Raw genomic sequence first — 144,179 nt, 5'->3', positions numbered from 1 at the left:
GGTATTGATCCCTGGGATCTCCAGTTAGAAAAGCATTTTTAAAAAAAATAAAAAAAGAGATTTCTTGTAGCAGGGCCTCCATTTGAGTCCCTGGAGAGCTACTGCCACTTGGGGTAGACCTTATAAGGTTTTCGCCCTGGAAGATCTTGTTGTTGTTGTTGTTGTTTAGTCGTTTAGTCGTGTCCGACTCTTTGTGACCCCATGGACCAGAGCACGCCAGGCACTCCTGTCTTCCACCGCTTCCCGCAGTTTGTTCAGGCTCATGTTTGTAGCTTCGAGAACACTATCCAACCATCTCATCCTCTGTCGTCCCCTTTTCCTTGTGCCCTCCATCTTTCCCAACATCAGGGTCTTTTCCAGGGAGTCTTCTCTTCTCATGAGATGGCCAAAGTATTGGACCTGGAAGATCTACCACAGACCAAATATTAACCTTGAATCACCTGGCGGAAAAGTATGCTGGCAAAGCCCCAAAGGTTCTTTATGTGGCTTTTATTGACCTTAAGCAGGCATTTGATCGAATCTCTAGAAAGCAGCTATGGACAAAACTGGCTGCTACAAAGATTGCTCGTCGTCTCCTTCATCTGATTATCAGCCTCCATACAAACACCTTTCTGAGAATCAGGCTAGACAATAAAGGCCTAGTCTCCAACCCTGTTACCACCACTATAGGGGTAAGACAGGGTTGTCTATTGGCCCCAGCATTGTTTAGCTTTTACATTAACTCACTGGTGACTCACATGGCCAATGATGCTTTCCACACCCCCAAATTAGCAGGCCGATCTCTGAATGTTCTTCTGTATGCGGATGACGCCGCACTTCTTGCCAGATCCCCTATTGGACTGAGGAGAATGTTGCAAGCTCTACATGAATACTGTGATCAGCATGAGCTCCAACCCAACTATGCTAAGACCAAGATCATGGTCTTCTCTGCCCGACCGAGACTCCATCGATGGTCGATGAACGGGATCCCCCTAGAGCAGGTTAACTGTTTTAAATATCTGGGACAAGTAATACGGTCAAATAGGTCTTTTCTGGCCCATAGAGACTATATAACAACTAATGCATCTAAAGCAGCCATCCAGATTAGATCTCTATATGCTAAGAATCAGGCTCAGTCAGTGAAGATAGCTTTGAGACTCTTTCAAATGAAAGTCCTCCCCCTTCTTTTGGTGGGCATCTCTTTAGGGTCCCGCAGGGATTTTTTGAAACTGGATTCTATCCAAACGTGATTCCTTAGAGCCATCCTTAGGATTCCCCCCTCGGTAGCGGGTGCGGTTATGAGATTAGAGGTCAGCTGGCAAGCTCTACGGTATGTGGCCTTGAAGACGAAGCTCTGGCTATGGCTCAAGCTATAATAATAATAATAATAATAATAATAATAATAATAATAATAATAATAATAATATATTTATTGTCATTGCCCCCTCTCGGGGACAATGAAATTACTTGGCTGCTCCATCCACCCAGGTAGGGCACTCTACACCTGGGTGGATGGAGCAGCCAAGTAATTTCATTGTCCCCGAGAAGCTTTGTTTTAAACCAGTGGGTATTGCCCCCTTGATATTGAGGGACGATTTCCAATCATCGTGGGAAAGGGAGGTCATTAACGAGGTTCAATCCTGCGGATTGTCTCACCTTTACTTTGAGTCTCTGACGTACAATCAAGCTAGAGCTGTGATCTCCCGGAGACTGAGTGACATTGCCAGACAAGAGGACATAGCCCAGGTAAAACCAGGGATGTTCCTAGGGGACCAGATTTATCAGACCATACCAGCCCCCTACCTTGCAGAAATCCACTATGTGGAATACTGCAGACTTCTTACAGCGGCTAGATTAAATGTCCTTGACTCTGCGATATTGTGGGGAAGGTACAGGGGAGTACCATACGCCCAGAGAACCTGTCATTGTGCCATGGGTGCGGTTGAGTCCACCGAACACATTCTCTTGACTTGCCCTTCTTATGCAGAGCTTAGACAAAATTTTATAGACCCACTCCTATGTCAATTTAGCTTCCTACCCGGAGAAAACCAGGTTTTACACTTGCTGAATAATGTCACTAGAGCTATACCTTCCTTGGTGGCCAAATTTCTTTTTTTAGCTTTTAAGCGTCGCAAGACTATAATTGACTGTATTGATATAGGGCTATCTGTTTAGCCCATTTTAGTGTTGGCTAAGTTCTAAAATCTTCCTGGATGTTTTAACTGTGTATTGACAAATGTACTTTCCCCCCCTGACTGACGGTCGAATAAAAGGTTGATGATGATGATGACCTTATAAGGCTACATCAGGGGTGAACAAACTAATGCCCGCGGACCAGATCAGGCCCAGTGGCCTTCAGGATCCGGCTCATGGACTGTCTGTGGGGAGAGGGGGCATGGCCTAGCTAGGTCTATCTAGTAATACAACTATGGTCCTTTACCCCTTCATGCGCTAACTAGAAGTCATGCATAGTTATGTTCGACTACCATTTCCTTCAAAGATCTAGCATGGCAAAAAGAAGGGAAAGGGGCTATCAGAGCAGGATAATGAGAAATTCAAGGATTCCTCTTCCCAAATATGGGATAATTGGCTCTCAGCCTTTTGATTTATGGCTGGTATAGCTGGGGATGTAGCACCCCCCCCCCCGAAGGAAGGGCTGGAATAGACTATGGGCTATTTTTCAGCCTGGGATGACTAGCAACTGAATGTGCCGCTCTGTTAAAAAGCAACACCCTTGGTGTTAAGATCTGCAGTGCTTTATATTCATATGCAGTCTTCAAGTAATAAAAATACTTATGTGAACTAGCCCTGAGTCACTGAGATAAGTAGAGATTTGTGGAACACACATTAGGCATGGATATTACCGTGCACTGGTATAGACTGAAGAATGCTAATCACACAGTTTGCCACATGTTGTATTGTGGAATCTTTACATTATGAAGTATAGTCCATTTTTAATTTGTGGGTTTCCCCATAGAACACACATTTCCCATTCAGGGCAAACAAAAGTGAGCAAAGGTTTCTGTCACATAGTAAGTAACTTGAGTTTCAAAGCTCCCCCAAGACTCCTGCTCAGAGGCCATATAATAAAAACCGCAATTTTTGTAGTTATGTTGAAGGAAGCAGAAAGAGTTACAGTCATGATACGAACTTTTATTCTGACATGTGCATGATTAAAAGCTCAATTATTGTAGCATGACCTTCTTATGCATGAGGATATGTCATAATAGGAGTCTAGAGACTCTCATATAATACTGGAAATGAAGGTGGAGAAAGGCTTGTTACACAACGATCAATGTGAATGGCACACTGGGGAAGGGAAACTGGGATGCAGAGATACCTTTAGCCATCAATTGTGTTAATGTAGTGGTTAGGAAGGCTAATGGCAAAGTTACCATTCTTGGCCAGCTGTGGAGCGAGTGCAGGTGGAACATGACATTTCTTGACTTTCAGTACCGGGGGGAAATATGAACCTGTTTTTATCAACTTCCAAGCAGCAGAAAAGAACTAAAGATGCAGAAGTTATGTTGTAGGACCCGTTCACTAGAAAATTCCCACCCCCCTGCCGTGAGCTTACAGTTTTTTTTAAAAAAATATATTTATACTTTTCAAATATATACATTTCACTGATTTTACAATCATTTTGACATTTTAAAACTTGACTTCCTTCCCCCTCTTTCTACAGTTCCTTAAATTTATTTTTAATATCTTCTGCATATCCAAATTAACTTAACATACTCATTTATTTATCTTCTTTAAATATATACTCTTATGTAGCTGCAGGTTATTACAGCAATGCTGCCAGTGTGGTTATCTGTTTACAATTTACCTGCAAATATGCAATAAACCATTTCCATTCTTTTATAAAAAAAAAGTTTGATTTCTTATCCTTCCGGTAAGTTCCGCCATTTCTGCATATTCACAAGTTTTTGTATCCATTCTTCCTTTGCTGGGACTTCTTCTTCTTTCCATTTTTGGGCAAGTAACATTCTCATAAGGGACACGGGTGGCGCTGTGGGTTAAACCACAGCGCCTAGGACTTGCCGATCAGAAGGTTGGTGGTTTGAATCCCCGTAATGGGGTGAGCTCCCGTTGCTCGGTCCCTGATCCTGCCAACCTAGAAGTTCGAAAGCACGTCAAAGTGCAAGTAGATAAATAGGTACCGCTCTGGCGGGAAGGTAAACAGCGTTTCCGTGCGCTGCTCTGGTTCGCCAGAAGCGGCTTAGTCACGCTGGCCACATGACCCGGAAGCTGTACGCCAGCTCCCTCCGCCTGTAAATAGAGATGAGCGCCACAACCCCAGGGTCGGCCACGACTGGACCTAATGGTCAGGGGTCCCTTTACCTTTACCTTTAACATTCTCATGTACTCAGTGCCGGATTTACGTATAAGCTAAACAAGCTATAGCTTAGGGCCCCACTCTCTTGGGGCCCCCAAAAAAATTAAAAGAAAAAAATGCTGGATACTTCTTAATTGTATTTCACTTCAGCAATTACTTTGATAAAATACATATTTTGCTATGTGCAAATGGCTTTAGACACCTAGTAATATCATGAATTACCATATAGCATATATTCAACACAAAAAGCTGTGACAATTTGTTGTTGACAAAAACAGCTGGACATATAAAGGGCCCCATTACCTTCAGTAGCTTAGGGCCTCATCAAACCTAAATCCGGCCCTGCACACACTAGAGAAAATTGTGATAAGTAAAAATAACCCAATATACACCTGTAGTTGCTGCTGGCGTAGAAGTGCATTAGCACATTCTTTTGTGGGTCAGAGTAAATTGTCATATTATCATTATTATTTTTGGTGGTCTCTATTGCCACACCCCTATTTCCATTTGCTCCTTTCACCTGAGTTTAGCGTCACCATTTTTGTTCTGGTGACCCCACCCCACACCCAGCCAACACCAAACAAATGACAGGCCTTTCTTCCGATTGCTGCATGCTGAGGTAATGCCTGGTTCAGGGGAGCTACTCTCTCTGGATCACCACACAAGCGAGTCCAGGAGTTGGGGGGTTTACCCCAGAGATGCCAAATGCACACACAGAAAAAGATTGCCTTTATTGCTCCACTGGCAATATGAGCTCCCTGCCTGGAAGCATTCTTCCGCATAATCATAATATTTACCCGTATTTTTCACTCTATAAGACGCACCAGACCACCAGTTTTTGGAGGAGGAAAACAAGAAAAAAATATTCTGAATCTCAGAAGCCAGAACAGCAAGAGGGATCGCTGCGCAGTGAAAGCAGCAATCCCTCTTGCTGTTCTGGCTTCTGGGATAGCTGCGCAGCCTGCATTCGCTCCATAAGACGCACACACATTTCCCCTTACTTTTTAGGAGGGAAAAAGTGAGTCTTATAGAGCAAAAAATATGGTATATTATATCCGGTCACTTGTGTGTACGTGTCACCAAAAGCAGAATATTGGCAAGAAAACTTTACAAGACCACATTATCTGATTGCCCTTCACTTAATACATGAGATGAAGGGCAATCCTATGCATGCTCATTCAGAAGTAAGTTGTGTTGTGTCTTATGTGGCTTGCACTCTAGTAAGCGTATTTAGGATTCCAGCCTTAGGGTACAATCCTATAACTACTTACCCAGGAATAAGCCCACTGAACTCAATGAATTGCACTTCTGAGTAGCTTTGTACAGGACTGTGCCGTACATTTTCTTTCCAGAGTGTGCCCATTGTGACATATGAGAATACTAAAACAATTGTAAGACTTGCTTTGATCCCGCTCCAAATAAAATATTTAAATCACAAAAGAATGAACTCAGTACAGTGGCATCTTGGTTCTCAAACTTAATCCGTTCCAGAAGTCCATTCCAAAACCAAAGCGTTCCAAAACCAAGGTGCGCTTTCCCATAGAAAGCAATGCAAAATGGATTAATCCGTTCCAGACTTGTAAAAACAAACCCCCAAACAGCAATTTAACATGAATTTTACTATCCAACGAGACCATTGATCCATAAAATGAAAGCAATAAACAATGTACTGCAGTCACACAATCAATCAATCAATCAATCAATCAGTAGATGAACAGGGTTTCACACAGTCACAAAAAAGAGCCACAGAAACGCAAAATAAATAGCAAAACCAGACAGACCTCAGCGTAACACTCAAAACGGAAGTGTGGCACTCAAATCGGAAGTGTAACACTCAAAACGGAGTACGTTCAGCTTCTGAAAAAAGTTCGCAAACCAGAACACTTACTTCCGGGTTTGCAGGGTTTGGGTTCCAAGTTGTTTGAGTACCAAGGCGTTTCAGAACCAAGGTACCACTGTACATACAAAAAACATTTTCCTCATCTATTTCACAAAAATGCGCATCATTGTTCTGTCTGTATCCTACCATGAAATCTGTAGTTTTGGCTACTTGTGCAAGTGATATTTCTTCTTCTTCTGGGTTTTTGTCAACCTGTTTTGTCATTGATTGTCCTTTATAATTAAATCTCATTTCAGCACCATCTGGCATGTGTCTCTGCTCCATTTAAGGTGTTCCCCCTTTGGCCGGGAGCAGAACATTAGGGAATCTTCAATTACACTGGTTATTTTTTCCTTCTAGATATCACATTAACAGCTGTGATTACCACCTACTGCAGGTTCCTTGATCACCCGGGACATCACTGCCTTAGGTTCTGAAACAATTCAAGAAAAGTGTGTGTGTGTGTGTGTGAGAGAGAGAGAGAGAGAGAGAGAGAGAGAGTTGATCAATTCAGATTGATTTCAAAAATTAGTTATTTATATAGTGGCTGATTTTATTTCTCCCCTGCCACGGGCCAATAGCTTGTTGAAAAAACAAAGTCCAGTTATCATTCTCAAGGCCTGGAAATAGCTTACACTGCTTGCGCGAGACTTTGTCAACACTGCAGTGGTGTTTCTGATTGCATACCCCTCAAATGTCCTGAAAAAACCCAAGACATCCATTTTTTGCTGCAAGAGCACTGCAGCCATTTTGGGTGTGGTGATTTTGCTCGATTCCGTGCTGAGTTCTCCCCCCAGAAAAACATTTGTTTGGGCTGTGATCTTCCATTGTGCCTTTTGGGGTGCCGTGAGAGCACGGCCCTGGAAAAGCCACATCTTTTGGGCTCCATGATCTCACATGGGAAGATGCGCATCCTGGTTTTGAGACTCAACGTGTAAGCCCTGTGCTAGACTTTTCCACATACAGTAAACCTGCAACTTATTGCACATTCAGCTTGATGCGCTTGGCAATTTAAAAATAAAAATAAAAGAGGGTGGGCATCTGGGGGGAAAGACTTTGGCAGTCCCACCTGCCATTGAACCCAATGCGTTTTGACTATATGCAATTTTACCTTAAAGGTAAAGGTAAAGGTACCCCTGCCCGTACGGGCCAGTCTTGACAGACTCTGGGGTTGTGCGCTCAACTCACTCAAGAGGCCAGGGGCCAGCGCTGTCCGGAGACACTTCCGGGTCACGTGGCCAGCGTGACAAAGCTGCATCTGGCGAGCCAGCGCAGCACACGGAACGCCGTTTACCTTCCCGCTGGTAAGCGGTCCCTATTTATCTACTTGCACCCGGAGGTGCTTTCGAACTGCTAGGTTGGCAGGCGCTAGGACCGAGCAGCGGGAGCGCACCCCACCGCGGGGATTCGAACCGCCGACCTTTCGATCGGCAAGCCCTAGGCGCTGAGGCTTTTACCCACAGCGCCACCCACGTCCCTTAATTTTACCTTAGGCACTGTTAAGTTGTGGGTGAACATATCAGACGACACAGCGATTCTTCAAACAGCTCTTGTTTATTCACAGGCCAGAACAGAACTGAACTGAAGGGTTCAGCCAGCCTGCTTATACACAGCTCCACTACAACGCAACTGTAACACTTTCTGTAACTATCCAATCACTGAATGTCACTTTTGATCCCTTATTTGCATATGTGGACCTGAGTGAAAACTATCTACAGTATCCCCCTGCTGGCCCAGGGTGAGAACTTCAGTACATAACAGGCATGATCATCAGAATGTAACCCCCTCATAAGTTGTGGCCTAACTGTATTAGACAGTGCCACACATACGTACATACATACATACATACATACAGGAGGAAGTTAATGGGTGAATTCAGGGATATCCCTGATCTGGAGGCTAAATCTTTACCTTCACTCTGGTGACAGGAGGTTCCCCCGCACAGGGCGCTGAGCTGAGGGGGCGCAAAATTGAGAAGATCCATAACTGAGAAGATCCATTTTGGGGTGCCAAGTTTTTGGGCTAGCTTAAGGCACCATATTACCAAAGATTACCAAAGTCCATTCCTGCTGGTGACTCCAGTTTCTGACTTAAGGGTAGGTTTATCTGTTTTTCTACTTTAATCCAAGTTATTGAACAGAATCCCATAGAATAATGGGAACTATTGGGGGGAAACTACCTAGTCTTGACTTCTCTGCCACTTCTATCTACAAGGTTATTTTCCAGAGTATAATGGCAGAGATACAAGGTTGGTTTCCTGCTATGCTTGAGAGATAAATAGATAAGTAGTAAGGTGGAAAATAAATATTCTCTTCAGAGATTTCCTTTGGAAGGTGTTTGACAGTGTTTCTGCCTGTTGTTTTGAAATGTTTTGCCCCCACCAAAGGTAGGTTTTGTTCAATTATTATCAAGAGAAGTCAACCTCCCAAAATATCTTTGTCGTCACTCTTGACATCACCGAGGCGGCTGCCTCAGATATCATCCATTAGCTGACTCGCCTTACTAATGGCCTTGCAGCTTTTGACACTGCAAAAGCCATTTTGTTCTCAGCTGTTTTTGCCTGATTCTAGGAAAACATTTTGCCATCTAATGGGTAGAGTGCAGTATTCTTAAAGCCAATGGCTCTCTGTGCAAACAGTTGTTACATAAGCAGAGCCAGATAATGTAGTGGAAAAATTGCTCCCAGACAAATCTTTCAAAGCATTAAGGGGGGGGGGGAGAGTGAGTATTCTGTTTTGTATGTGTATGTTTAATGTTTGAAGGGAAGAAAGCACTTATTTGAACAATGTTTCACGCTCACTACTTCCTCAAGCAGCAGAAAGTTTCCATGGCAGCCTTTTAAAGGTTTGCTTTTCTTGAATCTTTGTGTAATATCTGTTTATTTACAAATATACATGCTGAGCATGGGAAGGCAGACTGACAGAGAGCTAGACAGCAGAAATCATCCTCTACTCAAAAGTAAACAGCATGCCCATGGCTCCTTCTTATCAGGGTACATAATTCTTTCTCATGCCTATACACAGGGCCGTCCCACCCATGGGGCAAGGTGAGGCAACTGCCTCGGGCAGCCAGATCCTCGATAGTTGATCAGCTTGCTAGGCTTGATTACATTTATCTGTATACTTAAACGAGACCATTTGACTGTTTCTGTAGGTGTAGAACTTTATGAACTTCCCGAAAGAAGCTACATAACCCGCCCTCCCACCCCATTGCCATGACTTCAAACTTTTACATTCAATATGCTAGATGGGAATTGAAGTGCTGGTAGTAAACTGGAGGGGTCTCTTCCTTGTCACATAAGATGAACACACACAATTATAAACTCATTCTAAGGTAAATAAGAGGGAAAGATTAATCAGCTTCTTATTATCTTGTCAGGAAAATACTAGGAATGTCAATTATCCTGCTGTGAATTGCTTTCATTTGATGCAAAACAAAAAGTCCTCCACATGCCTTCAATCACATAACCATTAGATGACAAGAGGGAGTAGACAGCAAAGAGGGAAAATAACTTCATAACCTTTTCTGTCTTTCTTGAGGCTAATTCAGGCATTTGAGAGCAGGAACATGCTTACTTGGGTGGCACATGCTCAACAGTCAGAACGATGCAGGGCATATTAGCATGGCGAGAGCACATTTTCTCCCCGCTTTCATTCATTCATTGAAGAATCACTTGTAAGATGCTTAATAATCTCTATGCTGTGTACTGTCGAAAAAGCAAGTTGTCATTAAAACACAAAACAGCAGCAGCAACAACAAAAACACATGGGAGCAAATAAGAGCAAATAAAACAGATTTGGGAGATTCAGACATGTAAAACGGGGTCCAGTCTTACTAGTGAAGTATTCCATATTTGGAGGCGGAGCTTGTTGAGTGCATGCGCTTCACGCATAACAGGTACAATTGGGTAGCATGACTGGGAAAAACCTCACTGTTAAGTTGTGGGTGAACATATCAGACAACACAGCAATTCTTCAAACAGCTCTTGTTTATTCACAGGCCAGAACAGAACTGAAGGGTTCAGCCAGCCTGCTTATATAGAGCTCCACTACAACGCAACAGTAACCATTTTCTGTAACTATCCAATCACAGAACATCACTTTCGATCCCTTATTTGCATATGTGGACCTGAACTATCTACAGTATCCCCCTGCTGGCCCAGGGTGAGAACTTCAGTACATAACACTCCCCATGAGATCGTGGAGATAGCCGGCAAACCTATGCAGCTTACTAATCTACAAATCCTATACTCTTTAGCATTAGCATAGCGTAGCGTAGTATAGCATACCCACTGCATTAGAGATTGATTGGGGATTGGCCCCACTGAATATGGAGGGCAAATGCTTGTAAGTAATATAAAGTAAAATAGATGAAGCTAGGAACTCTCTCTTTCCTTCTCTCTCTCTATATATATAATGGTGAATTTATTCTGCCATCATTTCATATCCTGTTCAGTCCAGGAGTTGCACAATGATAGCTGCTTCACCGTAATGAACTGTTAAGCATGCCAGACAGACAGGGAAGGATATTAAAGCAGATGAAATGAGATAGGTGGGAATTGTAACACGTATTCCTATAGCAAAACACCCAGTCTGCTCTTCCCCACTCAGATGGAATCCCTACGAGAGCATTATGAAACAGTTTCTGTTTCATAAGGCTTTTGATGGTATCAATAACAGACACATGGCAGAGGCAGAACCAAGTCACAAAGCCACAGTAGACCTGGACTTAGAATCAGGTTCTGCATTACACAAAATATTCACGTCATGTTTTCTCCTTGGTGGTGACCCTGTGTTTAAGCTGCGCCTCTTCAAGCTGCAGATCGGGGTCTACATTATTGCATGCTCCTGTTTAAAAAAACCCCCAAATAAATCCCTGCACATAGAAAATGACCATGTCAGGGAGAAGATCAGGTTTATCTAGTTTTCTGTATGGAAGTTTTCTTCTTTGTATATGGAGAGTTATTTCATCATACAAGTCCGCATCTGCAGTCCTCTGCGGTACAGCTCAGACACACGCTGGCTACCTTGGTGACATCTAGGCAAGTGACTTATGACAAAATAAACGAGAGCCCCTTTCTCTTGTTGAGGTCAGTGTTGCAAGCAGTAAAGGCAAGAAAAGACATTGTGTTGTCTTTTGCTGTTTACACAGAAAGTCATCACAAGCTGAGATAATGGTAGAACAAAACTTTATCCTTGATGAGGTCTTGAAGCCTGCAGAGAGTAGTGTCAGGGAACTGCCATCAGCTCAGAGGCGAGAGGTGGAAGGGCAGCTAGATTACAGAGAGCCTCCAAAGATCGTGGGAAGCAGCACTTCCTCAGTGGAGGAGGGAGGCCCCCCCTCTAGTGGGGAAGAGCTGCAGGGCTTGGAGGATACAAGAAAGAGCCAAGACATCGTGCCTGAGCAAAGCGGGGAGGAGGGAGGTCCACCTTTACCCAAGCCTTCCCTGCGCAGTAGATTTTCATGCAGAGAGGGGAGGCGTTGGCTGGGGGTCAAGAAACTACTCTGCTGGGGAAAGTTTAAGGATCGCTCACTCTCAGATTCTGCTAGTGACTGAGCCAGACATGGAATAGAAGCGTTCTGCATTGTAAATGTTTTTGCACCAGTAATAAAGCCTTTGAAAAGACCAGTGAGGGATCTTGCCTGTTCGCTCTCGAGCAACCACACCAATAGGCATAACAAGTAGTGATAAATTTATCTAGCCAGGCCTCTTGGGCCATAGATAATTTTTAGCTCATTGCAGAGAATTTGTTGATAATAGTGGAAAGAGAATATAAGAAGGGATGGCCACGGTTTAGAAGAATTAAGATATCATGTGGGATGTTGCGGTCCTTAGACACTTATTCCATCACTTAAGTGAAGATGCTGAAGAAGATTAGAGATGGAGACTTGGGTGCAAAATAATTGAAAATGAGATGAGTCAATGCGAAAGAAAATTTAGCTAAAATCAATAGATAACAAAATATTCATTCTGTTTCCATCCCAGCATCTCTAGGGTAGACTATTTTGATATTAACACCAAGGTATTTCATATTATTGTATTTTCCATAGCTCTGTCTCCCTGTTTCAAAAATCTATAGTGTGAATGCCACCAAATAACAGGCATTTGCTTGTGCTAATGCAAGTTATTTCTCCAGTTTCCGTGCTAGAAAGGACTTGTTGCAATCAGCAGCATTTTCTTGTAAAAATATAGCCCCCAATTTCCTTTGTTCATGGAACAGCAAGAAATAGGTTATATTTGTCGGTAGTTACATAAACTGAAAGAAAGGGCTCGGGAAAGCTTGACAGACGCACAAGTAATTACATGTTTTGTATTTTGACTCATATTATACAGGCTGATGACTTGTTCTGGCTGAAGGCCCATCATAAGTACAAAAATAAGCGCTTCAGACACATTCATTCTGCACAACAGACGGAAATTAGCGAACCTTTCTTGAGAAGGCATCGCCTTCCTCCCACACATCCTCTGCCACCTTCCATCTCCCCTTGAACCGAAGTAGACCAGAACTGAATATGCTCAGACTCCTCACACTCAGGATGTGTGATTATGGATGATGGACAGATCCCTTCTACGTCGACTCCATAAATAATCAGGAGCAGCTACCTGGTAGCCCAGAAGACAAATCTAACCCGCAAAGAGCCTTTATCTGGCTCCTAGGAGACCTAATTTTTTTTTAACCAAGAATAACCACTTTGCTGTAGGAGACTCTTGAGAGTCCCATGGACTGCAAGAAGATCAAGCCTATCCATTCTGAAGGAAATCAGCCCTGAGTGCTCACTGGAAGGACAGATCCTGAAGCTGAGGCTCCAATACTTTGGCCACCTCATGAGAAGAGAAGACTCCCTGGAAAAGACCCTGATGCTGGGAAAGATTGAGGGCACAAGGAGAAGGGGATGACAGAGGACGAGATGGTTGGACAGTGTTCTCGAAGCTACAAACATGAGTCTGACCAAACTGCGGGAGGCAGTGGAAGACAGGAGGGCCTGGCGTGCTCTGGTCCATGGGGTCACGAAGAGTTGGACACGACTAAACGACTAAACAACAACAACAACAACCACAGCTCACAGTTCAGCTCCTGAAGAAAAGAAGCAAGGATTGGGCCATGTCATGTTTATTCTATTGCTATGCATTCTGGAAAGGCACAGCGCCATGCTTGATCTGTTTCTTTGGGGCAGCAGAAAGACAGGTCGAGATGGAGGATGGAGAGTTGCAGCAATGATGAGCAACATGTAATTGCCCATAAGACATAGACAAGATGGAGGTGATGTTGACAGGAAATGGCCATGGTTTGGAGGGAAGCAGACCGCCTGTGGTTGTTGTCTCTGATTAGCCTGGGGGTTTTCCTTGATGGAGAAGCAAGCTGGAGTTGTTGACAGAAGTATCTTCAACTATAGTTTACTCATTAGGAGGTTTTTGACTCATCAGGAAGCATTTCCGTTTTTCCGGGCAAGCGAGAACTTGTTATGCTGATCCATACTTCTGTAACTTCCAGACTTGATTACTGAAATGGGCTTCACTTGGAGCTGCCCTTGAAGACTACATACTCTGAAGCCTGAGCTGATGCAGAATGCTGCTGACCTTCTGACAGGTGCTACAAGGACCATCACTCCAATCTCTTCTGGACTGATTGGAGTTCTTGTCCAAAATGTTTGAAAGGCACCAGCTAAGGTGAAGGCTGCCTCACAGCTTCCCACGGCCACATATTTGCCACCTAGCTCTAACAACTTCATCTTCATCTGGCTATGTTCAGTATTGCAGGGGTTTTTTTTTAAGGACTTTTGCATATTAATAACCTGCTTGCTTACTGCCAATGTTTCAGTGTGAAATTCCTTTTGGGGCAACAGCCTGCTAATATAAGGCAGCAGAGATTCTTGAAAAGCATATCTCAGACAGAAATATGTTTCAGAAATTATAAATAACTCCCCCCCCCACCCTCTCGTCTCTTTTAATTTAATGCTCCATTAGTTACTTCCCAGCTGGTTATATTACTTTCTATTCCTCCACATCCTCCTGCAGTTTAATATTTCATCCTGCTGAAGCCTGAAGTTCTGCAAAACCTTTACTCCAGTGCGGTTCCATTGATACCAAGGAGATAACTGCAGAGCAGACAGTTGGAGAGTCCCTGGCATAAAGCTGTCCTTCCCCCAATTACCAGCATCTTCAGACAGAGTCCCTAATTACTGCACGTCATCCTAATACTTAAAAACCATTGGGATATATTTGCCAGTGCCGTTTTAATAAGCTGCATCGTGTAACCTCCCAAGAGGAGCACACGAACAGCTTGTTATAAAGATAATTCATGGAAATTATCTTTTTTAAAAAAGTTTCTTAATTATATGCTTGCAAAATCGCAGCCCTTTAGTAAAGTGTGCTTCATCCTTGGCAGCCTGATTCTTTTAAGGTGTGTGTATAGCTCCCACAGTCTTCTGAAAATTTGCTTTCCCTTTTGTCTTCATTTATTATATGTATCAAAGGTGGACTGGAGTATCGATCCCTCCATGTTGGTGTTGGTGTCAGTTGCCTGTTATACTAGGAACAGACAGCCATCCCTAGGGTAAGACTTTAGCCTGGGCTGAGGCTTCCAAGCCAGAATGTAACGGAATCTGCTTGGCCTTGAATATCATTGGAAATCCATTTGTAGTGGTGGAGATGGTGTCAGCAAAGATGAATGAAGACTGACACATGTTCTAAAATGTAGAGCAAAGGTGGGGGAACCTCCAGCTCATGGGCAGACCCACTGTTGTTGGCATCCGTCTATCTGGAGAGGCAATGGAGTGTGCCTCCGGGGGTGAAGTCAGACCACTGTGTTAGTGTGCATGGAGGTCCTGGGCTGCCCAGGTGAAGACTCTCCCTCTCAGCCTCACTGATGTGGTCCAGAGGAAAGCAGAGCGATATGTGTGGCACCAGCTTGGCTGCAGGAGTTGCTGGAAAGAGGCGTACAAACAAACAACCAACCGTCTTAGGGACTCCGCTCTGGTTTCTGTAGCATTTACTCCTTAGCTTTCGTTTCTACCAAAGACATCCTTCAAGGCAGCAGAGGTTTTGGATCAGAGGTTTTCTTCTTCTAGGTGGGCTACCTTCCCAGGTTGATGAGCCCCATCTGCCCCTCACTTCCCTCTACAGCATGTGCAGAAACAGCCTCCTTGACCATTGGACCCACTATTGGTGTCATCCGCTCAGTCCACCAGAGCCTGTCTTCACTGAGAGTTTGAGACCCATCAGCTACCCTCACCTGGCCATTCCCAGGGTGTGGCTGCTCTCGCATGCGGACAGGTGAGAGCTGAGTGCAGGGTGGGGACCAATGGTGGACAATGTATCTGGTGAAGTACAACATGTCTCTCTCCCCTCCCCCCCTGCCAGAGGTACTACCCCTTCTCTAACACAGAGAGAGATCTTCACATAACATCAAACATGGGAAAGTTTGACCGCAAATGAAGGCTTAGGGCATTCTCCCGGTTCTTACTTTGTATTCAAAAAGTGCTGCAAAGAGCACATTGTTGTGTCATAATGGAATAGCTCACAACACCCACCCACTACATTATGAAGCCTCGCTTTTCATGTCACCTATTTGTGGATACTGTGGGAATGTTCAGGGTGGCAGGAGAGGATATATTGTTTATTAATATCCTTCTTAACTTGCGCTCACAAGTTCCTTTACTTAGCAGAGTTTACATTTCCCTTTCTACATGCACAGCAGATAGCTGGTTGCAAGCTCGTGTGAGCTTCTCACTATTATACAATTCAATCTGTCTCAGATTGAATTGTACGTTCCTGGTAAATTCCCATGAATCCCTCCTAAAAGAATAAAGACACCATAATCTTATTCAAAGTCAATAAAAGAAGTTTACTTACATCAGTTCACAGTTGTATCCCTGAAGGCAGACTTAGTTACAAATATGTACATGTGGATCTAGCCCATATGGGGGGATAATCCCACTGCCTTTGCTAGCTAAAAGCTAGAAGAGCAGTCCTAGCTGAAAGCTGGTCAAACGACGAAGGAAGTGAAAAAGAGGGAGAGTGCTTTGTGACTCGTCCTTTTGTTACCTGGACAGGTTAGGTCATGCCCACCTTCTATCACATGCAAAAGGAAGGACGCTCCAGCCTGGAGGAACAGGAAGTTTCGACTGGCTGGACCAAACATTCCCCCGCATGTCTTGTCTAGCATTACAAGGAATGTTGTACTTGACTGCCTCTCATGGATCACATCCCACAGATATGAAAGTGAATGATTACCTTCATTCGCAGGTGGCTAATTGGAGTGTCGATTTCAGTTCTTTTCAGAGGACTGTATGTGAGAAGTCAAACTAGTTCATCCAATTCAGGTATAGGGGTGTTTTTAAAACCTTCCCCGCTTTATGTGTGCCTGTCAGGGTAGCAACAGAGGCCCTTTTCCCTCCCCCCTCAAAAACAATAGCTACAGCATGTTTCAGCTGCCACCATGCTTGCCAGCAACCACTATATCTTTGAAATCATTCCAGAGGCATGCTGAAAGTGGGTTGGAGGTCTTATTTTAATTTTACACGTGGGAAGTTGAGTGGGAGAGAGGAGGTGGTTTGTTGACATCTCTCTGAAGGAAAACAAAGAAAGGAACAAACGACCATCACAATTCAAAAAAGTGCCTCTCTCCTATACAACTTGTCTGAATGAACCTGTTGACTTCCCCATCCCCTGATATAACCCCCCCAAAAAAACCTCAGCATAATAAACCCAATATTTAAAAATAATTCGTATTTTACAATATCTAATGGCTGCCATGCAATAGTGGGTTTTTTTTTATCTGACAGTGTTGGATGCTTGGCATCTGACGATATTTAGTAATTGGCAGTATTTGATTGTTGGCATGGAGCGCTGTTTCATACGCGTCAGCATTTGACAGATGAAATGCAGTGATGTTCAGTGTTTGACGCTTTGTGAAGTTTCATATTTGATGCCTGCCAAAACAATCGTAGAATCACAACTTTGGGAGATACCTCAGGGGCCATCTAGTCGAATCTCTGCCGATACAGGGAATCTGCTGTTGCGTGTTGAGGTCCCCAAGCCACCCCCTAATAACTCATACATCACACATCAATTTTGGTTTGTGTTTTTGGCACGATTTTGGCCACAACTTTATTTAAATACACCCAAGTGAGTGGTTGCTTAGGCACTGCTTCCGACTATCTGTCCTTGCCCAGGGACAGAACTGACTTCTGGATTCCAGCGGAAGCCAGTCAGTCAGGGAAACAATTTTTGGGGAGAAAATGAAGCTGAGCCTCAGTCCCTCACTTCTCACCCTCATGCTCCTGGTGGCTTGCACGGCCCAAGTCCGATGCCAGGGACAAGGACAAAAAGAATGGCAAGCCCCTGGATTCCTTTAACGGAATTCCCTTTCTGCACCACCATTGGAGGGGTAGGCACTTACCCCTCCACCAACCAATTTGAACCAATGCCTAACCGCCAACCTTACAAGTTGTGACGATTTGCTACACAGTAGGCAAAACCAAATGGCACCAGCCAATCAGCCAAATGGACAAATTCCTACCAGGCCCCTGCCTCAAAGCAGACGACCCCATGACAGGCATAGCAAGGTCAAGCGAACAACCCACCCAATACAGGGAGGGTGGGCAGGTGATCCGGTGCAAGCAGCCAAGAGGACGCTCAAAGTTGGGCGTCCAGTATTTAAAACCTCTGACCCCTCCTTCAAAATTGGCAACAAGCAATTCTCCCCAGTGACCCGATTAACCAATTCACTGCCTGGGTCCCTCCGCAAATCCGCCCAGCAACAATGGGGTGGCTTGTATCCCCCACCACAACACGTGCTCTATGCTAGGGAGAACACATTTTACACTATGGCCTCTGCTTTAAAATCTCTAATGAAGGAGAGTCTGCCACACTCGGAGGCAGTCTGTTCTTCTGCTGAACAGCGCATAACATCAGGAAGTCCTCCCTAAAGCCTAGAATGAAATCTGTTTTCTTGTAATTTAAACTCTCCTGCCCTCTGGAACAACAGAAAACAAATCTGCTCCCAACGCCAGTGTGACACTGCTTCAGATGTCTGGAGATATGGCTCTCAAATCACCACTTAATCATTTCGTCTCCAAGTTAAACATAGCCAGCTCCTTCAACCTTTCCTCCTAGGACTTGGTCTCCAGGTCTCTCGCCTTCTTTGCTGCCTCCCCTGTTCCAGTTTGTCAACTCAAGTACCTAACTACTCAAACATAAGGCTAAGGCTGCGTTCAGATGGCACTTTGTTTCCCTGACGTTTTCTTACCTGATAACTCCTGCATTTTATGCGATAGTTCCCATGACATAAAAGTCACTTGTGGAAATCTAGTGGAAGTTTAGTGTTCATTTCCATATTAATTGTTTCCAGAAAGAAAGAAAAAATAAACTTGCAACCCTGTAACCTCAAAACATCGCAGGAGTTTTGCGCTGTAATTTCACGTGATGAAATTTTAGGTGGTATTCTGACATACAGTTCATTTCCGCCATTTAAAATTTAGGGTGAGAAGGCAGTAGCAGAACGGGAACTGTAGTGTGAAAGGAACACTGGAAACTGGGACAGAAGCATTATACACAGTAAAACTAACACAATAAACCCAACACCTGAATGTAGCCTAAAGCACTCCCATTCAAACTCTGAGGCAAAATTTAATGTCTAAAATCTGAATTGAAATGTCATATTCAGAGAGAGTCTAGTAGTTTAATTCTGTGTTTTTCAGCTGCATTAATGTACATTTTTTAATTAATGTCATCAAGTGTAACTGTCAACTGTTATAAAATGTTTTAACCATCTGTTGACTGTTAATAAAGTAAGAAAGAGTGCAGGGCAAAAGAGACAGGGCCTTTTCAGTGATGGTCCCATGACTTTGGAATGCCCTCTCTAGATTGGTATAGACATTGATGATTTTTCAATGGACCTTGAGGACTTTTATTATTCCAAACTGATTTTCATTGGTGTTATTTTACTACACTTCTGCTGTGGTCTTATATTGTACCATTTTTGCTGTCTGCTTTTACACTTGTTTTATTATGGTCTGCTGATACTCTTTTAATCTGCTACTGTGGCGATATTTTTAGATGCGCTGTTGAGTTTTATATTATTTTTGCTATTGTTTTCTTATTCGTAATGTTACAGATATGTTTGAGAGCTTCCTTGAGGGAGTCAAAACCTTGAAAGGCAGCCTATAAATATCGATGGTAGTAGCAATTATAGTAAACAATATTGTAAATAATAACGATGACAATACATGCTGTTGACTAGCGATGACTTGCATGGGGAAATATGATACAGTCCTTCAAGCTAAGATTTTTGCAGGGCAATGGAGTAAGTTCATATTTATATCTTGGGCTAAAATGGCTGTGTTCCTTAGACTGTAGTGATGACCTGCCTATGTCAATAAACCAACACAGAGCAAACGGCAAATAGAATTGTCATGTGCTCCCCACTTCCCTGAACTGTGAGTCATTCCAGGGGCAGCACTGAAGCTTTTGTGGGAGGTTAGCAGCCGCATCCAACAATGTAGATTCTTGGTAGTGAAGGGGTTAAGACCACAGAGCTGTGTTGCTGATAGGCAGACCCACACCACAGAAATGTATTTGATAGAGGGGCCTCTGTGTAATGTCATTTCCCTTCCTGTCCAGTGGGGGAAGGAACATATAGTATTTCCTGTTCCTTTCTCTTCCTCCTTTTCTCTTTGGCCAGCAGTGGGAGTAGACGTATATCCAATTGCTACAGCACAGGCATATGCATAGCTGTCAACGTTTCGCCTTTTTAAAGGGAAATTCCCTTTTTTCGAATAGGATTCCTTGCAAGAAAAGGGAAAAGTTGACAGCTATGGGCATATGCATGAGCTTTCTTATACAGTTGTACCTCAGAAGTCGAACGGAATCCGTTCTGGAAGTCCATTTGACTTCCAAAACATTTGGAAACCAAAGCACGACTTCTGATTGGCTGCAGGAAGCTCCTGCAGCCAATCAGAAACTGTGGAAGCCCCATTGGAGGTTCAGCTTCCAAAAGTAGTTCGCAAACCAGAACAATCACTTCTGGGTTTGTGGAGTTTGGGAGCCAAAATGTTCGAGAACTAAGCTGTTCAAAAACTAAGGTACGACTGTACTGTAAATATAACTATTTTGCCTGTGTTTATTTGACTGCCGTTGTTGGGGAGAACAAGTGCTAGACCAGGGGTCAGCAACCCGCGGCTCCGGAGCCGCATGTGGCTCTTTTACACCTTTGCCGCTGTTCTGGGGCAGATACTAGCGAGGGGAGGAGGCGCATTGTGCGCCCCGACACTTCCCACTGTGGCGGGCGCTGTACTGGCTGTGACATCGCATGGGGCGGTGCGTGCGTTAGTCATGCACCGTCCCGACATCACCTTCCTTCCCGCCCGCCCGCTACATTGTAAGGGGCATGTACGCTGGTCACTGCATTGAAAGGGGGCATGTACGCTGGTCACTGTTTTGAAGGGGAGTGAAGAACACACACACACAAAAAGGTAACTTGTTAATTTAACGTTTATTTCTATGAGGAGGAGTAATTCTGAGGGGTCAAACAAAGAAATAATAAAAAAGTGACAAAAAAGTTATTTTTATAATGACGAGTTTTGCGGCTCCCAGTTTTTTACTCTTCGGAAACGGGTCCAAGTGGCTAATTTTGTCTTAAAGGTTGCAGACCCCTGGTCTAGGGTATGAATGAGTAAGTAAATCATATTTTAAACTTACTTCTTGGTCTGTTGTCTGTTTCTTTGTTAAGCAGTCAGAAAAGGGGGGAACCAGCTTGCTTTGCAGCTGGACATAAAAGATGCTTCACAGCCTCATCCCCGTGCTTCCAGTTTTTCTGCTAAAGGCAGAAAAAAATTAACAAATTTAATAAATAAAATTAAAATAATTAGGCCCATGGGCTGCAGAGGTCTTCCAACTGTAGCAGCAGCCCACCCAGCCCATTGTATCCCCACCAAGTGTCTATGGTTTCAAAGCAACCTCAGCTGCCTTGTCGCATGCTTTCTGATGAAAATCTCAGCATGGTAATGAATGATCTCCTCCACTTGTTCCTCATGTTGCAGGGCCAAATCCAGAATAGAAATCTGAGCACTCGCGTCATTCAGTCATACTAGTAACACAAAAACACTTCTACTGTGGTGAGCCAGCAGAAGGATTGTGAAGGGTGTTAGAAAAGGGTCCCCACCCACTCTTAAATGCATCCTGCCAGCTATTGATATAAGCAGCAAACAGGCATGTGTCAAGACACAGGAGGAGTCTTCTAGCAATCCCGTAGGATGCTTCATAAGACAATAAGGGCTTGAACAACTTGGGGCATCTTTGCTGGTCTCTGACACTCCCCTTCTGGATTTAGGCAGAACAACCAAGGGAACATGCGCGTGGGGATAGTTTGTAAGCAAGCACCATATGCAACACTGAAGAAGAGAAGAAGAAGAGTTTAGATTTGATATCCCGCTTTATCACTACCCGAAGGAGTCTCAAAGCGGCTAACATTCTCCTTTCCCTTCCTCCCCCACAACAAACACTCTGTGAGGTGAGTGGGGCTGAGAGACTTCAGAGAAGTGTGACTGGCCCAAGGTCACCCAGCAGCTGCATGTGGAGGAGAAGAGAATCGAACCCGGTTCACCAGATTACGAGTCTACCGCTCTTAACCATTACACCATACTGGCTCTCTGAGCATCGTTGCTGATCCCTGGACATCAACCTTCACTTCCAATTTCCCAGCTTTGTGGAGCTCGAGCCAACATGAGATAATCTCAACTCTGATCTCAAAATGGAAAGGTGAAAAAAACACCCAACAACTCAATAAGTACACACGGGCAGACAGACACTCCTGCAAAACAGAAAATAACTGAGACAGACGTCCAGGCAGTACCCATTCCAACCAACTACAGCTGAAAACTCTCATCTCAGTTTGCATTTCTTAGTACAGAAAATATTGATCTTTCCTATTCTGATTAGTTCAGGACTCTTCTGGAATATGTCTTTCTTTGTGAAAGAAGCAAGCAGAGAGACGTGATGTTTTGGTTATTTCTGCTGGGAAGCTGAGCACAGCTGGTTCTGTTATCTTTCTGTCAAGGTCGTGCTGACCAGGAGGAGTCTGGGTCTCACACACTTATTTACTTACCGTATTTTTCGCTCTATAAGACGCACCAGACCACAAGACTTTTTGGAGAAGGAAAACAAGAAAAAAAATATTCTGAATCTCAGACACCAGAACAGCAAGAGGGATCGCTGCGCAGTGAAACCATCAATCCCTCTTGCTGTTCTGGCTTCTGGGATAGCTTTTTAGGAGGGAAAAAGTGAGTCTTATAGAGCAAAAAATACGGTACTTACTTTCTCTTTCTATCTCCTTTGTTCTGGTATTCTCTTCTGTATGCTTAGTTTAGTCTTATTATAAGTTCTTGTAAGTTTTATTGTAAGTGCTGCAACTGGATTTTTATGGTCTGTGCCAATCCTGACTATTCTGGATTCATGACCATTATGCTTACCGTTTTTTTCGCTCTATAAGACGCACCAGAACACAAGACGCACCTAGTTTTTGGAGGAGGAAAACAAGAAAAAAATATATTCTGAATCTCAGAAGCCAGAACAGCAAGAGGGGTCGCTGCGCAGTGAAACCATCAATCCCTCTTGCTCTTCTGGCTTCTGGGATAGCTGCGCAGCCTGCATTCACTCCATAAGACGCACACACATTTCCCCTTACTTTTTAGGAGGGAAAAAGTGAGTCATAGAGCAAAAAATACGGCATTTTGCCTTCAGTATTAGTAAAGCTCTGCTGGATGAAGTACAATTGCCTCTGGTCTATTTATTTTTTTAAAAATTCTGCTACGTGTTTAAGTTTTTTCCTGCTCCCCCTTCCATGCACGGCACTCCCTGTCTTGTAGCAGACAGTGAGTTTGGTGTGACTGAGTTTGCCTGACCTCCTTACTGCTGAGTCGCCAGGAGGGAGAGGGGCGAGGTGGGAGGGGGGCTCCGCCAACACAGCTGCATTGTCGTGATCTCACTCCCCACCTCACCCCTCTCCTCCTGGTAAACAGAAGCTCCTCAGCCACCTGGAGGTCAGGTAAGCACAGTCATTCTCCCATGCCTTTGGCTACTGTCCTTGCCTCCTTGAATTGCAGCCAACTTTCCCCTCTTCCTCTTTGCCCCCTTTCTTCAGCTGGAGGGGTGCCACCTCCTCCAAACTCCGATAGTTATCTTTCAGAGAGGTTCCTAAATGGGGAGGTTCCTGTTTCCTGCCAAGGAATTATCAGCCAGCCATACTGGACGATCAGCTCACAACCCATCTGAGAAAGGAATAGTCTGCCAATGGTTGTAACTGATACACGGCACTTTTCAAGTCAGTCTAAGCACTCAGTTGATAACTGCACACTTAATGACTTGCCGCTGAATAGGGCTGCCAATTCTGCACCTTCACAAGTGTGAGCTCAATGGAATGCGAAGGGAGAAAGGTTTGCTCAACGATTTCCCCCTCTGGCTGTTTTTCAGCTAAAAATTGCTTCCCTAGGTACTTTTCTCTCACTTGGAAAAACATGCACCCCTAGTAGTGGGGAGGGAAAGATTCATTCAACCGCATGTTTCATGTGAGTCCTGAAGTAATGAATGTGCCAATAATAATAATAATAATAATAATAATAATAATAATAATAATAATTTATTTATACCCCGCCCATCTGGCTGGGTTTCCCCAGCCACTCTGGTCGGCTTCCAACTGAATATTTTAAACAATACGGCATCAGACATTAAAAACTGCCCTAAACAGTTGTATTTTAAAAGTAAAATAGTTGTTTATTGCCTTGACATCTGATCGGAGGGCGTTCCACAGGGCAGGTGCCACTACCGAGAAGGCCCTCTGCCTGGTTCCCTGTAACCTCACTTCTCGCAGCGAGGGAACCGCCAGAAGGCCCTTGGCGCTGGACCTCAGTGTCTGGGCAGAACGATGGGGGTGGAGATGCTCCTTCAGGTATACAGGACCGAGATTGTTTAGGGCTTTAAAGGTCAGCACCAACACTTTGAATTGTGCTTGGAAACATACTGGGAGCCAATGTAGGTCTTTCAAGACCGGTGTTATGTGGTCTCGGCGGCCACTCCCAGTCACCAGTCTAGCTGCCGCATTCTGGATTAATTGGAGTTTCTGAGTCACCTTCACTATGTGAACTAGTGCCAAGTATTTCTCACTCAGATATCCAGAGAACAATTACTCAAAGCTTGTTCATTATAGGCAGCCCAAGACATGGTCAGCCTATCTCAGTCAACCATATTCTCCCCCTGCCTCTTTGAAGGATGGAAACACAGGGTTAATTAAACCCTTTGCTTTCAAAACGCTTGTGATCAAAATTATGAGCGCTATGCTTTTCCTAGTAGAGTCAATACTATGGAACACTCCCAGGAAGCAAACTCTGCTGGAGCTTATTTGAATAGATGAAGAACATGAGAGTAACTAGTTGCCGAGAGTAGATTAGAAAGCTGCTGTTGCCATGGATATGCCAGGATTCTCTTTACAAATTCCTTGCAGCTAAAGAGCACTACGTTATGCAGATACACCCAGGATCATGGGCTCTGTGCCTCCAGAGACCAGTTGCTGGGGAAGACGAGTGGGAAAAGGTTGCTGTGCTCAGGGCCAGAGGGCACTAAAAATACTATGGTGTCCCCTCCATAAAAACAACACTAAACCGTAAAACTTTTTTCAAAATGACACAAAATTTGATTTCCTTGTGTTAGTTTGATCTACATTAGTAGTGTTATAGGTTTGTGGGAGGCCCAGATTCCCCAAAATTCCTGGGTGCCGGACCCTCCCCATAATTCCTGGTTTTAGTAAAAGTTAGAACTAATCAAGGTTTGATTAAACTTTGCCAAACATGGAAACCCCCTGGATTTAGTTGTGCTAAAGAGCCAAGCTGGCTTGGCAGAGCTGGATGGATGGGCATTGTTGTTGTTGTTGTTTAGTCGTTTAGTCGTGTCCGACTCTTCGTGACCCCACGGACCAGAGCATGCCAGGCACTCCTGTCTTCCACTGCCTCCCGCAGTTTGGTCAAACTCATGCTGGTAACTTCCAGAACACTGTCCAACCATCTCATCCTCTGTCGTCCCCTTCTCCTTGTGCCCTCCATCTTTCCCAACATCAGGGTCTTTTCTTCTCATGAGGTGGCCAAAGTCTTGGAGCCTCAGCTTCAGGTCCTGTCCTTCCAGTGAGCACTCAGGGCTGATTTCCTTCAGAATGGATAGGTTTGATCTTCTTGCAGTCCATGGGACTCTCAACAGTAGACAAAGGCCCATCCAAGAAGCCATCAGGGATCAAAGGGGAGATGTGCCCCTTCTTTGATGGGTGCAAGTGGACAGAGGCGAATGCAAGGTCTAGGGCTTCAGCTTTGAACACCATAGGCTTGGGGAGGTCCTTGGAGTTGGTTGGCAGCGAGAAGGAGAAGAAGGGGCAGAAGTCCAAGTGATCTGGGGAGGACAAGCTGGAACAAAGAGACACAGAGCATGGCTTTTTGCTTTTGAATCCAGTGCTGCCCTTAAGGGGGAAGCCAGACCCTCATAGGATGTGAATGCTCTGCAATTCCTCCATCTAGGTTCAGGTTGTGTATATATGTGTAATATAATAAACCATTTGTAATAAACCAGATATCATAAAGACACCACAGTCTCTGCCATGCCTCATTTCCAACAGGAAACATGGACCCTGGGTAATCACCTACAGCCCCTGGAATCCCACACCTCTCAGAGACAGGGGTAGCCTAGGACTTGCCGATCAGAAGGTCGGCGGTTCGAATCCCCGCGAAGGGGTGAGCTCCTGTTGCTTGGTCCTTGCTCCTGCCAACCTAGCAGTTCGAAAGCACATCAAAGTGCAAGTAGGTAAATAGGTACCGCTCTGGCGGGAAGGTAAACGGCGTTTCTGTGCGCTGCTCTGGTTCGCCAGAAGTGGCTTAGTTATGCTGGCCACATGACCCGGAAGCTGTACGCCGGCTCCCTCAGCCAATAAAGCGAGATGAGCACCGCAACCCCAGAGTCGTCCGCAACAGGACCTAATGGTCAGGGGTCCCTTTACCTTTACCTTTTAAGGAACTTTCAATTGTGTAACGGGGTCCCTAAATGAAGGTGTTGGCGCAGGTTCCACAAATCTAGGTGGCTCAAGAGTTTGACAATGATGATGAAAATGACATATCATAAAGTCTGAGGAATGAAACATTTCTAAGAGACTGTAGTAAGAATGACCCGTGTGCCTGAAAGGTAATGAAGCAAGAAGAGATTTGCTAATCTGTGGTTTAAATGGGGCAAGAGCACAACTTCCATCATCATGCATGGAATACCCTGGGAAATAGGGAACTAAGTGCAACTTGGATAGTTTGACTAATGCACAAAATATTTGTGCTTGGTGTAGCATACATTGTTATCATTAATTTCATTTCTACGCTACTTTATATTTTAAAGGGGGAAAAAATCTCAAAACTGTTTACAACACATTAAGACATCAAAACAATCCAGAATAAAGTCAAGTAAAAATAGGCATTCAAAGCAACGTAATTAACATGAAACATTATCTTAAAGATTTTAAAATAAAACATTACGAAGGAATCAACGCAGCAAAGTTAACAGAAAAAAAACTTTAAACATTTCAAAACAAAACATTACTTAAGGAAGTCAAATATAAAATTCACATTTAAACTATCACAATTAAGAAGAGAATAAAATGCTGTTTTGAGCATGAAACGTATCTGCTGCTGTTGCTGCTAATCTAGCCAATGGTGGTTCATGGCGGATGGCAGCTGTGGAAGCTCAGGCTCAGTGACCTGGGTCTGCACTAATAGACAGCCAAGATGGTCTCTGGCTTCTTCAGCAACCTCCGTTTTTGTAGCTGGAATCAGTCAGGACCTTGCCTTCCCAGGCCAAGTGGGAAAAGACCTGCAAGGCAGGGAGCAGGTCTGCCAGGACCATAGCTGTCAACCGTCCCTTATTTGGCGGGAAAGTCCCTTATCCCAGCACCGTGTCCCGCTGCTGTCCCGGATTGATGATGTCCCTTAAATTTCCTGGGTTTCAAAGGAAGCAGCTCCTCTCCCTCCCTGCTGGCCAGGGAGGGGGGAGGCTCCAACTGTGTTTCTTGGCTGCCTGCCCCGCCCCCCTCTGGCCTCCTCTCACCAGCCTCGGCCCCCGGGAACCCCTCCCCGCCGGGACTGAGGAGCCTTGAGAGGAGAGCGAGGGCAACCATAGAGAAAGCAGTTCAGAGAGAGGAGGTGGAGGCGGAGGCGGAGGCACAGGCAGGTGTTCCAAGGGCTAACCATAGCGGGGGAAAGCGGAGCAAGGACCACAAGCACTTCTCCCGTAGATTTGTAGTGGAAGACTAGCATAGATGGTCTGATCTGCGGGTTTACTTTAGGCGCTATTCCCCCCCCCCCCAATCTTCCTCCCGCCCCGCCTGATGGAACTGAGAGCTGCAGATGGAGCACGAGAGAAAAGATACAGAACTGCAGCAGCATCTTCGTAGCTTGGACTTCGTTTTGCGTGAAAAGTGGCTGCTGCTTGTAGTTATTTAATTGCAGTGTTTCATCAGCTGGTGCCTTGAACAGCAACCTCTGGAAACGAAGGGCTAAAAACCAGCACCACTCTCCAAAATTATCTGGTCCCTTTTAACTTCGTATTCCAGCTGGTTGACTAAAATCCCTTATTTTGGCTGCTGATCCCTTATTTTCGAGGCTGCCGGTCCCTTATTTTCAAATCTGTAAGTTGACAGCTATGCCCAGGACTCATGGTCAAACTGGGAGAACAAATAGGTTGCCTTCCAAATCTATAGACTCCAACTCCCATAATTCCTTTTTTTGTATAATTTTTATTTTATTTTAAAAAGTACAAACATACAACAAAAAACAGTTCCAAATCCAAATATCAAGATTACCCTGAATCTCCTGACTTTCCCCCATCCCTTCCACGGGTTCTAGAGATATTATTTACAACTGCATATCAGTACTTTTCCAAATTTTTAATCCTTCTATATTATCCATATTTTTCATTACTTTACAAGTGTGATTAAAATCCTGCTAATGTTTTAACCTGCTTACAGCAAGTAAATTACAAACTTTTCCCATTCCTTATTAAAGTTCTTGTCTTCTTGATTTCTGAGCTTCCCAGTTAATTTTGTCATTTCAGTACAGTCCATCAACTTGGTTTGCCAGTCTTCTCTATTTGGGGCTATTTCTTCCATTTCTGGGCTAGTAGCATCCGTGCAGCTGTTGTCACATACATAAACAATCTTTTCTGGTCCTTTGGTATCTTGGTACCTATAATTCTTAGTGGGGGGGAAAATCCAACTTTTGGTTTTTTAACAAAAGTTTTTTAAAACATTTTTTCTATTCCATTATATATCATCTCCTAGAATTTTTTACTTTACACGTCCACCACATGTGATAAAAGGTACCATCTTTTTCTTTACATTTCCAGCAGATATTTGAACTTGTTCTGTACATTTTTGCTAATTTGCCTGTCTGCTGCTCTTTAGGGCTGGGGGGGGGGGGAATAAATTTTTCTTCTTCTTGATTTCTCCCTCTAAAAACTAGGTGCGCCTTATGGTCAGGTGCACCTTATGGAGCGAAAAATACGGTGATTTTCTTTCAGTGAACAACATGCCGTGAATTTCAGTTCTGTTTTTCACAGCTCCCATCATTCATGACCATTGGCCACGCTGGGAGTTATCTTCTGCAGCATCTGGAAAGCAACATTTTGGTTATGCCTGGACAGAGAATGCCAAGAAGGGCCATGTCAGAAGCAAGCGCAGTAGCTGATCAGGCACTTTGGTCGTGTCACATGCGAAGGCTGCTGAGTGGGGCAGAAGGGGGGGGGAACCTGATGATGACACACTTCAAATTCCCGAAGGACAGTCAAAACAGCTTGCTCTCTTCTGCCCAGGTGACTCTTGGACTGGGTCTCAGGGGGTTGGAGTACAAGGGTACATGAGATGGACATGAGAAGCTCTTTAAGAGAATCTTTTGAACCGCTGCGGTTGCATACAAGAATACTTGTGGCCAAGGGATGGAAAGATCACGAGGCTCCGAAAATAACAGATTGGCAAATCAAATTACAGGAATTGGTGGGAACGGCTCAATTGACTAGCAAACTCAGAGGAAACTCAAAGCAAAAATTTGCGGGGAAATGGGATGGTTATAGAAGATATGTTCAAAAATACAATAATAGCTTTGACTCCGTGCTAGCATTTGAGTGATAAAGGAACTAAAAGGAGGTGGACAACAATTAAGGATTTATTATGTTTTCAGAATGTATTGGAAAATTTGTATAGAAAGGTTTTGTGTACATTCGATTGCAAGATAAAATATATGCAAAGGGACTTGACAGGAAGTCAAAGTTGAAGAAAAGATTTTGTAAGATAAAAGGGAAAAAATATTTACTTTCATTGTTACCATTTTGTGCGTGTGTGTGTGTACATGTGTGTTTTTGTATGGAATGTTTGGGAGGAAATAAGACGGTAAATAACAAATTATATTGATGTATGTAATTTTTATCTCTCAATTATATTTAGTGGTAAAGATAAAGGGACCCCTGACCATTAGGTCCAGTCGTGGCCGACTCTGGGGTTGCGGCGCTCATCTCGCTTTACTGGCTGAGTGAGCCGGCGTACAGCTTCTGGGTCATGTGGCCAGCATGACTAAGCCGCTTCTGGCAAACCAGCACACAGAAACACCGTTTACCTTCCCGCCGGAGCGGTACCTATTTATCTACTTTAACGTGCTTTCGAAGTGCTAGGTTGGCAGGAGCACAACAGGAGCTCACCCCGTCGAGGGGATTCGAACCACTGACCTTCTGATCGGCAAGTCCTAGGCTCTGTGGTTTAACCCACATCGCCACCCGCGTCCCTTATTTAGTGGTAGTATGGTTGTAATGTTTTTTGTAACATAAAATCATTCAATAAAAATTATTTAATTTTTTAAAATTATTTAATTTTTTTTTAATTATTATTTTTTTTTAAAAAAGAGCATTTTTGGACAATCAACCCAGTTCCTCAGGATGGGCAAGCACTTCCTCACTGGAGGTATTTAAGCACAGGCTGGGATGCCATCTGTTGGGGCTGCTCTGCCCCAGGAGGTCTTGCATTGAGCCCCAGGGGTTTAAGCTAAGCCTCTGGAGCTGTGCAGGGAACTTCCAGAGTCCAGTAAGCCCAAGTTCTGTTTCGGTGGTGTTTTTTCATTTTTGAAAATCTCGTTGTTTGATGTGACATAAAAACATCTTGCAAACCTGCCATGCGTTTTACCCTGAGACTTGATTGATCTGATTCCCTTCCAATGAGCTCCGAAGGTGCAACGGCGACTTGGCGCTGTGCATTATTGTAATGAGCACTTTAAACTAAGCCTTTGCCATCTGCTGTGCTTCTCTGCAAAGAGGGTCTAATTTGCAGTTAAAAGAGGAAAAAGGGGAGAAACAAAGACGTCAACGTGCTCCTCCACACCGGCATATTTTTCCTAGCGTTTGTTGTATTATATCTAAAGTGTGAACAAAGAAAGAGTTGGGCGATTGCAAAAATAAATTAAAATAGTGTTTCATGCTCCTCACTTCACCAAAGTGGTAGAAAGTTTCAGGTGGTTAAATTCCTTTGTAAGGAGGAAATGCTGGAGAATTGTATATTTTCACATACAGTGGTACCTCGGGTTAAGTACTTAATTCGTTCCGGAGGTCCGTTCTTAACCTGAAACTGTTCTTAAGCTAAAGCACCACTTTAGCTAATGGGGCCTCCCACTGCCGCCGCACCGCTGGAGCATGATTTCTGTTCTTAACCTGAAGCAAAGTTCTTAACCTGAAGCACTATTTCTGGGTTAGCGGAGTGTGTAACCTGAAGCGTATGTAACCTGAAGCGTATGTAACCCAAGGTACCACTGTATACAAATGGAGCACTGCAGAACCACCTGTCTGGGAAGCAGCATCCAGTCTGAAAAGCTTGCAGGTGTTGTGAGATTTCTCTTCTGACTGCTACCGGCTATATTGTATTTAATTAAGGTGGTTTCCATGCAAGCTTCCCACCTCTAGAACTGACAAAAGGTGTTCCTTAGGCATTCAGACCTCCTACAGCGAGGACCTGTTGACCTCCCCCCAAATCACATTCCTCTTCCCACCTTCATCACTTTCCATGTGCTGCAAAGGGAGCTTGGAGATGCAGACACAGAACATGTGTCTCTGGTTGGAGGCAGGAGGATACTGATTAGAACTCAGGTCAATGGAAAATTGAGGTGATGTCACAGCCGTATCATTCAATTCTGGTGCTTTCTAGCTAGAGATGGCGAAGAAGGTTTATTCCATTTGCATTTATAATTGAAACTACATAATTCACACCAATGCGGGACGCGGGTGGCGCTGTGGGTTAAACCACTGAGCCTAGGACTTGCCGATCAGAAGGTCGGCGGTTTGAATCCCTGTGATGGGGTGAGGTCCCGTTGTTTGGTCCCTGCTCCTGCCAACCTAACAGTTCAAAAGCACGTCAAAGTGCAAGTAGATAAATAGGTACCACTCCAGCGGGAAGGTAAACGGCGTTTCCGTGCGCTACTCTGGTTCGCCAGAAGCGGCTTAGTCATGCTGGCCACATGACCTGGAAGCTGTACGCCGGCTCCCTTGGCCAATAAAGCGAAATGAGCGCCGTAACCCCAGAGTCAGTCACGACTAGACCTAATGGTCAGGGGTCCCTTTAACCTTTACCTTAATTCACACCAAACCAGTACAGTGGTACCTCGGGTTACATACGCTTCAAGTTACATACGCTTCAGGTTACAGACTCTGCTAATCCAGAAATAGTGCTTCAGGTTAAGAACAGTTTCAGGTTAAGTACGGACCTCCGGAACAAATTAAGTACTTAACCTGAGGTACAACTGTATATGAATCAAAACACAGCCATTCTTTGAAAATTGCACTTCTCTGAATTTTGCAATGCCAAATCTCCCTCCCTCCTGGGCGGAGGACGGGTGTATGTGTGCGGTGGGTGCAGTCCACCCCAGGTGTCACCACTGAGGGGGGTGATGAAATGCCAGGTGGCACTCACCGCGGGGCCAGCAGCACACCTGAGCCACGCATCTCTTCTGGGAGAGACAACATGGCTTGGGCACGTCCAGGCTCCGTGCTGCTCAAACAGTCCACCCACCGCCTCCCCCCCCCCAGCTGTAGGGTGGCTGAGTGGGAAGAGGCAGGCAGACTCCGGAGGCTCTGAAGTGTGCTCCACCCCTATGGGTGGCTAGCCCTGCCCTTTCCCCCCCGCTATGGGCGGCTTGCCCTGCCCCTGGTGCCCCAGCGCCTCCCTCCGCTGCTGCCTCCCTCCTTCCCTTCCATCTCCTATATTCATTCTCCCTTAATGCCCATGTCCATGTTGACATGGTGCCATCTCTCCCCCCATTGTAGATTAAGACCCTCAACCTTAATCCAGACCAAAAGGGGTTGCTGAGGCTCAGGAAACTCAATGGTTTGGGTAGAGGTTAGCGGCCAGTTCTGGATGGGTTGTACTTCCGGCAGAGAATCAAGCTTGCAGTTTGGGGGGTTCTTCTGTTTCCCAGCCACCTGTGTGGAAGCCCTGGTGCCTTTTACCAGCTTCAGATGGTATGCCATCTGCAAACCTACCCAGAGAAAGTGGACCTAGCCTTTGTCCTTCGTGCACTGGCTACTCAAGCCTAGATTATTGTGATGTGCTATATATGCCTGAAGCTGTAAGATGGGTAAGCTGTATGCCTGAGACCTTTCTAATTCCTGGAATAGCTGCCCAGAGGGGCTGGGACAACCCAGTCAGATGGGCAGGGTACAATAATAAATTTTTTGTTGTCAAAAGGAAGTGGTTCTGTGCCAGACAGCACTTCCCTCTCTAAACTCGGTAGTTAGCAAGACAAAGGCCAGAGTTGAGTGCTGCGTTATATGAGCTAGAAGCTAGAAGCTGCAGGCTGGACAGCGGGGAGACAGAACCATGCCTGGTTTCTGTGGGAATCCAAGGCAAGCAAGTACCTCTTGTCTGTTAATGCTGTGAACTCTTCCACTGCAGGCTCCGGTTGTACATATGTGTAAATAAACCATACAGGCGAAACTCGAAAAATTAGAACATCGTGGAAAAGTTCATTTATTTCAGTAATTCAACTAAAAAGGTGAAACTAATATATGAGATAGACTCATGACACGCAAAGCGAGATATGCCAAGCCTTCATTTGTTATAATTGTGATGACCATGGCGTACCACTGATGAAAACCCCCAATTGTATATACTAAAGAGATCACAGTCTCCGCTGTCCTGCAGGGAACACAATGTAAGAGCCCTGAACCCTCTAGAACCTCGCACTGCTTGGAGGTTAGGGTGATGTGCAACAGGATGAAGGGTGGTATAGAAATGTAATAAATAATTATAATAAAAAAACCTCAATAATATGAGGCTGCCTTTAAAGGAAACCCAGAAACTTGAGCTGCTGCAGAATACAGCTGGTTGTGTGTTCATTGAAGCCAGATGGCTGGTACATATCACATATCTGTACCAGTTGGGGTGGTTCATTTCCCAGTCCCCATTCAAAGTGCTAATTTTGGTCTTTAAAGCCCTAACCGGTTTGGGGTCAGGTTATGAACAACTAAGTCTCTTGGGCTTGCTGATCAGAAGGTTGGCAGTTTGAATCCCTACGACAGGGTGAGCTCCCATTGCTCTGTCCCAGCTCCTGCCAACCTAGCAGTTTGAAAGCACACCAGTGCAAGTAGATAAATAGGTACCACTGTGGCGGGAAGGTAAACAGCATTTCTGTGCGCTCTGGTTTCCGTCACAGTGTCCCGTTGCACCAGAAGCGGTTTAGTCCTGCTGGCCACATGACCCAGAAAGCTGTCTGCGGAAAAACCCTGGTTCCCTTGGCCTGAAAGCGAGATGAGAGCCACAATCCCATAGTTACCTTTGACTGGACTTAACCGTCTAGGGATCCTTTACCTTTTTTTACCTTTACTCATGCTTTAAATTCAGGGAAACTGGCAGACATCAGGGGGAGGACTTTCTCAGTGGTGGGTGGCCAAGAGATGGTCACTTGTCCCCTTCCATTGTAGTATTCAAGGGGGCTTTCTAAAAATCACTTGTTTCAAAAGGCTTTTAATTGATGGGCACACACATTGCTATTTTATTTTATTGCTGTTGCTTTGGAAATGGTACTATAGGGACCGAATTATATTTTAAGGCTTATGGCATCTGTTATGATATTGACTGAAACAAAATCCCCACCTTCCACCAACCCTTAACACAGAATAAGTCCATGCAATTGCATTCATCCCTTGAGGTCTTGAGCCGTGTATTTTTTGATTAACGTGTGTGTTTATGAAATTCTAAATGCACTTTGATGTTGCTGTAAAAACAATGTAGTATGTTAATCCTAAATTAGGCTTTCTGCATAAGCACTCAATAGCCAGTCAAGTGAATTTCACCACTCATGGAAACGATTGTTTTACCAAAGTGCCCTCTATTGGCAAGAGGTAGATACTGTAATGCAGAACCTGATGTTAGTTTTGGCTCTATAAAGCAAACGGGTCTTTCCATGTTTTGCTGTTGTTTTAGTCGTTTAGTCGTTTCCGACTCTTCGTGACCCCATGGACCAGAGCACGCCAGGCGCTCATGTCTTCCACTGCCTCCCGCAGTTTGGTCAAACTCATGTTGGTAGCTTCGAGAACACTGTCCAACCATCTCGTCCTCTGTCGTCCCCTTCTCCTTGTGCCCTCCATCTTTCCCAACATCAGGGTCTTTTCCAGGGAGTCTTCTCTTCTCATGAGGTGGCCAAAGTATTGGAGCCTCAGCTTCAGGATCTGTCCTTCCAGTGAGCACTCAGAGCTGATTTCCTTAAGAATGGATAGGGTTGATCTTCTTGCAGTCCATGGGACTCTCAAGAGTCTCCTCCAGCACCATAATTCAAAAGCAACAATTCTTCGGCGATCAGCCTTCTTTATGGTCCAGCTCTCACTTCCATACATCACTACTGGGATGTATGTTAGAAACTACTGTGATTTCTATGTTAGAAACGCGCTTTAAGGTACCGGTATTAGGCAGTCTCTTTGAACTATTCATGAAGGCACTAAGAGATGCCATCGGGGGATTGGGGGTGAGGCGCCATCGACAAATGACACCCAGCTCTCTCTGTTCCATATGAACCAGGAGAGGCAGGTCTGGTGTTGCCTGGAGGTTGCAATGCGCTGAATCTGGAAAAGACAGAGGTGCTGTGCCCTGTGGGATCTCAGATTAGGAAACTGGAAAAATGACCTCTGTTGGATGAGACTGCACCCCGCTTGAAAGAACAGGTATGTAACTTGGAGGCGTTCAAGAGATCCAGCTTCATCTCTGGAGGCGCAAGTGGCTTCAGTGGACCTGAGCTTCTCTTTCTAGCTACAGCTGGTTTGTCAGCTATGACCATTGCTGGACAAAGAAATCCTGGCCCCAGCAACTCACGCTCTGGCTAACTTCCAGGCAGGACTGTTGCAATGTACTGGGTATGTGTGGTGCCCCCAAAACCTGCCTTGGTTACTAATTTGCTCCCAACCCTAATTCAAGGGACTTATATTGACAACGGAAACTGCTTGGGTCCCAAATATATGAAGAAGTGTCTCCTTTTGTATCAACCTACCCAGCAGGATGCGGGTGGCGCCTAGGACTTGCCAATCATAAGGTCGGCAGTTCGAATCCCTGCGATGGGGTGAGCTCCCGTTGCTCGGTCCTAAATTTAAAAAAGAAGCAGTGGACAGAGCTCCATGCCCCAGGTGCCCAGAAATTAGGAATTTTAGGTATATCCTAAGTGCTAGAATAAGGGACACGGGCGGCGCTGTGGGTTAAACCACTGTGCCGCTTGGGCTTGTTGATTGAAAGGTCGGCGATTCAAATCCCCACGAAGGGGTGATCTCCCATTGTTGGTCCCTGCTCCTGCCAACCTAGCAGTTTGAAAGCATACAGTGCAAGTAGAAAAATAGGTACCGCTCCAGCGGGAAGGTAAACAGCGTTTCCGTGTGCTGCTCTGGTTTCGCTAGAAGCGGCTTAATCATGCTGGCCACATGACCCGGAAGCTGTACGCCAGCTCCCTCGGCCAATAAAGTGAGATGAGTGCTGCAACCCCAGAGTTGGCCATGACTGGACCGAACAGTCGGGGTCCCTTTACTTTTTACCCAAGTTTTTGGATTGGCAGGAGTCTCTCTTTAAGGCAGCACCACTGGCAGAAGTTCACGTGGCAGCAAACATGAGAGGGCCATCTCTGGGGCAGCCCCCCAGGGTCATGGAATGCCCTCCCCTCCAAGGTGTATCTTGCACCAATACGATATGCTTTCTGTTGTCAAGCCAAGTAATACCACTTTGCTCAGCCTTTAGGGTGTGGAGTGGAAGTGCTCAAGTTTCTGCTGCAGAATGCTGTTAAATTCCATATTCATTGCACGTGTTAACTACAGTGGTACCTCGGTTTTCGAACGCCTCCATAGTCAAACGTTTCGGAACTCGAACACCGAAAACCCTGAAGTAAATGCCTTGGTTTTCGAATGCGCCTCGGAAGTTGAACAGGAAAGGCAGTTTCCGTTTTGACTTTTCCGAATTGAGGCTTCCATTTTGAGGCTTCCGCTATCAGTTTTGGAACTTGAACAGGCTTCCAGAACGGATTATGTTTGAAAACCGAGGTACCACTGTATTGCTTTTATGTTTTCTAATATTGTGTATTTTAATTTTATACTTATGTACATCCCTTGCCCTGGGACCATTTGGAGAAATGCAGTCTATAAATGTAATTAAGTAGTTAAGTGCTTTGCAGAGCATGCTTCCTTCTTACGCACCACCTAATTTCCAAGTCTGTACTGTCCAAGGCAAGAACTTACCTGGTAATACGTGACGCTGTTTCAAGAACTTTAAGCAAGAATGGGAAATCCTTTATCATCTCTGACCCTTGTCAGTGTTGGTGGGGGCTAATAGGAACACCTATATAAAGCCCCCAACAGTTACTCTTTACATGGGGGGAGGGGGAAAGTTCCCATTCACACCCATTTCTTCAAACGCAAACAGCAGGTACAGGGTTTGCAATCCAGATCAGAAGTCCCCTGTAACCACCACGACCCGAGCCAGGGTCATGGACTGCATCAGGACCTTCACAGCTGCAATTCATTTTTTACACACCTAGAACATTAAAAGTGCTTTATTTGGGTATACAGTGTTTATTATCTGCACTCCCCCACCACCTGATATGTGGCAAGTGGGCACATCTCAGGAAATGCCCTTTGTGTAGTTGTGAAGTGCTTTTCTGCCTCCCCTTCACGGGCAGCTTTCTGGCACGCTTTTAAGAACTAGACTTTTCACAAAGCATTGGGCAGGACGTTGAATTGTACCTCCCGATTTGATTTTAATCTGGATCCTCACATTATATTTTGTTGCAATGTTTTTCCATTTTCTCCCCCCACCAATTGGGACGCGGGTGGCGCTGTGGTCTAAACCACTGAGCCTCTTGAGCTTGCCGATCAGAATATGGGTGTTGCTCTGTCCCAGCTCCTGCCAACCTAGCAGTTTGAAAGCACACGAGCGCAAGTAGATAAGTAGGTACTGCTGTGGCGGGAAGGTAAACGGTGTTTCCGTGTGCTCTGGTTTCCGTCATGGTGTCCTGTTGTGCCAGAAGCAGTTTAGTCCTGCTGGCCACATGACCCAGAAAGCTGTCTGCGGACAAACACCGGCTCCCTTGGCCTGAAAGCGAGATGAGCGCCACAACCCCATAGTCACCTTTGACTGGACCTAACTGTTCAGGGGTTCTTTACCAGTACAGTCATACCTCATGCTACGTTTGCTTCATGTTATGTTCTTTCAGGTTACGTCCTGCGGCGACCTGGAAGTACCAGAAAGGGTTACTCCCGAGTTTCGCTGCTTGCGCATGCACGCAAAATGACGTCACGCGCATGCGCAGAAGCACCGGATCGCAACCTGCACCACTGCTGGTTTCATGTTGTGAACAGATCCCGTTCGCAACCAGAGGTACCACTGTACTTTTTACCAATTTTCTTACTATTTCACACAGTGTTCTTATTTGAAACTCTTCAGGTAGCAGCCCTCATGGAGAGGAGCCTCAGATATAATCCAAAGTTGTTGGGTAAATGTGTAAGGGTTCGTGATAAAACACAAACAAGCTTTTCAGAAGGATGCTGAGGATGGGGGGGGGTGCCTTATGTCCATAGGACAGTATTTGAACATCTCAATAGCAACACCCACACTCTGGAGCAGGGGTAGGCAACATAAGGCCCGTGGGCTGGATGTGGCCCAATCACCTTCTCAATCCGGCCTGTGGATGGTCTGGGAATCAGCGTGTTTTTACAGGAGTAGAATGTGTCCTTTTATTTAAGATGCACCTCTGGGTTATTTGTGGGGCCTGCCTGGTGTTTTTACAAGAGTAGAATGTGTGCTTTTATTTAAAATGCATCTCTGGGTGCATTTTAAATGTGGGGCATAGGAATTCATTCATTCCCCCCCCCCCCAATACAGTCCTGCCCACTACATGGTCTGAGGGAGGGTGGACCGGCCCACGGCTGAAAAAGGTTGCTGAACCCTGCTCTGGAGTGTGCTGCTACAAATGGAGCCAGTCCTTTTAACTTCCCTCCATCTGTTTCAGCATCCAGCCAAGCTGCTTCTATTTGCGAAAGTGTTTGCTAATTGCTGATATTTTAACGCTGCTGTTAAAATCTGCATTGCAGTGCAGTTAGATTTGATGGCTTTAACTTCTAATGATTGATGGCTTGCTTTAAACATTTTAGCTGCTTTACAACTGGGCGAGATTCAGATGCTCTGAGTAGTCAGAAAAGCAAAGAATGAGTCTTTTTAAAAATAAATTATTGATATCCTTATCGCAATCAACCAACATTGAGGCAAAACTTAAAAACAATACATATTTTCAGCGTGCATGGGAGTGGCAAATGAAGTTTGATCCCTGCAAAACAAACAATCTACATAGTCACTTCAATTACATTTTGACACTTATGCAAATATTCATCTGTTAAATGCACAAATAATATTTATTAGAAAAAAATTATACAGACATGTAAAAAATAATCTGAAAACAAGTGAAACTACATTAGATGTTTATACAATTTCAAGCTTTTTACTTATTATTTTAAACTCCAGTTTCTATATATATGTAGTAAAATTCCCAAAGCGGAACAACATGAAATGTGAAACACATTATATGAATATACCATATATACACATTCTCACAGAGAAAGCATCTCATTCTTCTATATACTGTAGATATTGTGTACAGAACTCAAACCATGCTTCAGTTAAATTCATTAAAATTGAAAGGCCTACTAGCATGAATAAAGGACATGATTTGATCGAAAATCTTCTCTTTTCCTTTTGAGGCAAATTGACAATTTTAGGGAGTAGACAAATCAGTTTTGAAAGTGGCCAGAGAGTTATCACTTCTCATTATGTGAATTTATTTGTTTTGCTCCACTGTCATCTCTGGTCAAAAAGAGGCACTTGATTTAGAAACAATACCTCAAATCTATAAAACCTGCTTACAGATGCAGGCTTTACATCATGAGAAGGAATCCTTCTTTAAAAGTGCCTTAAGCTTTGCAGAGACTAGTGAACAAAGAAGCAAAACAAATGCTTTTTTAAAAATTCGTTTCATCCAAGTTTCCAGTGAAAGTTGTTTGGAGAACATTTGGCGTAACTAAAAAGAGACTTTGTAGTCTCGGGAATTCACTTCCTGCAAGACCGTTTGCAAGAGAACACTTCTATTTGCATAGATGAACATTTCCCCCCTCCATACCCCGATTTAAAGAGCTAGCAAGACAATCTATTGTCTTCTCTTCTTGTGGCATTTAAGGCAATGCTCAATAGCTTATTGTTTCTACTGCCACGCAAAGTACTTCAGGCTACATTGAACAAAGATGTCCTCACGACATCTCAACAAGAGTTTATGTTTTCTGCCAGCCTCCAAGGAGGGAGGTTCATGACTCTTCCCATTTGAAGGAGGTTATTTCAGATGGCACTGCCACAGTTTCCTGTATGGTTAAAAAAAGCCGTCCTCCAGGAACTTTATGAGCAGCCTTCGGTGCTCCCAGCACACTTCAGTAGACTGCGGACTTCTGCTACGCCGCTCGTGACAGCAGGAGGAAGGCTCTTCGCATTGACTGCTTCCCAAGCTTGGATGGCCTCCAAGATTTTAGGTGGATTGCTAGGACCCAACTCGCAAAGCGCATATGCTGCTGCCAACTGGACGCCCCAGGCCACATCTGCAAAGATGGGAAAGGGAACCGTCAAGAATGCCCTTGACCAAAAGCCATTCAGGGTTGCAAAAGGAACACAGTCAACTCAGCGGAATACGGCACTTTCTTCTGGCATCCCGGTCTCTAAGCATTTGCGTTTCCCAGGTCAAACTCGCTTTTCAATTTCCCCTCACACAGAAGCTGGGCTTCACTGCCTCTAGAGAGGTTATTTTTTTATATAGGAAGCAGTATAAAGGTAAAGGGACCCCTGACCATTAGGTCCAGTAATGACTGACTCTGGGGCTGCGGCGCACATCTTGCTTTATTGGCCAAGGGAGCCGGCGTACAGCTTCTGGGTCATGTGGCCAGCATGACTAAGCCGCTTCTGGTGAACCAGAGCAGCACACGGAAATGCCGTTTACCTTCCCGCCGGAGCGGTACCTATTGATCTACTTGCACTTTGACATGCTTTCGAACTGCTAGGTTGGCAGGAGCAGGGACCGAGCAACGGGAGCTCACCCCATCGCGGGGATTCGAACCGCTGACCTTCTGATCGGCAAGTCCTAGGCTCTGTGGTTTAACCCACAGCGCCACCCGCGTCCCTAGGAAGCAGTATAGAAATGGTTTAAATAAGCAAACAGAACGCCCACGAATGTTCCTGGGCGTCTCCTTAGCACAGGGCAATAGCTGTCAGATGCTTCACCGCATTACAGTACAGGGCAGAATGGTTGTTACCTTTCTCTTTGGCATGCTGGAGAAAGACCCCAATAACGGAACTGATGTTTTCGACAGCAGAAAAAAATCCTTCTCTCAGTCCTATTTGGCCTAGGCGACCTGTGAAGAATCAACAGAAAGGGGTGATTGTTATGTAAACTACTTCAGAGTGTGGGGGGCTGGGGAGCACTGATATAACTCCATACGAAAAAGAATGAGGATGAAGCTAGGCTAGAAAATCTCTTCTGCCCCACCATTGGACATCTAGCTGCTGCATGGAGGAGCTTAAAGTGATCGTCTTTGTCCTGCTGACGGAAGCAAAGAGAGAGTTGTGGAGGGCACAGCTAAGAAGGCAGCAGAAGGGAGACGAAGAAGGAAGAGCAAAGACAGCCAAATCCACGTCTATTAATCAGTCCTTCTGCCCTCTGACTCCAAGAAGCATGTTGCCATTCAGCCAGTCACTGTGGGCAGCTCCCAACAGAATATTAAAAACACGATAAAACATCAAACATTAAAAACTTCCCTAAACAGGGCTGCCTTCAGATGTCTTCTAGAAGTCAGGTAGTTGTTTATTTCCTTGACATCTGATGGGAGGGCGTTCCACAGGGTGGGTGCCACTACCGAGAAGGCCCTCTGCCTGGTTCCCTGTAACCTCACTTCTCACAGGGAGGGAACCGCCAGAAGGGCCTTGGCGCTGGACCTCAGTGTCCGGACTGAGCAATGGGGGTGGAGATGCTACTTTGGGTATACTGGGCTGAGGCCGTTTAGCTTTAAAGATCAGCACCAACACTTTGAATTGTGCTCAGAAACGTACTGGGAGCCAATGTAGGTCTTTCAGGACTGGTGTTATGTGGTCTCAGCGGCCAGTCACCAGTTTAGCTGCCGCATTCTGGATTAATTGTAGTTTACGGGTTAAAGGTACTGTATTTTTTCATGTATAAGATGAGGTTTTTTCTGCTAAAACAATGTCCAGAATTGGGGCTCGTCTTATACATAGTTAGCGCATTGCTGGGATGGGGGATTGGTTGCTCCCATGAGCATGATCTTGAGAGCAGCAATTGGTGCCTGCGGTAAGGACTGCTGCCGATAGGCTGTGTGTGTGATTGGGGCGGCTGCTGTTGGTGAGAAGGATAGGTTGTCTCGGCGACACGTGAGCTAGCCACCATTGGTCTGGCGGGTGAGTGAATTTTGGCCCCCCAAAAAGCTCATCAACTCTGTGCAATCTCCCCCCATTTTCTTAATTTTGAGTCCCCCCAAATAGGAGGCGTGTTACACACGGGAAAATACGGTACATGCCACTACGTGGCCTGCAGTCTTCTTTTTTGGGTGGGATGTGAGGAGAGATCCCAACAACCCTCTCCTATTAGTTCTCAAGAGACTGCAGCCAGAACGTAAAAGCCATCACCACCGCAAATTACTGGCTCCTTTTACTCATGCACACAGATGGGGACTAAGTGGGGATATCAATGTCCCCAGCAGACCAATGGAAAGAGTATTCCAACAAGCCTGGTAGCCACAGAGAAAGCGCTGCAGGAGTGCATACTCACCAATCAGTCTGAGCACCGTTGCGACAATTATATCAGAAGGGGAAGAGACGTTGCCATTGCCCTTTCTGTTCTTTATCCACTTATCCATGATAGGCCAGAGTTCTTTGCTGTGGAACGAAGCGGACAGTGAGTACATATGGGCTGACTGCCTCCCTTTTTGCCTTTTGAAACCAGCTTGACCTGCCAGACCTACACCACACTCCTTCGGAATGAAAAACCTCCAAATGTTCAGCAGCAAGAATACTTATCGCAAAGCATTGGAAGGCACAAGATCTACCCACCTGGGAAGAATGGCAGATGAAGCTGATGGACTACATGGAATTGACGGAAATGACTGGCAGAATCCAAGACCAGGGAGAAGAGTCGGTGGAAGAAGATTGGAAAAAATTCAAAGTATATTTACAGAAATATTTCAAAATTAATGAATGTTAGAAGGATGCTGGAATGAAGTTATATGGCTTTAGCAGAAATGTTATAAAGAATTAAGTAAAAATAGATTGTTAATGGGCCAAAGTGGAAAATTTAAGGTTAGATTGTGTTAAGATAAATTATAGAACAAAAATTGAGAAAGATGGAAAGGATTTGCTGAAATAGCTAATTGAACTAGAATACAAAAAAGGGAGGTGTGAGGAGGTCGATGAAACAAGTAAATGAAAGGTAAAGATACGGAAAAATTGGATGTGTTTTTAAATGTTTTTGTTTTTCTTGTTGTTTTGCTGTATTGTTCTTTGTTTCTCTTTTTATTTCTGATGTATTGTAAGGCATTGTTTTGTTTTGTTTTACTTTTTATTGTTTCTTTTTTCTGTAACTATTAAATCTCTAATAAATATCATTAAAAAAAAAAGAAAAACCTCCAAATGTTTTCGATTTGAGAAAACATATTAAGTTGCAGTAACAGCAGAACAACAAGGTTGGCTTAGCAACAGCCGCTCCCCGCAAGCGTATTAGAGGAAGCAGCCAATGGTGAATGGATAAGCCAGGCTGCACACCTTTATTTTAATGATTAAGTACAATAAACAACAAAGACTCGTAATACCTTATGATATGATCGTGGGTCCAGCGCCACTTTTGATGTGAGCACAACAGATCAACAGCAAACACATATTCCCAGGTGCTCTCTTTCAGGTCTTCTCCAAATTGCTCACTGAGCTGAAATTCCATCTGTGGACACAACTGTATCGCCAAAAGCAGGCTAGAGACCATCATGCCAACATCTGCTGCTGCATTCTGGAAAAATGAATGAATGCTGATTTTGTTCTCAAACATTCTACCCACAAGACCTTACAGAGATGGCTAAAGATTAGTGAGACCACTGGTCCCAAAATGGTAGTGCAGATGAATAACCAGTCCCAAAATGGAGCAGAATTGGGTATAATCAGCTGGCTATCACTGACATCACATTCAACTGCTATCAAATCCATCTTTGCCTTTAGAAATGGCTAAATTCTTTGCCTCTGCATTTTCCTTGTGCCAAGGAGTTCCACGGTTCTGATTTCCTCTCATCTGCAGGCTCTAAGTGGAGAACATGTTGTCTTTTATATTTCCCCCTTTCTACTACCCAACATGCTTATACAAGTATTTTTTTACCCACCTCACAGTGAAAATGGCAATATTATAAGTAGTGTTTTTTTCAGTGGTTTTATTTGGCTCATATTTGGCTCAGCGGCATGTGAAACTGCCCCCCCCCCAAATCAAACCCACTTTCTTCAAAGTGATGCCCAGTGCTTCAGAAAGCAGCATTTGATTAATAGATAACACAATAAATATGCACACTGGCCCTTTCTTATGCCTCTGTGAAAAGTGAGATTCTGCTCTTGTATAATCAACAACCAAGTCTCTTCTGGACAAACGCAAAAAAGGGATCCTGTCAAATGCTCATACCTCTTCCCAATTCAGGTAAGTTCTCAGACATTTCAGCACCTCCCCTCTTGCACGCTGCCTGGCAACCAACTGGATAGCTTTGCTGATCACACCTTCCGAGGAAAAGATCTCATCCCACATGTTTGCAATAAACAAAGTTAGTATGGCCGACTTGGGAAAATCTGGCAGGGAGAAATTAAAATAAGAAAGGAAAACCCTTTAGGCTAGACAATAATCAATATGTATATATATATATATATATATATATATATATATATATATATATATATATTACAAGTTGGACTTGAAGCAAAATGTTGCATTCCCTCCTCTTGGAATACTATATAAGCAGTGAGGGGCTAAATCTTTCCCCCTTTCCATGTCCCTTTTCCAGTTTACGCTCAATACTCTCTCTCTCTCTCAATACACTCTCTCTCTCTCGGAGACCACTGAGCATGCTCAGTATATTAATCACGCCTCCATACAAGCTAAATGTGTCTCCTGCACATACTCACAAAATTATCTATTTAGATCTAAGGAGCTTAGGCTCTCCTCAAGCAGCCATACCCTAAAGCTAGCACCAAGGATTTAGACTGCAATCCTAGCCCCTGGGTGGCAGTGGTGGGACTTGTTTCTTATTCTATTCTATTTACAAAAACAGATGTTAGATACAGTGGTACCTCAGGATGCGAATGGGATACGTTCGGGAGCCCCGTTCGCACCCTGAACAGAACGTAAGACGCATCCGCGCGCCCGCAGCCGTGAGCAACGAAACCCGGAAGTAACACGCTTTTTATTCCGAGATATGACTGTACTGCTGTATGATAAATATATATACATATATCACTGCAGTTTACGATATGAAAACATAAAACCAAGCTACAACATCATAGGATGTTAAAAACAAGTTTAAAGCAAAAAGAAATTAAAAGCAAACATCCAAAAACTTTATTGCCTGCATAGGCGGCTGGTGGTGCTAGGGTAGAATAGGCAGCCAGGAAGGGGGAGAGGGAACAGTCCCAGGTTGGCATAGTGAAGAGACCCTGATAGAGCCCATTGAGATCACCATGGCCGTGCTGACTTAGGATCCAGTGGGTCCAGTGGTTGGACCTCTACCTCCAGGGCAGTTTACAAAGTTTGTTTGTTTGTTTTTTAAACACAAATACGTAAAAATCACAAATCATTTTGTTTTCCCTGCATTTGGGTATGCTGATGCCTGGATGCTTACAGTATATTCCGATTCAGGTTTTTAATATGCTTGTGTATTTTTGTTCTGGCTTGCGAATCACTTCGGGACTTTTTGTAGCGGGAAGCAATGTATATATATATATTTAACAAATCCAACCTAACCTCAATGCAGTACAGGAGGAGATCAAGCCCTTCCGCTAGGGAGGAAGCCCCAGGTGTGAATAAGGTCCTCTGCATTAGTTCTTTATCCTGCAGACGCCCAGTCCACGCAATTATTCCCCACTTTGTTTCTTAATGGAGGGCAGGAAATCACACAGACCAGGCCCGCTGCCCAGTCCGCCAGTTGCATGGAGGGTGCGGTTTGCAGTGGAGGCTGCGTCACAGAGGGGAGGGGATTTCACCACTTCTTCTCCATAATACTGCAGCGTTACTCTGACGGAAATGTATGAACCAGGCCTGTGGATTGTTTAATCAGCCAACAGCCCTGGTAAACAGACCTTTGCCAAAACAGCGAGTATGCATTGATTTATTTCGTTAACGAATCGCTTCCCATGAAACATCTAAAAGCGATTAACATAACTGAGAAGGATTCAGCTGGAACATAATGCGTAAGATGCTTTCCACCGTAAAAAAAAAGACAAAGACAGATCATACCTTCCTTAAGAAGACTGTAGCAAAACAGGCGTGCTTTTTCAAGGTCTCCCAGCTGCCGGCATATTCCAACATACACCCTGCAGAGGGCCTGAACGTGATTGTGGCCCAAGGTCGTCTTCTGTTTCTTCAGTTTCTTCAGAATAGTCTGTAATGCTGTCTCGGCCAAGTGCTGTAACATGCAAAATGGTATTTTCCATTGAGGATATTTCAACATGCATAATGTACCTTGTTATCAGAAAATAATAAACTTCTGTCCTTGAACAGAAATGCTGATGATCTTCAGAGCTAATTCTTTATCAGATACATGCGATAAATTAGAGGAGAACAGATCTGTCCAAGCGAGCACAAAGACAAACATGTTTTAAAACCACTGGAAAAGTGCACTCGTGGCAGTTTGCAACTGGTTTGCAACCTTTGCAACTGGTAAGCTGCAAAGGTTAAAAACACAGAAAACCAGCAACTAAACGCCACAATAGTAGGAGCGAAGGACTAAATGCATGGCAGGTACAAGAAGTAACAGCAGAGTGAATAGTTACAGATAGGTAGCCGTGTTGGTCTGCCATAGTCAAAACAAAAATTTTTTTTCCTTCCAGTAGCACCTTAAAGACCAACTAAGTTAGTTCTTGGTATGAGCTTTCGTGTGCATGCACACTTCTTCAGATACACTAAAAAGCAAGGGGTGAGAAGGTGAAAAATGGCTTTGTCATGTATAATGAGATAAGAATCCAATGTCTTTGTTCAGACCAGGTCTCTCCATGGTTTTAAGTTTGGTAATGAGTTGCAATTCACCATTTTTCACCTTCTCACCCCTTGCTTTTTCCTGCAAGACCTATTGCAGTCGTTAAGAGTCGTCAACAGGCTCATCTCAGCTATCTGCCAATCACCCATTCCCACCACCCTTCTGAGTAATACCCCTCCCCACCCTCTCACTATATAGAAGGATCTGGCAACTTCTGTTTCAGTGTATCTGAAGAAGTGTGCATGCACACGAAAGCTCATACCAAGAACTAACTTAGTTGGTCTTTAAGGTGCTACTGGAAGGATTTTTTTTTTTGTTTTAGCAGAGTGAATGTTCTTTTAATGAGCCATCTGAAACGTTATATGAAAGAAGACCAACTGGCCTCTCGGAGAAGGAAGGCCATTCCACATGCAGGCCAATGTAGGTCAAATTCTGATACAACCTCTGCCAGTGATGTGTGTAAAGGGATCTATGGGGAGCTGTCATAAGCAGAGCACAAGCAATGCGTGCAGAAGGTCCAATCCCTATCACCTCCAGTGAAAAAGGATCTCTTCCGGATTCTGAGATAACTTCACATTTGTGCACAACTGTCGCACTGTCACCTTAAAAAGTTTGAAAGACCTGGAATCCATGCAGGGCATTTTTGAAGGCCTTAGTTAATACCAATATAAGTTGGAAGATATGCTAGGGCCTAAGTTGGGAGCCAGCACAGCTGAATGGTGGCTGGGCGGGTATGTTCCTGGCTTCTTATCCCATCCAGACACCCGGACACAAATGAGAAACACTCTCAGAAATAAAAGATCCTGAAAACAGGTTGACAGCACAATTTTGCAGTGGACCTTGTGCTGAATCTTTCCCCTCAAATCTTCCCATGGTCTTTTTTTTTGGGGGGGGGGGGTAAAAGCACTCTTGGATGGAAAGACCTCAAGTTCCCTCATCCTGAAAGATGTAATAACAGGGAATCTTACCGCCTGGGGGAGCTTCCAGTGAGATTAATTTCAGGTCTGACCCTAAGCGACTGGGGAAAGCATGTTTAGAGAAACACCAAATGAGTACTGATAGAAAATGCGTTGCCAAACTTTCTTGTCAGTTAACTCTTCTTTGGCTTTGCATTTATGTACTGAAGCCTGAATTGGGTTTTTTTCTTTTCTTGACCTTTTTTGGGGGTTAATATCAAATTTATTCTATGTTTATTAAATTGTTGACTTTTGAATTTACTGACATGCTCTGTATTCTGCATATTTGTATTTTGATGTTTTGAATGTTTGCTGCAAGCCACTTTGGCCGCAGCTGATTGTGGAAAAGCAGCATATATGTAAACTCAAACAAACAAACAAACAAACAAACAAACAAACAAACAAACAAACAGAAACTTGGGAAGGTGATCACTCCAGAGGCATGCTGCCACTTAAAAACTGCCAATCACGAACTGGCTCTTAGTCAGCGAAGTGGAACCCAAAGCGCTCAACAACACCAAATGAATAAACTATCAGACAAGTTCAAGTGTTTCAGAAATGTCTCCATACAATTTTAGAGCCCAAGCGTTCATCTAAGGCAGGGATAGATTCACCTGAACCAGGTTTACACATGTGACCCACAGCCCTCCTCTTTGTGCTTTCCAAGGCACTCATATTCCTGGGAGTTTGGAGCAGGGAGGGTCACAAGATTTACAGATCTGATGACCGAGTTAAGATGGTTTCCCTACTCCCTCCACATGTTCCACCTTATTACAGACATCCAGATAGAACTTGGATGTGCGAACTGTTCAGTGCATTTAGATCACAGTGCAATCTGCTTTCAGAAGCCTTTGTAAACCAAGACATAGGCTTAAACCTGTGAAACACAAAACTAAAGGACAGGACTCTCACTTGGGGTGGTCTGTGGGCCACGTGGAGTGGGTCGAAAAGACAGGGGTCTTAAAACACACAGCACATTCTTTATTACCAGCCAAAGCCCATATTGACTGAATGCCCCTCGCAAGGACCCTCTCTGGTGCACACTGGATTTCGGGGGATGACTACATCCCCATCACCCCAGCAGAAGATGTTGCTTTATTTTTATGGTGTTTAAGAGAGGGTAACAGTTCCTCTGCTCTGAATGCTGATGCCGAGATTAGCACTTCAGCCTGCAGATTCTCATATACAACAGGCTCAATAGAGACAACTGTGAGCAAAGTCCTTCTGCACTTGCTCACCTGTGGAAGAGACGAGCCGGGATGGGTGGCAGTGGCAGCAGCTAAGTTTGCAAGAAATGAGAGAGTGCAAAAAGTTTGAGAAACACTGGGGTAAACACAACATCAAAATCCCCATGGATATTAGCCGTAAGGGACTGAAAAACCACCTTTTGGTCAAAAGTGTGTATCTGTGGGTGTGGGTGTGCATTAAGCCATGCAAATCCAGCTTTAACAAAACCAAGATACGAGTCAACATCCCCAATCAGCCACAGCAAACTTAATTATATGTCCACGTATGAACTGCAAGAGGCGACATGATAGCTTGGCAGAGAGGTGGGTTCAAATGATCTCCTCTACGGCTTCTACCATCTTAACTACTATTCCAGAAGGTTTCACGCTCATTGTTTGGTTGTATGAGCTAAACCAGTTTACTGGTATTTTTTAAAAAACAACAACAACAACAACAACAACAACAACAAGAAGTGTAACTGACCTTCTTAGCAACGCCAAGTTCATAAACAGCTTCTTTCTCCTCATCTCTCATGGCTGGGAGCTTCGAGGTATTGCCCACCAAAACGTGGCTACGGATAACAGGTAACAGGTCAAAACAGGCTTTGGAAACTTTCTCCAATGCTACCATCACAATGTTGCTATCGGAGTCATCGCTTTTCTGCGCAGCCACAAGCAATTGTGAATCGGCTTCACCGGTTAAGTGAGTACCACCCTCGCTACTCAGATTGATGGTTTCCTCAGCAGGGCACCGTACGCCAGCATCTGGGACTCTAGCTGAAGGTTCCTCCTTGCAGAAGTTTGATTTTGGCGACTTGCTATCTAGCCTTAGCCTTTTGGCATTCTTTGGCACAGTCACAGGTACTAATGCCCTTTTCCCAGCGTAACACACATTGGAAGGCAGTTGCTCTGGGTCAGGCTTGAAACTGCTCCCCGTTTTAACAAAAGCAGTGGACACAGAAGCAATTGCTTTAAAGCCACTGATCTGATGGACCGGCTGTGGGGCGTTCTTGCCATCTAGAGAAGACGACCTACTCAGCTGAATGTTACCTTTCAGGATGTTGAGAGTTCTGGCTCGGGCGGATAGCTCTGGATACATGCTGTCCAAGATCTTCACTGAGTTTTCCTGGGGTACGGGTGGAGCAGTGCCGCCAACTGCCGATGGAGGAAGCCTGCCAGGCACGGGGAGGGCGTGCTTGGGAGTGGTGGCGCAAAACTGAAGAGGCGAAGACAGAGCCCTCTGGCGCATCGGCGTGCCAGAGGGAGAAGGGGTGGTAAATGTAGCGGGAGACGTGCGTTTGGGGATATCCAACAGCGGCGACCTTAGAGGAGGAACTGGAGTTTCACGTAAAGGAGAAATCGTTCCATCAAGTGGGGAAGGCAAAGAAGACTGGCTAGACGATGACATCAGTGGGGAGAGGGGCCTAACAGTTCTTGGGGGAGTAGGCATCAGAGGTGGGAGCAAGGGCGGTAATGGAGGGCCCATCTCTTCCCTAATTTTTGTCAGGGTTTTTGGAGGAGAATACACTGTAGGCGTGGAAGTATCTGCGTTGGCAAAAATGGTCTCAGTGAGCAGTGCTTGCCGACTTTTCCTCTTCCCCTTGCAGCTAGGTATTCTCTGGAGAGGCCTAAGACCTGCTTCTGATGAAACATTTATAGAGTCTGATGGTTCAAGCACTTGTCCTGCTCCGTTATTTCCGTGAGATGCAAGAGCAGCGGGAGATTCCACTTTCTCAGACACTATTTTTTGTGGTTTAGAGCTAGAGCTGGAAGGTTCGGAGGCAGGTGGTACGGAATACCGGCTGGTTTGAGCAGCAAGAGTTTCCCCATCGTTCTTTATATGGGTTTCCTTGTTGTGGGAGGAACTGGCATCCCCATCAACACAGACGGGTGTTAACTGGTTCTGTGTCAGGCTGGAGCTGCATCCCGAAGGGCTAAAGCTTCTTTCTTCCTCAGCACTTGCTTTCCCTTTAAAGAAATCTAACTGGGTTTCTGAGGTTTCCACACTAGTGCCACTGTATTCTGAGTGTGGTGCAACTATATCACTATTAAATTCTGGACCACTTGCAGGAGACTTCCTGGAGAGAGATTTTCTGTCATGGGTTAGCCCTTGTCTCATCAATGAAACAACTGCTGAAATGTCTTGTCCTGCTTGCCTCTCTTCAGACTTCTCTATTGCTGTAAGAGATTCTGATTTTAAGGAGGTATTTTCATCGCTACACGTCCGTCTTGTTGCGTATGAATGTTCCCATATCCCTTCCGTCACTTCAGCAACATGGGAGCCAGTGTCATGTGCTGCAGCCGGCGTATATTTCGGGGATGCCTGTTCTGTTACATGGGACAGCTCCTGCTCATCACCCACATCTGCTCTGGACACTGCAAGCGTTGGTTGTGGTTGTGTGCAATTCATCTTCCTTAATGCGAAAACCTCTTCCTCTGATGAATCAAAGGTAGATGATTTCATAAGCATGATAGTACTTTCAGACACGGTCAGTTCATCCACCCCTTCAGATCTTGCGCCTCTGCTTGATATTGCATCAGTTTCTTTAGCTGTTGCTTCACTCAGATTAGGTTCAACCTCACAGTTTCTTGAAGGAATCCCTAACGTTTTATCAAGAGGAACAAGAAGCTTCTCATCACTTGGAACAGGTTCGCTCACTACAAAAATGTCTACAGTATTAACACTGTTCAGGCTCGATGCCTCGGGAGTTTGTGCTTTAGTGAGCTCCCCACAACACATGATCTGGGATTTCCTGAGAGTTGGCTGCTCTCTGGCTTGTTCAATTTCCATTTCATGGAAACTGCAACAATCCAGGGACTTATTTTTGTCTACGTCAGAATCGAGAACATTTGCCTCTTTACTTGTCAAGTCTTCCCCAGAATTGTGATCCCTATGATCAGCATCTTCTTCTCTGCTTGGAGAGGAAGGGGTAATGTGCCCTGGGACAGAGCTTTGGCCATTTCTGCTGAAGAGCTCATAACTGATTTCAACGTTGGACACAGTGACATTGGAGGGCTCTGCAGTGGACTTAGAACCAACTGTTGTAGTGACAGAGGAAGTTTCAATAACTGCACTCTCTGATTCTAATTCATCTTGAACAGACTGAGCAAGACCTTCATTTGTGTTCTGTTCTAATTCCACCCCGTTTGTTACAGAGCACTTGTAATTCGTTTCTGTACCTTCCGCAGCATGCTTCATTTTATCAGATGAATTGCTTTCAGCATTCCAGATTGCCTTTTCTTGAGGTGGTGCATCATTTATTCCATACTGCAAATCTTTAAAAATCAAACTGGGCTCCATATTTCTGTCACACAGAGTTCCAAGAGCAAATGTTTTTTCACTTCCTTCTTCTATAATAAACTGTGCAGTCCCAGTTTCTGTTATTTTCAGCGCTTCACTATCTTCCTTCTCAAGCCGTTCTGATGTCAGGCATATATCTTCCTCAACAGCCTCAGTGTGCTGAAAGTTAATTGAAACGCTATGCGTTTTAGACTTACACTCAGGTTTAATGCCTGCATTTTCAACATACCCTAGTTCTGAAGCACTTTCAGTGACATTCTCTGATTCAAAGAGTGTGTGTTTACTTTCAAGAGACCCCTCAGGACACCCTTCAATAATAAATGCTTGTGCTGCTAACATAGGACTGCTTTGATAATCTGGCTCCTCTTGTAGTGATTTAACAGAATCTTTTTGGTCAATGTATTGTTCTAGTTCTACACATTCTTTTTTTACATCCATTGATTTGGGTTTCATTTTGCCTACAACGTTTTCATTTTCAACTTTCCGCTGGTCATCTTCTCCATGTTTAGTAGGCACAGAAGGGAGAGTGCTGCTTTCACCTATATGATACAATGAATTACTGCATCCATCACTTGCCACTGTAATCTGAGAGTGGGGCCTCAAGGTATCAGCATTCCCTAGTTTATTCTCCCCATTTAATTCATATTGCTTGTCACATTCCTCTTCGCTACTGTGATTTTCTTCTACGCATTGTGATTTGATGGCTGCATCGGAGACATGAGAATCTTTTTCAAAGTCCTGTGTAAATGTTACCTCAGCATCTCGTTGCTGCAGCAGCAGCGCCCTAGAACATTCCATTTCAGAGAGGAAATTATGGTTAACAAAATTCATTTTCTCTTCTGTTAATGCTTCATCGCTGCTGCCTGAGCAGAGCCCTTCAGTTGCATTTTGTTTGTCTGTTGTTGCAGGTTCAGTGTGTTCTTCACCAATGCATTTTGCCTTCTCAAAATTAAATTTAGATTGGATGTCACTGGGCCCAGGCCCCGTTCCTCCTTGCACATCACCAGAAACATCCTTTAAAATTTCAGGAGTTACAAGCACATTTTCAGTAGCTAAAATGGACCCTTTGGTTTGCTGCTGATTGCCACCTTTCGGTGTTTGAAGCCAATCACCTTCCAATGTCCCAGTGAGCTCTTCCTTCTCTTCTTTCAAGAAGTTACTAGGCTCTTTGTGCACATGGTCAATGCTGCTTCCAACGTCTTCTTTCATGGGCATTGACTCAGCTGTTTCTTCTTGACCTTGTAAGTTAGCCGATGGAGACGATAAAGCAGGCATCATGAGTTTGCCTTTCGCTTTCATCATATTATCTAAGTTTTCGTTGACGTTTTCTGTACCAGGTGCTGCTGGTTCAGTGGCTGTGTGTGCCTCCAAAAAGTCAGAATTCTCCTGCAGATGCTTCTCACTCTTTGATATGGCACCTCCCTCATTAGGATATACTGATGTTTCTGTCACAGGGTCGTGACACAGCGCTGACTCTTCTTCCGTCAATTTGCTAAGTCTTTCAGGCGACTCCTGAGAATTGCCATTTGTACTGTTTGTGCTAAAAGAGAGGCATTTGCTCCGAGATTCTGCTGAATGATTCTCGTAAGAAATTTCAGCTTTTGGTTCATTTTTTTCCAAAATATTTTCAAGCATTTGCACATCCTGGTTCATTTCATCTTCATCACTGGAATCTGTTAAGTTTCCAAACAACGTATCCTTAAAGAGATAAATGAGAAGAATTAATATAGTACTCATAACAGTCCAAATGTTTTATGAACAGCCATTCAATTTACAATGTTCATTACTTTTTTCCCTTTCAAAAAACTGATACTGCTAAAGACACATCGAAACAGATATACACTAAAAACATGACTGAGGTATAGTTCTCAGTAAACCGGTAAACCTACTTCTGCGCTGTTCCACTTCAGATCAGAGCTGCAGGTTTACATGATGGCATTCTCTTCAAAACCATCAAAACCAAACCATAAAGGTAAAGGTAAAGGGACCCCTGACCATTAGGTTCAGTCGTGACTGACTCTGGGGTTGCGGCGCTCATCTCGCTTTATTGGCTGAGGGAGCCGGCGTACAGCTTCCGGGTCATGTGGCCAGCATGACTAAGCCGGAGCACTTTGACATGCTTTTGAACTGCTAGGTTGACAGGAGCAGGGACCAAGCAACGGGAGCTCACCCCGACGCGGGGATTCGAACCACGACCTTCTGATCGGCAAGTCCTAGGCTCTGTGGTTTAACCCACAGCGCCACCCGCGTTCCTTATAAACCAAACCATAGAGAGCTAGAAAACAGGAAGTAGTTCTTTCTGAGAAACACTTTTCTATTAAGGTTTCTTGCACAGAGGTTTTACCACTTCAATAAGAACTAAGACCAAGATAAACTAAAGAGTATCTATCAGAAACAAAGAGAGAGAGAGAGTTCCTTTTTACAGGGCTTAGCTCACTTGTAAAGGTTCATCTTAATCCATAAAAACACAAGTCATTTCACTATTTAAAAAGCAAAGCTCAAAGTGACGTACAGTCAATAAAACCACAAAAATAGCAGCAGCCAGAAGCTGAAAATCCAGGTGTTCAGTATACAGTGGTACTTTGGTTTACGAACTTAATCTGTTCCGGACGTCCGTTCTTACACCAAAGCATTCTTAAACCAAGGTGTGCTTTCCCATAGCAGCGGGGGACTAAAATTACAAATGGAACACACTCAACAGGATGTGGAACCTGTTCTGCTTCCAAAGTTCACAAACCAAAACACCTACCGTATTTTTCGCTCTATAAGACGCACCAGACCACAAGACGCACGTAGTTTTTGGAGGAGGAAAACAAGAAAAAAAATATTCTGAATCTCAGAAGCCAGAACAGCAAGAGGGATCACTGCGCAGTGAAAGCAGCAATTACTCTTGGTGTTCTGGCTTCTGGGATAGCTGCACAGCCTGCATTCGCTCCATAAGACGCACACACATTTCCCCTTTTTAGGAGGGAAAAAGTGAGTCTTATAGAGCAAAAAATACGGTACTTCTGTGTTTGCAGCATTCTATTTCCAAGTTGTTCATAAACTAAGCTGATCTTAAACCAAGGTACCACTGTATTCTAAAACCAAACAGTTTTTAGCTAGCAATGGAACTAGCAGAGGGAAGAAGCTCCACAAGGATAACATCCTAACCGAGAAAGCTATCATTTTACACTTTAACAGTTCTTACTTAAGGAAGTCGGGGAAGGAGAAAAAACAACAGCTCCCTATGACAGAGCCGCTGCTCTCATGAATCACAATAGGAGCTGCCACCACATTTATTGTCTTAATTTATATCCCACTGTTTGACAATATGTTTAGGAAAGTTTTTCATATTTAATGCTGTATTGTTTTAAACACTCGATTGGGAGCCGCCCAGAGTGGCTGGGGAAACTCAGCCAGATGGGCGGGGTATAAATAATAATAATAATAATAATAATAATAATAATAATAATAATAATAATAATAATAATGTTCCATTAAACTGGATACAATGGTAACGATTCTTTTAGGTCCGGGCCTAATATACCCTGAAGGCAGGTAATTGTGGGGTTTTTTTGGATAGTTGAAAGTGGTATAACAGAGAAATCACTGCCCAGGTATATTACACATTTACTGATTTTATCCTGCTATCGGGAAGGTGGGGGTGGTATTTTTTTTGCTTTTTGAAGCACTATGAACACCTGCAAAGCCTGTTCAACTGAGAATGAGAGTGAGCCAAGTGTACTACCCATGGATAGCACTGCCTCTTTCTGGCCACCTGGCTTCATCCACAAGTAGACTTGCTGTACTGTATTAAGTCAACATTAAATCAAGATTATGACATTACTAGGGCACACGATTTTAACCCATCTTTTGACTTACGGGAGTAGTAGCAGGTGAAAACTGTATGGGAGACAGCAGAGGAGGAAGAGGCCTAACCCACTTCAAAATATCTCGCAGATTTTCACCAACTTCGTCCTGTTCCTTGCTGAAAACATCCACGTTGCCCTCTCCCAAATCTGTCTCTGAAATTACTTCTAGAGATCTGTCTTCATAAAAAGTGCCGCCACCATTGTAAGCGCCCGTGGTTTCCATGGCCTTGCTTTCTACCGGGCTTTCATGCCCAGCAAGTCTGTCGTCCAGCTTTGTCTGCAACGGTGCCAAAGAAACGTGCGTTGTACAGGTTTCAGGTGAAGGACAACCAGAAGGCCTCTCTTCTCGAGGCTTCCTGAACTGCTGAATATTCCGCGGCGTTTCTATGGGGCAGAAGATCATCTACAATGTAAACAAGGTTTCCACATTTCCTCCACTTTCTGAAGGTTTTAAAAAAAGTTTTCAAACCAATTTTAAAACAAATGGTTTATTATCCATCTCACTGAGTGCCCTACAGGTACACCCCTGTGCTGTTGAAAGTTTTTTTTTGCAACTCCACAGGCCCTCCAGAAAGTATCCCCTTAATTATTATTTTAAGAAATCCAGGTGTTAATTTTACTGACCACTCTCGGGGGGACCCCTGCTGTGTTTCTGGGGTGCTGTACAGTTTTTATAACCTTCCCATGACCCTCACAAAAATTTTCCTTAAAAAGTGTGACATTCCTAATGCAGTCTTGGAAGAAGGCATAGGAGGAATGAGGACATGCCAAGGAAGATTTCCAGCAGCCTAGAGACAACTGCAAATGCCCTGCAAGTATATATGCATATATTTTGTTCTTGCATTTAAATTATGCAAATATTAAAAGCATAGCGCAAAGTCATTCTAAAGGTTAATTATTGGCATCCGTTTGTCGTGAGATTCAACGGCAGAGTGCTGTTCTAAAAGTACTCACTTGTTTTTCCACGTGCTCTTGAATGACTATGAAAATCTGTTGCTGCAGGTGAGAAAAGAGGCAATTTTTCTTTACTCTTCTTGAAAATTGCAACATACTTTTTCTTTCTCTAAGGAAAGCGACTACTTCCAATTATCTCTAGAGCTACAGTACTTGGGTCTCACCTAAGATGTAGTCATTTTTGTTGATTTGACTTTTTCCTGTCGAGCTGTCAATACACATCCAGAGCTCCTGCAACAGCAGCTTAATTTTTTCTGTAAAATAAACAAACTGTTATGGTACTTGCCGAGAAACATGGATTAATAGAATATATATCTATATCTGTACCTGCACACACATTTCTTCACTAATACAGGGAACATGAAGCATATCCCAAACTGCTGAGGTTATGTCTGTTCCAGTGATGGTAAACCTCTAGCCCACTAGGCCTCCTCTATTGACTTGCCAAGGCATCTCAGTAAAGTTGAAGGAAGCTTGCTATGTCAGGATCTGTTACCTAAAGACACCTGGAGGTGACAACTCCCAACAGAGCAGCTCTCTCTTTGCTGCTGGTTAGCTATTTCCTTGGAGAGTTGAGCAGGGGATGGAGGCCCACCACTCTGGTCCAATGTTCAGGAAACATATGAGCAGTGATAAAGGGTTAGGTGCTCTGGTGGTTTCTCAGTTATTCCTTTCTGGGTTCCCCTTTCTCTGTGCAGAGAGTGGGAACACTTTTGCCCTGGCTCTTCTGCAGCATACATGCATCCTCCAGAAGGGAGGCAACGAGGGAACGTGGCCCTTGAGCTTAGGGAGGTTCTGCTTGCGTTCTACAGCAAATAGGTTCAACCACACTGGGTGAGATAGTGAACCTCACTATCTCTCAGCCTCACCTACCTACATGGCTGTGGTGGGGGATAAAATGGATAGGTAAAAGGTAAAGGACCCCTGGACGGTTAAGTCCAGTCAAAGGCGACTATGGCGTTGCGGCGCTCATCTCACTTTCAGGCTGAGGGAGCTGGCGTTTGTCCACAAACAGCTTTCCAGGTCATATGGCCAGCATGACTAAACTGCTACTGGCGCATGGGGACCGTGACAAGTGCCAGAGCGCATGGAAACGCCGTTTACCTTCCTGCCACAGTGGTACCTATTTATCTACTTGCACTGGCATGCTTTCTAACTGCTAGGTTGGCAGAATTTGGGACAGAGCAACGGGAGCTCACCCCATCGTGTAGATTCGAACCACCAACCTTCTGATCAGCAAGCCCAAGAGACTCAGTGGTTTACCTTTACCTAAAATGGGTACAGGAAGCCATGTATGCTGCTTTAAGCTCCCCGGAGGAAAAATGGGGGAAATGCATGGTTCAAGACACCTCAGTTTGTGCATTTGAGAGTTAGACGCCAGAGTTAAAAGCCAGAACCTGAAGGGCAGCCCTGTAGCAAAGAGGATGCAAAAGCATATATGGAATGGAATGCAGCACTTTCTTGCAAACTGCCCTTGGAAAATGACTGAAGGGCTATACAAAAATACAGTAGTACCTCGGGTTACATACGCTTCAGGTTACATATGCTTCAGGTTACAGACTCCGCTAACCCAGAAATAGTACCTCGGGGTAAGAACTTTGCTTCAGGATGAGAACAGAAATCGTGCTCCGGCAGAAGCAGGAGGCCCCATTAGCTAAAGTGGTGCTTCAGGTTAAGAACGGACCTCCGGAACGAATTAAGTACTTAACCCGAGGTAGCACAAATGAGTCAGCCCAATTTCTCGACAAATTGATGGATATTCAGCAGAAGTTCTGACTTTACACAATTTGTTACAATCACAAGCTAACCAACGTGTTCTTTTCCACTTCTTGGCAACTCCCTTGAGCCTGTGCCTCCTCAGAGGACTCAGTCTGTTGACATGATAAGCAATAGCAAGAAATCCACCTGCATCTATTTAAATTGCATCATTTCCTTCTTGCCTCTGCTTGCCTCTTTGCTAAGTAAAAAGGTAAAGGTACCCCTGCCCGTACGGGCCAGTCTTGACAGACTCTGGGGTTGTGCGCCCATCTCACTCAAGAGGCCGGGGGCCAGCGCTGTCCAGAGACACTTCCGGGTCACGTGGCCAGCGTGACATCGCTGCTCTGGCGAGCCAGAGCCGCACACGGAAACGCCGTTTACCTTCCCGCTAGTAAGCGGTCCCTATTTATCTACTTGCACCCGGGGGTGCTTTCGAACTGCTAGGTTGGCAGGCGCTGGGACCGAACAACGAGAGCGCACCCCGCCGCGGGGATTCAAACCGCTGACCTTTCGATCGGCAAGCCCTAGGCGCTGAGGCTTTTACCCACAGCGCCACCCGCGTCCCCTTTGCTAAGTAAGCTGCGAATTTTTTTTAAAATTGAATGAAATAAAGGCGCTTCGATTGTATCCCTTTGTTGGTATTCTCAGCACTTTGTGGCATGATACCATTTTATTTGCATGTCACCTTTCTATGAAAAGATTCATGCTCAAAGCGGCTTGCAAAAAAAAAGCAATGCATCTCAAAATCAGCCACTGCAAGAACAATTCCATAACAGTTTCATAGCAACATAATAGCAAATATAACATCAAACAAACAAAAGAACACACCAATATTTCAGCATTATAAATATAAGAAGATTACACCTCCTGGAAACTGCAAAAGTAACAAGGGAGACTGATAGCTTTGCCCATGGCTTCCTGGTTGGTACTTGCACGTAAAAGGAGAGGGATAGATTCAGGTCTGGTCACCTGGAGCAGGAAAGAAAGCACTTCCAGGCGACCAGGTAGAGAAGCTTCTTTGAAAGCAAATGTGTCCTTCTCCACACCCCTTAAGGTAAAGGTAAAGGTACCCCTACCCGTACGGGCCAGTCTTGACAGACTCTGGGGTTGTGCGCCCATCTCACTTAAGAGGCCGGGGGCCAGCGCTGTCCGGAGACACTTCCGGGTCACGTGGCCAGCGTGACAAAGCTGCATCTGGCGAGCCAGCGCAGCACACGGAAACGCCGTTTACCTTCCCGCCAGTAAGTGGTCCCTATTTATCTACTTGCACCCGGGAGTGCTTTCGAACTGCTAGGTTGGCAGGCGCTGGGACCGAGCAGCGGGAGCGCACCCCGCCGCGGGGATTCGAACCGCCGACCTTTCGATCGGCAAGCCCTAGGCGCTGAGGCTTTTACCCACAGCGCCACCTGCATCCCACACCCCTTAACAAGTCATGAATGCACTCAACTGAACCTGGGTGGGCAGACTAGTCAGATTTTTGCCTGTTGATCTGAAAATGGCAACTGCACTTCAGACATAGCCTTCTAAACAAAAAAAAGTTCTAGTGTCCTATAATAGCTTGAAGTGGGAAGGGAAGGGTTGAAGGGATAGCCCAAACTCCCACTCAGCAGATGCCCAGCATATACAAAAGCACAAAAGTTTTAAGCCCCTTTGTCAGGAAGACCAGGGTTAAATTCTAAAACACCTCTCTACAATCCACCCCAAATGCATCGCAACATTTCTTCTAAAATTCCCCCATGAGCGCAACAGAACCCAACAGCTTGCTCCCCACCCACGCAGATCAATTCCTTACAGCTCTGTTGTCTGCCATCTAATCCTCTAGGCTTCCACTCACTCTACAAAACTGGGGAAATTGCAAATGTTGCCTTCTGCTTGGCCGTCCAATGCTCTCCACGCTCATTGAGATGTGCTGCTAATTTCAAGGGAGCAGTGGTGACAGGCCACGGCTGAGACATTCAACATTAGCCAGCAATGAATCAGTCTCTCAGTGGTTCAATAATTTGCAGGGGGTTAGATGCTGGAAAGCAAGGCTTTGGGCCTCATGTCTGATGACCTTGTCTTAGGCAATGATAAATAATTTGTCTCCATCCAACTGCAGTTCTAAGAAGCAAAGAATACTTACAGCAGAGTAACAAGTTCAAGCCGACATAAAAGCTATCGCAGGGGTAGGCAACCTAAGACCCGGGAGCCGGATCCGGCCCAATCGCCTTCTCAATCCAGCCCATGGATGGTCCAGGAATCAGCGTGTTTTTACATGAGTAGAATGTGTCCTTTTATTTAAAATGCATCTCTGGGTTATTTGTGGGGCATAGGAATTTGTTCATTTCCCCCCCACAAAATATAGTCTGGCCCACCACATGGTCTGAGGGATGGTGGACCGGCTCACGGCTGAAAAAGGTCGCTGACCCCTGACCTATTGTCATGCAGCTTGTTACATGTGGATGAAAGCAAAGCAAAACCTTAGGGCTTTCTAGCTGAGGAGGCCGTGCTCTCAAGCCCTTTTCTCAGCCAGATTTTGGGGCCTTGCACATGTCCCATGCAGTGGGCATTCACTCTCCTATTCAGCTCCTTTAGGGTACCTGCAAGAATCCAAGTAGGGCTGAAAGGTGAGGCCTTGTGGTATGAGGATGCGATGATTGTACAGATGACAACTCAAAGAACAGCAGCTATGAGCAATTGCTTCTTATATTAGAGAGAAAATATTTATACATACCAACCTTTGTCTAGGTCTGCTACAGGACTTGCTCTCTCACTTTGGGTCTCAGCATTCTTCAGCACTGAGGGGAAATAGGACAGACACGGATATCAGATCAACAATTGAAACTGTAACCCTGCCACTGAAAATCCATTCAGGTAAAATAAAGTGAAGCATCACCTTTCTTTTGCTTTGCATTCGGGAAGCCATCAGTCTTCTCCTGTCAACATCAAGGGAAGAAAACCATACCACATTAACATCCTTAACTTGTAGTACTCACAGTGGAAAGAGATTCGACTCTGGTTACTGTTTAAATTACCTCATGACCTCTCAAATGTATTATACAGTGGCACCTCGGGTTACAAACACCTCGGGTTACAAACGCTTCGGGTTACAAACTCCGCTAACCCGGAAGTAGTACCTCGGGTTAAGAACTTTGCCCCAAGATGAGAATGGAAATTGCGTGCCGGCGGTGCGATGGGAGGCCCCATCAGCGAAAGCGCGCCTCAGGTTAAGAACGGTTTCGGGTTAAGAACGGACCTCCGGAATGAATTAAGTTCGTAACCCGAGGTACCACTGTACAGGGATTGGGAGTCTCCAGATTTAGCTAGACTACAACTCCCATTGTCCCTTACAGCTGGTCATGCTGGCTGGGGCTGATAGGGGTTGGAGTCCATCATCATCTGGAGGGTCACAGGCTCCCTGGTTTCATAGGCTTGGTGGAAAATCGGAACTGTCCCTTGTTCCTCTTGCCATCTCCTATCCCTCCCCTTCTATGTGTATTGTTACCTCTTCACTCCCTCTGTCCAAATTTAGACTGTAAGGTCCAAGGTGGAGGGAGGAGGAGGAGAGAGCTGTCTTTTATTTTACCCCCCCCCCCAATTATCATGGCACATGGGTACCGTGTAACAATAACTTTTTTACTTTGGACCGTAAAGCCAACAACAATTCTAAACAATTTCTGCAATCAGTCCCCCCCCCCAGCCCAGTCTTACACCAGTTTACCCATTACAATGATGGGAAACAGGTCACCAACAGATAAACACAGGGGGAAAAGAAGGCATACCAAGTCCATCTGACTCAACATTTATGACACACACTCTGCATCTTGGGGGGGGAAATCATTAGGAGGAGATATGCTGGGCGATCCAAGACTTACTCTGTGACTTATAACAAACCATGCAAAGAAACACTAATTTGCGCTTACTGCAAAAATGCAAAAAAACCCCCCCAAAAACCCAAAAACCCTGCTTAAGAAAGTTACCTGTGCTTTCTTCAATTCCTTCTCAAGAACTTTCTTCTCTGCTTTCAGCTGCTTGAATTCCTGGGTGTGCTTTGCTGCAGCCTCTTCATTTAAAGGAAAAAAGCAATCAAAATGCATGAAAACCATTAAGCTAGACTTAATGGCGCAAAAGTCAGCAAACAAGGGTGAAATCCACTTGCATGGTGTTGCCTCCCTTTCAGATTTGTCAAACTCTAACAGTTTATTCAGGGGTTGCAGCATTCAGCTCTGCACTATCATGTATTTCATTAGGATTTCATCACACTGGATGAATGCCGCTTGGCTCAGTCAGAGACATGTATTATCCTACCAACTGCACACAACATTTCCACAGCTTTTTCTTCAAATGCATAAATACCCACATGCCTTAGAATTCTGCTTAATGAGCCCTAGGGAACTAGAATTTTATTCATACTAAACACCATTGACAACAAAACCTTTCCATGTAATAAAATATATTTGCACCCTTCCATTTCAACAGGTCAAATTCTTAAACTGTGCTTTGTCAAGGTTTGCTGTGAGACCATAAAATGCATACAGGTATCCTTAAATGGCAATAATCAAGTCTGAGTTCTTTACATAATGTTATACTCAGATAAAAATTTATGCAGCGATCCAACTAGGTTTGCTGTAAGTGGATCAACCTCCGCAGGTTATTCAGCTACCAGGGGTTTGGCAGAGGTGGTACACTGACATTTTAATTTATAAACACTCAAGAGACAAATTTCTTAACAGTTATTTTAGTTTCCTTTGGACATTAAACAAGTAGAGTAATACGTGACATGAAAATCAGGACAAAAACAAACAAGAAATAATTTTAAGGAGCTTTCATTCTTAATTTCAGGATCTTGTCACAGCTACTAACAACTGCCCAGAGCCAGGACAGGAGAGCATAATTGGCTTCCTGCTGTCATTTCTCATATATTTTCACGAGAAAATATAGTATAAACCTTTTATGATTTAAATAATGAAATTATTTCACAGCTTTCTAACAACAGACCACTCTAAATTCTAACAATTCATGACTTAAGGCAATCTTGGCATTTTTATACTTTGATTGACAGTTTCGTTAAAACAGGGACTCAGCTACACAGCTGCAACTAAAATGTTTTAAGTGTTCTAAGTGCAATATACAATGTGACACTAGATGGTGAGCCTTATGGAAAATTCAATGTATTTTAAAAAACACTTTTATAAAAGCATTTTCAGAATGGTTTTTATATGTGTGTACATTCCACCCAGATGTATAATTAACCCTTTACAAGCCAATTCATTCTCGCACTAGCTAGCTCAATTTTATCTCAGGAATTGTTCTTTCTTTTATTCCCATGAAACAGAAGCAAAGCATTTGACACTGCAATCCTGATATTAGTTGAAATGGGGCAAAAGGTAAAGGCAACAGTGAAGAAAGCAAAAGGTGAATGAAACTCAGGTTTTTAAGGTAAACTGACTGGGGCAAAATTGTTGGTGTACCTCTCAACCCTACTTAAAATACACATCAACTATGCAACACTCTCTTTTCTTACAACAATGTATTACTTTAAACCTAAAGGTTTTCTGTATCTGAAATGTGAATTTATTTGCAGTGAATTACCTTCGAGTTTCTTCACTTTAGTTTCCAGTTTCTTCTTCCTGACCATGTTTTAAAAAAAACAACACAAAAAATGAGGATAGTATTCTATTGATACAGATTTTTGGCTTTTTGTTCAATCTAATAAACAGAACATAAAAGCTTCCTTGATAACACAGGTTTATTATGATTTGTGTAGCTCGGGTTTACACTTCCGGTTGAGTTTTGAATTAGAAACTGGACCCGCGCCCAGTTCTTTGTGATGCTAGGACCCCACAATCGTCACCTCTGCTACACTGTCTGTCCATAAAATATATCATACATCAAGGGAGAGGAGCAGGTAGAAAAGTCATGCCAAAGGAGAGACAGCATGCTGCCCAGCTGGGCAATGAGTTTTGGTTACAGTCCACTCTGAACATATCTACAGTGGTGCCTCGCAAGACGAAAATAATCCGTTCCGCGAGTCTCTTCGTCTAGCGGTTTTTTTGTCTTGCGAAGCAACCCTATTAGCGGCTTAGCGGTTTAGCGCTATTAGCGGTTTAGCGGCTATTAAAGGCTTAGTGGCTTAGCGGCTAAAAGGCTATTAGCGGTTTAGCAGCTATTAAAGGCTTAGCGGCTTAGCGGCTAAAAGGCTATTAGCGGCTTAGAAAAAGGGGGGGGGGAGCGAAAAAAATCGCAAGACTTGCAAGACGTTTCCGTCTTGCAAAGCAAGCCCATAGGGAAATTTGTCTTGCGAAGCAACTCAAAAAACGGAAAACCCTTTCGTCTAGCGGGTTTTTTTTGTCTTGCGAGGCATTCGTCTTGCGGGGCACCACTGTACTCCATTCACTGCAGCAAAGAACGCACCACCTCCCAGAATGGGAAGTGGTCGGAAGTCCACTAATTCAGAGTGTGCCCCAGAGTTCTTTGCACCACTGAATAGGGAAGTCAGCTAGGTCAGATGTAGCACATGCCTCCCCTTCCACACAATTTTTGGCCAGGCTAATTGAATTGAAATACTTTATTGACACTTGTACAACTTGTATACAGTGAGATTACACGAGGACCCCCCACTCAGCTCTCTTAGTCTTAATTCCCCTCATTTACTGATGCACAGCCACCAAACCCACAAGTCAGTTGCCTGGTTGTTATCTTTTCATTCAGCAGCCTAACAGCCAAAGGATAAAAGCTGTTCTTTACCCTGTTGGTGCGACTAATCATGCTTCTATATCTTCTGCCCGAGGGCAGGAGATCAAGAAAGTGCCGGCCAGGGTGTGAATCATCCCTGAGAATTTTCCTCACTCTCCTGAGGCAACCTTTTTTCGCTATTTCATCCAGTCGATTCACGGGACAGCCCATAATATCTTGTGCTGTATTCACCACCCTCTGTAGGCACTTCCTATCAGTTGATGTCAAACCAGCGTACCATACCGTGATGCAGTATGAAAGGATACTTTCTATTGTTGACCAGTAGAAGGAGATCATCAAATGTTGATTGACATCGTTCTTCCGCAATAATCTGAGGAGATGGAGTTTCTGTTGGGCTTTCTTAACCACCTGGGTTGTATTTATTTTCCAAGTAAGGTCTTCACTGAGATAAGCCCCTAGGAATTTAAAGGAAGAGACTCTCTCCACACAGCGGGGCTAGTTCTCCTCTCTTCCTCCGAAAGTCCAACACCATCTCCTTTGTCTTGCTGATATTAAGGTGCAAGTTGCTCCCTAGGCACCATGTAGATATTTGTACACCTGCCGTCCAAATCTTGGAATGCACCCTACCTCAAGCCACTGTGGGGCATATTCATGTTGTGCATTTCACGCAAGGATCAAAATAAACCTAGCCCTTTTTTGTCCGGAAGACTAGTAGAAGTTAAGTGAATGTCCCCTCAGCCAGCAACCATTTCCAAGTAATCAACAGGCCTTAATTTGCCGCACCCTGTGAAGTCCACTTTATGGAATGTGGGTTCTGATAATCCCAGTCCCAAACAGTGAGAAGGGTAGGTAGGGAATGAATTCAGAACGGGTTGCTCGCCTCTCCTTTTGGACTGCTAGGCTCCCCCTCCCTGAAACACCACCTAATATCGTTTTGTGTTTCAGTACTGGTACTATGTGGCCTTAACAACTGATGAGATGTACAAGAAGTACCGTATTTTTCGCTCCGTAAGACACACTTTTCCCCTCCTAAAAAGCAAGGGGAAATGTGTGCGCGTCTTATGGAGTGAATGCAGGCAGGAGGCTCTGCTCAGCGCTCCCTTTAAAGAGCCGCGTGGAGTGTGTGTGTGGCTCTTGGGGGCTTTTCCCCAAGGAGGGAGAAGGGCAGCCCGTCAGTCCCTCCTCCCTCCTCGGGGAAAAGCCCCCAAGAGCCGCACACACGCTCCACACGCTCTTTAAAGAGAGCACGGCTTTTGAGGGAGGTGGGGGAAGGGACAGAGGGCAGCCCGTTAAAGTTTTTTTTTTCTAGCATTCCCCCTCTAAAAACTAGGTGCATCTTATGGTCAGGTGTGTCTTATGGAGCGAAAAGTACGGTAGCATATGATTAATTCCTACACTGAGAGAGTTCTTAATTCCCTCTCTTTCCCCGCAAACAATACTATAATCTGAACATAGAAGAATTTTTCATCTAACTGCAAAGGTGAAAAATAGTAGAAATTCACCATTTGGTTCATTTATATGACTCACATCGTGTCACTTTTGTTCATTTCATCTTTCACCCGAACATATTCCAGATGAGTTTCCTGGTATATCTTGAGTGAACTCTAGTTAAAGAAACAGATAGTGATTAAAATACAGACATGCAAATAAACAAATATTTTCGTATAGCTAATGCACTGATTCCTAATATCATAAAACAGCATCGTGAAAGTCAGAAGACATACACTAAATAAGGTTGCAGGAGAAGGGGTGTCCACAGCTGTGGAACCACCACTAAAAAGACTCTGGCCCTGATGCCTACTAGGGCTGGGCGATATTAGCTTGAAATAGTTGAAAAGCGGAGGTGCCGAGGGAAGAATGAGCTCCATTGGCCAGATACAGCTCCTTCCTCCGCACACCGGGTGCTGGTGACAGAGGGAGCCCCTCTGCTGCCAGCGCTGGCACGCCAAGGGAAGAACGAGCTCCATTGGCTCCATTGCCTCGTTCCTCCCTCGGTTTGAGGGCCAGAATATCTCAGAATAAAAAGATGTTCTCATGGGACAAATGGGGAGGCCTAGAGGGGTTAATCAGTTAGTCCTGTGGGTCTGAAGCTCCCCTTCCTTGCACGAAGGGATTACAGAACAACCCTCCAGCTACCTGAGTGAGGTGCAAGCCCTCACTCAGGGACAGGCAATCCAGATGTCTCAAAGCAGGCCTCGCCACTTTCTTTCTAAATATTTTCTAATTACCTTCTTCTCCTCCAGCTCTGCTTTCACAGATCCCAGCTCCTCCTGGCACTTTTCTAGAGGCAATATTTTCTGCAGCATTTGCTCCACTTGGTGACGAAGTGTGTCATTTTCTCTGAAACGGGGCAATTCATGTAACAGGAGTGGAAACGAAACAAGAGACTTGCATGCAATATCTTACTGTCTCCGTGGACACGAAGCCACAGTAGTCCCATGCCCTCCCACCATGCCCCAAGCCACATAGCAAACACAAACCAAAATGTCCTTATAATATCCCATTGCACTCTCAAACATACTTGCTTAAAAACTATTCTCGACACCTCACTCTTTTGTCTCAGGGAGCAGACAAAGTACAGAACCAATTATTAACACCCAGAGATTCTGTAATGGTTCAAGGGGTTGCTTGTGCGTAAGCCGGTGCAAACACCTGGCTGGGTTGCCTGAGTGAACCTTTTCTGTCCGGACGGCCACTCTCTCGTGGCTGTCTCAATCGCTGGCAGAATCCGTCAGTGGGCGTTTCTTAAACTTCTTCCAGCAAAGAAGCTCTTTGACGCCTAGTCTCCTCCTACTCTCTCTGCGCGAAAGCCTTCTGCGCAAGGAGGGCGTAGGCAGCAGAGGACCTCTACTCTCCCCGCTGGTCCCCGGCAAGGAGTCATGGGACCGCCTCGCTGCTTCCCCCATCTGCCCCCCTTCTCCACTGGTGCTACGCTGATTCTCTTCCCCAGAAGATGGGCTGCCTCTCCCACTCCCGGGACGCTCTCTGGAATCCCTCTGGATTTTGCTCTCTCCCTCCGGCACTGATGGCAGTTCCCTGACAGATTCATCCAGCAGTGATAACTCCCAAGCCCAAAGCCTTGGGCACCGCGTCAGAATTCAAGCAGAATGAGTTCTTACCTTACAGCAAATTGAAGCTGTGATATCTGGTTAAAGAAAACCTGAAATGCAGAGATTAGCTTGACGGCCACAGTTACAGATCAACAAAACCCACTGTGCCTCAGAGGCATTTCTTATGAGTCTGTTGATAGTCTGATAGCAATATTCATGTACGAAAAGGATGCATTTCATGTCTTGCCTCGAAGGAAGCACGAAGAAGATATTTTATTATTACTCTCAAGTGCCCAAGAACTTGAGAACTGTACACAGCAGAACCTGACATGTCAATGGTTGAGTTTGCTTTTACCATGTATGTGAATGGCAGCTTGTCTTTGCATGCTTCATTTTCCCTACCATTGTCTGGCAATCTCACATGCAAGATTTGAGCCTCTATAGGCTTGGGGTCTACCTACAAACTACACCTACAACAGGAGAAACATTTTCTCTGATGATCTTCTGCTGACACGCAAAAAGCATTTTTATTCATATAGACTTTTGGTCCAATAAGTTGACTTGTTATGATTTGCAGTTTGCTCAATTGGATGTTGTTTTTATCAGTTTTACCTTCTTTTATGCTGTTCCCATTTTATCCTTTGTATTTTACTCTGTTAACAGCCTTCAGCAGTATTTGGGATACACATATTATACATACCTAACAAACAAAATGTAGTGTTGGTTATGATGAATATATTGAGCTTGCACACTCTGGATTTTCCCTTTCAATCTGTGCAATTAGGAGCCTGGTTTTTTCCAGCATGTATGCATTTTCCAATGAAAGCCCAACAAGGCTTGTTTCTAAAGCAGCTGCACCCAAATATTAAAAAAATTAACCTCAAAGCAGCAACCTTCAGGCTTTAGCATGACAGTGAAAGACGGGGTCAGGATACACTAGAGGCTTCAGTTACAGAAGCCTCTTTCACACAATGTTCACAAAAGCTGTTCCCGTTGCCAAGGAAACGGGATGCCTCCTTTCTGTCAAGGACACTGTGGCTGCTGTTCCCTACCTGTGTGCTGCTGCCTGATGCAACTCAGAGTAATCTGAGCCTTGGCAAATTACACCACCAAGATTTCAAGTCACAAAGTTGCTACCTTTTCAACAACATCTGTAGGGTGTGCAGTTCAGCCACCCAGTACAGACCTGCTCACTATGTATCATAAAGTTCTAACACTTAAACACACCCTACCACCACTTTAGATTTCCCACAACAGTGCTTTGCTCCAAGCAATACACATTCAATTTATTTTCTAGGAAAAGAAACGCAAAAAGGATATCGTTGCACTTTTGCTGGTATTCTGTCAGCAGGTGGCTGTAAGAGAGAGAAGGGGAGAGAGAATTAAATGCAGGTCCATGCTGAACAAACAAATACATGAAATATTATTGTGCCTGGTGCATATTGAAACTGATCTCTGTGATTTATAGATTAGTTAGCAAGGGCAGATAGGCTTTCTCACATTACTACAAAAAAAAATCAGATTTATTTATTTTAAAAATGTAACACGTCCTTCCACTTCTCACACCAGTATAGATAATATGTTGCACATATGTTCGCACGTAATGTAAAGCCAAACCATGCCTTAGTGTAAGTGTGTGGGTTATCAGTGAGGGCTACCTGGGAGTAAGATATGGTTTGGCTCTCAGTGTGTTATCCAAACCCAGGCTCATGGACTGGCTCACTCCAGGCAAACCACGAGCTGTAACCAAGGTCTGCTACTGGTTTACATCTTGTACTATATTTGGGAGGATGCCACACTACGCCAAACCATGGCTTTGCTCTGGGTAGCACAACAGCAGGAAGAGGGCAATTGTTGTCACCTTCTCTTCAGTAGCCTGTGTGCTCGTCCTAAGCCATCTTTAGCTTAGCATTATGTGCTACCTGAATCAATGTTTGCCCATTTACAGTCCTTCCCCCACACAGCGCCTTTGTGGACTACAAGAACTCCTGTAGTCCTGTGCTGAAAAGTTAAGTCTGCTGCACTGCATCAGGGCCAAACCAAATGCAATTATGCAGAGCAGGGGATTTTACTCCCATTGGGTTTGAATAAGATTGAAAGCAGTCGAGCTGTGCACAAGAGCGGAAAAATGAAAAACAGTTATGCGTACACAAGCGAAAAATACATTTGTACAAAAATGGTGACAACGTACTTACTCAGTATCAATGATCTTTTGCTTTAATGCAATTAGGGCAGCTACGTATTCATTTAAATTCTGAAAGAAAAAAATGTAGAAGCCAGTTAAGGAAATTCAGCTCCCACACTCCAATAATATCTTCTAAGTTCGTACTACCCCAACTGGGCACATGTTAGGAATGTTTGGTCTGCAGACAGCAAAAAAATTGGAAACCTGAAAGGCAATGCAATCACAGACAAGATGAAGCAGGTGGCAAATGAATATGTAAAAATCACTTAGATGATTTTTTAAAAATAAAAAAAATAAAAAGGCAAACGAACCCGAATAATCTTAGGTTAGTATATTTACAGTACTTAAATTTTAAAAAGAAGCAGTGGATAGAGCTCAATGCCCCAGGTGCCCATAAATTAGGAATTTTAGGCCTATCCTAAGCATTAGAATTCCTGCCAACCTAGCAGTTTGAAAGCACGTCAAAGTGCAAGTAAATAAATAGGTACCGCTCCGGCGGGAAGGTAAACGGCGTTTCCGTGCGCTGCTCTGGTTTCGCCAGAAGCGGCTTAGTCATGCTGGCCACATGACCTGGAAAGCTGTCTGCGGACAAACGCCGGCTCCCTTGGCCTGTAAAGCGAGATGAGCGCCGCAACCCCAGAGTCATTCACGACTGGACTTAATTGTCAGGGGTCCCTTTATCTTTACCTTTAAGCATTAGACTATACAAACCCAGGTTTAGCCTTTTCAGTGGTAGCTCTGCATTTGTGGAATGACCTTCCTTTTGAGGTTTGGCTTGCCTTCACTTTATATTCGTTTAGACACCAGGCAAAAGCTCGTCTTTTTTGCCACACTTTGGTGGGGAAGAGTCGTTCCCGAGTTTTGATGCTGGCAGTTATGTTAATGTACAGTCATACCTCGGGTTGAAGCCGCTTCAGGTTAAGCATTTTCAGGTTGTGCTCTGCGTTACTTCCGGGTTTCGCCGCTCGCACATGCGCAGACGCTCAAAATGATGTCACACGCATGCACGGAAGCAGCAAATCACGACCTGTGCACGCGGGTTGCGTTCGCTTCAGGATGAGAACGGGGCTCCAGAACGGATACCGTTCGCATCCAGAGGTACCACTGTACTGCTTTCCTGGCCAATTCTCAGCAGGTTTCCTAACATTTGGTGGGAAACTTGGAACCTGAGCATCTTAAAGACTTTAATAAAATTAATTTAAATGGAATGTGGGAGGGGTGAGAGGGATTTGAAATCTACAGTGGTACCTCGGGTTACATACGCTTCAGGTTACAGACTCTGCTAACCCAGAAATAGTGCTTCAGGTTAAGAACTTTGCTTCAGGATGAGAACAGAAATCGTGCAGCGGCGGTGCAGCAGCAGCAGGAGGCCCCATTAGCTAAAATGGTGCTTCAGGTTAAGTACAGACCTCCGGAACGAATTAAGTACTTAACCTGAGGTACCACTGTATTTGTTCATCAGCATCATATAGTGTAGTTTAAAACTTATTTCAAAATGTCAGGGACAAGATGGATTAGAAGTTATAGGGCATTAGTATTAGACAATGAAGGCAACAAGCAATCACAATAGAGTTTTTAAAGCTATTTTTGACTATATGTCTCATATTCAGGCAGGCTTGTAGATCACTGTTTGCTGGCTTGGTTACAGCAAGTAAGAATCATCACCAGGTGACCAAGTAGGGAAGACTTTGTTCATTGGAAGATACTTTCTTCTCCTTTCAAATTCTCGATGTGTTACAAATGCTGGAAATAGGTATGCGTGAGCAGGCAAGTGAGCCCATAAACATTTCCTACTTGTATATATTATCTCAAGCAGTTCTATCCAAATTTTATTGGGTTTGAATTATTCAATCGTCTTGATCCTTTTCTGTTTTCCTTCCCTCTACCTTCTGTGACAAGTTCCGCTGCATATTTCTAAATCAGCATTTTCATCGAGCTACCCACAATGACTTTGAAGTCTCTTACAGCACAATCCTAACTATGTCTACTTACAAGTAAATACTACTGATTTCAATGGGGCTTACTCTCAGGCAAGTGGGGTTACAACTACAGTCTTAGGATGTGATCTTATTGCAACTTCTCCAGTGCTGAGTCCCATTGAACTCAACTGGGCTTACTTCTGAATATACATATCGGATTATGGTGGTGCTCACTTGATTTTATAGACTTGGGTTAGTTATCTTTTCCTCCCCAACCCTCTGAAATCACACTTGCAACATACCACTATTATTATTGGTAGTAATCTTTTATTATTACAATTTTTTCATAAATTAATTGGGGTGTATGGGGTGTTAGGGGAGGTGTAGCTAGGGGAGGACATGTTGTGTTCCTTCTGGGGTAGTTTGTCCACCTTTGGTCCCCACCCTGCACTCAGCTCTCACCTGTATCTCCTAGAAGCTGCCAGCATGGGACAGCGGACACAATCCCAGGAAACGGCTTCAGCTGGCCAGCTAAACCAGGTGAGGGGAGCCAATGGGCCTCAAACCCTCTGTGAGTTAGGGACTTCCCCTGCATGCTCTGGCAGATTGTGTGGATGAGACCAATAACGGGTCCAACAGTCAAGAAGATGGTTTCTGCACATGCTGTAGAGGGAAGCGAGGGGTAGATGGGGCTCCTCAACCTGGGAAGGTAGACCATTTAGGAGAAAGAAAACTCTGGTCCTAAACCTCTGCTGCCTTGTGGGATACCATCAGGAGAAGGCTAAGGAGTAAACCCTCCACAAATCCAGAGTGGAGGCCCTAAGGCAGTTGGATGGTGTCATGTCTGCTACCTTCCGGCACATAGCTGTCAATGTTTCCCTTTTTTTAAGGGAAATTCCCTTATACCGAATAGGATTCCTCACAAGAAAAGGGAAAAGTTGACAGCTATGTTCCGACAACTCCTGCACCTAAGCTGGTGCCAAACGTAAAGGTAAAGGTAAAGGTACCCCTGCCCGTACGGGCCAGTCTTGACAGACTCTGGGGTTGTGCGCCCATCTCACTTAAGAGGCCGGGGGCCAGCGCTGTCCGCAGACACTTCTGGGTCACGTGGCTGGCGTGACAAGCTGCATCTCGCGAGCCAGCGCACCACACGGAACGCCGTTTACCTTCCCGCTAGTAAGCGGTCCCTATTTATCTACTTGCACCCGGAGGTGCTTTCGAACTGCTAGGTTGGCAGGCGCTGGGACCGAGCAACGGGAGCGCACTCCGCCGCGGGGATTCGAACCGCCGACCTTTCGATCAGCAAGTCCTAGGTGCCAAACGTACTGCTCTGCTTTTGTTTGGACCCCATCAACAAGGGTTGTGTCATCTAGCCCCCCCCCATACACACTGCCCAGGCTTGTGATCCGGGGAGGTCAGTTTGGTGATAGAGTTTGACTTCACCCCTGGAGGAGCATCCATTGTCTCCTGAGACAGATGCCAACAACCATTTATTAATCGCCTTCTAAATCACTGTCTCAAGGCAATTTACACATAAGATAAGACACTTTACAAATTCCACGCCTGCTAAAAACATTCCTGTTTTAGACAAGGCTAGCTACCCAGATACTTAGAAAGTTGAGGTGATTTTAATCCATTTTTGTTTTTCTTAACTTTTGTATCTTTTGAAGCATGGATATGAATTATTCTTGATTTTAGTGTGTTATCTTTCTGTAAACTGCTTTGGTTTGTTTTTGTTTTTTTACAATGAGGCAGTGTATAAATTTCATGAAATACAGTAAATAGTTAAAAACACAAAAACAACAAATATATTTAAAATGAGACTAAATCTTAGCGAGTGGACACTCACAAAGTTTGGGGAGCTCGTTGAAACAAAAATCATATTCAGCTGCTTCTGAAAAGTGCAGATACTGGGTGCCTCTCTCAACAAGAATGCTTCTCCACATAACAGGGGTAGCCCTGCTGTGAGCTACCGTGGAGAGGGTTTCTGAGATATTTGGGACTTGAAGGAGAAGCTCCCCTGCAGACTGCAGCGTTCTACTGGGTGTATAAGGCAGTCTCTCAAGTAACCTGGTATCAACTAAGGACTACAATAGGTTCCTGGAATGGCTCATAGCTTGCTTTATCCACAATTTGCCAGAACAATTCTGTAGCACCTGAATGTGTTGGTTTTTTTAAAAATACCCAGATCACTCATATGAAAAACAGTTGAAAATGTGAAGACGCATGCCTATACAGTGGTACCTCGGGTTAAGTACTAAATTAGTTCCGGAGGTCCGTACTTAACCTGAAACCGTTCTTAACCTGACGCACCACTTTAGCTAATGGGACCTCCTGCTGCTGCTGTGCCGCCGGAGCACGATTTCTGTTCTCATCCTGAAGCAAAGTTCTTAACCCAAGGTAATATTTCTGGGTTAGTGAAGTCTGTAACCGAAGAGTATGTAACCTGAAGCATATGTAACCCGAGGTACCACTGGATATCTCCCTCGGAGACAAGTGATCAGCTATGCCATCCATCAATTCATATTTTAAGCCGAGGTATCAAATATGATAAGGGGACGCGGGTGGCGCTGTGGGTAAAACCTCAGCGCCTAGGACTTGCCGATCGCATGGTCGGCGGTTCGAATCCCCGCGGCGGGGTGCACTCCCATTGTTCGGTCCCAGCGCCTGCCAACCTAGCAGTTCGAAAGCACCCCCGGGTGCAAGTAGATAAATAGGGACCGCTTACCAGCGGGAAGGTAAACGGCGTTCCGTGTGCTGCGCTGGCTCGCCAGATGCAGCTTGTCACGCTGGCCACGTGACCCGGAAGTGTCTGCGGACAGCGCTGGCTCCCGGCCTATAGAGTGAGATGAGCGCACAACCCTAGAGTCTGTCAAGACTGGCCCGTACGGGCAGGGGTACCTTTACCTTTATCAAATATGATAGATGCAAGAACCTCAAAGCCAAACTGCAGCTTTCTAGCATTTTGGATATACAGTGGTACCTCGCAAGACGAATGCCTCGCAAGACAAAAAACTCGCTAGACGAAAGGGTTTTTTGTTTTTTGAGCTGCTTCACAAGACGATTTTCCCTATGGGCTTGCTTTGCAAGACGGAAACGTCTTGCAAGTTTGTTTCCTTTTTCTTAACACCGTTAATACAGTTGCGACTTGACTTCGAGGAGCAACTCATAGAACGCGGTGTGGTAGCCTTTTTTGAGGTTTTTAAAGACTTTGGTGATTTTTGAAGCTTTTCCAAAACTTTCCCGACACTGTGCTTCGCAAGACGAAAAAAATCGCAAGACGACAAAACTCGCGGAACGAATTAATTTCGTCTTGTGAGGCACCACTGTAGTTTCTATTTGAGGTATGGACAGCTTGCCCTCTTCCTGCTATACAGTGGTGATTCCCGGAGTTGTCAATGAAGACAGGCTTCCTATAAAATTTGCTATGGAAGAACAAGTAGCATAAGGTACTTGGGAAGAAGAGAATCCTTTGAAGGGTCAGCAAAACTTGGAGGAAAGGGTGATGTAACATACCTGCAAACACTGTAGAGTTGTGATATTCTACAAACTACAATTAAGGGACGAAGGAAAAATAGGTGAGCTGTACTACAAATTCCTATGCTAAACTGTACCTCAGAAGGCTTTCTCCTTCGGCTGACATATACATGCACAAACACAAATATGTTCTTTCACTCATTCTCACTTTGCAGCAAGCAATGGAATTTCACGAATGGACTTCAAAGTCGCAGCAATGGGAAGCAATGATCCCATTAAAACCTTTATGTTCAGGAAGCTATGGCTCTTTCAGACAATGGTGCAATTAGGAAAATGGTATTGAGTTTTGCTAGAATTTCAAAGATATATTACTTACTAGAATCGAATAGCATATAAAGTAATTATATATGAGTTTAGGGTAGCGGGTGGCGCTGTGGGTAAAAGCCTCAGTGCCTAGGGCTTGCCGATCGAAAGGTTGGCGGTTCGAATCCCCGCTGCGGGGTGCGCTCCCGTTGCTCGGTCCCAGCGCCTGCCAACCTAGCAGTTCGAAAGCACCCCCGGGTGCAAGTAGATAAATAGGGACCGCTTACTAGCGGGAAGGTAAACGGCGTTTCCGTGTGCGGCTCTGGCTCGCCAGAGCAGCGATGTCACGCTGGCCACGTGACCCGGAAGTGTCTCCGGACAGCGCTGGCCCCTGGCCTCTTGAGTGAGATGGGCGCACAACCCTAGAGTCTGTCAAGACTGGCCCGTACGGGCAGGGGTACCTTTACCTTTCCCTTTAGGGTAGCGGACTTTGTCTGTTGTTAGCAGAATATGCAAATGATCAGGCTGAAAGGGTTAACTAAGAAGCAAGTCCCAAGGTTTTTAAAGGGGCTTACTCCAGGTAAGTGTATTTAGGACTGCAACCTTACTGTGTGTGTATTGAAAAGTTTGCTGTTACTTAATTTTATGAGGTATATGGTGTTCTGTACAATAAGGCTGAGATAATAAAAGTTTTGTTTTTGTTTACAACAGCACTAATAGTTCCCCCCCTCCCATTTTTTGGGGGGTGGTGGTGGCTTATTTTAGTCCTGTTTTCCCAGTAGCAAAAGCCAAAATAGGTTCCTTAGATTATAGAGCTGTATTTCTCACTGCATACACATATATTTTAAAGCTATATTTATTTTCAGGGAATGACTAACAATATAAAAAATTACCAAGAAACCTACTTTAAGTCCTTTAAGTTCAAATCACCAATAGGCCCTTTAAACAAAATAAGGGCAGATCACAAGCAAGTCAAAGTAGTCTTAGCAAATGAATAAATGTGTATTCAAAAATGTTTACTAGGCTGCTTAGGAAAGACCACAATGTAAACTTCATTATCTAACAGAAAATGTTATTGATACCTGATAGATTTATTTAGCCACAGTCCACTTTAATTTGACTAATGTGCTTTCCCCTCACTAAAACAATTCAATTCAATTCAATTCACACAATCTTTTTATACAGTACGTCCTCAGTACGTTCTTTTAAAAACAGACCACACAGCAAAATATGTGGAAAGTGACACTTGTTTTCGAAGTTCGTGAAACAGCGGTGAATTAGGTTTGATGAGGGGAAATAAATACACGCCGAGGCTTCAACGTTGCCCCAGCTCCAAAGCTGCCTGGAAGTCTAGCATTTGGACAACACATGCAAGAGTATGTGAGCAGCTCCTAATCAGGCAGGTCCAAAAGGAGCTCTTTACATGCCCCGAGGCACGTCCCAGGGCACAGAACATGGAACTCTTCATGTGCTCAAAGGCACCGAACAGGGAACTCTTCACATGTTCAAAGGCACAGAACAAGGAACTCTTCACATGCCCCAAGGCACTGAAAAGGGAACATATGCTCAAAAGCACTGAACAGGGAACTCTTCACATGCCCCAAGGCACTGAACAGGGAACTCTTCACATGCCCCAAGGCAATGAACAGGGAACTCTTCACATGCCCCAAAGGCACTGAAAAGGGACCACATGCACAAAGGCACTGAACAGGGAACTCTTCACATGGTCAAAGGCACCGAACAGGCAACTCTTCACATGCCTCAAGGCACCGAACAGGCAACTCTTCACATGCCTCAAGGCACTTAACAGGGAACTCTTCACATGCCCCAAGGCACTGAACAGGGAACTCTACACATGCCTCAAGGCACTGAATAGGGACCACATGCACAAAGGCACTGAACAGGGAACTCTTCACATGCCCCAAGGCACCGAACAGGGAACTCTTCACATGCCCCAAGGCACCGAACAGGGAACTCTTCACATGCCCCAAGGCACTGAACAGGGAACTCTTCACATGCCCCAAGGCACTGAACAGGGAACTCTTCACATGCCCCAAGGCACTGAACAGGGAACTCTACACATGCCTCAAGGCACTGAATAGGGACCACATGCACAAAGGCACTGAACAGGGAACTCTTCACATGCCCCAAGGCACCGAACAGGGAACTCTTCACATGCCCCAAGGCACTGAACAGGGAACTCTTCACATGCCCCAAGGCACAGAACAAGGAACTCTTCACATGCCCCAAGGCACTGAACAGGGAACTCTTCACATGCCCCAAGGCACTGAACAGGGAACTCTTCACATGCCCCAAGGCACCGAACAGGGAACTCTGCACATGCCCCAAGGCACGTTTCAGGGCACTGGCCTGAATTCAGAAGCCTACCACCAGCCCCCGGGTTCGCTCCCTACCTGCTGGAGGGCCCCGCAGTTGGCGCAGGCCGTGGCCGCCTCCGCCGCGATCCCCGCTGCGGCCGCGGCGGGCGGGGTCTCCCCGGGCATCATGGTTGCCGCCTTGGCCCATCCGTCGCCGGTCACCGACCAGCCTCGGGCGGCAGAGGCAGCGGCACCAGTGACGGAATCCGGAGGCAGAAGCAAGGAAGGTCCTCTCCGGGAGCCCCGAGACGCGACGCCCAGCGGGAAAGGTCCCCACCACCCCGGTGGAAAAGCTGTCCTTGGCGCTGCCTAACAGAAACGATATATATATAATATTTTTAGGCTTTTCCAGGCATAGAACGACAATGGTTCTCTCAGCCACCCGCTGAAGGGACTCTGCCCTTAGATCCGCCGCTGTGAAGGGGTTTCCGTCCTCCGACAAGGCACTAGGAAAGGTCAGGCGGGGAACCATGGCGACGACTTCCCTCGTTGCCAAGGAACCGGCAAGGGAGAGGCCTACAAATCCCAACATGCCGCGCGCGACGCTCGCTGTTTTTTTTTTGACGGGGGGGGCAAAGTTTGGGGACGGGATCGCAGGCAGGCCAAAAAGTAGAAGAAAGGCGAGTGGCGGTGCGCGTGACGTCACATTCTTAAAAATATATTATTTTTTTAAAACAAATAAAAATAAAAATATTTTTAAGTGCAGGCAAAAAGCACAAGCCAATGCACTAGGGGCGGGCTTGGACCTGGGATACCAGGGTTCAACTCCTTACCCAGCCATTAGGTCAGGCAGTCCTCTGAAGCCAAGTGACGCGTTCTGTTGTTTGGTCGTTTAGTCGTGTCCGACTCTTCGTGACCCCCTGGACCAGAACACGCCAGGCACTCCTGTCTTCCACTGCCTCCCGCAGTTTGGTCAAACTCATGCTGGTAGCTTCGAGAACACTGTCCCACCATCTCGTCCTCTGTCGCCCCCTTCTCCTTGTGCCCTCCATCTTTCCCAACATCAGGGTCTTTTCCAGGGAGTCTTCTCTTCTCACGAGGTGGCCAAAGTATTGGAGCCTCAGCTTCAGGATCTGTCCTTCCAGTGAGCACTCAGGGCTGATTTCCTTCAGAATGGATAGGTTTGATCTTCTTGCAGTCCATGGGGCTCTCAAGAGTCTCCTCCAGCACCATAATTCAAAAGCATCAATTCTTCGGCGATCAGCCTTCTTTATGGTCCAGCTCTCACTTCCATACATCACTACTGGGAAAACCATAGCTTTAGCTATACGGACCTTTGTCAGCAAGGTGATGTCTCTGCTTTTTAAGATGCTGTCTTGGTTTGTCATTGCTTTTCTCCCAAGAAGAAGGCATCTTTTAATTTCGTGACTGCTGTCACCATCTGCAGTGATCATGCACCCCAAGAAAGTAAAATCTCTCACTGCCTCCTTTTGTTCCCTTTCGCTTTGCCAGGAGGTGATGGGACCAGTGGCCATGATCTTAGTTTTTTTTAATGTTGAGCTCCAGACCATATTTTGTTCTCTCTTCTTTCACCCTCATTAAATGGTTCTTTAATTCCTCCTCACTTTCTGCCATCAAGGTTGTGTCATCTGCATATCGGAGGTTGTTGATATTTCTTCTGGCAATCTTAATTCCAGCTTGGGATTCATCCAGTCCAGCCTTTCGCATGATGAATTCTTCATATAAGTTGAATAAGCAGGGAGACAATATACAGCCTTGTCTACTCCTTTCCGAATTTTGAACCAACCAGTTGTTCCATATCCAGTTCTAACTGTAGCTTCTTGTCCCACATAGAGATTTCTCAGGAGATAGATGAGGTAATCAGGCACTCCCATTTCTTTAAGAACTTGCCATAGTTTGCTGTGGTCGACACAGTCAAATGTTCTAGTGCTTTGTTAAAAGAGAAAGTACCCATTGCTCACCACAGCAAGGAGAGGGGCTGTCTTTGAGCATGTGAAGAGTTCCTGTTCAGTGGCTTTGAGCATGTGAAGAGTTCCCTTTTCAGTACCTTTGGGGCATGTGAAGAGCTCCCTGTTCAGTGCCTTTGAACATGTGAAGAGTTCCCTGTTCAGTGCCTTTGTTCATGAAGTTATCTATGGATACATTCTTTATACAGTAGGACAGCATATGTTACATGAGAACGCAAGTAGTGGCTGATACCCCAAAGATTACCAATGTTTCTTTCCCCTTTCTGGGCTGTGCGCCCAGCGCGCCAAGCTCACAGTTAAGGGTACCATCCAAGCAGGCCAATTTGTGGGTATCAACACGAGCTGTGTATGAGTTCAATGCTGCAGCTACTTCTGCCCATTAAGAATGGCGTCATCTTGACTATCAACATGGCATACACAACAGATCCTCCGTGTGTTCCTGTTTTCCAGGGACAGTGCCTGATTTAGAGAAGCCTTCCCGGTTTCTGATTTGGTCCCGGAATCTCCTGCTTTTCCTTAGGATGTCCCTATTTTCATTGGTAGAAATGTTGGAGGTATGGAGCTCTCCGACCCCCGAGCCGTCTGAAGGCAATCCTGTATAGGGAAGGGTTTGTTTGTTTTTTAAAAAAATGTTTAATGTTTTATTATGTTTCTATATATGCTGGAAGCGGCCCAAAGTGGCTGGGGCAATGCAGTCAGAAGTGTGCAGAATAAATTGTAAAATTTTCATTGTGGAATGGGACAAAGTTTCAACTTGACTTGAAACTTTTATTATATTTAGAATAAACTTTCCACATGGGGATTATTTTTGCTAGACTTCAGAAAACAGGCACACTGCTGTCTCCATCTTGCTTTTGCTTATGAGACTATCCTCATATATCAGTCATTTATCTGTCATGGAATCACACTGAATGTGTTAATTGATAGCACATTTCCATGTCTCTGTTGCACATAAACTTTTGGACTCTGATTATCTGAATGATTAAATGGAAGTAAGTTCCACTGAGTCCAGTGGAACTTACTACAAAGTAAGTATGCATAAGTATCTTGAATAGCATGGCTGTTAGAAAGTCCGATCCTATGCATGTTTATTTAGAAGTCCCGTTCTTTTCAACAGGATTTTACCCAAATAAATATGGATTAGACTGTATTGTAGCCTGGCAAAACTGGCCTGCAAGAGCAGGGAAGATTACATGAAGACAGGAATTGTTGTATCTGAATAGTGGAGCAAGACTTTGTACACCTGAGCTGGTGTGTATGTGTGTGCACACACATAATTTGGACTTCAATACAGGCAGCAAAATGTCTTAAGGTGGGATTTCAGCCAGGTATGTTCAACAACTGCAACTACACACAGTCTTCCAAAATCAAGCTACATGATAGTGCTTATATTTAAAGCAACTCACTGTTTCCCAGCTGTGGGAAACCTTAGATCCTTCAGTTGTTGCTGAACAACAAATCCCACCAGCTTCATCAAGCATGGCCAATGTGCGCTGTAGTTCAGCATCATCTGGACTGCTAAAAGTTCCCCTTGCTTGCTCTACAAATTATTATTAATAATAATCATATTTACTATCCCATATCCCATTCTTAGGGACGCGGGTGGCGCTGTGGGTAAAAGCCTCAGCGCCTAGGGCTTGCCGATCGAAAGGTCGGCGGTTCGAATCCCCGCGGCGGGGTGCGCTCCCGTTGCTCGGTCCCAGCGCCTGCCAACCTAGCAGTTCGAAAGCACCCCCGGGTGCAAGTAGATAAATAGGGACCACATAACACCGGTTTTGAAAGACCTACATTGGCTCCCAGTACGTTTCCGAGCACAATTCAAAGTGTTGGTGCTGACCTTTAAAGCCCTAAACGGCCTTGGTCCAGTATATCTGAAGGAGCGTCTCCACCCCCATCGTTCTACCCGGACACTGAGGTCCAGCACCGAGGGCCTTCTGGCGGTTCCCTCACTGCGAGAAGACAAGTTACAGGGAACCAGGCAGAGGGCCTTCTCGGTAGTGGCGCATTCCCTGTGGAATACCCTCGCAACAGATGTCAAAGAGAACAACAACTACCAGGCTTTTAGAAGACATCTGAAGGCAGCCCTGTTTCGGGAAGCTTTTAATGTTTGATGTATTATAGTATTTTAAGATTCTTTGGGAAGCCGCCCAGAGTGGCTGGGGAAGCCCAGCTAGATGGGCGGGGTATAAATAATAAATTATTATTATTATTATTATTATTATTATTATTATTATTATTACTGGCGGGAAGGTAAACGGCGTTTCCGTGTGCTGCGCTGGCTCGCCAGATGCAGCTTTGTCACGCCGGCCACGTGACCCGGAAGTGTCTCCGGACAGCGCTGGCCCCCGGCCTCTTAAGTGAGATGGCCGCACAACCCTAGAGTCTGTCAAGACTGGCCCGTACGGGCAGGGGTACCTTTATCCCATTCTTATGTCAATGAGCTCATGAATTTCTCATTTTCTATTCATAGTCAAAAGAAGCCTAGAAAGCCTGAAAGACCATGACTTGCCCAAGGCCACCTGATGAACTTTATGGCTTGGCAGGTCTGCTCAAACCAAGACCAAAAATGGAACTACCTGTCAGCTTCATTTATTAAGTGTACGGATCACTTCCCGTAACGTAACGTCCCAAAGCGATTCACAAGAATACAGTGAAACAGTAATAAATAAATAATTGCTTAAGTAAATTAAAAAGCATAACAAGGGTGTCTCTGGACCTTAATTTGAGGCTCCTGCAACAACAACAAAATATTTAGAATATACCTGACCCCATTACATTTGTTTAAAAAGGGCTAGCAAAGGTATTTAACTGTTGGAGATGTTATAGGGATAATGTGGCTCCCTTCCGTGATTGGACTGAAGACTTATACAAATTCCAACATATGAACAACTTGCCTATAAACACAGACTTGCTATGGACAAATTCAGTGATTTTTGGAATCCATTCTTACAAATACTGTAATAGGTTAAGATCTGGTGAAGTACAATATTTTACAACATTGTAAAATATACAGTTTTGGATCCCCCCCCCCCTTTATCATCTTTTCTACACAGGGTTCTGTTTCTGTTTCTCTTTTTTCTTTGTGTCTCACCATGTTTAGTGCACATATTATGATGTACTTTTTGAACTTTCAATAAAGATTTTTTTTTAATCTGTTTGCAGGCAGATTGCTTTCCAGCTCCAAAAACAGCAGATGTGATAGAACTCCAGCAAAGCCAGTAACCCAGGAAGGAAAAGGTTAGCATACAAAACCCAGAGCACTACTGAATAGAGCAGGAAGGGATGGATGTTCTGCGACAAATCATTAGTCACAATAGGTATTGTCTGAAATAAAAACATCATTCTAGGCAAAACATTCATTTTCATTAGTGAAATTTTGTCCAGCAATGACAATTTTAACTTGTCCCATCTTGACATATCTTTTTAAACTTCAACCCATGTTTTGACATAATTATTTAGGAACAATGTACTGTTCATATTTGTCATAGTAATACCCAAGTACTTAACTTTTAACAGTATTTAATAGATAGTGATTCAAGGAAGGGGTGTCACTTTATATCACAATCTTATATTAAGTTTATATTGAGCTTATCTGGTGCACAGAGGACATTTCAGTTGTTGAAGAGGATTATAAGACCATGTCCACCCTGGGCACCTTTGAGAATTACTACAAATTCTTCATGAAGTTCATCATCATAGCTGTCAACTTACAGATTTGAAAATAAGGGACCAGCAGCCTCGAAAATAAGGGATCAGCAGCCAAAATAAGGGATCAACAATTACTTTGATAAAATACATATTTTGTTGCGTGCAAATGGCTTTAGATACCTATTAGGTCCATAAATTACCATACAGCATATATTAAACACAAAAAAACAGCAACAATTTGTTGTTGACAAAGCACAGCTGGACATAGAAAGGGCCCCATTACCTTCAGTAGCTTATTTAAGGGACATCATCAATAAGGGACAGCAGCGGGACATGGCGCTGGGATAAGGGACTGTGCCGCCAAATAAGGGACGCTTGGCAGCTATGTTCATCATGTCCACCCTGTGGATTATTGATTCCAGGTGGAGGTTGGATTAGGCTTAGGCAAAACCTGCAAGTTAACGAGTCAACGCAGAGCAGCATCTGCTTTCTATTCTGCAGCATCTCCTGCTAATCCACAATGACTATGAGGCCAGGTAAAGAGGGGAAACTGCTCTCGATTCACAAAAGGTGGTTCTGGCAGTATGTGGATGACAGTGAACCAGACCTCTCCAAAAAAAGTTTGCTAACCCCTGTTTAAGATTAACCACCAGAAAAGGAAAATATTAATATTTTCAACGGATATTAACAACAAATGGCAACAAATAGTGATTGTTGCTATGGGGAAAGCAAAACCTGCAAATGGGGCCAATCTGTTTGCAGATTGCTTCCTGGTTCCAAAAACAGCAACCATTATAGAACCATAGCAGAGTCCACAAACACAGTACCCTAGGAAGCAAAAGGTTAACCTACAAAACTCACAGTATTACTGAATAGGGTGCGAAAGGAGGGATGTTCTTCAGCCGACTGGGATTGGGCACAGCCAGCCTTTATAGGCTGGGAGCAGACCGGAGTGAAGCCCAGCCCACTTAGACTGGCTGCATTATTATTTTTTAATTATCTTTATGTATGTATATATATTTGTATTTTAATTCAATAAAGATAAAAAAGAAAAGATTAAGACAAGAAAGGGGGGTGGGATACAAAACAAGAATTTGCATTTTTATACCATCGTTCATTGAATTTGTAAATAAAAGAAAATATTCAAAGATTACCTAAAAACATATTGTCCAAATAACAATCTCCATGTGGAATTAAACTGATCCTTGTAAAATACAACGTGCAAATGTTAATTTGTTAGAGTACATGAAAACAAGTTAGGGTAATAGAAGGCTGTGCGTTAAACGTAAATAACAATACAAGTACAATGAGAAGAATTGGGAGTCTTTTATTTAGCCTGCCTGTGTTGGTCAGAAATCAAATAAATGGATGGTGGGAAAGCCTGCCAACCCAAGTGGCCGGCATAGGAATTCCCCAGCTGCCAGCCGCCTAGTCGCAGCCCAGCACCTGTCTGAGTAAGCTGCCATTCTCTCTGGCCACCTCCTTGTTGGTATTTTGTGGGAGGGATTCAAGTGTGCACAGGAGATTTAGGTTGGTGCAGTTAAATTGGATTAAAGTGCTCAGTCATTCAGATTGCTGTATAAAGTCCAGATATAATCTAACTTCTGCATAAGCTTTGTGCAAGCAAGTCAAGATGAATGCTCAATAAGTAGTTTGTCAGCTCACTGATCCCTACTCAAGTTGTTGATGATGCCTCCTGTCGAAGAACAATCTTCATCTGCTCTGCTTTTTTTTAACATATGACCACGTCCACTCTGTAGCTCCTTGGTCTTTTCCTGGTTGCCTTGGTAAGGCCCACCAACTCTTGATTCCGGGTGTAGTTTGGATTTGGCTTAGGCACTGGAGGGCTGGAGGAGGGCTGGCACAAGATAGAGTGGAACCTAGGATTACTGGATCCGCCCAAGACACAGGTCTACATGGATGACTGTGCCTTCTGTCAAAGAACAATCTTCATCTGCTCTTATTTTTTAATAGATGACCATGTCCACTCTGTGGGTGCAGGGTCTTTCCCTCTTTGCCACAGCGTGCACCAATGCTGAGGGAAGAAAGAAATGTGACCATTATTACCGAGACGTTTTGATGGGAATGGATGATAAATCATTAAGGCGGTTCATAGAAAACTTTTTTTTTTAAATGCCTGCTCCAAAGGTCTTATCTTACTACAATAGAGATTATATAGCTATATTTAAAATTTCATGCATATCACTTTATATCTTGACCCTCCTCCACCGAATTGAAATTTCAGCCTTTGCAACATAGGAAAACGGCCAAGTAAACAGTTATTTTCGTCACTTTATGAAAAATTCAGCTTTATTTTATGGTCTTGTTATTTCTTGCATCCATTCACCATTTACTCAGCCCCTTGAACACACCCTGCTCCACCCTTTCCCCTTGGCTGCCCTTTGATGACCCTCTCTCTTCCTTTGAAAACTAAGGGCTCATCAACACTTACCTTTGGTCCCACTCTTTCAGGCAGAGCTCCGGGGCCCACGCTTTAACGCTCCATGTCAGAGCACTTTGCTGGGGAAAAAAACACTTGTTAAAGCTGAATCAGTGCAAACATCCATTTGGGTTTTCCACTGATTGACATTTGCTCCAGTTGAGCTTTAAAGAGTGCCAGAGCAGGCCTACTCACACTCGGCCGTCCAGGTGTTTTGAGACTACAATTCCCATCCCACTGGTCCTGCTAGCTAGGGATCATGGGAGTTGTAGGCCAAAAACATCTGGAGGGCCGAGTTTGAGGAAGCCTGCTCCAGAGCTAGAAAGAGGTGCTCAGACACAGAGCTTTAAATTGTGGGCTGTGCCAGTGTGGATAAGCCCTAAATTATTCAAAGAAGACATTATAGAGAAGGAAAAGGCTGCCATAAGGGCTGCCGATTAATCCCTGGAGTCTGCTAGCCCTGTGTTTGGGCGCACAGTATTTTAGGGTGCTGGCCATCTCGTCCGGATACCTCATTAAGGGACAGGGGTATTTAGCTGTCTACTGGAATGCTTAAGCAGGGCCTCCACTTATGCTCAACCTGCATGTTTGTAAATAAGCTCAAATATTACAAAACACAAATTAAGTCTCCAGTGATTTCCTTCCAAAGGAGACCAAACCTGGGTAGGGACCACACCTGGGAACTTTCCACTGCTCAGAGAAGAGCAAATATATTGGGCTGCTGCAAACTTCCACTGAAGAAAGTCCGGAGTGTGAAACACAAGGATGGGGATGGGAGAGACAGAACATATACTGCATGTACTTTTGTGAAACATCTGGTGCCTGGATTATGCCAGAGACAGGTTGCTGCTAGGCTTGACTGATAATTGACTTAGGCTGTTGAAATCACTTACCTGAGCCCATAACAGGTGCTGAGTATTGCAACAGAGTTTGGGAACCCTTGTATGTATCCTTGATAGAAGCATTTGCCCTAAAGTTATTTAGGGGGATGGGAATTGTAGTCTCAAAACATCTGGAGGGCCGAGTGTGAGGAAGCCTGCTCTGGAGCATTCCCTGTAAAACACTCTCTTTAAAGTTCAACTGGAGCAAATGTCAATCAGTGGAAAACCCAAATGGATGTTTGCACTGATTCAGCTTTAACAAGTATTTCCCCCCCGGCAAACTGCTCTGACACGGAGCGTTAAAGCGTGGGCCCTGGACCTCTGCCTGAAAGAGTGGGACCAAAGATAAGTGTTGCTAAGCCCTTAGTTTTCAAAGGAAGAGAGGGTTAGCATCATCAAAGGGCAGCCAAGGGGAAAGGGTAGAGCAGGATGTGTTTAAGGGGCTGAGGGCGTTCAAGGTGAGACAAAAGTCATGGGCGGGATTTTCTTGGGGCATGAACACCGGAAAGCGGAGGAGAGGTGCCAGATAAGGAATGGGAGGTTTTTTTTTGACTCTGGGAGCAATCAGGAAGCCATTTGTGTGAGGTTGGGCGAAAACCTATCCATTCTGAAGGAAATCAGCCCTGAGTGCTCACTGGAAGGACAGATCCTGAAGCTGAGGCTCCAATACTTTGGCCACCTCACGAGAAGAGAAGAAAAGACCCTGATGTTGGGAAAGATGGAGGGCACAAGGAGAAGGGGACGACAGAGGACGAGATGGTTGGACAGTGTTCTCGAAGCTACTAAAATGAGTTTGACCAAACTGCGGGAGGCAGTGGAAGACAGGAGTGCCTGGCGTGCTCTGGTCCATGGGGTCACGAAGAGTCGGACAAGACTAAACGACTAAACAACAACAATGTATGTATGTATGTATGTATGTATGTATGTGCATGGGAAATGAGGGGCAGATGGAGCTCAGCAACCTGGGAGGGTATGTAGTAGCAGTAGTAATTTATTATTTATACCCCTCCCATCTGGCTGGGTTTCCCCTTCCACTCTGGGTAGCTTCCAACAAAAGATTAAAAAGACATTGAAACATCAGTCATTAAAAACTTCCCTAAACAGGGCTGCCTTGAGATGTCTTCTAAATGTCAGATGGTTGTTTATTTCTTTGACATCTGATGGGAGAGCCTTCCACAGGGTGGGCGCCACTACCAAGAAGGCCCTCTGCCTAGTTCCCTGTATGTAGGAGAAGGAAGCTGATCTGAAATCTCTGCTGCCTTGCAAGGCATCATTGGCGAAGAGAATGCTCAGGAGAAACCCCACACAAATCCAGAGTGCAGTCTCTAAACGGTTGGATGGTACCTTGTACACCTCTGTCTGGCAACTCCTGCAGCCAAGCTGGTGCTTTCCTTTGGACCTCATCAGTGAGGCTAAGAGGGGGACCCTGCTATCTGGGCAGCCCAAGACCTCCAGACACACTGCCCAGGCTTGTGCCTGGGGTGGTCACTTTGGAGCTGCCAGCACAGCTGCTTGACTTGTAGTTTCCACAGACATCAGGCTGGTGGCTCTGGATAACGGGTGACTAGAGGGAACCCAGAACCTCAGGCTCCAGGTCACATTCGGCTTTCTAGATCTAAGAGTCTTCCCAGGCCACACCCCACACCAGCCCTGCTTTGCCACCCTTTGTGTGTGTTTGCGCCAGGCTTCAATGAGTCCTCAAACCCAAATTACCAGAACAGGTGCCAGAAAAGAGCAGCTGCCCTCAGTAAATTAGGTTGGCTGGGACATAAGATTTGCGCTGCCATTCTGCTCCTCCCTCCCAGATCACCTGTCTTAGCAGTAGTGTGCAAGGCGACAAAGTTTAATTCACAAACAAAAATCACTGTAAAGCTGGAAGAAGGGGACAAAGTACTGTGGTTCCTCGATTTAAGAACAGTCCTGTTTACAAATGATTCGGTTTACAAACTCCACAAAACCGGAAGTAGTGTCCCGGTTTGCAAACTTTACCTCGGTCTAAGAGCGGAATCAGAACGGTGGAAGGGCACAAGCGGCAGGAGGCCTCATTAGGGACAGCGCGCCTCGGTTTAAGAATGGTTTTGGTTTAAGAAAGGACTCCCGGAACAGATTAAGTTCGTAAACCAAGATACCACTGTAACGGTTTCATTTCTGTTTTCTACACAGCTGGTAAGCCTAAGAGCTGGTTGGGGGGGGGGCAACTTTAGCTGTGAAGAATGCTTGGATGTGTGCCTAAGAATACAAACTTTGCTTTTAGGTAGAGCTTTGATGGGTAATTGGCAGGACTTGCAGTCTCAGCATGCACCTGCTGATGGCAGCCCATAATGAAGCCCCTGCATGCTGTATCCAAATGCAAAGAAGGACCTGGAGAACCATTCACAGAATACTTTTCACCTGTACTGTATAAGCAAGCAGTAATTTATTAGGCAGCTACAAGTCATATAAACAGCAGGAGCCTGGCCCAGGTCTGGTCACGTTGTGTCTTCTCGGTTGCTCAAGCTGCTCACATGCCAGGGGCGGCAGGAGGGAGAGAGGAGAGAGGAGAGAGAAGACATGATGGAGCAATACAATAAGGAGAATCTACAAAATGAGGCAAAAAAATTACTGGTGCCTCTGCATTTCCTTAGCACCACCCAGAAAGATGGAGAAGAGATTGGAAAAACCATCTTCTCGCATAGAAGCCTCTCCACTCCCTGCATAGGCTTTGAAATTTCTGTACCAGGGCTGGCCCAAGACACTTTGGCCCCTAAGGCAAACCACAACCTGGCACCTCTGTCAGGGAGGAAGGGCTGAGTGAAGATCTATATCAGGAACTGGGGGGAATAAAGCTGTGCATTGGGAACAAGAGTCGGAGGAGACCTGTTCACCAACAGGCCGCTGTAGAGGTGGCATGGGGGGTGGGCTGCCAAAGAAAGCACAGATCCGGCCTCCAAGGAGTGCTGTCACTGCCACCACAGCAGCAGCAGGAGGTGATGCGTACTTTGGAGGGCAAATCTGCTGCCCCTATGAATCCTGCTACCTGTGGCAGTCGCTTTACCTTGCCACTTGGGTGGACTGGCCCTGCTTTGTACCTTTTCTATGAGAGACAAGATCTAGTGTGAGGTTTTGCCTGGAAGTTCTGCTGCTGTTATGAAACAGTTTCCCAAGCTATGCCTGTCACTGCTTTGTTCAGCCTTCACCAACGTGGTGCCCACCAGATGTTTCAGACCACAACTCCCTTCAGCCCTGGCATCAAATGGCCATGCTGGCTGAGGCCAACAGAAGCTGCACTCCAAAACATCTGGAGGGCACCACACTGGTAAGGCTGGCAAAGTTTTAGGTGTGCCATTTAATATTTTTGAATTGATGAAACCATGCGAATTGAGAAAACAGTATCTAAACAATTAGAACGGATACTATCATATATTTTAAACAGACCAAATACAGTTAAAATTGAGTAATGATGAATAATAATATAAGAATGTATAATGCTCTAAACAAAAAATTCAAAAGAAAATAAGAAAAAGCAAACATCGCTGTCATTAATAGGACAGTATTTAATGAGTCTTTTGTTTGTAGTTGTAGTATTTATATATTTATGATCTATAATTTAAGGAGACTCATAGTCATATATTCCCATAGAATAGCAAAAGTCATGAACATTTTTAAAAAAATTCTTTGGAATCCTGCCTGACAGTCCCCTCCAGGAGACGAGCAAAATTCCTCCTTGTTTAGAAAGGCTTGGGGTTGTGCGATTGATTCCTGCATGCGGTATGATCCATCCCAACTCATGTTCCATGTCAACCACAAGTGAGGCCCGCCTCTTTGGGGTTGTGTTATAGCAAAAGTGTTCCTAACATCAAGCTGGTGCCCTAATATAAAAATTGCCCAAATAATCTGCTGTCTATAGTACCACTTTCTAAGGTACTGATGGACTCCTCTTGGTATTAATGATGAGGGTCTCAGGGAAAATCAATGCCCCATGAGCTGTGTCATCCTTTTGTGTTGCTTTGGCTGACTGGTTCAGGAAATGCCCTGGGCTGGAATCCATGTCGGCAGCCTCCTAAAAGTTCCCTTTCTTTTACCCCTGACATCACTGTTGGATTTCCCCCCAGTTAGGTATACAAAAGCTGAGTAAGGGTATTTCCACCTCAACCTTGATGTGGCACAAACTCTCATTTTCTGAACAAAAAAAATTCCTTCCAGTAGCACCTTAAAGACCAACTAAGTTAGTTCTTGGTATGAGCTTTCGTGTGCATGCACACTTCTTCAGATACACACGTGTGCATGCACACGAAAGCTCATACCAAGAACTAACTTAGTTGGTCTTTAAGGTGCTACTGGAAGGATTTTTTTTTTGTTTTGACTATGGCAGACCAACACGGCTACCTATCTGTAACTCTCATTTTCTGCATCACAATCTGTCACTCAGTGCAATGATCAACTGGAGGCTGATGGCTGTTGCGGGGTGTCTGTGACTCTGCCTGTTGCATCTTCTACTCTTGGCCTTGGATAACCTTGGGTGGGCCCTGAACCTTAGTCTCAGCTCAGGACGAATGTGAGTGCTCTTTGAAGGCCCCCTAAGCCCAGAGCTATATGGGTGCTGTGTTGTGGGGGTTCTCCTTCCTCCCCTTTGTGTGTTGTGCTAAAAGATCAACAGCTGTGAGTTCAAGCAGTCTGGCTTGTAGGGGTGCCTGGAGACAAGCAGTAGAGGGCTGACTGCTGGCTGTGCCACTAGATCTGTGACACTGGGGGACACTGTGATGCACATTGTGTGTCTGATGATGCAGTGGGTGTGCTAGGAACAGGAATTCATCATCATGAGTCCATTGGCTGCATGTGGGGGCAGCCTGTGGGCATCATTGCTGGTGGAGTCCAGGATTGGTAGGCTTTGATGGTTTTCCAGGAATGCTGTGCCTAATATTACTATTAAGCTGACTTCTAATTTTTGAGCTCGTTTGTAGGTTCTAGCAGGGGAGCGCAGCTATTGTATACCCTTGACCGAAGAACGGTACACTCTTTCTATCTGGGATGGTCGTCCTCTTCCACCGAGCGCGCAGCTTCGGGAGGGATGCACATGGAGCGGTGAGGGAGGAAGGGGACACCCGCCTAGCCAGCCAGATCAGCCGAATCAACTCTGGCGATCAATGGGGTGACAGATGTCGCAGCCAGATCGCCCTCGCATCCCAAGCTGACTTCTAATTTTTGGACTGGTGTAGAGTGAGACTGAATAGTAGATATGACAGTTATTTTGCTGGCAAAACAACAGAATCACTCTCTGGCCACCCCCACGCAAAAGCCCTGAGTAACCAGAGTAAAAGACTGCTCTGCCCATGTTTATTTTCAGGTCTTATTTTACTGTGTGTTCCCTTGAGGCTCCTTGGAAGGAAAGGTAACATGCAGATTTTGCAGAGAAACCCAGTCCTTCCTTAATTGGTGGGGAAAACTAGACAATTTAATCCATGTTTCACTATCACAAAGGGCGAAAATAAATTAGGGAGTGATCCTTTTCTAGACTGCAACCAGCTCTGGAAGGAAAGTTAGTTTGTTTTTAACCAGTATACTTTAAGTTAGTTGAAGCTTACCTTGTTTTGTCTGACATGCTATATTCATCGGATATAGTATAAGAACTGAAATGTAATGAGAATTCAGATTACCGGTAAGGTAAAGGTAAAGGTAAAGGTACCCCTGCCCGTACGGGCCAGTCGTGTCCGACTCTAGGGTTGTGCGCCCATCTCACTTAAGAGGTCGGGGGCCAGCGCTGTCCGCAGACACTTCCGGGTGACGTGGCCAGCATGACGAAGCTGCTCTGGCGAGCCAGCGCAGCACACGGAAACACCGTTTACCTTCCCGCTATAAAGCGGTACCTATTTATCTACTTGTACTTAGGGGTGCTTTCGAACTGCTAGGTGGGCAGGAGCTGGGATCTAAAGACGGGAGCTCACCCCGTCGTGGGGATTCGAACCGCCGACCATACGATCAGCAAGTCCTAGGCACTGAGGTTTTACCCACAGCGCCACCCGCATCCCTAAGATTACCGGTACTTAACCTTAATTATATACAGATAAGCATACCTCGGCTTTGTCATGGAGTTAGCTTTACTATACAGTCTGAAAATTAATTATTATTATATGTACTGGGGTGGGCAACCTATGGCCCTTCAGAGGTTGCTGGACTACACCTCCCATCTTTCCTGACCACTAGCCATAATGGGTTGTTGCAGTACAACAACACAGGTTTCCTATCCTTGCTTTTCTTTCTTTTGTTGTTGGACATCATCTCCCTCCAGTATGGTCAACCACATCTGGAGGTATATACAGCCCTCCCAATATATACTAACAGCAAACTCGTATCTGTGTTATTATGTAGCTGAAATGGCAGCTCTCATGCGTCAGCAGGCTCAGAAGAACCCCAAGGTTTGCAGAAACACAACAAAAATATTAGGAAAAATCCCTAAGCAAGGGACTCCCCCCCCCCAAAAGCCCCCACAGCCCAATGCAAAAGTGGGTAAGAGGGGAAAGGGCATGTGGAGGTGGCCATGGCTGAAGAAGACTGCATTCTGTTGCAGGTCCTACTTGACCAAATTGTTGATGGACCAGAAGATTTCAGGTGTGTACAGGGCAGGCCCTGATAAACTGTGGCCAAAGTGACTTACTCGGAATCACCCAGGGACCCGCTGTCCTCTATGAAGTAGTTGCTGATTCGTGCCCATTTGACAATCAGGATGGCTGACCCAACCACAATGGGCAGAAAGAGAAATATGCTCAGGAGCACCCACGTCCGCATGTTGTCTTCAATGGCTCTTTCTGTAATATCTAGATGGAAACAAATTTCACAGCAAAGACTGAACCAGGAGAACTGCCGCATTAGACATTTTTAGCGTGGCACTGCCCAACGCTCCAATTTTATAGAATTTTTTTAAAGATTAGGAAGCAAACTCTTTCCACATTGCTAAAACAGCAACAACCAGGAAGGTTTTTTATTTTTTAATTTAGCATTATTGTGGTATAAAAATGTAATATTGGAGTAACACAGTTTTACAGCACCATTCCTCTCTTTCATTAAAAAATAAAGAGCTGGAAAAGTGTTAAATTAAAAGGCTAAAAATATATATAAAATGGGGTTATAAAATGGCATCCTTCACAAAGGTCACAGTGAAGCTGCAGACAGAAGTTATGTCAAATCCACAGGTGTCAGCAGAACATAGCAGGTTATACACATAGAAAAATGCCCTACTACTAATGATGTAGGAAATCAATTGCAGTTCTGCTTGCAGCTTACAGCAGAAAAGCAGTAACTGGGTAGCACTAGGAATGTGTTAGCCTCTTTCTCTGCAGTGTTCTCTCTCTCTTCTGTGTCTAAGTGCTATCCTCATGTACAGCTCCTGTTCCTTTCACTGGAGTTTGGGCAAGAGTGTCTCCTGGTCGAGTGTCTCCTGTGCTCCAGGGTTATTACAAGAAGAAGAAGAAGGTATTGTTTGGATTTTTTACTCTGGCACCAATAAGTTTTGTTCTGGCCCAATTAATCGTACATCAGCAAGTACACCACACCCACGTTGACTTTGTACTAGTCCACAGGGATTCAGCTGGCCCATCAGAATCCACAAGTCCATCACAGCCTGGTTTAGGGAGGGGTAGTAGTACTAAAACATTTGCTTTTCACTTTTGCTCTTTGAAAGAGAACTAGAAATACAGGGATGGAGAGAGGGGTTATGTCTATACTGAAAACATATACCAATTTCATACCAGCTTAACTGCCACCCTTTCCCCATTTCCTGGGAATTGCAGTTTGGTTCAGATACCAAGAATTCTAAAACATTTCACTCACACTGACTCTCATAAACACACAGCCTACAATCCTAAAGTTCCTTTGGAAGAAGGAATGATTATTAAGCTAATGTGCTGTCACTTCTCATCTTTCTGCCTTGAGAAAGACAGAAAATTCAAGGGAAGAATAAAGAGGGGAATGAATGGGTTAAAACAAAAATCAAACCCAGTCCCATGGGTTGAGGTGAAAGGTGGGTCCTAATTCTAAACAGTTTGGAAACTACTGCAGCAGAGCTGTTTGTCAGGATGGAGGGTCTTGCTTTTACTAACCAGAAGCCAGCATGCGAAGCCCACTGTCAATGCTTCCTCCGAGGGGGCCTCCTTTTTCCTTGCAATTTGGAGGTGCCCATCCTGGATCACAGTGGCAGTTTCTTTTGTTGTTGCAAATCTGAAGGGAGGGGGAGGAATAGCAAACATTTACTCCTTGCTTACGTGCTTTATCTTAAAAAGAAAAATATGCTTTAAGAAAACTTTATTCTTATTATTTCCTGAGTAGGGCATCAGTTCTAGTCTAAAATAAAATTAAGCGTAAAGTAGTAGTACTAATTTATTATTATTATTATTATTATTTCTTCATTATTTGTACTCCACCCATTTGACTGGTTTGCCCCAGCAACGCTGGGCTGCTTCAAGCATATACAAAAACATATTAAAACATTAAACATTAAAAACTTTCCTATACAGGGCTGCCTTCAGGTGTCTTCTAAAGGTTGAATAGTTACTTAACTTCTTGAAATCTGATGGGAGGGCGTGGTGTTCCACAGAGAGGGCACCACTACTGAGAAGGCCCTCTGCCTGGTTCCCTGTAACCTCACTTTTCGCAGGAACCACCAGAAGGCCCTTGGAGCTGGACCTTCAAAGGTAGCCCCACATCGAGTGTGCTGCAGTAGTCCAATCAAGAGATAACCAAGGCATGTGTGCAGGGAGGTAGGGTCTCAGCCAGCATACCAGATTGAGCAGGTAGACAGCTGCCCTGAAAATAGAATTAACCTGCGCCTCCATGGACAGCTGTGACTCCCAGGCTGAGCACCTGGTCCTTCAAGGGCAGTTACCCCATTCAGGGCTAGGAAGTCCTGCCCCCTGTCCTCCAGGACCAGTACTTCTGTTTTGTTGGGATTCAACCTCAATCTGTTAGCTGCCTTCCATCCTCCAGCCGCTTCCAGACACTCACACAGGTTCTGATTTAAATGGAAGGGATCCAAATGTTCCCCACCCTCTAGACATGCCTGGAGTTGTTGACCAACCACCTGCTCAATTACCTTGCCCAAGAATGGAACAGCTGAGACTAGATAATAATTGGCCATAATGGCTGGGTCCAGAGGGAATCAGCTGAGAGGCCATCAACATGGGAACAAGACACCCCCACCACTCTTTGGAAGTCATTTGGATCCATTAAGTGACCATTCAAATCAGTCCCACCTCCCTGCAGAGGGGAAGGGTCACAGAGAAGTCTAGTTGCACCAGGAAGTGATTTGACCATGGCACTTCTTTTGTTGTTCTGGAACTTAATGTCAGATCACCCACATCCACAGCGGTAAACGCCAGAGCTAAGGCATGTCCATTGTTATTAGTAGGGTCAGAGTTATTCAGGGACAGCTCCATGAAGGCCATGCTTTCCACGAAGTCCCAAGCGGTCCCGTGTAGGGTCATGTCAGCATGGATGTTCAAATCCCCTAGGGGCACCAGACTAGGTGTCTCCAGCAGAACATCTGCCATGACCTGAAGCAGCTCAGGCAGGGAATTCTTGGTTCAGTGGGGAGGTCGGTACCCCAATAGGAATCCTGTTCAACTTCTAGAGCATGCATTCAGAAAACTGAGTCTCTTTAATAGGATGCCCGGTGAAAACTAATGACTTCCTAAAAATTGCTGCAATAACCACCACTCTGCCACCCACATACCCTGGGTTGCAGTGCTTAAGAGAAACCTGGTGGACGAGCAGCAGCAATAATAGCCCCATCTGCCATGTCCCACCAAGTCTCTGTTATGTATGCCAGATCAATTCCTCTATCCACGACCAAGTCATGGATGTGTTAGAATGTGTTAACAGATGCCTTGATCTCACAATTAGCAGTGGAAAGCATGCATTTAGGTCAGGGGTGATGGCTAATGTTTTTCAGCCCATGGGCTACATTCAAGACTGGTCAACCATCTACAGATCACATGCCAACAGTGGTTGTGGCAAAAGCGATCATGCAAATTCTGAAGTTACCACACATAAAGTACACATGCTTAGTACACATGCAGACCAGAGACACACGTGCAGGCAAGTAGCTCTATTTCTCTCCCCCCCCCCGCAAACATACCTGAAATCATACAATCACACCTGCGAAAGATTGGGGGGGGGGGTTCCCTTCCCATCAGTGTGCTGGGAGGAGAGAAAATTCTCCTCCCAGGCCATCATTCTATAAGGATTAAGAAACGCTGTCTCTCCTCCCAGCTCAGGACTGTGATGCAAAGGTAAGACACCTTGCAAAGGCTTTCTCTTGCACCACCGCTGATGGCACGTTGGAGGAGCTCAGGAAGCAGGAAGGGGCACAGTGTGTCATCTAGTTTTCTTATCTCTATGGCTGCCCTCAGAAACGTGTCAAGCACCCTGAGTGTCTGCGGCTGGATATCTTCACATGAAGGAGAATGGAGAATCCTAAAGTGGTAAGAGCTGGCTGTACCACTTCAAGCTATGCATTGGAGATTTTTAGAAAAGTTCCCATATTAACTCCTTGCAAGTAGAAAATTAACACAGCAGTTAGAAGGTTAACCTGAACTCTTCTTGCTGCGCTAGTTTTTCTACCCACACAGTGGTTTTAGTAAAAAATGAAACTCCCCAGCTGCAGTCTGAAATAGGACAGTTCACTCCACCACATCAGAACTCCACCACCTCAATCTTTTGCATATGTACAACCAATTCTTTCAAGCACACAAGAAAACACCAAATAGTTTCTGAAGGAAAACACCACCACCTCCTTTTTATAGCAGAAACACCAACATGGAAAATATAACATTCGTTTTACTTACTCCATGCCCCAAACACGTTTTTGTAGGATCACAATCATATTTCAAGACGTCATACTTTTCACATACTTGTTTGAGACAAACCTTAAAAATAAATGAACCAATTTTCAGTTTTCAGAAGAGTTGCTGCCCTGCAACAGACCTTTTGCATTCACCAGACTGCATCTATGAGTGCTTCCAGACAGGTGTTTATTGCGAGATCTGTATGCAAGATTTTTCCATTGTATGTACAGTGTCATCTGCATCGAAGTGCTAGTCTGTATTTTCCCCTCCTCCATTAATCCAGATCTACCCTTTTTACAGGAAAACCGCATTATCAGGGGAGGTTGGGGGGTGGGGGACAAGATTAACCATAATGCCCTGCTTTCATCCCATCCTCTTGTCCAGCACTGATGCCTAAAAACCCTTTCCTCTTCCAGTCTCCTCCACCTCCTATGAAAGTCAGAGGGCACAGCTGCCAGAGTAGTGATTGCTACTAAATGGAAATCTCAGGACATACCAACCAAGGAAGAGTGGATTTGTAAATTAAGTGAGTATATACAATTGGCAAAATTAACTTCAATTATAAGCTATCAATCAAATCAAAAGTTAAGAATGGAGTGGAAGTATTTCGAAGATTATATGTCAAAATATTGTTCTAAAAGTGACATGTTAATAGGCTTAGAATAAAAAAGGTAAGCGATAACAAAACAAATAAAGAAAGAAGGAAAAATCAGAATTTAACAAAAATAATTTATTACAGAATGCAAGGAAAAAGAGGTAGAAAGAAATATAAAGTAGTTGAATTGCTATGGAGGGAAGCAGAGGGTGGGAGGTGGGTTTTATAATTAGGTGTATAATTATGCAGCTTTTGTAATTTAGATATTATATTTTATGTGAGGGAATCATTGAGAATTTTGGTTAAGACTCCCCTCCTGAAGAGAGGGGAGTGGTTGTGGGCGGGAGCCCGAGCCCCGCCTCTAGCAGGGGGCGTTAGCCCCCTGCCTCCCACTTACCTGGCTGGCGCCCACGCCCATCGGCAGGCACCCAACCAGGTGCGTCCGAGTGGGCGTGTATTGCAGCCTTAATACGGCGGCGCCAGCCCCTCCTCAGCCTCACTCTTCGTCGTCCCGTCGCGGTTATTATGTATACATGTTAAGTTTCAATAAAGATCTTTGAAAATAAAAAAAAAGAAAGTCAGAGGGCAGCTAATGGAGCCTGCAGACAGATTAAGGAGTGAGTGGCAAGTGGCTGCTGAGGAGATTTCACCCTCCCATATCCAAGAATCTGCTGATTCTCCAGAGAGGAGGGGGCAGTTTTCTGTTCTCTACTACTTCCGCTCCAGCCTCACATGTCAGTGTCAGTGTCAGTGTCAGAGAGAGAGAGAGAGAGAGAGAGAGAGAGAGAGAGAGAGAGAGACTGAGTGTTAGAGAGAGATCGTGTGTATAGATAAGGTTGCTGCTAAGAGCAGCTGCAGACACTCAGTGCAGTTCAGCATTTTTCGTTTAGACCTCCTTTAGCTCTGTATATAGTTGTGTATTTAGTTGTAGATAGAATAAAGAAGATATTCTACAGAGCTGCTCTCCGAGTCGTTTATACTCTGCTATACTCTGCTGTGCGACGACTGTCTTCTTGTTGGAGTGAATCCGGTGCTCACAACTCTAAGCTGTGAGTCCACAGCACTTTGACCTGTTCCTGTGTAAAAGGTGGTCTCTGGAAGTGCTACCCAGCTCGCCTAGCCCAGTCGGGGCGGAAGTGGATGAGTCCAGTTGGTGGCACTGGCTCAATGGCGATGCTGACAGCTGCTAGGGGGAAGATAGTGGTCATGTCTCTGGCCGCTACAATGAGCAGCTATTTTCTCACTTGCTTCCTCTTTGAAATCAGCAGTAGTAGCAACTCTTGCTTGGGCTCAGTCTGGTGCAAGAGGAAAAGGAAGAGGAAGAACTGGAGGAAGAACACCATGGCAGGAGGGGCACTGCATCATCCCCAACCGAAAGGAAGCCAAACATGTAAATACCTGAAGGCCAGGACAAAGAACCCCTTCCAGGCCAAAGGCCGTTCCCTCCCTAGTCTTCCAAGGGCCATATGCTAAAGTGGATGGAACAAGAGGGGTGACAGAAGCCGGCCGTGCAAGTCTGTGGCCGTGCTGTGTGGGTTCACATGCGCACCCCTCTCTCCCCTCTTCCACCCAGGCAGGCAAGAGGCGTCAGCACTGCTCAGGGACTTGTTGCAGCCAAGCAAAAGCAGTCCAGGAGGGCATGGCCAACGAGAGGTAAGATCTGTGGAGGGGGCGTGGCCTGAGGAGACAGAAAAGTCTGCAGGGCTGCATTAAGTCCCCTGGACTTGAGGTCCCCCGTCCCCCTGCTTTAGACACTTTATGAACAAACAACGTCTAACTGCATTCGCTGATTTCCATCTCTGCTTCTCCCATCACGCCCAGCCCATCATACCTGTCTCCTCATAGCGGAAATTTAGATTTTAAGTTCTTCAAGCATGAGACCAGTGGTCTTCCTTTTGCTTGTGCTGCTCTTTAGGACAACATTTAAGTAACAGTAATAGTCATGCTGTGTCAGATTGTATCCCTTACCTTTTCAGTTCCACATTTTGTACCCTCTTTCACCAGCATTGGGTCCGGAAAGCCCTCTGGTTGTTGAAGGTCCAGAGATATACAAAGGGTATCTTGGAACGGAATGTACAGAACTGGAACGTCCATGTCAACATAAGGATTTCTGGTTGGATAGAGGCAAATTAACTTTCCACATTTGATATCCCTGTCAAAGGCATTTGGAGAAAAGAACAGGATCACACATTTGCAAAGAGTTGGGGATTATGTATTGGAAATATCTGTTTTTTTCACCTTCAAAATATCAGATTTGACAACGGAAGTATGTTTTTGAACATGTTACCTAAAAATGCATGCTTTTGTTACTCAGATGACAAATGGGAGGGGCTGTCATTCCTCAACCTTTGAAACATCTGGATCAAAGATTATTGCCCAACAGTTTGTGCCCAACCGATATATTTTGGTATATCTTAATTTGTTGTTGTTGTATGGTTTTGCTGTATTGATTTTCTTATGTGAATCACCTTATAATCATTTTCGTGAAAGGCAATCTACAATTAATCAATCAATCAATCAATCAATCAATCAATCAATCCTTCCTTCTCCTCAATCCATTTTTCTTTTGTGTTGTGTCCTCTGTTTTTTAAATTAGTTTTTATTAAAGATTTTATTGTGTATCAAACAAACAGACAAAAAAGTACAGTGTCTCTACTTTCAATTCATAGTGTCTCTGCTTTCAATTCATAGAGTTTTTTTCACAGTTCGTTAACATTTGGTACTAGACACATATGCGATTGGGGGGAAAGAGAGAGGAAAGGGGAGAGACATATTGATCTTTTGTTCAGTTGTGTAGTATTCGTGCAGGGTTTTTATGTCAGCATTGTGTGGGTAGGTCCTCTAGATATCTATTCATTTATGATGGCATTGCGAGAGATTTGAGGGTCCAATGCTTGGTTGGTTGTGTTCAGTTAGCTGCAGTATGTTTTGCTTTTGTGTGTGTGGTACCTATTTATCTACTTGCACTGGCATGCTTTCGAACTGCTAGGTTGGCAGAAGCTAGGACAGAGCAACAGGAGCTCACCCCATCATGCGGATTCGAACCGTCAACCTTCTGATCAGCAAACCCATGAGGCTCAGTGATTTAGACCACAGTGCCACCCACGTCCCTTGTTACAGAGACAGAGCCTGGTGTGCAACAAGGTTTGGAAAAGAGGTGGATTTAGGGCAGCACGACTGGTTCCCCCGCCCAGGGCACAGGAGTCAAGGGTGCACCTTCCCAAAGTAAGCACTGGGCTTTGGGAAGGAGGCATGAGGGCTCTGGCAGGATCCTAGAGTCCTCCTGCCTCCTTCCCAAAGCCTAGTTAGCACTTGCCCAGCTTTAGGAAGGAGGTGGGAGGGAGTCTTGTGCCTCCTTCCCAAAGCTCGGTGCCTCCCTTCTCCGGCTTTTGGAAGGCAGCTTAGGGTGGAGTGGGGAACACGTCACATTTGGGCCTCACACAGGGCATCATATTACCAAGATCCACCCCTGCTTGGAAGTGAACTGAGGGCTTGTAAACCTCCATGACCTCCCATGTGGTGTGCTTCTTGCACCGTTGGACTAACAGTGTGGTAGACACTGTGTTACTTGGTCTTGGGGGGAAAAGATGCCGATGACAATCCTGGCTCCAGCACCATGGGCCTAGATGCTGTAGGATGTGGTTCAGCAGACACCTGACTGTCAACCACAGTTTAGTCGGACTGACCACCAGCGTCAGGGTCAGAAACCCAGTGCTGTCCCTCAGCTAGTGACACAAGAGCCTCCAACTGGGTGTCCCAGTCCCTGTGGGAGTGTCTTGACAACTCACTCCACTTGGCTACCTTGATACTATATCAACAGTAAAAACATGCACCATAGAAGATGCCCAAGCCGCCAGCCCACAAACATCCTGCCACAGTTTCTTCTGTTTCCTAATCACATACCGCAAAGAACAAGTCTTAAATCCCTTTCTTATGTCAATCCCACAGTGTCCAAATCTATCTGTCTCACCATTAATTTCTTCATAACATGCTTGCGGAGCACTTTTTGACTCTATAAACATTAAAAGGATTTTGATTAGAAGGACTAAAATGAAACATTTAATAGTTTTCTGTTAGCAATGCTCTTAACAGATACTTTCATATGTGTAAAAACATATCAGTCTGATGCATAAAGTCTGATATATTGGATTTCCCTCCGGAAATAATAAATTTGTTAGCCTTGAAGGTGCTGCAAGACTCTTTGTTTTCACTGAAGCAGAATAGTTTTGTTATTTAAAATATTTTCTTCATGCAGCACAGTTAAACAATGAAGATCACTGCAACATGTAGTGAAGGCCACCAACTTAGATGGATTTAGAAGTGGACTAGCAAAATTATGAATGGTAGGTCTATAAATAGCTACTAGCTATGACGGATCTATATACAGTATAACCTCCTGTAGAAAGAGGCAGAAGGAGCAGGAGAGCTACCGTATTTTTCGCTCTATAAGACGCATTTTCCCCCCTCCAAAAATTAAGGGGAAATGTGTGTGCGTCTTATGGAGCGAATGCAGGCTCCTTGGCTTCAGCGATAGCAACGCGAACCCTCCGAAGCACAGAGGGAGCACTCCCTCCGCGCTCCGGAGGCTTCGCGTTGCTTTCGCTGAAGCCTGGAGAGCAAGAGGGGTCGGTGCACACTGATCCCTCTTGCTCTCCTGGCTTGGCTTCGCTGGAGAGCCGCTGCGCAGCTTTCCCTCTCTGCGCAGCGCCCCTTCAGCGAAGTGGGAGGGGAAATGGAAGGGGCTCCGTTTCTTCTGCCGCTTTGCTGAAGGGGTGCTGAGCAGAGAGGGGGAGATTCCCCCCCCCTTGTTCTCCCCCTTTAAAACAAGGCGCATCCTATGGTCGGGTGCGTCCTATAGAGCAAAAAATACGCTACTTGTAGGCTTCCTATAGGCATCTCATTGGCTACGGTGAGAACAGAATCCTGGCTAGATAGGCCTTCAGAGGAAGCAGGATTCCTCATAAAGGCATTTGATGAAGGGCTTCACCAAAACAACCTAACTGAACAGGTTGGCATAGTGACTAACAACATTTTGGCTTGTGCCTAAGTGTAGTTAGGTAGCTAGTAGAGTGATTTTAAAGTTGGCATAAAATGCATAAAGCTGGTCATACCAGTCAGAATTCTGGTGGCCATCTTCTGCACCAAGGAAGAAGAAGCATGCCTTGGCAATCAGCCACATTGGGGACTAGTTGCAAATGCGGAAGGCAGCACAACTAATGCCATGGGCTTCCTCTTACAGCCAGCTTAGGTGAAAGGGCGGGTGTGTCAGGAGATCCCCCAAAACAGGGCGTGGGGAGAGGAGTGGGGAGATGATTTCATCTGCCGAGCAGAGATGCTTGCATTGTTGATGGAACGATCTAAATAGTGTGACGCTGAATTCTGCTCAAAGAGAGAAACCCAGGACTCATCGGATGGGCAAACTGGTATAAAAGCTGAGGAAAGCTCATGGTATAGGTGTGAATGGGCATGCACACACAATTTGGTTACAGAAGGAAGCTGTTTGTTTGTTTGTTTTCTTGCTTGTTGTTGTTTTTAAGGGTAAACATTTCACTTTGTTTTTAAAAGAAGCAAAAAAGCAAGTTGTCTCACTTACTTTCACCAAAAAGATCCTGACACTGTAGATCAGCCGACTGACAGGATCCACCATAACAGTAGCCAGAATTAGAGGCACAGCTATAGCCATTCTGGGCATAAACATTGCTTGGGCAGGATGCCGAACTGCCATTGCAGTACTCAGGGAAATCGCAGACACTATCTACAGCTGCTCTACAGATTGTGTTTCTTGGCTTGAACTAGGCGAAAAGGAAAAGGAAGAAGGAAAGGATCAAGAGCATTTTTCATGGAGGACTACAGCTAGGGTTGAGGAGGATTCCCGCCGCAGTGGTACCTATTTATCTACTTGCACTGGTGTGCTTTTGAACTGCTAGCTTGGCAGGAGCTGGGACAGAGCAATGGGAGCAACAAGGCTTTGATGAAGAATCCCATGGGAAACAGACTGTGGGACTATCTTACTGAACCAATATTATTATTATTATTATTATTAGTAGTAGTAGTAGTAGTACCATTTTATTATATATTTATTTATATCCTGCCTCTTCCCTAGAGATTAGTGAAGCCCTGCCTTGGGCTGAGCAGAAAAGGTACAAGAGTCTCTTCTGCCAGAAGACTAGATGAGTTGCCACTGAAGGTATAATTCTGAGTGCAGTGAGCCATCTTTGATCAGTAACTGCATTAGCCTGGTGGCCATGTGCATTGCTTTGCAATCAATAAAACCGTGTCTTCTTTCTGTGGTTTGGATTTCTCCTACATGGCCTACAGAACTCTGGTAAACCTTCACATTCACCTGTGTCAGTGCTTACATTGTTGCTGAGATCCCGAGATTCTTTCCCTATCCTTGAACAACACCAGCATTTAGTGCTGATATGGAAATCCTCAAAAGTGGCATTCCATCTTTAAAGGAAATTCTTCCTTGATCTGATTGCAGTTGAAAGTTAATTAGCATCTTACATCAGGCTGCAAATGGTTGTAACCTACTAAGTTCTACTCACAGTAGACCCACTGAAATTAATGAAACTAAACTTGCCATGTCCATTAACTTTTATGGGCCAGCTTTGTGCAGGATGAACATTGGCTGCAACACAGAGGTTACGGAGATAAAATTCAGAGGAAGTCAATTCAAACAAACTGAGGTGAATGTGTGGCTAAGGCAGTGAAGAGAGTACTTTAGCATCTTACCTGACAATTTTCACAGCACAATTCATTGCTGCACACTGCTCCACGGAGAAATGTACATGAGCTAGTACAACATTTACTGTACTTACATTCCTGAAAACAAAAATCATACAGCTTTTTGTTTGGGGTCAGGAAAGAGTTTAGACAGTGGAAAAAAAATATGAAAGTAAAAGCTGAAACTCCAAAGCTCTTTTTGTAAGCTGCTTTGAGGGTTGTTGTTTTATAATCAAGCAGAGTATAAATTTTATTAAATAAATAAAAGTAAAGGTTTTCTGCTACATTATGCTTTTTAACACAGAGGAATTTCAAAAGACAGGAAAAGACAAGAGAGAAAGGTTGACTTCAAATTTTACTCAAATAAACCTGACTATAATACTATTTTTAATATACAAAGCAATTCCCATGAGGCATCCCGAAGGTAAATTTAATTCCTAGGCAGATATATATGGGTCCCTAAACTAACCTGGCTCTAAGCCAATGAGCTTTTTGTACTGTTGTTTGGATAAAGAGTTAGTTTTAAATGCTTGACAGTAAACTGGTCTTCACACACACACACACACACACACACACACACATATGGTCTCCTGTTGGCTTTGGTTGGCTTTTCAGATAACTGCTACATAGTTTTTCATTTGATAACCATGTTGTTGATGTTTTTAAATTTCAAAAGCTGTGCTAGAAGAGAATGCGACAAGTATATTTCCAATTTAAACACATCAGGAGCAGGCAGAAACAACCAGAAGGGCTGTAGCTTAAGGTTACTAGATGTCCCCGTTTCCCAGGGACAGTCCCCGGATTTACAAATCAGTCCCCTGACAAAATCCTATCATTCCTACTGAAGTTAATAATAATAATAATTTTTATTTATTTATATCCCGCCCTCCCCAGCTGAAGCCGGGCTCAGGGCAGCTAACAACAATAAAATAATACAACATTCTAAAAACATTTCATTATAAAATTAATTCAAATCAAATTGATGGCAACCATTGGGCTAGAGTTCTGTGAAGATTGCCAGAGGAGGGAATCAGGCTGTGCCCTGGCCAAAGGCCTGGTGGAACAGCTCTGTCTTGCAGGCCCTGCGGAAAGATGTCAAGTCCCACAGGGCCCTAGTCTCTTGCGGCAGAGCGTTCCACCAGATCGGGGCCACAGCCGAAAAAGCCCTGGCTCTGGTTGAGGCCATCCTAATCTCTCTGTGGCCTGGGACCTCCAAGATGTTTTTGTTTGAAGTTGAAAAGTGTCCCCAGATTCACTGGAAAAAAAAATGTGGTAACCTTACCGTAGCTCAGTGCTAGAGCATCGGCTTTGAATGCAGAAGGTCCCAGGTTCAATCCCCATCATCTCCGGGTAGGACTGGGAGAGAATACTGCCTGAAACCTTGGAGAGCCGCTTGGTTTAAGGCAGCTGCCAGTTTTCTGAAAGGGGAGTTTGCAGTAGCCCTGGAGGCTTCCCAGAGCAAAAGTGGAAGGCAGGCAGAGGTAAAGGTAAAGGTAAAGGGACCCCTGACCATTAGGTCCACTCGTGACCGACTCTGGGGTTGTGCGCTCATCTCGCTTTACAGGCCGAGGGAGCTGGCATTTGTCTGCAGACAGCGAAGCCGCTTCTGGCGAACCAGAGCCACGCACGGAAACACCGTTTACCTTCCCGCCGGAGTGGTACCTATTTATCTACTTGCACTATGACGTGCTTTCGAACTGCTAGGTTGGCAGGAGCTGGGACTGAGCAATGGGAGCTCACCCCATTGCGGGGATTCGAACCGCCGACCTTCTGATCGGCAAGTCCTAGGCTCAGTGGTTTAACCCACAGCGCCACCCGCGTCCCTTAGGCAGAGGTAGTAGGTGGGAGTTATTCTAAATGTCTGCATCTCTGTTTATTTTAAATAATCAACCCAAGACCCCTGGAACAGGGCAGGACACACATTCAAATGAACAAACCTGGAAAACATTTAGGAGGTACTGACCTCTTCAGAGCCGCAGTCACACTTCTCTCCAGCTTCCAGAACTCCATTCCCACAAAGCGCTCTGCTTCTGGGACTTCGCTTCTTATAAAACAATTTTAAATTAGGTCGATTAGAGAGACAGTGGGCTCCTCTGAATTTAATGAAATATTGGAAGTCTTCAATGCTGCAGCTGCTAAAAGCTTTAATTCCACTTGAAAGTCTGAAACATAATACGATGAATCTGATATTATTATATGGCAAGCACACATACACACTCAACACATTTTTTAATAAAAAAAATACAAAAAAGAGCCCCTTCCTTCTTATGCATGCTGAATGGAGGGCTGCCGAGTGCAGTGTTAGAATTCCTGCTTCATGACTGCAGTCATGGGATTGTTGTCTTTCACATGACGTGGTATGTTTTGACTCCACAGAGTGGGAAGTGATGGAGACAGGATGTTTGTGTTACAGTGGTACCTCAGGTTAAGAACTTAATTCATTCCAGAGGTCCATTCTTAACTTGAAACTGTTCTTAACCTGAGGTACAACTTTAGCTAATGGGGCCCCCCGCTCCCGCTGTGCCGCCGCTGCACGATTTCTGTTCTCATCCTGAAGCAAAGTTCTTAACCTGAGGTACTATTTCTGGGTTAGTGGAGTCTGTAACCTGAAGCGTCTGTAACCTGAGGTACTACTGTACTGTGTTCCGTGAAGTGTTAAGACTATTGTCCTTTGTTCTTTCTCTTTGCTGTCTGATGCTAGAGAGAGAGGGAGCCATGTTGCAGTGCTCCATGTGTGTTTATATGTAAATAAAGTAGATTATCCAAAATGCTGAGTTGTTGAGGTCTGTTACGCAAGCTGCGCGAACTCTGCGGATCCCTAAGTGTGCCGGTGTCTGTTAGCATCGGTCGCTGTGATGTTCAGGCAGAAGAAAGCTTTTGAAGCCCCCGAACGATCGACCAGAAGGGAGAGAACATGCCAGTCGGGCATGTGTCTCTGCCAGGGTCCTACTCGATTGTAGGACGAGCGCCTGACATGCAGCAGGAGGCCAGGCCAGTCTCTGAAACCTGGAAGGTGACCTGAGCCACTTTTTTTGCACCAAAAAACAAATAAAAACCTTTTAACATTTTTATGAAGTTTTCAAGAAGTTTTGTAACAGTCTGCATAGCTGCAGACATGGCCCCGAGGCATCATATCAAATCACTATAAAACAATAAAAGGTAGGATCCAGTTTTAAAAATGAGTACTTATTTTGTCCTACTTTCAGGTGGTCAACATCCACACCATAGATTTAAAGCACATGACTTCCCCCAATTAATCTGGGAATTGTAGTATACCGCTCATAGAGCTACACTTCACAACCACTAAGTTTAGTTTCCATGATTCTTGGAGGGAAGCCATGTATTTTAAATGTAAATTGTGGGTGTTTTGCAATTATTGAAAGAATGCAAAAGACCCGAAAGAACTTGCTGTCTAGAGGCAAAAGGAGAAATGAGTGCACACAGCATGATCCCTCTTTAAAACCACCTCCAATTATCTTGAGGGGAGAAATAACATAGGTCTCCAGTGTTAAACAAGCTTTACACTTTCTACTTATTGGATTTTCCCCCAGTTATATTTGGTACAAAATGATAACAGCAGATACCAAATCTATCAATAGCAGTGGAAGATTTTTGGCTCTTCAAAGTTTGCTAATGCACAAGCCCTATTGTATACACAGGTATAGCAGAACTTCTATAATTGATGCTTTTGAATTATGGTGCTGGAGGAGACTCTGGAGAGTCCCATGGACTGCAAGAAGATCAAACGTATCCATTCTTAAGGAAATCAGCCCTGAGTGCTCACTGGAAGGACAGATCCTGAAGCTGAGGCTCCAATACTTTGCCCACCTCATGAGAAGAGAAGACTTCCCAGAAAAGACCCTGATGTTGGGAAAGATGGAGGGCACAAGGAGAAGGGGACGACAGAGGACGAGATGGTTGGACAGTGCTCTCGAAGCTACCAGCATGAGTTTGACCAAACTGCCGGAGGCAGTGGAAGATAGGAGTGCCTGGCGTGGTCTGGTCCAGGGGGTCACAAAGAGTCGGACACGACTAAACAACAACATAGCAGAACTTCACCCCTTATGGCAGGAGTGGGGAACATCAGACCCACAGGCATAATTAGGCTTTCCTGGCCTCTGAATTTCTCCCAGAATTTGAGGGAAAGTTTTTAGCGTGTGGTGTTGTATTGTGCTTTTACTATTTTTTGTTGGGAGCAGCCCAGAGTGACTGGGGCAACCCAGTCAGATAGGCAACATATAAATAAATGTCGCTGTTGTCGTTGACAAACCACAGGAGATAAGCCTGTGCCTGTTCTTTGATGGTAAATTGCAGAAGAGTAGCCACCATTTAGGGACGTGGGTGGCGCTGTGGGTAAAAGCCTCAGCGCCTAGGGCTTGCCGATCGAAAGGTCGGCGGTTCGAATCCCCGCGGCGGGGTGCGCTCCCACTGCTCGGTCCCAGCGCCTGCCAACCTAGCAGTTCGAAAGCACCCCCGGGTGCAAGTAGATAAATAGGGACCGCTTACTAGCGGGAAGGTAAACAGCGTTTCCGTGTGTGGCTCTGGCTCGCCAGAGCAGCAATGTCACGCTGGCCACGTGACCCGGAAGTGTCTCCGGACAGCGCTGGCCCCCGGCCTCTAGAGTGAGATGGGCGCACAACCCTAGAGTCTGTCAAGACTGACCCGTACGGGCAGGGGTACCTTTACCTTTACCTAGCCACCATTTCTGTTATCTCCAATCTCAGTACAGTGTTGAGATAGGAGATGAGCTCTGCTGCTGCCTTCCACTTTCAAAAGTGCAAGGAGAGGCTTATGTCCAGTCCTAACACTGAGCTGCTCAGTGCAATAGTCATAGTACTTACACTGCTTCCGTGTTCATGATGCAGACGAAGCCTCCTGGGCACTTGCACTCTTTGCCATTGTCATATTCCATCCCCAGGTTAAGGCCCAGCAATTGGGCCAGAATGACGGAGAATGGCTCTTTGCTCATGGACTTCTGATACTAAAAGGAAGAGGGAAAACTGGAATCAGGAACCAGATTATTCCACTCCATTATGGGTGACTAAATGCAAACAAGTCTCTTAGGACCGTATTTTAGGAGCTTCTCAGTACAGTGGTACCTCGGGTTACAGATGCTTCAGGTTACAGATGCTTCAGGTTACAGACTCCGCTAACCCAGAAGTAGTACCTCGGGTTAAGAACTTTGCTTCAGGATGAGAACAGAAATTCCGTGGCGGCGGCATGGCGGCAGCAAGAGGCCCCATTAGCTAAAGTGGTACCTCAGGTTAAGAACAGTTTCAGGTTAAGAACGGACCTCCAGAATGAATTAAGTTCTTATGATAAAATGGGCGCAAGACATTGGCTATAATATTATGTTTGCTGACTGGGAACGGTTATGGACCACTGGTGTGAAATTCACGGCATGTAATGCCCTGAAAGAAAATATTATGAAAATGATATATAGGTGGTACATGACCCCAGTCAAGCTTGAAAAAATATACCATTTGCCAGACAATAAGTGTTGGAAATGTAAAGAAACTGAGGGAACATTCTTTCACCTTTGGTGGACGTGCCCAAGGGTTAAGGCTTTCTGGGAAATGATCTATAATGAACTGAAAAAGGTATTTAAATATACCTTCCCTAAGAAACCAGAGGCCTTCCTTTTGGGCATTGTTGGCCAAATGGTGCCAAGAAAGGACAGAACTTTCTTTATGTATGCAGTAACAGCAGCAAGAATACTTATCGCAAAGCACTGGAAGACACAAGATTTGCCCACTCTGGAAGAATGGCAGATGCAACTGATAGACTATATGGAATTGGCAGAAATGACTGGCAGAATCCGAGACCTGGGAGAAGAGCTAGTGGAAGAGGACTGGAAGAAATTTAAAGACTACTTGCAAAAGTATTGCAAATTGTATGAATGTTAGAATGATGCGGGATATAAAGATAATATGGTATTAGTGATATAGTTGAAAGGAGTATGTAAAAAAATGGTTTACAGAACAAAGGTGAAGTCAGAATAATATTATGTCAAACTTAAATAAAATGAAAAAATGGGGAAAAATTGGAGGCATAATAGTTGAAATGTATAATATGAAATAAGATTTGAAAGAAGGTGAGGCATTGCTGAATAAGATTGTGTAAAAGGGAACACAGAAAAGGGAGATGTGAGGGAGTCTGGAAGGAGGATTACGAGAACAATATCTAAGAAAATGGTTTTTCTTTTTTTATGTCTTTTTTATGTCTTTTTACTTTGCTTTTTATTGATTGTGATGGTGTTTTTTCTTTTTTCTTATTCTGTTTTGTGAAGTTTGTTTTATTGTTTGAAACTTTAATAAATATCTTTTAAAAAAACACAGAATGAATTAAGTTCTTAACCCAAGGTACTGTATTTAAGTTCATTTTGTAGAACCTAAGATCATATTGTACTTTGCTCTAAAGACAGGGAAGTTGAATACGCACCCCTGTTCATACCCTAAGGGTGTGTCTGCAGAGCATGTTCAATCTGAAGGGTCACAGGTTACCCACCCCTGCAATACCTAAATCCAAGACAGGCAACATATACAAGAAAGTTCAGCAATACTGTACCAAAGCAACTCCTGCATCAAAATTCCGGACGCACAGCTTCCCCATAAATCCTGCTCCTATATAATTAGGTTTCTCCCTGTAACTAAAACACAAAAGTAGATGGTGGAGTAGCTAAAGGGATTGTGTCTTCAAAAGAAATGGCAAAGTCTTCACATAATCAAGAAGGTGTGGAGAACATTACATACACAGTGGCTTTCCCAGGTCTTGTTGTCACAGCTGGTCCCTTCACCATCATTTGCCCACAATCCCAGGTGAGCAATCTGCTATTTAGCTCTAACATCTGCTGGAATCTTTCAGTAGAAGGGAAACTTTTCCTGGCAGGGGCCCCTGAGCTGTGCTTCTATGCTTTCAAGTATCTCTGCCTGCTGTCCACTGGTTGCGGCTTTCTGTAGCTACCACTCAATCAGTGTCAGTTTTTTAAATTAAGTTTAGAATTAGATGCATGGTGAAGCAAGAGAAGGACACCATTTTCTTGTGCAGGTTCTGTCTTGCATCTATGACAGGTGCTTTGCCAACTTGGTGCTGTCCAGTTGTTTGGGATTACAACTCTCATCAGCCACAGCCAACAGATTGCTGGATATGACAGAAACTGTAATCCAAAACATCTGGAGGGCACCAGGTTGGCGAAGTCTCTGTCTCTCACATACCCTTCGGTTGGAGTTTTCTCTTAGATGGGCTTTTCTTTGGATCCATCGATAATGTGAACATAACATCCTACAGTTGTCCAAAGATGCAGTTGATTTCTCTTCCTTATGCTGCCCCACATCAAGAGCATTTAACGTGGCACAACTATTATTTGATATGTAGACATTTTTCATCACATCTTCATCCAAGGAACTCAGGCAACTCTGTGACATAATGCTTTGTGAGGAAAGGCACGGTATAAATACTGTGTTGGATTCAACTAACTGGTCCAAACTTATGCAAAGACTTAAACTAGTACAATGGGGCTTTCTCCCCTCTCCCCCACGCCCTCTAATTCACTGGGGGCAGGATCCTGAGTACTCAAAGAACAGCATGGGGGGGGGGGGAGATGGTTCCATGAGGCAAGCAGAAATGCTTGCACTGACATGACATTTGTAACAGAGCAATGCTGGATTTATTCCTTGATAAACAAATACAGTGGTACCTCGGGTTACATACGCTTCGGGTTACATACGCTTCAGGTTACAGACTCCGCTAACCCAGAAATAGTTGTTTAGTCATTTAGTCGTGCCCGACTCTTCGTGACCCCATGGACCAGAGCACGCCAGGCACTCCTGTCTTCCACTGCCTCCCGCAGTTTGGTCAAACTCATGCTGGTAGCTTCAAGAACACTGTCCAGCCATCTCATCCTCTGTTGTCCCCTTCTCCTTGTGCCCTCCATCTTTCCCAACATCAGGGTATTTTCCAGGGAGTCTTCTCTTCTCATGAGGTGGCCAAAGTATTGGAGCCTCAGCTTCAGGATCTATCCTTCCAGTGAGCGCTCAGGGCTGATTTCCTTTAGAATGGAGAGGTTTGATCTTCTTTCAGTCCATGGGACTCTCAAGAGTCTCCTCCAGCACCAGAAATAGTACCTCGGGTTAAGAACTTTGCTTCAGGATGAGAACAGAAATCGTGCTCTGGCGGCATGGCAGCAGCAGGAGGCCCCATTAGCTAAAGTGGTGCTTCAGGTTAAGAACAGTTTCAGGTTAAGAACGGACCTCCAGAACGAATTAAGTACTTAACCCGAGGTACCACTGTACAAAATGATGGACCAAGATTATTCAGTGAGCTTCATGGCTGAAGAGGAATCTGGAAACAGGTCTCTCTGGTTTAACTCTGGTATGCTATCTACAACACAGTGACTGATCATAGGCACTTTTTATTTCAGCTTTACCTATGGAAAGGTCGGTTCACTTTCTATGGCCAGCTGCTGGCGCTCTTACAATGCTATATTTTTCAGATATCTGCACAAAAAGGCTGAAAATCCTTTGATCCTAATAGCGCAATCCCAAACCCAGCAGTAGGTCCCATTAAGCTCAACAGGGCATGCTCCTAGGAAAGTGGGCAGGATTTCCACTAACTGGTCTGAGGGCTGACATTAACACATAGTTTCCTTTGTGAGACAGGCGTTAGCCACATGAAGCAGGGAATGGGGCAGCAACCAGGCATGGCGACATGACAGCCCTTGTAGGAAATTAGTACATTAAAAGCCATCAGGGCAGCCACCTGCTTTTGCTTATGAAGCCCATTAGAGAGACAATACACCATAACACTCCCAGATGCTTTTGCAGCCCCCTTTTCAACATGTAGCCTGGCGGCTGGATCAGGCCAAAGGCCCATCTAGTGCAACATCCTGTTCTCAGTGGCCAAGCGGGGTCTCAACGCAAGAGCACTCTTCTCACTTGTGAGTCCCACCAAGTGTATTCAGAGGCATTCTACCACTGACAGTGGAGGGAGAACATACTGTATTTTTTGCTCTATAAGACTCACTTTTCCCCTCCTAAAAAGTAAGGGGAAATGTGTGTGCGTCTTATGGAGCGAATGCAGGCTGCGCAGCTATCCCAGAAGCCAGAACAGCAAGAGGGATTGTTGCTTTCGCTGCGCAGCGATCCCTCTTGCTGTTCTGGCTTCTGAGATTCAGAATATTTTTTTCTTGTTTTCCTCCTCCAAAAACTAGGTGCGTCTTGTGGTCTGGTGCGTCTTATAGAGCGAAAAATACAACAATTATCATTTTCTAGCTGCTTGAGTTGTTAAACAAAAGAAAACATGTAGAGTCATCCCTCAGACCACCATGTAAGTGTTTTTTTTAAAAAAACTACTACATTTGGGATGATTTTTCAGTGGGGGGGGGGGAATTCTGCACATGGAATGTGCAAACAACAAATGTAAAATGTGAGCACATGCAAAACGGCTATATGAAGTGGGCTGAAACTGATCTGTCTGTCCCCAGTTTGCACAGCACTGCATTTTAATGCTAGGCTATGTTATTTATATTTGCTACCTACTCTACGGAAGAAATATTGTTGAAGGGCACAATGCTCTGTAATAAATATTTCAGTAAAGTGTTAGAGCTATGGCTCAGGGGTGGAATGCCTGCTTTCCACGCAGAAGGTTCCAGGCTCAATCCCCACCAGAAAGATGCCTCTATGAAATGTTAGAGAACAACAACACTGACTCGGGCCCCACACTGTGGGTGCCCAGCACACCCCACATCATGACGTTGTAGTGCAGGGCGTGAGCTCCAGCAGCAAGTCCACTGGACCCCTCCCACCTGAACTCCACACTTTCTTCCACCCTCTGCCCAAACTCCGCACTCTCTCTTCCATGGGGCGTGGTGGCCACGCACCTGGCCCCGCATTTTGTGGGTGCCCAGCCCCTATATGTGGAATCTTGTGGGTGCTTGGGCACCCAGAGCCCCAGGGAGAAAGCACCTATGTTAGTGAGTCACTATCTCTCAGTGTAGATGAGTATGCATGCTATAGCAATATCAGAGTGCTGTATATGAGAAAATATATCTCCTTACACTAACAAAAGTGCCAGATCATGAGGCCGTAGAACAAGATATGAATTTTTCCAACGTAGAAATTTTCGTAGTAACACATCGGGCTCTCCTGATGTTGAGATTTTATTATGGTCCGTCCAGAACTCCAAAGAAGATAGAACAACTGTAATGTTAAGGCTAGAAAACATCTGAAAAGATGGAAAGAATGCAAGCTCAAATAAAGGCAGAGCAAAATACATGTTCGGCGGTTCCAACTTAATTTTTGACGAATTCATTACAGTGGTGCCTCGCAAGACGAAATTAATCCATTCCGCGAGTCTCTTCGTCTTGCGGTTTTTTCGTCTTGCGAAGCACGGCTATTAGCGGCTTAGCGGCTATTAACGGCTTAGCAGCTTAGCGGCTATTAACGGCTTAGCGGCTTTAAGAAAAAGGAAACAAACTCGCAAGAACTCGCAAGACGTTTCGTCTTGCGAAGCAAGCCCATAGGGAAATTTGTCTTGCAGAACGACTCAAAAAACGGAAAACTCTTTCGTCTAGCGAGTTTTTCGTCTTGCGAGGCATTCGTCTTGCGGGGCACCACTGTATAAAGATTTGGGTGATTGTAAGAGCCTGGTCCTAATTTGTGCCAGGGCTCACCAGTTTGCCATTACACGTGCAAGACGCCAGGGGCTCAGGGCTGGTGTGCCCATGAGGCAAATGAGGGGGTGGCCTCAGGGAGGCAGCCTCCAGACAACGGGGGGGGGGGCACCACAGTGCACACATTGCGACACACACACTGTCCGGTTGCGTGTCGATGGTGGGCAGCGAGTGGCAACTGCTGTGACAGATAGAATCAGTCACCCATATCCTGGTATCAGATAATTCAATCTAATCTTATTAATCTGTAGGTTGTTAGTAGGGAGTGGCCATTCAAACAAATGTAAGCCTTCAGGATTGGGGGGGGGGGAGGGATAAGGTGGAGATAGTAGCCAGGTTTTGGTAACATGAATGTTACCAAATTCATGAATGTTATACTACACGTAACATAAGTGTTAGATGCAGGTTTCTGATGAGTGATTTTTTTTTGTACTGAACCCTACTGGAATTTTGTACATACACCTATTATTATTATTATTATTATTATTATTATTTCTACCCCACCCATCTGGCTGGGTTTCCCCAGCCACTCAGGGCGGCTTTCAACAGAACATTAAAAACAGAATAAAACTTCAAACATTAAAAACTTCCCTAAACAGGGCTGCCTTCAGATGTCTTCTAAAAGTCAGATAGTTGTTTATTTCCTTGGCATCTGATGGGAGGGCATTCCACAGGGCGGGTGCCACTTCCGAGAAGGCCCTCTGCCTGGCTCCTTGTAACCTCACTTCTCACAGTGAAGGAGGCATACAAGGTGCCATCCAACTGTCTTAGGGATTCTACTCTGCATTTTGTGTAGGGTTTATTCCTTAGCCTTTTCTTCTCCCACAAGGCAGCAGAGGTTTAGGACCAGAGTTTCCCTTCTTCCCAGGTTGATGAGCCCCATCTGCCCCTCACTTCCCTCTACAACACATGCAGAAACCGCCTTCTTGACTGTTGGACCCACTCTTAGTCTCGTCTCGTCTGCTCAATCTGCTGGAGTCTGTCTTTGCATGCAGGGGAAGACCCTAACTCACCAAGGGGTTGAGACCCATTCGCTACCCTCACCTGGTTTAGCCAGCCAGCCAAAGCTGTTCCTGGGGTGTGGCCACTGTTGTATGCTGAGAGCTTCTAGGAACCACGGGTGAGAGCTGAGTGCAGGGTGGCAACCAAAGTGGACAAACTACCCCAGAAGGAGCATGATGTGTCCCCCACCAGAGTACTACCCCTCTCCTAACACTCTATACACCCTTGTGTTAAACTATGGTTTAACATTATGTCCTAAAAGGGTCAGACATGCCAATCTTGTCTTCTGTTGTAGGGTCAGTACCACTGAAACCATGCATGCTATTTAAGTTAGTCACAACTAAGTGGTGTCTCGATTTAAATGGAATGTAATCAATACTAACTTAGCTGGATCAAGACCTAATTGTCTAACATAACAGAACATAATGATCAGTGTTGGCCATTTATTTATTTGCATACATTATTTATATGCTCCCTTTCCAAGATGAACGTTTAATGTAACATTGTAATGTTGAAATAGGATTAAGGTTACCAGATTTTTTTTTCAATGAATCCGGGGACACTTTTCAACTTCTTACTAAATAGACTGAATTTGTCAGGGGACTGATTTGTAAATCTGGGGACTGTCCCCGGGAAACAGGGACATTTGGTAACCTTAAATAAGATCACAAGCCATGACCTCATGAGTGTGCATGTACAGTGGTACCTCAGGTTACAGACGCTTCAGGTTACAGACTCCGCTAACCCAGAACTAGTACCTCAGGTTAAGAACTTTGCTTCAGGATGAGAACAGAAATTGCGCGGTGGCGGTGTGGTGGCAGTGGGAGGCCCCATTCGCTAAAGTGGTACCTCAGGTTAAGAACAGTTTCAGGTTAAGAACAGACCTCCAGAACAAATTAAGTTCTTAACCCTAGGTACCGCTGTATTCCTATCATCCAATGCTATGCAATTACTTTGCCAGAGCAGATGCTTGCAAGACAAGGCTGTTAAGAGTGATAGCCAAGTGAAAACACCCAAGTGGCTCTTGTTAGTACAAAAGAAAAACAAAACATGCCAGTCACTTACACTGTTGACAAAACCAATAAGCTGTGCTATGCTGTCGGTTACAATTTCTTTGCTTCCACCCAAAAAGTTGTACTGGAGAGAAAAAGAGTTGCGTGCATCATAGCAAAAATAAACAATAAAATAGACAATAGTTATGGTAGACTGCCATACTGTCTGTAGGATAGCAGTGAATCAAACAACCTTAGCAGGGTGAGATGCTCCTCAGGGTCCTCAACAATCTCCTGTCATGCTTGAATTGCAGTCTACTGCTAATAGGCTAAGTGAGTATACGGTGTTATCTCATTTTATACTCGGTAGTAGCCCTGCAAACCAGATTAGACTGAGAGAAAATGGCTAGGCCAAGTTGACCCTATATGCCAAATCTCACCATCTAAGACCAACACTCTAACCACTACACCAGCGGTTTTCAACCCGTGTGCCATGGCACCCTGGGATGCCTAAAAGATGGACAGGGGTGCCGAAGGCAACACTGGCCCCTGTCCCTCTTCCCTTCCCTCCCTCCTCTGATGCCCTCTTGCGTCTGCCTCCCAAAGGAGGAGCTGTTTGCTGCAGCAAGCCTGGCTACAAGCTCCGCAGGCGAATGGTGCCTCTGAGGCTGGCCAGGGGATGCTGGTTGCCAGAAGCTGAGGTGGCCTCGGAGTAAGCAAGCAAGTGGGTGAGGGAGCCCAGCCAGCCCTTACTGTTGAGAATGGATGAATAAGTAGGAAGCCAGCCAGCCAGGCGCCATGCTGGCCTTTCTTGTGCCTTCCTGGGAGCTGAGTGCCAAAGGGAGCCTTCCCACCCTGCAGGCCTGGTGCAACCCACAGCAGCCTCCCAAGCTGAGTATGGTGCTGGCCTCACGTTTACCTTCGGCCAATGTCCATTGGGCCGCTAAGGCTGGGGGCATCCTCTTCCCAGGGCCTCTTTGGGGTGGTTCAGAGACCAGGGGCAGAGGCGGCAGCTGCCTGGAGGACTCCCAAGAAGAGGAGGCCGAGGGAATACTCCACAAGGGAGGGTGTTCGAAAAGGGGTGAGAGGCTGCAGGCAAGGGGTGACATAACTTGGTTTCTGAGGCTTGGGGTGTGTTTCCCCACAGGGCAGCTGCAGAAAGAATGTAGTTGGTCAAGGGAGCATGGACTCAAAAAGGTTGGAAACCTCTGCACAACACCATGCCGGTTCAATGAATTGCCCTTGCTAGCATTCTAAGAAGATGTATTTCTCGTGGTCAGTAACTTACCAAACCCTTATCCAAAACGATATACATTTCGATGTATCTGTGTACTTTAGTGACATCTGACAGTGGCTGAGGAAAGACAAAATAAATCACATTTAGTAAAAAAAATTGTATTTTGGTCCCTGGAGCTTTTATAATGCAAAATGGGTTAACGTTAGCAGCAGATTACTAGAACCAAGCCTGCATCAAGCTGCCCAACTGAAAAAAAAATCACTTCAAAAGCTGTGCATTTGTTCAGTTCACCTAACAGTGGTTCTCACATTCCCAATTTATTCATCTACAGAAAATCTCTCCAGAATAGGCACCAATGCACTCAAGTCCCATTGCTGTCTAAGGGTTTCAGCAGAGGAGTGTGGATAATGTTTTAAAAATCCAAAGCAGCATTCGGAAAATATGCACAGCTGTGCCCAGAAAGGTGTCAACCTGATGGTATTATTACCTCTTGCATTTATTCACCATTTACTAGATAAAATGTCTTAAGTCGTCTTAAAAACGGATACAAGTACAGATGTTTAAAACAAATATCAAAAATAAAAATAAACTGGAAGTGTTCATTCTGCAATACTATAGAAAGGATAAATCCTATGCCACACTACTAAGAGATGAACACCACAACCGGCTATACGATATGACCCCAATTAGGGATCAAATTAAACCTAAAAGTTTAAAATGGTGGTGCCATGTGCACCTCCCCAAAGGCAGCATTCCACAACTGGGGAGTCACCAGTGAAAAGTCCCATGTTCAGGTTGCCACTATCCGCACTACCCTCAGACAGGGCCCACTAAGAAGGGCCTCGGGTGAGAAACACAGGAAGGTGGCTCAGGATGGCTCCACTCTGCTCCGTTGGGGATGAAATCATTCCGGCGGCATCAGCACTGAGGGCTGGGCTGGCATCCCTCAACCCAGTGCGCGTGCGCCCTCCCCCCACCTGGCACATGCACACACGCACCCCGGACGCCAGCAACCAATGCTATGCCACTGCCTTTTTCTGTTATTTTTAATTTTTTAAAACTTATTCTCCATATCCTGTGTACAGGTACATCACAGACATCCAGTGCAGGTAAGTTATGCAATGAGCATACAAAGGAAAATACACTTTTCCCCACCCCAGTAGCTATTGTCTATTTATTGCATTGCATCTGTACTGTAAGCCTACTAACTCAGGTTCTCAGGGAGGACTCCAAATAAAAAATGAATATTGATGGTAATCACTCCTAAAGGCCAGTTTAAGAAGGCAAGAAACCTCTTAGCACTTACCGCATTATCTGAGAGCAACTTATAAGGCATGCCCTCGCTCCCCAGTTGTCTTTCTGTAGATGGCAAATCTTCTCTCCTAAGTAGACTCTGGAGGTTTTTGTTGTTTATTTGATAAATCAGGTGCTCAAAATTAGCCGAGTCTTTCAAATGCTCAACTCCGTAGCTGACATTCTCAAACTGCAACAGCCCTCTGGAAAAAATAGAAAGTACTAGCCAAGGTTCAAGGAGACTATAGGAAAAGTGAGGTTAAAGGTAAAGGGACCCCTGACCGTTAGGTCCAGTCATGGCCGACTCTGGGGTTGCGGTGCCCATCTCGCTTTATTGGCCGAGGGAGCTGGCGTACAGCTTCTGGGTCATGTGGTCAGCATGATTAAGCCGCTTCTGGCAAACCAGATCAGTGCACGGAAACGCCATTTACCTTCCCGCCGGAGTGGTGCCTATTTATCTACTTGCACTTTGACACAATTAGCTGCTTCTGTGCAGCATCATTTTGAGCATCTGCGCATGTGCGAGTGGTGAAACCCGGAAGTAATGCGCTCCATTACTTCCGGGTCGTCACGGAGCGCAACCCGAAAATGCTCAACCTGAAGCTACTTCAACCCAAGGTATGAATGTATAGAGAAGGAAAAGGCTGGCATAAGGGCTGCCGATTAATCCCTGGAGTCTGCTAGCCCTGTGTTTGGGCACACAGTATCTTAGGGTGCTGGCCATCTCGTCCGGATACCTCATTAAGGGACAGGGGTATTTAGCTGTCTACTGGAATGCTTAAGCAGGGCCTCGACTTACGCTCAACCTGCATGTTTGTAAATAAGCTCAAATATTACAAAACACAAATTAAGTCTCCAGTGATTTCCTTCCAGAGGAAACCAAACCTGGGTAGGCACCACACCTGGGAACTTTCCACTGCTCAGAGAAGAGCAAATATACTGGGCTGCTGCAAACTTCCACTGAAGAAAGTCAGGAGTGTGAAACACAAGGATGGGGATGGGAGAGACAGGACATATACTGCATGTACTTTTGTGTAACATCTGGTGCCTGGATAATGCCAATGACAGGTTGCTGCTAGGCTTGACAGATAATTGACTTAGGCTGTTGAAATCACTTACCTGAGCCCATGACAGGTGCTGAGTATTGCAACAGAGTTTGGGAATCCTTGTATGTATCCTTGATAGAAGCATTCACCCTAAAGTTATTTTTTAAAATTAGAAAAAAGCAACTGATGCAGCATTTACACAATTGAAATTCTCTATCAACTAGGCTTACATGCAGTTTTTAACCCTCCCCCTCCTGCCGCACAGTTTCAATTCCCCCAGAATTGTGCTTCTAACCATCTTCTATCCATTCAAGTCGATAGCTTGTCTTAGAAAGAGAGAGCCTAGCCACAGTTATTTGTGCTGTTCAGGGGAATTACTATTATCTATCAAATGTGTGCACTCCATCTGAGGATCACAGGGCAGTTTTCAATGTAAAAATACAAAAATAGATTATTGTAGTAACAAGTAAAAACAATAACTACCACCCACTGTTTAAAAGGCCATAGATTGTTTAATCAGCCAGAGGCCTGGGAGAAGAGGAATATGTTCTTGCCTGGCCCCCAGAGATATGTAACAAAGGTGCCAGATGAGCCTTCCTGGGAGAGCATTCCATAAGCAGGGAGCCACCCCAGCCATTCTCATATTGCAGCCCTCTAGGTAAAGGTAAAGGACCCCTGGATGGCAACCATGGGATGTGGCGCTCATCTTGCTTCAGGCTGAGGGAGCCGGCGTTTGTCTGCAGATAACTTTCTGGGTCATGTGGCCAGCATGACTAAACTGCTACTGGCACAACAGAAACATTGTGATGGAAGCCAGAGCGCACAGAAACGCCATTACACTGCTTTTTACACTGCTTTTTGGGGGGTGGGGCAGAATCTTGCATGCAGGAATTTAGTAGAGTCATGGTACCCCACACACCCGTAACAATATTGTATTGCCTCAAAATGCTGTACAGGGAGGTGATATATCTGACAAGTGGTGTACAAACACTTAAAATCAATCAATAAATGTCTGAAATGACATGCAAACACAATTAAGAACCTTTACCTGAATATGTGGGGAACTGGGATTAACAAAGCCTCCTCGGTTGTACGTATAAACCCAAAAGTCATTGGGCAAAAATGTTCTGTGAAGAAAAGAACAAAATGATATTTACGTTGGCACTGCAAAAAGAATCACTGGCTTCCCTCTGGGAAAAGTCTCATAGGGTTGGGTTGAAGAGGTAACTAATGAAGATCCCCCTAGAACGCTGCACTTTGTCTTTGTCAGCTAGCAAGCTGAGGAACAGAAACAGGGGATGCTTCTGAAATATGCTGGCAGTGCTAAGTGGAGAGGTACAGCATTCATAAAAACTAGCAGCAAACTGCCTATCACAATGATGGAGGCCCAGCTCTTTACTGCAGTGCTTCCCATAAGTGAGGCCCAGATCACCTTGGGAGGTTGTGGGCTCTCTCTCATTGGGGGTTTCTAAGCAGAGGGTGAATGGCCCTCTGTCGTGGATGCTGTAGCTGAGATCCCTGCACTGCAGGGGTTTGAACTACAACTCCCATCATCCCTGACTAGCAAGACCAGTGGCAAGGGAAGATGGGAATTGTAGTCCAAAAACAGCTGGAGGCCCAAGGTTGGGAAACACTGGACTAGATGACCCAAGGGTCCCATCCAACTCAACAATTCCATGATTCTATGATTACACAGTGTCAGGGAATGGAGGGAGTGTTGTTCTCACCACAATGCTCTCTCCCTTTGCAGTGGTTTGCTTTTCCTCCCACTGAATTGAATGGTAACCATTAATTTCCACAGAGGAAATCCAAGGGTTGTTCTCAAGAGACACCATAGGGGGTGTTGAACTAAATATTTTATTTACTTTTGGTGTCCTTGGCAATTAATAAGCAATGCAGCCTGAGTGTTATTTCTTTATTGCTATTATTATATTTGTTTTATATGAAACTAATAAAACATGTATTATTATTTTTAAGGAAAAAGAATAAATTAAATTAGTTGGTGTCCTCATAGTCTTCTCCTGACTTCTGTTTCCAGGTCACACTAAAGCATAACCGCATGTTGGAATTATGGAATGACATTTTGGAAGCTGGTGTTTAAAGACAGAAATAGGAATAACAATATAAATTATAATCCAGGCTAGCTCCAGAATTTGGGGGGGGGGCAGAATCTCACATGAACTTTAGGCCTTTCTCTCAGTACCCCTTACTGCCTCGTGGTGCTGCAGCTTTATCAGTTCGCCTCTCTAAGGAGGCTTGTTGCATGTCATTTCTCTTTTTCTTTCAGTGCCTTTTAGATTCATCCGTTTTTAATCATTGCTGGAATTTTTTCCACCGTGCCGTTTTCTTGGGAAGTTCCATTGTTATGTATGTGTTGTCATTTTTTACTACTACTACTACTACTAATTTTTAGTAGTCATTTTTACTACTACTACTAATACTGGGCTTCTTTGAACCCTTGTAAGCCATTCTGGGAACTTGCTGCTGAACAGTTTGGGTAAGATGCTTCCTAAGAAATAAAAAAATAAATCTTTTATTTTAATGTCTAGAGCAGGCATAAACTGAGAAGTCTCATACTGCCTCTGACCTTCTGCACAGTTCTGAGCAAAATAAGACCAGTGGCCCTGTTGAGGTAGTAGTGGACTAGAAAAGGCCCAATCTGATCACCTTCTGGAGCTAGCCATTATGGACGCCTGAAATCAAAATCGGGTGCAGATTAGTAAGTGGCCTGGGTCACGTGTCACGCTAAGACAAGCCATGGTTCTCCAGGGTTTCAGACGGGGTCTCTGCCTAGAGACACTGGAGATTGAACTTGGGACCTTCTCCATGCACAGCCCATGCTCTGCCACTGAGCTACAGCCTCCCCATTGTGGGAAGGTTTGCTTTAGCAGAGTTAAAGAATCCCCTTTATAAGTTTATGCAGCGATCAGCTTGTTGCTGACTTGTCTGAGTTCTACTAATAAAGATCCCTTCCTGGTTAAAAATCCCCTTGAATCCCTCTTAAAGAATACACACATGAATCTGATTCATGTCAATATAATGCTTTTTTACTCTCAGATTCATTCAGGTTTACAGAACTGGACCTGAAGGCAGGCTGAGGTTACATAACAAGTAAATAAACTATACCAGAGAGAAGTTGGTCCTGAGGAGACTGCAACTGAGCAGTTATCTTTCAAAACTACCAGCAACCGACAAACTGGTTGTCACAGCAACCGGTTAGAACATGGAGGCCGTTAGTCCTCTGTCGGAATGTGGCTGCACCTTTACATCCCACACCCAGAAGCCAAAGGGTTAAGACTAGGCGGTCACTTACTGTTGCCGCAGGTGAATTATGTACGTCTTCTTTTTTACTGTAATAATGTAAGTCTGTGTGCTCTGGACAAAACAAAACAAAACAAAACAAATCAATCAATCAATCAATCAATCAATCAGAAGAGTATGTTGAAACAGTATTTTTATGAAATGAAATGAACAGTCTCTATTGAAATGTATTTGATGATGGCAGAAAAGTGATGGCAGTGATTGGCTGAGCCTCTTTATCTCAGCAGGACTGTCTGAGAAGAGCCTGAAAGGCCATGCCTGGCCTCTTTCCACCTGGCTTGGGGTGGGGCCTGTAGGGCTCTTAAGGAGCATCTCCACCCCCATCGTTCTGCCCGGATGCTGAGGTCCAGCGCCGAGGGCCTTCTGGCGGTTCCCTCATTGCGAGAAGCAACGCTACAGGGAACCAGGCAGAGGGCCTTCTCGGTGGTGGCGCCCGCCCTGTGGAACGCCCTCCCATCAGATGTCAAAGCGATAAATAACTACCTGACATTCAGAAGACATCTTAAGGCAGCCCTGTTCAGGGAAGTTTTTAATCTGTGATATTTTACTGTATCTTTGGTTTCTATGGAAGCCACCCAGAGTGGCTGGGGAAACCCAGCCAGATGGGCGGGGTACAAATAATAATAAATAATAATAATAATAATAATAATAATAATAATAATAATAATAATAATTCTTAAGGATTGTTTCTGTTGCTGCTGCCCAGCAATTGGCTGAGCCAGGGCTATCAACTGTCTGCTTGAAGTGCCCTCTCTGACTGCATGAAGCCCAGACAGCCCCGTGGTTCTCCCCGGAGCTGAGGGCGATGAACCTGAGACAGCTAGAGCGCTGGTGGCAGAAACCTCATTTTGAATCAGACCAGGCACGGGTTAGAGCTCACCGTTGAGGCTACCAAGTGGTGATGGCGATGGCAAAGAGGACTTTCTTCACCGCCTCTATTGCATCTGCATAAAATAGCAGAAGGAGAATCTTTCAGGTGGTTCACAATTTAACAGAACCACCTTTGTCATCGGGCCCTGATAAAGACCCCAAGATCTCCTGAAACGATTTTGCAAAGGCTTTTTTGCAATTAAAGTCGCTCAGATTTGGAAAGAGCATGGAAACACCATGGGAGCAAGGCCAGGGAGGGAGAGTGCTAGAGTCCTGTCTAGTTGAGTTGCTGAACAACTCCAGGCACGCCTGGAGGATGTGGACCATTTGGATCCCTTCCAATCGGGATTCAGGCCTCATCATGCAACTGAAACCATCTTGGTTATGCTGGTTGATGATCTCTGGTGGGCTATGGACAAAGGTGAAAGCTGTTTCCTAGTTCTGCTGGATCTCTCAGCAGCCTTTGATACCATCGACCATAATATCCTTCTGGACCGTCTTGAGGGGCTGGGAGCTGGGGGCATTGTTATACAGTGGTTCCGCTCCTTCCTCCTGGGCCATGTCCAGAAAGTGGTGTTGGGGGATGAGTGTTCAGACCCCTGGGCTCTCACTTGTGGGGTGCCTCAGGGTTCCCTGCTCTCTCCCCCATGCTTTTTAACATCTACATGAAGCTGCTGGGAGAGATCATCAGGGGGTTTGGGCTGGGTGTTCACCAGTATGCAGATGATACCCAGCTCTATATCTCTTTCAAATCGGAACCAGTGAAGGTGGTGAAGGTCCTGTGTGAGTGTCTGGAGGCGGCTGGAGCCAAAGATTCTTATGCACAACTGTAGAGTGCACACATGAGGATCTCTGCTCATTCACTCACCTGGAGAATCCCAGGTGTGGAACATGTGCCCTGTTTGTGGGTTTCCCAGAGGTATCTAGTTGACTCCCATGGGAATCACTGTGCAAAATATCATCCACTGAGTAGTTGTTCACTCCATAGCACAAACTTTTGAATAAGTATATTTCTTAATTCCAAATACCTCATCTTCTCCTAGACCATCTTCAGTTATGTTGGATGGAATTTTCTTTGGAATTGTGATATCCAAAAAGGTTTGACAATCTGGAGAAGAAGAAAAATGCCAAGAATTTAATCACCATTTAATGTCTATAAGGCGCAAATGTCACAGCACCGTAAGACGCCTAAGAATAACATCCAATCTCATTCAGTTGCACATTCTGAATTCGCTGAGAAATGGCTGAATCCCACATGAAAACAGTGAGTCTGGAAACACCCTTAATGATATGTGGCAGGTTACACCCACAACAAACTAGTCTGGAGAGGTCCTTAGATTATATTGCAGCCTGCTTGGGAGCAGGGGGCTGTCTCTCTAGAAATTCTATATACATTTACGCCATATAAATTAGGATTGCTAACCGAATAGAGACGTAGGAAAGACAAACCCTTGTGCCTTTATCAGTACCATTCTTCTTTTTTCTATTTCCCCCCATTTATTAAATTCTTACAACATATAATGACATTGTACACAAGTAATAAAATATCCCACTCTAACCCAGAAAGCAATACATCCAAAATAATATCCAAATACAGTAACACAATAAGTTCTTATCCCAGACTACCATTTGTATAGAAAGCAATAAACAGTTTGTAAACCAGAAACTTTTAGACTGTTTTCATTTCTAGCCATATGCATAACAAAGCTATACCAATCTGTTACAAGGAAACCTTTTCAAACCTTATGCCAATTTTATTTATGTTGATTTTCCCACAAGTGCTATTTGTCATATTTTATTGTACTAATTTGTCAGAGATGCACCCTACAACTTCTTTTAGCATCTCATTAGGAGCCACTATTAAAAGAAAACTTAGAGGTTTGAGCCGTACATTGACATCATTGCCTGTGAGAAGACTTGAGCAGCATCAGTTCTGGATATTTTGAAATATATTTTGACAAATACTTTCCTCCCAGAACTTTCCCACCTCAAATATGTGTTGATATGAGCCTAACTCCCCACAACAGTTTGGTGAGCGGGAGTAAAGAAAATGGGCTGATTGTACTGGTGTGAGATACCATTTTTGCACTATTTTAAGTGCTACTTTGCCAACAAAGGTCCGTATAGTTAAAGCTATGGTTTTCCCAGTAGTAATGTATGGAAGTGAGAGCTGGACCATAAAGAAGGCTGATTGCCGAAGAATTGATGCTTTTGAATTATGGTGCTGGAGGAGACTCTTGAGAGCCCCATGGACTGCAAGAAGATCAAACCTATCCATTCTGAAGGAAATCAGCCCTGAGTGCTCACTGGATGGACAGATCGTGAAGCTGAGGCTCCAATACTTTGGCCACCTCATGAGAAGAGAAGACTCCCTGGAAAAGACCCTGATGTTGGGAAAGATGGAGGGCACAAGGAGAAGGGGACGGCAGAGGACGAGATGGTTGGACAGTGTTCTCGAAGCTACCAGCATGAGTTTGACTAAATTGCGGGAGGCAGTGGAAGACAGAAGTGCCTGGCGTGCTCTGGTCCAGGGGGTCACGAAGAGTCGGACACGACTAAACAACAACAAGTGCTACTTTTCCCTTAAGGGAGAAGGGCCCTGGGCCAGGGGTAGGTTCAATCCCTGACATTTCCAGGTAGGATTGGGAGAGATTATTGCCCGAAATCCGGAAGAGCTGCTGCCAGTCAGTGTGGACAATACTGAGCTACATGGACCAATGGTTTGACTCGGTTAAGGCAGCTTCCTGGGTTCCTATGTTTCAAGGCAGAGACAGATTTTAAAGGACATTTCCTCCACACTGAGGTTGACCCCTCTTCCTAGATAGTAATCTGATAACTAGATACCCACATCTGCCTTAAACAATCTGCTGTACCCAATCTCTATTAGGATGCCTATGTGTTCTGTGTGGGGCTTCCCTACCTGCTCGCAGACTGTCTCGCCAGAGTGGTGCATGCTCTAGTTATCTCCCGCTTGGACTTCTGCAACGTGCTCTAAGTGGGGCTACCTTTGAAGGTGACCCGGAAACTACAACTAATCCAGAAGACGGCACCTAGGCTGGTGACTGGGAGTGGCTGCCAAGACCGCATAATACTGGTCCTGAAAGACCAGTATTGGCTCCCAGTACGTTTCTGAGCACAATTCAAATGTTGGTGCTGGCCCAGTATACCTGAACGCCCTCCCACCAGATGTCAAAGAAACAAACTACCAGCTGACGTTTAGAAGACATCTGAAGTCAGCCCTGTTTAGAGAAGATTTTAATGACTGATGTTTTAATGTATTTTTAATCTTTTGTTGAAAGCTGTCAGTCAGTGTGGACAATACTGAGCTACATGGACCAATGGTTTGACTCGGTTAAGGCAGCTTCCTAGGTTGCTTCCAAGGCAGAGACAGATTTTAAAGGACATTTCCTCCACACTGAGGTTGTACTCTGACAACTGGGTACCCAACATCAGCCTTAAACCATCTGCTGTACCCATCTCTGTTAGGATGCCTATGTGTTCTGTGTGGGGCTTCCCTCAGGACTGAGCTGGAAGCTGCAGTTAGGGCAGAATTCTGCAGCACAATTGCTGACAGGAGGGCGGCCTGGTCAGCATGGAGTGTCTGCACTCAGAGATTGGCACTGGCCAAGATCAAGGTAAAGCCCTTAACAAATAGGGACCCAGATTCAGGTAGGTAGCCGGCTTGGTCTGATGCAGTAGAAATATATATATAAAATAATAAAATTGTCCAGTAGCACCTTAGAGACCAACTAAGTTTGTTCTTGGTATGAGCTTTCGTGTGCATGCACACTTCTTCGGATAGTGTTATAATGGCAATAGTGGACTAGTTTTCTGTGCTGTTTTAAGGATGGCTGAGACTATATATGGAATACTTTGAACTTCCACATACTATCTTCAGATAGGGGGCCGTTTACCTGCAATACCTGCCCCACTTATTGCTCAGCGCCTGATCCTCTCGTGTGGCAGCACCTGCACTGGGAACTCCCTGCCACTTGAGATCAAGCAGGCACCTGCGCAAAGCGTTCCCTGCTCAGAGAGGCTTAGAAAGCTGAGGCAATCCATTTTAATATTTTAACTTTTGTAGGTCTTCTCAGTGCTTTTATCTTTTTGTAAACTGCGTTGAGGGTTTTTAAACAACCAGGCGGCCTGTTCATTTTATGATAGACAGCTCACAGGTGCTCGGGCCTTTCTCAACCTGGGGGGGGGGGGGTCCCCAGGTGTTTCTGGACTACAACTCCCGTCATCCCCTAGCTAGCAGGCCCAGAGGACAGGGATGATGGAAGTTGTAGTCCAACGGCGCCTGAAATAGGGACTCAGATTCAGGTAGGTAGCCGGCTTGGTCTGATGCAGTAGAAATATATATATAAAATAATAAAATTGTCCAGTAGCACCTTAGTGACCAACAAAGTTTGTTCTTGGTATGAGCTTTCGTGTGCATGCACACTTCTTCAGATAGGGACCCATTTACCTGCAAAACCTGCCCCACGTGCCCAGGGGGCCATTTTCATGGGTGGAGTTGGTGCCACGTGTTGCTCAGCGCCTGATCGTTTCGTGTGGCAGCACCTGCCCTTGGGAACTCCCTGCCACTTGAGATCAAGCAGGCGCCTGCGCAAAGCGTTCCCTGATCAGAGACGCTTAGAAAGCTGAGGCAACCCGTTTTAGTATTTTAACTTTTGTTATGTTATAAAGCATGGTTGTGGTTTCTTCTCAGTGCTTTTATCTTCTTGTAAACCGCGTTGAGGGTTTTTAAACAACCAGGCGGCGTGTTCATTTTGTGATAGACAGCTCACAGGTGCTCGGGCCTTTCTCAACCTGGGGGGGGGGGTCCCCAGGTGTTTCTGGACTACAACTCCCATCATCCCCTAGCGAGCGGGCCCAGAGGACAGGGATGATGGAAGTTGTAGTCCAACAGCGCCTGGAGGCCACAGCTTGGGCTTGTCCAGCCCCGGTCCCTAAACGGGGCGCGCGTGTGAGGGAGCCCGCCCTCACTCACCGAGGCCGGCGACGAAGAGGAGCAGCGCCGCCGCCGCTACCAGCTTCATGGCGACGCGGCTGCCCAGCGCCTTCTCCGCTTCGCTCTGCGCCCGCCCGCTCTAACGGTCCCGCCTGGAACCGAGGCCCGCGCGGCGGCTGGCGAGCTTCGCGCGCGCCTCAAGGCCAGACCGAGAGGGCCGCCCGGCCGTCCTCCTCTGCCGTGGCGGCGGCGTGTTCCTTGGCGAGGAGGGCCAGGGATCCTCCGGGTCAGAGGGCGAAGGGACGGAGCCCGGCTGGCCTTTGACATGCCTTCCCCGCGCTCGCTCGCTCACTCACTCACACGTGCGCGCGCGCACACGTGTCTTTTGTGCCAACCCCAACCTGCAAGAGGGCGAAGGGACGGGGCCCAGCTGGACTTCGACATTCCTTCCCCTCGCTCGCTCGCTCACTCACTCACACGTGCGCGCACACACGTGTCTTTTGTGCCAACCCCAACCCATGTCAAAAGAGGCCAGGTGACCACCCGACACGCGTCTCGAGTTCCGTGGGGTTGACTCCCGTGCCCATAAAGGGCAGCTAAATAGTGGTATTTCGGTATTTTATTGTTGTGAACCACCGCAAGAACTTTTGTTATTGCGCGTCGTGTAAATATTCTGAATAAAACCAACCCCGACTGAGGGAAGCATCACGCACACAAAAGCAGATAGACAAACAGACACATATTCCCATTTAGACCAAACAGATACATTCCCATTGGGGAAGACGACGACGGGGCTCTCCTGGTGCGTCCAGACCCCTGACTTTCTCTACTCTCCCTTCTTGCTGTTTTCTTTAAACCAGGCAGCACTACAAAGCCTTCCACATACTCCTCAGTAATGAAACACACTCCCACACCCCCAATTTAAAATAAAGGTTTACTCAGCGCATTTGACTTCAGCTCCCCGTTATGTGCAATGGCAGCATTGCCGAGAAATACACTTAATAAAGTGTTTTGAGCACACTAGAAATGTGTACATGTTACTGAGTACGATTGTGTCAAAGAACCAACCTTTCCCATCCACCAGCAAATTCGTAGCTGGTTTCAGTAAAAACTGATTGGTAAGTTTTAGCAGTACTGTACAGTATACAGTTTAGCAAATATCAGGGAGACCACAATAGTTCGAGTATTTTATTATTGCAACTGCAGACATATATATGCCAACACTGTTAAAGACTTCTTTTTTGGCAAGAATTATGAAGAAATTTACCAAATAAGCATATGCTGAATATTTGCCACCATGTGGGAATTATTCTTAGCATAATTTAATAAAAGTGTTTCATTCTCTGAAGCTATTGTAGCCGATGTATTTTTGTAACGGTCCTTGCACATAATGAAATTCTATCATTCTCGCCATGCAACAATCTTCATCCGCTCTTCTTTTTAAATAGATTATCTGTGGCTGCATGGTCTTTTCCTGGTTGCCTCGGTGAAGACCATGGTTGGCACCACCAACTCTTGATTCCGGGTGTAGGTTGGATTTGGCTTAGGCACTGGAGGCCTGGAGGAGGGCTGGCACATGACAGAGTGGAGCCCAGGATTACTGGATCTGCCCCAAGACACAGGTCTACATGGATGACTGTGCCTTCTGTCAATCTTCATCTGTTCTTCTTTTTTAATGTCCACCCTGTGGGTGCAGGGTCTATTCCTATTTGCCACCGTGCGAACCAATGCTGAGGGAAGAAAGAAATGGGACCATTATTACCAAGAAGTTTTCATGGGAATGGATGATAACCATCCATGTCCCAAAAGCGTAAAGCTGATGAAGGATAACGTATTTCCAGAAAGAAGCCTGTTTAAACACATATACTCATGCAAATTTAAATAAGTGGCTTTGCTTATGCACCAGGAAGCATCATATCTCCAATATGGGCATTGAATTGTTTTGTAATAGGTCCCAGAGCTTAAGAAAGGAACTGATCATCCTGAACACTAGGGATGGGGAACTCCAGCTCCCATAAGCCCCAAGCTGTATGACCTGAGATTATTTAATTTATACTCCACCCTTCAGCCTGAAGAATCCCAGGGTTGTATGCAACAATTCCTAAAATAGTGCACGTTGATAAAAAGGTAAAGGTACCCCTGCCCGTACGGGCCAGTCTTGACAGACTCTAGGGTTGTGCGCCCATCTCACTCAAGAGGCCGGGGGCCAGCGCTGTCCGGAGACACTTCCGGGTCATGTGGCCAGCGTGACAAAGCTGCATCTGGCGAGCCAGCGCAGTACACGGAAACACCGTTTACCTTCCCGCCAGTAAGCGGTCCCTATTTATCTACTTGCACCCGGGGGTGCTTTCGAACTGCTAGGTTGGCAGGCGCTGGAACCGAGCAACAGGAGTGCACCCCGCCGCGGGGATTCGAACCACTGACCTTTTGATCGGCAAGCCCTAGGCGCTGAGGCTTTTACCCACAGCGCCACCCGCGTCCAGTGCACGTTGATACAAAGGTAATAAAAGCAACAATACTGGTACATAAAGAAGTAGTAGTAGTAGTAGTAATAATAATAATAATAATAATAATAATAATAATAATAGGATGTGAGTTCATATTCAACAATATCTGGAAGGTCATAGGAACTCTCTGATAGCCTTAGAGTAACTGAAAGAGAACGACGTTTTAGTTTTGCATCTGATTAAAGAACTCGTCAATGCAAAAGAAAAGAAAAAGAAAAGAAGGACACCTCAATGCTCGCTCTTGCTGAGGTTCTGCTCCTTTCAGCAATGGGGCCTCCAGGAGGTGGAAGGAATGATTTTACAGGTATGATGTCAGATTACTGTAAATGCAATAGGACAGCCTTTCTCAACCTTGGGTCCCCAATACTGTTGGACTACAACTCCCATCATCCCTAACTAACTAGTGGTCAGGGATGCTGAGAGTTGGAGACCTACAACCTCTGCCGTGACATGACCTTGCCACACCTTTACCAGCAGTTTCAACTATCTGCCTGGGGTTACCAGAAGGAATGGCAAAGCTGCATTGAGACTTACTGTCTTCCTTTGTGTCTTACAAGGCGTTTCACAAGTTACCAGCCCATTATTTCCATCCGTGCCATTGCTGATGAAATTTTGGATTTGAGATTTGAGGCCACTTTTCTGGGGTAAATGGCCTGTGAAGAATGTGCTTCTCTTCAAGAAAGCACATGTTGTGGTATTTATATGTGCAGAAGCTGCTCCAGGATTTTAAACATAGCACATTACTTTAGTTAGTATACTAAAGCAAACAGTGATTTTTTTTCTTTTAAAATGTTTAGGGGGTACTCTCATTTTGACTCAAGAAATCACCATTTTATAGTTCAAATCAGGGAAAATAAATATAGTAAATGGACAAAAGTGCAAAGAACATGCATTACCTGAGGCTAGATTCCAACTCCTACTTCACACATTAAACGCTCGCTTCTATCTGAGTAGCAATGGTAGTGATGATTCACCGTGATAGGGGAGAAAATAAAATGTTTAAAATGTTTAGTTTATTTCTCCAGTTAGATTCACAAAATGTTTAGGGCTGTGCGTACCCCTGCGTAACTCTCCCCCCAGAAAAAAACACTGAAAATGCACACACACACACACACACACACACACACACACACACACACAAGAGAACCTGGCAGATTTCTGAGATTTTACAGACTTATTCTGAGGCACATAGCAGTATAAAACAAACTCACAGTAAAACTCCCTCTCTGCACTTGATAACAGACCTAACTGAAAACTAACATCCTAGGATTCCAGACTACATTGACTCTTTCCCTAACATATTTCCCCCAACCACATCTAGTCACTATCTTCGACTACCACTGCTCTTGTTATAGAATCCTGTACTGTTGTGTGTTTGTTATCTGAAGGGACACTTGATTTAGGATCAGGAGGTTGATAAAAAACCTCCATGGTTAGCAAAATAGGAAGCTGTCGCTGTCACTGGTCCATCTAACTTAGCCCTGTCTTCAATGACTAGCAACAGCTGTCCAGGGTTTCAGGTGTTGGAGTGCCAGGGACCAATGTGTAACGCCATGTGCTCTGCCATTGAATTATGAATGGGGATGGGTGAGAAATAATGAGCAGCATCCATTTAAACAGTTTAACCTTTTATCTTCAATTTGAAACTCTGTTTCCCCCTCTTCTGTTGTCAGATGCCATAGGATACAGTATTTGTTGTTGACAACCTAATATGTTGTCATTTTAATATCTTCCTTTTCTGTAAAGGTAAAGGGGCCCCTGACCATTAGGTCCAGTCGTGGCGGACTCTGGGGTTGCGGCGCTCATCTCGCTTTATTGGCCGAGGGAGCCTGCGTACAGCTTCCGGGTCATGTGGCCAGCATGACTAAGCTGCTTCTGGCGAACCAGAGCAGCGCACGGAAACGCCGTTTACCTTCCCGCTGCAGTGGTACCTATTGATCTACTTGCACTTTGACGTGCTTTCGAACTGCTAGGTTGACAGGAGAACACAAGATTAGTGTGATTCTACAGCAGGCTCACCTATTTATCTACTTGCACTATGACATGCTTTTGAACTGCTAGGTTGGCAGGAGCAGGGACCGAGCAGCGGGAGCTCACCCCGTCACAGGGATTCGAACCGCTGACCTTCTGATCGGCAAGCCCTAGACTCAGTGGTTTAACCCAGAGCGCCACCCGCGTCCCTTAAATCTTAAAACATGCTAATGTACCAAAGTTGATGGGCATTGCCATTCAAATGGGGGGGGGGTGCACCGCGTCATGTGTTCTATTGCGCAGGGCAGGCCTTGCCTGCCTCCCCCCCCAATATTTTATTCAAGTTGGCACCCCTGCTGCCAACAATTTCAGCTCCCATTCCTCTGCTGTTTGTTTGTTTGTTTGGTCAGATACCAAGCAAGGGGCGTCAGCTTACATCACAATCCAATTTTAAGATTATATTGAGCTTATCTGGTGCACAGAGGGCATTTCACTTGATTTAGCGAAACATGCGTTTCATGCAAAGTCTTTTGTTTGCAACTTTACTGTCATTCAGTTATGGAATGCTGGTGGGCATTGTTGGGAGCGCCACCTAGCTGGGAGCCTTCGGGAATTACGAAAAACTCCTGAAGGTCAACACCACAGAGGACTGGAGAGAGGATATCAAGAAGGTCGTGCTGCAGTCAGAGATGGCCAACAAAAACACTGTGTTCTTTTTATGCGATAACCGAATAAAAGACGAGTCCTTTGTAGAGGACATTAACATGCTGTTGAACACGGGGGAGCATGCCTAACATATTTGCAGCAGATGAGAGGGCCGACATGCAAGAAGTGGATAAAATGACAAATTGCTATCCTGCGTACCTTCAAAAGCTTGATTTTGGAGCTTCACAAGTAAGTGTGGACTGGAACAGGTAGATTATATGGAAACTTGTAACTGTTTTCATTATCTGCAGTATCCATTGCAAGCTCAGTTTTATAAACAGGGCTGTTCAAAGACAATGGAATACACACCATATGTTTAAGACACATGAGTTCCTCTAAAGAATCCTAGGAGCTGTATCTTTCAGAGCTACAATTCCCAGCACCCTTAACAAACTACAGTTCCTGGTTAGTTAGAAAGCAAAATCGCTGGCCAATTCTGGTTACCTAATTGCACACTAAAATATTGATGCATTTTTGTCATCATTTTTTCTCCTGTATCTGAAATTGATTAGGAAATGTGGTGAACTGAAGATTGGAACAGTAAGGAATTAATATCTTGATTATGCCCTCTAGCTTGGTTGTCCTCTTTAGGTTGCAGTGATGCCAAAGGAGCTGACAGCTCTTCAATCAGAATTGACTCAGACCTCCGCAGAAAGGGAGAAAAGGATGATCCACATAGAAAAGGAAACCATTGAGGTTTCTGATGCCAAGAAGGAGCTTGTGGCTGCAGATGAGAAGGAGGCCAATGAAGCTGCAGCTATTGCTCAGGGTATTCAGGTCATTGTGCTGTGCAGCCTGGCGCTCCCTCCCCATCAGAGCTCATGTTTCCAACAGTAAAGGTAAAGGGTAAAGGGACCCCTGACCATTAGGTCCAGTCGTGCCCGACTCTGGGGTTGCGGCGCTCATCTCGCTTTATTGGCCGAGGGAGCCGGCGTACAGCTTCTGGGTCATGTGGCCAGCATGACTAAGCCACTTCTGGCGAACCAGAGCAGTGCAAGGAAACGCCGTTTACCTTCCCGCCGGAGCTGTACCTATTTATCTACTTGCACTTTGACATGCTTTCGAACTGCTAGGTTGGCAGGAGCAGGGACCGAGCAACGGGAGCTCCCCCCATCACGGAGATTCGAACAGCCGACCTTCTGATCGGCAAGTCCTAGGCTCTGTGGTTTAACCCACAGTGCCACCCACATCCCTGTTTCCAACAGTGCAGCATCATAAATGAGAATCCAAACTAAGAAAGGTGTAAAGAGCTATCAGCGATGTGCTGTTTCTGCCCTATCTGTGGTTTCCCTGGAGGAATGTATGCAGTGCTGGTTCTTCTCAGAACAGGCTCGTTGAAATTAAGGAACCCAAGTTAGTTCTGTCCTTTAATTTCAGTGAACCTGCTCTGAGTAGGACTACCATTGACTCCAGTCCTAAGGTTGCACCTCAAGTGTGGGAATGTTTATCAGCCCAAGCGCCACATCTCCTCCCAGGCAACCTTCTGAGGGCCACATGCTAGTGCTGGGCAGGGCCAGAGACAGAAGTGGAAGGGGCGACAAATGCCCATTTTACCTTTTGTACAGCTGGCTGGTTTCCTCATATCCACACCCCGTCCAGACAAGCAAATGGCATTGCCAGAGTGGACACAGTCCAGTCAGACAAAAACGGTTGGGGGACAAAGTGAGGGGGTGTTGCCAGAGGAGAGCTCTGAGGGCCAGAGAGAGAGAGAGGAAGAGAGTGTTCTCCGTCCTCTGCTATGCCAACTTACCTGAGAGTAAGCCCCATTGAACTCAACAAGACTTAAGGTAAAGTAAAGGTAAAGGTACCCCTGCCCGTACGGGCCAGTCTTGACAGACTCTGGGGTTGTGCGCCCATCTCACTCAAGAGGCCAGGGGCCAGCGCTGTCCGCAGACACTTCTGGGTCACGTGGCCAGTGTGACAAGCTGCATCTGGCGAGCCAGAGCTGCACACGGAATGCCATTTACCTTCCCGCTGGTAAGCGGTCCCTATTTATCTACTCGCACCCGGGGCTGCTTTCGAACTGCTAGGTTGGCAGGCGCTGGGACCGAGCAACGGGAGCGCACCCCGCCACGGGGATTCGAACCGCCGACCTTTCGATCGGCAAGCCCTAGGCGCTGAGGCTTTTACCCACAGCGCCACCCGCATCCCCAACAAGACTTACTACTGAATAAATATGCACAGGGCTGCACTATCAGCACAGGATGTGCCCTTCCTTGGTTGGTTTCTAACTAAAGAGCAGCGACATAAGAGGGGATGGTCGCACTGGGAACATGATGTTGCTGAGAGGGGATTCAACCCCTCCCCCCCCCCCCCCAGATCTGATCTGCCTCCCCAGGACTGCTATTTACCCCAGAGCAGGGAGAAACTATTTCTTCCAAACACACATATGCTAAAAGTAACATTGGGCTAAAACTGCTCCGCATTTGTGGGGTCACCAGAGAGTGAGTGTGATACAGTTAGAGTGTTAGACCAGCGCAACCAGGGTTCAAATCCCCACTGAGTTCTAAAACTCTTTGGTTGACCATGTGCCCGTTGCGCCAGGGAGTGCATTTGACAGGTGGGGACCAGCCACCTAGACGGCCCTCAATCAATTCCAGTCAAGACACATCCGGTGGCTGCAGCTGCAGTAAGAAAGGAAAGGGTTGCTCTTGCAAAGTTCTTGTTCCACTGGACTGTGCGGTAGCATCCTGACCATGTTCTGCGAATATATTTGATGTGATTACCGGAGGAGTGCGAGGGGAACCTACCGGAGCCAATGCCAGCCCTGGAAGCTGCCCTTTCGGCTCTCCATAACCTGAAGCTGACAAATGCCTCCCTTGTCAAATCCATGAAGAATCCACCAGGACCTGTCAAGCTGGTCTTGAAGCGCATGAGAGAAAAGACAGAAAGAAAGACTGATCCAAGTGGAAGCTGTAAAAACCAAACACAACCAAAAATCATTTATGGGGGGGGGGCTTGCCATGTGCTTCTTTGCTGATATTGAGCATTGTTATCTCCCGCTGCAATGCGCTCTATGTGGGGCTACCTTTGAAGGTGACCCGGAAACTACAACTAATCCAGAATGCGGCAGCTAGACTGGTGACTGGGAGTGGCCGCCGAGACCACATAACACCGGTCTTGAAAGACCTACATTGGCTCCCAGTACGTTTCCGAGCACAATTCAAAGTGCTGGTGTTGACCTTTAAAGCCCAAAACGGCCTCGGTCCAGTATACCTGAAGGAGCGTCTCCACCCCCATCGTTCTGCCCGGATGCTGAGGTCCAGCGGCGAGGGCCTTCTGGCGGTTCCCTCATTGCGAGAAGCAAAGCTACAGGGAACCAGGCAGAGGGCCTTCTCGGTAGTGGCGCCCGCCCTGTGGAACGCCCTCCCACCAGATGTCAAAGCGATAAACAACTACCTGACATTCAGAAGACATCTTAAGGCAGCCCTGTTCAGGGAAGTTTTTAATGTGTGATATTTTAGTGTATTTCTGTGGAAGCCGCCCAGAGTGGCTGGGGAAACCCAGCCAGATGGGCGGGGTACAAATAATAAATTGTTGTTGTTGTTGTTGTTGTTGTTGTTGTTGTCGTCATCTCACTTTATATTATATATTAAGATATTCAACCAGTAGACTTTAGTCCATATGGGCAAGTGGGGCACTGCCCCTCCAAGCTAAGCCTGTCCTTAGACAGCCCCCTCCTGCACCTGCTCCTCCTTAGCCCCAGTGTTGCTGTTATAAAACTCATCAGGAAGGAGGGAGAGGAGAAATCTAGAATTAGTTGACTCTGCCTGTCATTGGCTCTACCTCCCCACCACTGTTGACTCTCCCACAGTTTGCTCTAAAAGTCCAATGGGCGTCAGCCTTCCCTGCATTCAATGCAATTAAATGGACCATAGATACAATTGTTATGGGAAGTGAGTCATTATATTACCTTATCCATTTGCTTTGGCTTAAGAATCACTTGGCTGCTCAAAAAACTATTTCGGGGTTAAAGGAGGGAGGTTGAAAATCTTCCAGATTTTTTTCATGAGATATTCTTATTTTGAAAATATTTTAATATGTATGTGTTTATGTGAAATTTCAGGTAGTTCCAAAAAGGCTCTAGGGCAGTGTTTCCCAACCTTGGGCTGTTTTTGAACTACAATTCCCATCATCCCTGACCACTGGTCTTGCTAGCTAGGGATGATGGGAGTTGTAGTCCAAAAACAGCTGGAGGCCCAAGGTTGGGAAACACTGCTCTAGGGGATCTGAAATTCCACAAAGGCGTGAAGACTTATGACAAAGATAATATCCCACGAGCTTTAACTAAGAGAATTAGAGAGAAGTTCATCAACCATTCGGACTTTCAGACATCTGTCATAAAGAATGTATCATTCACCTGCGAAGGCTTGTGCAACGGGGTGAGAGCCATGGACGTGCATGACTGTGTCACAAAGGATGCGCCACCCAAAACGTGAACAACTCAAGGAAGATGAAGGTTTGTTCACTGCAGAAATGCAGAAGCTCAATACGAAGCGAGCAGAACTCAAGAAAGTGATGGACCGCCTCCAGGACCTGAAGGATGAACTTGAAGAACTTAATAACCGGAAGAAAGAACTTGAAAACAGCATTGACGAATGCTCTCAGAAGCTGGACAGGGCTGAAAAGCTGAACAGTGGCTTGGGAAGCAAGAAGGATACTTGGACGGAAGCAACACACTTGCCAGGACTTCGGCACCCTGACCTCACCGGGGATGTCTTGTTATCTTCAGGGACGGTGGTAAAGGAAGCCTTTACTGTTGATTACCATACAGAATTTCAGAAGAAATGGCTGGTTTTGTGCAAGGAGGAGAAAGTCCCATGCTCTACTGTGGTGTAGTGGTTAAGAGCGGTAGACTCGTAATCTGGTGAACCGGGTTCGCGTCCCCGCTCCTCCACATGCAGTTGCTGGGCGACCTTGGGCCAGTCACACTTCTTTGAAGTCTCTCAGCCCCACTCACCTCACAGAGTGTTTGTTGTGGGGGAGGAAGGGAAAGGAGAATGTTAGCCGCTTTGAGACTCCTTCGGGTAGTGATAAAGCGGGATATCAAATCCAAACTCCCCTTCTTCTTCTTCTTCTTCTTCTTCTTCTTCTTCTTCTTCTTCTTCTTCTTCTTCTTCTTCCAGCCTGAGTAGCAATTTAGCGGAACCAGTCAAGATCTGTGCCTGGCAGATTGCTGGGTTGCCAATTGATTCCTTTTCGATTGACAATGGCATCATTGTTTCCATCTCAAGACGAAGGGCTTTAATGACAAGCCAACAAGTGGGTCAAAAATATGGAAAAGGGCAATAAGCTTTCCGTTATCAAGTTGTCCGACACCAACTCTATAAGGACTTTGGAGTCCAATGTTGTGGAATACAAAATGATTTATGAGTCTGCCAAACTTCATGAAGAAGAGTTTTCTGTTGAATGGAATCTGTTCACAGGTCTTGACCGCATGGTCATCTTCTTATACCTGAGAAAATCATTCCAGCCACCCAACTGTTCATTGCAGTCAACATGGGGAAGATACATATCGAACCCCCAACATTTGATCTTGTTGGAAGTTGCTATGGTTCCAATTGCTACTCAGTTGTCATAGTTTCACAGAACTATGCCAGGAAATACGGCATCACAATAGATCACACTGGACTTGAATTTCAGGTAAGTAAAACCATTTCATTCCATGTTTAAGAGCTCCTGTATACTATGCAAAAATAATACTTGGTAACCTACAGGAGACATTCCTTGCAATGGCTAGCAACTAGCAAGACCTAGGCCATGTTTTAATATACCATCTCATTTCTCATCCCCCACCCAGTTTAGGTGATGATACAGGAGCACAGTATGACTCAACTGCCTGAAGATGGAGCCCATGAGAAAGGGCTTTATTTGGAAGGGCCCCGTTGGGACAGGGAGACCATGAGGATTGGAGAGCCTTTCCCCAAAATCCTGTATGACTCCCTGCCCATCATTTGGCTGAATCCTGGCGAGGGTACCAAAATTCTACACAAGGGAATTTACGTGTGTGCCATATTCGAAACCAGTGCTGGGAGAGGCACACTGTCCACCAATGGCCAGTCCACCAATTACGTCCTCTACATTGAGCTCACTTCTGATTTGTCCCAGAAGCACTGGATCAATCAGGGCATAGTTGCGCTTTACCAGCTCGTCAACTAAATGGTTGGTGACACATGCCTGCGCTTTCAAATGTAAAAGCGTGGCTACAACCATCACCCCTTTAAAAACAAAGAAGCCTTAAGGCTTGTTTGATTGCACATTCATTCTGATTTGTTTCCAGGGAGGTTAGACGGCAGTTGCATCTAAACCATACATTTATGTATGCATGTATGGTCAAGGTCATGGGTTCGAGCCCTTGCAATGCAGAATGTTGAACTCAAGTCCCTTCTAGCTCTGTGTGACTTCATAATACACCCATTCTTGTATAAGGTCTTCCTTGCCCTCTCCCTTCTGCCCCAGATGTTCATCTCCTTGTGGTTTTAGGCCCCATCTACACCATACATTTAAAGCAATATCAAACCTATTTACACAGTCATGACTCCCCCTCTAAAATCCTGGGAACTGTAGTTTATTAAGTGTGCTGAGAGGTTAGTTCCTCTTCCTTGGGAATTGGAGCTTGCAGCTCTGTGAGGGGAACACAGCTATTAGATTTGGGGCATATATTGACTGATCATGAAATTTATTTAAGCCTGCCACCTTCATTTTTATTATTGTATTGTTGATTTTTTGCTTTATGTTGCTGTTTGATTAGTCAGGATTCACACACACACACATTTTTTGTTTATTTTGCATGGGACAGACAGTCGCAGCAGCATAGAAAGCAGTAGGATAGATAAGGAACAACTTCAAAGGGGAAAGCTATTATTGTAGTCAGTTGGACAGGAAGAAATGACTGAACTGGATGTAGAAGAAAAAAGAGGATGAGTCACAGGTGACACATGGGCTGCATGTCTGAATAACCGTATCTTGAGCAGCAAGGAAGACGGATGGAAGGCTGAAGGATGGAAAGACACATGGCAGAGTATCTGCTTCCAGGGAAATTGTCTTGTGCCAAGGTTGAAAACTTGGAACGAGGCCTGCTTGGTTTGCCAATTCTATAGGAAGGCTGCCTTTGACCAGGTTAGAATGTATCTCTGCCTAACCCACTGTTACCTACTTTGACAGACAGCAGCTCTCCAAATGGGGGCTTCCCTCTTATCACCTGCAGATTGACCCTGGAGACCTTCTGCATGCAAAGCTATGGTGAGCGACGGTGTTCCCCCAAATATCAGAGGACATATGGACTTGCCTAAAAACAAAGGCTGATGGACTTGATGGATAAGGCAATCAATGGCTGCTAACCAAGATGGCTGCATTCTGCTCCACACTGCCAGAGGCAGTCTGCCACTCAATGGCAGCTGATGGGAATCACAAGTGGGGAGGATGCTGTGCCAATAGCCGATTGTGCACAGATGAACTATGGAAGACGCTGCGT

At 45.1% G+C, this 144,179-nt stretch overlaps 2 protein-coding genes and 1 pseudogene across 6 annotated transcripts; 1 reads left to right on the top strand and 2 right to left on the bottom strand.

Annotated features, from left to right (window-relative positions):
- Positions 1-39,149: 39,149 nt before the first annotated feature.
- ICE1 (interactor of little elongation complex ELL subunit 1) lies at positions 39,150-79,424 on the bottom strand. 3 transcript variants are annotated; one of them, XM_028738066.2, is made up of 20 exons: positions 79,143-79,424; positions 71,040-71,098; positions 70,165-70,199; positions 68,914-68,932; positions 68,023-68,134; positions 67,322-67,398; positions 64,691-64,728; positions 63,079-63,161; positions 61,995-62,034; positions 61,837-61,896; positions 57,526-57,615; positions 57,362-57,403; positions 56,418-56,791; positions 49,737-54,251; positions 46,332-46,500; positions 44,511-44,671; positions 43,666-43,856; positions 42,630-42,736; positions 41,104-41,202; positions 39,150-40,395 (listed from the first exon to the last, which is right to left on the bottom strand). In XM_028738066.2, exons 1-20 carry the CDS (start codon positions 79,233-79,235, stop codon positions 40,199-40,201), a joined length of 6,561 nt encoding a protein of 2,186 aa, XP_028593899.2. In that variant the 5' UTR covers positions 79,236-79,424; the 3' UTR covers positions 39,150-40,198. The 3 variants fall into 3 exon arrangements, with proteins under 3 accessions (XP_028593899.2, XP_028593900.2, XP_077789552.1); XM_028738067.2 differs by lacking the exons at positions 63,079-63,161; positions 64,691-64,728; positions 67,322-67,398; ... (3 more) ...; positions 71,040-71,098; positions 79,143-79,424 and having other exon boundaries at positions 61,833-61,896; positions 61,995-62,038; XM_077933426.1 differs by lacking the exons at positions 61,837-61,896; positions 61,995-62,034; positions 63,079-63,161; ... (5 more) ...; positions 71,040-71,098; positions 79,143-79,424 and having other exon boundaries at positions 56,418-56,810.
- A 6,565-nt stretch (positions 79,425-85,989) lies between these two features.
- LOC114601057 (disintegrin and metalloproteinase domain-containing protein 2-like) lies at positions 85,990-131,982 on the bottom strand. 3 transcript variants are annotated; one of them, XM_077933423.1, is made up of 21 exons: positions 131,562-131,982; positions 127,597-127,676; positions 125,691-125,752; positions 123,426-123,504; positions 122,451-122,527; positions 121,345-121,534; positions 120,090-120,155; positions 118,875-118,946; positions 116,193-116,359; positions 112,706-112,787; positions 110,980-111,119; positions 108,102-108,300; positions 106,148-106,237; positions 105,006-105,204; positions 103,316-103,424; positions 101,381-101,564; positions 98,818-98,898; positions 96,076-96,193; positions 94,635-94,794; positions 93,565-93,609; positions 85,990-86,717 (listed from the first exon to the last, which is right to left on the bottom strand). In XM_077933423.1, exons 1-21 carry the CDS (start codon positions 131,608-131,610, stop codon positions 86,633-86,635), a joined length of 2,334 nt encoding a protein of 777 aa, XP_077789549.1. In that variant the 5' UTR covers positions 131,611-131,982; the 3' UTR covers positions 85,990-86,632. The 3 variants fall into 3 exon arrangements, with proteins under 3 accessions (XP_077789549.1, XP_077789550.1, XP_028593894.2); XM_077933424.1 differs by lacking the exon at positions 131,562-131,982 and adding an exon at positions 131,037-131,151; XM_028738061.2 differs by lacking the exon at positions 85,990-86,717 and adding an exon at positions 90,398-90,499 and having other exon boundaries at positions 131,562-131,981.
- Positions 131,983-136,822: 4,840 nt separating this feature from the next.
- LOC114601410 (dynein axonemal heavy chain 3-like) lies at positions 136,823-142,864 on the top strand (annotated as a pseudogene).
- The last annotated feature ends 1,315 nt before the right edge of the window (positions 142,865-144,179 follow it).

Source organism: Podarcis muralis, chromosome 8 (genome assembly GCF_964188315.1).
Source record: "Podarcis muralis chromosome 8, rPodMur119.hap1.1, whole genome shotgun sequence".
In the NCBI taxonomy this organism is placed as follows: domain Eukaryota; kingdom Metazoa; phylum Chordata; class Lepidosauria; order Squamata; family Lacertidae; genus Podarcis; species Podarcis muralis.
The sequence above is the reverse complement of the archived record's forward strand: the minus strand, read 5'-3'. Positions and strand labels throughout refer to the sequence as shown.

Excerpts from the sequence above, each read along its gene's own strand:
- ICE1 (XM_028738066.2), bottom strand. The coding sequence starts at position 79,235 with ATGATGCCCGGGGAGACCCCGCCCGCCGCGGCCGCAGCGGGGATCGCG. Across the intron at positions 54,252-56,417 it reads TTTCACCTGCTACTACTCCC|GATACGTTGTTTGGAAACTT; the intron begins GTAAGTCAAAAG and ends TATCTCTTTAAG. Across the intron at positions 42,737-43,665 it reads ACCCACGATCATATCATAAG|CAAAGAACTCTGGCCTATCA; the intron begins GTATTACGAGTC and ends TTCGTTCCACAG.
- LOC114601057 (XM_077933423.1), bottom strand. The coding sequence starts at position 131,610 with ATGAAGCTGGTAGCGGCGGCGGCGCTGCTCCTCTTCGTCGCCGGCCTC. Across the intron at positions 96,194-98,817 it reads AAACGTGTTTGGGGCATGGA|ATTTGCAACAACAAAAGAAA; the intron begins GTAAGTAAAACG and ends CCCTCCCTTCAG. Across the intron at positions 94,795-96,075 it reads GCTTCGCATGCTGGCTTCTG|ATATTACAGAAAGAGCCATT; the intron begins GTTAGTAAAAGC and ends GTTTCCATCTAG.